Here is a 144,179-nt window from a genome sequence, read left to right as displayed (position 1 = left end):
ATTACGTCGAAAGCGACGTTTACCCGAGGCCTGCGCCGTTCGTTTGTCACGCCGACCAATAACGCAGCATCATCTTCGGTGAAGTCGCCGTGACATTGCCGGAATATTGTTGCCGTCGTAAAATAAATCATCATCATCACTATAAACATCTTCTAGAAACCAAAACATTCCACAGTTCATCCAGCATTGCATTACGGCATACATAAACAAAATCGAACATAGATTCGCAGTCGAATAAAGTTGATATTGATTCAGGCATAGTCATAAACAGACATCGATTGAGTAGTCATCCGTCATCGGAAAGATTACGATCGCACGGAATAACGGTCAGTATCGAGACTGAATATGTTCACTTCAGTCACAATCGATTTGTCATTTAACCGTCGGTGATTTCGACAATTTCACAAATACTGGTCAACGTTCGATATTCGTTCGTTAAAGACTCGAAACATATACGACGCAGTCAAAGAATTGTTGAATAAACAAAGTCGTTTCATAGATCAATATCAAGCAGCACGCAACAGCCAGATCGTTAACACCAGTTACGTCGTTCGAAACTGATCAGGCGCGCCTTTCGAAAGTCGTTTATATCCGATAAGTCCGATGAAGTATTTCCACGTACATAGTCTGTCGTCGTCTCCGCAGCGAAATGCGATATGGAAAGTGCCAAATAAATCAACGTTCAGACTTTCATCGTGAACAGTTAGTGCTGGGGATCATACCGGAGAAGAAACGAACAGAACGGTGAAAATTGCCGTTTCGAACATCTTCAGTCACCGTTCACGTGACGAAATTCAAAGTCAGTCGTATGAAAACCGTCACGAAGTGCAAGCTCCTCACTCGTTATAAATGACATCAGCTTTTACATACGGTCAAAGACCTCAGATTTATCAAAGTCCAGACTTCATCGAACATTTATCGTCAAGACGTCGAGCATAGCTAGCTGGAAAATAGCAACATTTTGCCAACAACTTTACCAGCCATAATCGACATATCAGCGGTTCCATTATATCCACATGAGAACACTGATGAATCGAAATCACAAGTTGAAGTGCATGTAACATCACCGAAGCGGCCATGGCGAAGCTAACAGGTGTTATGGGTATGTCTGCCAGTGCGGCGTTCATTCGCGTATTGGTGTCGCCGTATTAAAGCAGTTCTTTCGGCACGTTATCTTTTGAGCAGTATCGAGGTTTCGATACGCTAACGGTCTATTTATCAGTCATTGTTGGTTATTGTGCGTGGTCGTTTGTACGCAGTGGCAGTTCATTGGGTGAAGAGGTGCGTTATCGTAAGCGTGACACTAACGCAGGAACTCCTTCGGTTTGACCGAAGCGTCGTTAAATGGCAGCGGGGAATTACGCACGTTTTCTGCACAGCGCAAAATTTAAACGAAGCGTCAAAATACGAATCGTACCACAGCGACGATAACCATCGTACGTTTTCCCACCACCGACAAAGATCTGAAGCGCCGTTACCGTGTACGGTCGTTTCATAGAACGCACAAACGCATTCATTAACACGGAAATGGGAACACCGGGTCGTTTACGGAACGATAGGAAAGTTATTGAAAACCGGGGATCAATACCGCATCATGCTCGGCAGCCGCCAAGATCGTCATTGATAACGAGCATCGATCTCTACCCGACCAGCATTGCCATAAACCGAAGCCGCAAATGTTTATTCAAAACTACCGCCGTTTGTATTCGCCGCCGCGCGTCATTGCTATGACATCGGGTCATCGACGCCGGTCCAAATTCACGTCATCGGGTCAGTTTTATGCCTGTAAACGCGATATTCCGGTGACAAAGCAACAGGTATAATATGATTATCAGCTCAACGATTTGCCGTTCAGTAAATTACCAGGCATGAAACTCACTTCTCTGGTTTCCGACAAATCTTTACCACGTTGGTTCTCATAGCAATCACCCATTGCAGGATACCTGACCATATGTCCATATCACCGTTACCCATGTGAACGGCGTCGTAGCTATCATGTCCACACCGTTTAGAATATCGTTCGAGATCGTTTTATCGATAACGACAACCGTTACTGCGGTTGTCGCAGATCGTATAAGCGTGTCGGGCATCCCGACCGTTATTACGCGATGAAAGACCATAAAGAACAAAGTTGCTATTTAAATGCTCACTGCCGATATGTGAATATTGAATTACTGTGCATTACTTCAGATTAATGTAAAACGAATTCGAGCCAAAGTTAGCGTTATTTATGATAGTTGATCGTGGTCGTTAACATGTTCTATCACCGATTATAGCGACATACCAGTTATTCCCGATTACGTAAATGATCTCAGACTGGTATCCCCAGTTTATTTACTGTTGCAGTTGTGCCGTCAGAAGCGTCGTTTAAAGCCGATTCTCGTTCAATCATAACCGCATGACAACTCAATCGCTAATGAAGCACAACAGCAGAGCCGATTGGTTAAAGTATGTAGCCGCACAGAAACGTACCAGTTAATACCAAAGTAACGGCACGAAACCACGGCGATTTCCGTGTGGTGATGCGCAGTTCTTCCTTTCACTTCGTCTCACTTCAATTACCCTACCACCATTGCCCACTTTCAATTTCACTCTTACCAATACTGGCTCACGACCATGAAATGCTGGATCAGTAGAACACAACATGTTTGGTCATTAATTATGCTGGAAGTTTGGCATTCAACGTATAGTGTTTGCAGCGTGCGTGCAAAAGCGCAGCGCACGTGTACGCGCGGTTAACAAATTTGAAACAAATTCGCCAGTTTGATCCAATGTCGCCAATGCCAGCGACGAGTACTATTTCCAGCCTCAAATCAAGAAAGCTCATCACCAAACCTCTGTTGTTCTTCATCGTCGTTGTTCATCACCGCGCCTGAAATAATCGATCAATACTTACGTGATACATACCAAATATTTTGGTGATATGATACAATACAATATAGTTAACTCGTAAGACAATTCGTCCAATAGCGTCTGCTCTCCTCAAAGCGAAGTTTACCTGAAGTCGATCTGGCAGCGAGAGAAAGCGAAGCGACCGCCAGCCTTCATAAAGCCCGGAAGCCATAATGCGTACCTGCTGAGGTTGGCAAACCGGTCAATTGCCCGAAGCAAGCTTTGCAAACCCCGCCACGAACAAACGGTTTGTTACGTCGACGCAATCGAGGTAAATAGCCGAATCAAAATTTAAACATTGGAGACAGCAATCCGATTTTCAACCTGGCATTACCGAATATAGTCACACGTGACCGAATGTTTGCAGCCATTTTCGCAAACAAATGCTTAAAGGTGTCGGCACCAGGTGTTTCACCCTTTTGTTGCGGCAGAAAGCAACTATGGTACGCATGGCAGTTAGCCAGCATTCAGTTGCTGGTATACTTCAGTTCACGCACTTCTCGAAACAGCTGCATTTAACAGCACGTACTGCGCCAGCCAGAAACGCGACAAGTTGTCAGTTTGAGCCCCACCGCAGCCGAGTAATCAAACGAAAACAAAATATTGCTGCGGGCAGTTAGTCGCAACACTCTAAACGCACCTAACTCCGGTGATTTTGTTAATGACAGTAAAACAGTAGTGCATAAGCACAACCAGTTCACCGTCTGTAGGCAAATACAACATAAATCAAGACACAACATTTCACCAACGTTCATCTCCCCAGCGTGCCTTTCTTCCCTTTAACACTAACAGGGCAGCTTTGTTAATAGTTTCGCAATGCATAAATCACCGTCAAAGCCGTCAGAAACCTCGCATCATCAACATGTATCCGTATATTCTTTAAGCGTAATCATTCATGTTCGTCGTTTTACCGGTTGCCCAGACCGCGAAATATCCGGTCACTGGTCTTCAGTAACATTGCAAGTTTCGTCGGAGTTATCGTATCGACCGGTATCGCCGACATCGTCGACCGTTAATAAATATCGCGGCTTATGACGCCGCCGCCATTTTCGACGTCGAGTTGTCACAGAACGCCGTTGTTCGTTTCAGAAAGATGGGCGCTAAACAACAGCATCAAACAGGCCCGTTTGGTCTCCGCAGTACCGAGCAGCAGACCGACGCTCAGCGGGTTCAGTCACGAAAGGCAGCTCGTTCGACAACCATCGAAGCCCGGCTGAATGCCATGCTCACCAGCAGCATTGTGCCAGCGAGGCGTTGTTTTCGAGTGCAGCCATGTCACGCCAATAATCTTGCCATTATGTCACAGAAGTAAGGATTTAACCGCCGAGCCCAACAGGGGCTGGCCTAATATCTGCCAGAGTTGCCTTCCTCAGCCATAGGTTCCGAAATATCCGGAAGCCAGCAACTCCATGTCATAATAAAGATTCATGTTAAATGTTATGCTATTCGAACGGGAATCGTTTATTCCGTTGACGGTTCTTCAGTTGTGCAGATCGATACCATGCTGATCACTGGATTAACCACAGACCTCGATTATTTACAGATCAAGTCAAAAACAGCGTTTGAATATAGCTGCCGAGCGGCGCGTAAGACTTAAACTGTCAATCGTCAGGGAAACAAAGTCAATATAGCGCGCCAAATAGCTTTCCAAGCAATTTCAACCGATGATTACCGCCCACAAAGTGTTCAACTTCAAATTTCAAATCAGAGTTTGCCTGCCTGACGGCCAATCAGCAATATTCCATCTACGTGAAGCAGTATTGCGCCGATCGCGTCACCGGATCAGCCTGATCAACCAGTTAATCACCATCTTTTCCGTTCCGACAAATCATTGCCGCCGAACATCATAGCCTAACCCCGTAAGACAGTCGTCGTATATCAAGGGCGTTCGGTTACGCCGATGATTCAAACCAAACGACAAGCCCAGAATTAAAGCAATGGGGAGTCAATAACAATAAGAGATTTAACAACCCATTTCATTGGCATTAATACAATATTTAATGTCAATAACAAAGTATCGGTTGTGCGTATATTGTACTTTCGTTTTAACATTGATCTACTCAGTGAAGAAATGCGTTTGATTAGATCGAACAAGCATATTGCAACAGACAGAATAGTACGTCGCGCCAAAACATTAACCGTTTCGACGTTACGTCCGGTTCTCACAAAGCAAACGATTCCGGCGAAATTCCGGAAGGTAATCACCGCTTAAAGTTAATGCGCCAATAATGGACATTGTCAAATTACGTAATTATTGAACGCCGCGTTCGACAGGCGCGTTTCACTGGTTTTCGTCGATAATAGCCGAATTGAAACAGGCATCTATCAGCCATTGGTTTCGATTGTCGGGTGGCGCTCCAGATTGTCGATATAATATGATAGTGGTTACACCAGTCATCATAGCCATCAATCATATTTGTTGCGAAAAGATAGACTTTGACGATCGACAGCGTGATTTCGGTCAACGTTATTCAGCCGTTACCGACGCAATGGATGATGACGCCGATAGCTTTACGTCACGTGATGGCAGTTTCGAAAGTTACGCAAAGTCTGTTGAAGGTGGCGATAGGATCAATCTGCTCAGATATATTTCACGTAGCCGTCGAATGACAAAATGAATTTACCAGAAGCCTTTACCTTGGTAGTAACATACCGAATAAAGCCGATCAAAATGTTTGAAATCAGGTTAATTTTACCGAGAGCCTAACCGACCGTGAATGTCGTTTTTGCGTCATATATTGAACGAATAGCCGATTTCGACGTCGATATTTTGCGCTTTCGACCGCCCAGCGAACGTCGTTAACGACGTAGCTCGTGGCGTCAAAACGTCGTCTGCCGCGTCAAAGTTCAATATGGCAATAATGCGCAGCTCATTTCAGTATCCGCCGGAATTCAAAGCTAAGCAAGTCCATATTCACCATTTTAAACGACGCAAGGCGATATGTTCTATAGCCAAGCCGCCAGTATCGCTGTTCCGGTTCACGTTCGTCGCGTTATCGCAATTTCGTTCAACAATAGCGCCAGCGCCTTTCGCCGGGCGCTACATGCGATCAGCTGTCTCGACAATACCAAAGCACGGAAAACAGAAAACCGCCTGTGTCGATTTCCGCATCCCCAAAATACCGCAGCACATGTCAAAATAATTAATAATGCCTAACCGGGCGTTCGAAGGGGTTCGGATGAAGAAGTTATTGTTACCGTAAACGCTAAAACTTTGCGTCGAAGAATAGCCGAAAACGACAGAGATCAGACCAGACGCAGCAATTAAACGTACCAAAGCCAGGATCGCCTGACCACTCGTTACGCCCAATAAAGACAAACGTCCGCATACTATGCCATGCAGCCGAATGGTCTGCCGATCACTATTCATATCACATTTAATCACGTCCGGCCAACAATCGCCCGGCTCGTTTACATTCACCCTCCCGGCCCGCTCTTTGCGATAGCGAGTTAATTACGGCAGCCGGCCAATCCTTCCTCGCTGTGCCGCCCGTCGTTTATAATGAAGCCAAGTCTACCAAATTTATCACCAAAAGTCATTTGCCGGCGTTGTCATCACGCTAACACCATTCTGGTTAAAATATTCGCTTCCTGTTTCGACTTCGTTCATTAAAGTTTCACTGTTCTCAAAAGTCCTTCTTTTGCCATTTCGAGCCTCACTTTGTGCCGAACTTCTAACAGATACCGGTTGAGCACATTACTCAAGTTCGTAGACATAACGTGAAAAACAAAGTACTTTCAGATCGACGGCACCATCAATGAATCGAAATGTCGATGTTACAGGATGATCACGGTACTGATATTTGCCGCAAGCAGAATACAATGAAAGTCGGGTGGTTGACATGCAGACGACGTCGACAGTTACAGGACGACGGTGAAATACAGGACGACGACGCCGGTGTTGCGCATTTGCATTTATCGCCGATGTGGATTACAAACACAGCCAGGATGACGTCGGTAAGCCGTCATTGTTACGGATTAACATGGGTATTAAGTGATTATCACAGCCGTAGACGACGATATGTTATGATGATTGCGCGGGACGTCGGTATAAAGTTGTTATGACGACGTCAATAAAATGGTGATGACGTCGATAGCTGCGTAGATTATCGACGACATCGACGATGATGACCAGACCACGATGATCGGTATCGACGAACGATACGATGATGCACCACGATGACGGCATCGACCGATTATTTGATAGAGTTTGATGAGACGTCGGCTTAAACCGATTATCGTCACGCCATGACAACGCCGCAATCAGCCGAGACGCAGCGTTACGAAAACTGGTTTATGCTGAAAGCGATTGATGGCCCGTGAATTCACCATAGTGTTCACGATAGTCAATTATAATAACATCGTTGGCAAAGTAAAATCATCGCCCGGATTGTAACTTTATCAACCGCCGATACACCGACGTCGCGGTATCAATTCCTGGTGAAAGAGCTCTTCAAGAAATACAGTTCGCGCCATCATTAAGGCGTGGAAAGTCTATTCCCGAAATATCGTAGTTGGTAGCAGAGATTCGCTTCGGCCCACCGTTCGTACAGCGTGCCTTTATTACTTCATACAAAGTGTTGTTTAAATCGCATTAAAGACAAATTTGTCAAAGCCAAGCGATACCGATGACAATCTAAGTCAGAAAATAACGACGGTACGGTGACAAATTAAAGACCGCGCCATAACGCATGCCGTTCTGAGCTGATAAATTTTGCCGTCAGAAAAATAACGAAGCCTGACGATCAATATCCCAGTCTTCCGTCGTTATCCGGCATCAACGCAAACCGGCTAAATATGAACGCGCGCACAGCGCAAGCCCAGATCGCGCGGACCAAGATGAAATGACACTTCCACGACATTGCGGAATGCAAACACGTTAACGCCGTCGCGTCGCCGAAAACTGCGAAACGAATCAAACGCACGACCAGCCGCGCGAAAGCGTTCCAGTCCTGACGCAGCAGCATGCCCATATTTACAACTTATCACGCACGCATCGTCGCTGGCATTGCGACGTATCGCAAAAGCGTTCGATCACGGCGCACCAAAGCGACGCCAATTATCGCGACATTAAAAGCGCACATTGTCGTTCATAGCGTCGTCGCACCAATGGCAGAACAGAGAAAACGGCAGCCATGGACGATCGCCCGGCGCATTGCTTATCGACGGACGACGTAAATACAGCGACGACGATGCGCGTAGGTTTGTAACGTTAAAGACAAAATGGCGCAGACATTGACAGTCGTTGCCGTCAGCAGCCTGAAATATTTGCGCTTACGCACCAGTTCGCCCTATAAGCCGTCCGCTATCGCGACAACCGCTCCGGCATGAAATGATTTGTCAGCCACACAGCCGCCTGTCACCAGCCCGACAGAAGACGAAAACAATCAATAAACGTTGTTCAACGCACGATCATCGGTCGGAATGTGTCGCAGTTTCTCGTAAACATCCAGTTCCGGCAACTTATCTTCAGTTACGCCATCGTATCAACGACCGTCAGCCGATTTTCACGCGGACGCCGCCAATCGCGACCGTCCGGTCCGACCGGTTCGATACAGACCGTCATGCCGGAATATCAGCAGTAAAAATCCAAACTCACCACCACCATAAACATCCGATACTGGGACGCTGAAATTACAGTGCTGATCCGCCATCGCGATAATTACATCAAGCCAGATCAGGCCGAAACCATACGTTTATTATCAATCGTCGCTCGGCCGATCATCTTCGATTACCAGCAACCTGGTCGATGTTCATTCGACGTATACTTGCACCGCATGATTTGGTTATCTCCGTGCCAGCCGTCGTTCATGTTCGTAGTTAACATTAACAGTATCGCAGTTAAAGTTCAATATCAGCGAGAGTCTTCGTTTCGATAACGACATTAGTAACTAGTATCGTGCTACGACAATAATATCTTAACGCCGGTAACGGCATCAATCTACCATCTGGCTTACCACGATGGACTAGTGAAGGAAAGCGAGTTCCAGCAATACACGGCAGCCACTGTGAAAGTTCCGTGACGAAAATCATCAAATTACCGGTCATTCACGTCAGAATAAAACCGTTACTGGCCGCCGCTTCAAAATCCCCAAAATTGTTATCACCGTGTCACATAATCGCTTTCAGTGGGATGCGCAAGATTATCAGTCGCTCAAAACAGATCAGACCACAGACATATCACGTCATTGCGGCGATTTATGACCCGACGTCGTTCGTTACTGAAGAGGGCATCCCAAAGATTACGCTGGTGCGCCGAATGCGTCCAAATTCGATCATCTAATACGTCTTTTTCATAAAGTTTACAGCCGAGACATGCAAAAATGACACCATAGAAAGCCCAATCAGTCGTATTAACGTTCAAACAACAGGTAGCACGACCGAAAGACAGACCGGCACATTCGTAACTGTCATCGTTTACCCCACCCAAAGGATTTATCTGATTCGTTTATTCAATGTTCGAAGATCACCGCCCTGTCTGTTTCGAACATCATAGCGACCACGTATCAGTCATCCGCTATTCACCGGGTCGATTCGGTACGTCGCCGCATCTATCGTCAGTCGTTCGCGTCAACGCTAAAACCTGAAATCGTCACTGGGACCAAAGTTCATTCGTCTGTTCCATCGAACAAGTCGAACCATTTCACCCATATCATCGCCATCATTGCTGCCCGGCGATAAATCGCCGATCAACGCAGCGTCACTTTCCATCGTTAAAATCGAAGTGACGCAATATGCTTAAATCCGTCTCCGAAACCGCATTCTTTCGATGCACGATCAATACGCGATTTGCCGCCCGCCCTTGTCCGCTTATCCGTGCCTATTCAAACTTTTAATCAATAACAAGAAGACGTTTGTTAGGTTGTTGCTTCGTCATTGCGATTTGCTTCAGGAGATCAGGTCAGCCCGTCGTCGCGCGCCCAATCAGTTCGCATCGCTTCTATCAATGCGAATCGGTCCAAAACGTTCATTGGCAACCACCAATCATCACCAATCATACGCAACAATCATCCTCGACCATCATGCTTCGAACGTTTTCCGATTCAAAGATGAAGAAGATGCCGACAGCAGTACAACGAACCCGTGATCAAACCGTGAAGCCCTCGTCGTCATCACGCACAGTATCTTCAATAAAGCGACCGCGCGAGTCATGAAAACACGTTCGACAAAACTGATCGCATCGCGTTGACGCTCGTTTGTGAGGGCGTAAATATTGAAAGCGCCAGCCGTCACGATGAATTTCGATTCCTTCACAACAATAAAGCCGTTCATTGAAGCCGCCGTTGAATACTGCCGCGCAAACCAACCAGTCGTCAAACAACCGCATTCCAGCAGCGCCGTAACGTCGAATAGTTATGTCCTCAGCCTGGTGGCTCAGCTCGGCGATTATGCAGGGGAACCTTCACTGGTTAGAGTGCCGCCAAAGAGTCAGCATTTATGAACGCAATCATCATTTCTTTAGTCATCAACTCCTAAACACAGGCATGGAGCAATAACTAGTAGCTCCACACATTGACGCCAATAAAGGTAAATCACTGCAGACCATTTTATCACCGTCTGGTATCACGCATAAAGCGTTAGTGTTCAGCCCAGACGTATTTGTTTGAAAATGAAAGTCGCATAATACGGCGAATCACCTGAAGAATGATACGTTCAACGACCGTCATGGGCGAAAGATGACGACCAAAACAACATTATTGCGGTCATTATCAAAATTGACACTCCGACCAACGCCAATCATTACCAAAGCCTTCATTCTTTCAGCAGAGCCAGATAAAAATAGGTTGGTGTTCACGTTTCATCGGCAATTATTTGGGGATAAGGCATCATCACCGAGCAAATCGCAGACATGCCGCCAAATTTTATCGTTCGCTGGCGACGCAATAAAGATCGCGTTATGGTGTTATCGTTCATCAGATCAGTGGTTCTGACCAGCGTATTGATGAAGAGCACCTTCGCGTCACGCGATCAGGTAAAGTTCGGTAGCAACATAAAACAGAAAATACTTCGCCGATCACGCTTCTACCACGGTCGGTACCGTAAGAACGCGCAGACCAGGAGATATCTGCCAGGTTTGAAAACACCTTTTCCTCGGCCGTATGACATTGTGTCGCGGTTGAATTTCCGTATTGAGTTGAAATCGTGTTGCCAGTATCGGCAGAGAGCACAACGATATCGGGGCAGAGAAGCCTTACCGATATCGTTTATCGAAGGCGCTCGGCACACCGAGTCTTCCTGGCAGGATCAATCGCATGCAAAGTCAGAGTTGTTATCATTCGTCATTATCAATGAAGTCAAAATGTCGAAATAATGCGTCGAATACGACGGTTGTTAAAACGAATTGTCGTTTCGTTAACAGTTTGCTGAATTCTCAACGCAAACATTACTGCGCAAGCTTGGTTCATTTAAAGTTTGGCGGTTATACGCAAATAATGGTCGTTTGCACTGTAAAATTGCACGTCATGCCTTATAAAGCCGTTGCCGCTTCAACAGTTTGATGTTCGTCAGTGCGCGGTTTCGTCGTCGGGCAATTTATCTCCGGCCCGAAACATCTTCGCCGTCAACTCCGTAAGTTCATAATAGGCCCGCTGTCAAAGCGTTATCCGTCGCCAATAATCCAGCGGTATCGAGCAAATGTCCTACAAACGTAAGCCAGCTGGTCTTCCTGTTTTGACGGACGCCAGAAGATAGCCTGATAACATCTTTATCAGTCGACCGAAGCAACGGAATAAAAGTGCCTTATCTGACCCTTATTCGATCATTTAGTCCTCATCGCCTCTAACGGGCCACGTATTCTGTTCGACCACACCGCCGCGTCGCGGACCGCAAGATTCACCGTAACCCCAGTTAAGAACTTCCGGCAACAGGACGTCGCCGCCATTACGGGTGAAGTACTTTTCGTTAGCAACAAGTTCCGTCAAAACAAACGATACACATCACCGCCGAAAGCTGTTACCCACCGTTTCAAAACCAACTGGCCACACACAAATCGCGTACTCTGCCAGTACTTCGTCAAAATAACGCGATCGCACGTACCGTCGTCATTCATCAACACCGAACCTTCGATACCACCACCGGGTCGTTCAGTCAGACCATCGCCATCAACGACAGCATCTAATACGCATCCTCAGCGGTTCGAATATGCCGGTCAGCCGGGCGAGCAATACCGCAACAACTAGATACCGTCTCCGCGTATCATATTTATACAGTTCGGTATTCAACGAATGATACATCAACGGATTAGATGCCCGGTGATGAATGCGAAAGAATCATATACAGTCTTCAAAACGTTCTTCACAGATTCAGAGACAAAACGTAACGTTTCATATCTCTTCGAACGGAATTCATTGCCGTCAGTCGCGCGCCAAAAGCGAACGATACCCTCGCAGAATAACAGATTTCGATCCACCATCCCCTTCGCACCAGTTCGAATTATTACGACCTATTCAACAAAGTTGTCCGGCAGAAGTCGACACGGCAACGCAGCAGTCCAGAACCGTTTTGGCGGATAACAGGCAATGAAAAGAACGCCGTTCCATATTGCAAAGCGAAAGTTGATCGATCCTCTTCGAGCCCGAGTATCGCGATGACCTCGTGTCATCAATTATTGATAGTCATTCGTAACGACAAGCGATTGAGGTGTCGGAAATGCACATTGAAATTATCAGAAAGAGTCAGTTCAAAGAAATTTATTTCACAACTGATTGACGAAGCGAAAGATGTATACGACGGCAACATTTATGACCGTCCTTCATTAAGGTCAGGAACGTTCCTGTAAACAAATGCTTGGGAATATTTGTAAGAGTTGAAAGCATGCGGAAGACTAAAGCTTCAACAAATGCTGACAGTAGCTGCCTGGCGAATGCCGTCGTTAAAACCGCACGACACCTGGGCGTCTTCAATAATAAAATTTAACAGCGTTCGAAGTTTTGCTTCAGTGCTAACCGAAATATTTCGTCGCAGCAACACGAGACATCTTCGCTTGAGCGCTGGCAGAGCGAACGACAGCCAGGTATGTCCCCTGTTGAAGCCAGACGCCGCCATCGGCTCAGTAATGCTCGTCTTTCATAGACCTGGGTAGTAGACAGAGATACCGCGATGCGCCAGCCTGCGTCGAACATGCACGGACGGCATGGTCCGGACAGAAAGTGCGCGGAATATCTGAGGTGAGGCAGGTGAAACAATATCATCGCGCTTCGAGCACTACCATATGATACCACGCATGCGGAAGCGTAAAGTCGTTAAAACCACCAAGACCGAAGCTGAAAGCCGCCACATGCCGGTGCGAAGAGCTTAGTCGTTCGACCGACTTCGAATCGTTGTACCATCGTAGCGGCAGCGATGGCGGTGTCGGGTCGCATCTTCTCTGTTTTCCGGCAGATGAAGTTCGTCTTTCCTTTCCAAATTATTATCAGCAGTCTAAGATCTATACATAGTTCACGATAGTGCAACACGGGTGCCAGCCACGATGCCTTTGGTTTTCAGCGTCATCGCTTCAGCCAGGTCACCAATACCGTCAGTACGCATACGGTGCTTCGCAAAACCTGGCATGCCATTCCCGCAAAAACAGGCTGGTTCGCGAGCTGCCATCACCCCATTTTAAACGTTGATGCCACAGAAAAGCAATAGTATAGTCATCGAATGGAATCGACCGTTAAAGAATGATCAGCTTCCACAAATGATCACAACCTTCATTCTTTCGAACGAATATAAACCATAGTGAATAGATCGACATTCAACGCATCGATCAACCACGATCTCAAAATATCGCAGTTTGACCATCCGATGGAATCAGAATAGATTCATATCTTTCCAAACAGCCAGACGATAATCGATCAAAACCCGTGCCGTCATATCACCTGAATAAATCATATTATTCGATTATCGTATTGAATGCCAAGTCGATATCGATAATCGCAGCCGCGTTCGCTATGTCGCTATTCCATTCAAAATTCCACTTTAGTTGACCGTAATCTTCCCAATTCAGTTTGTTAACGAATCCGGTCGAATGAATCCACTATATAAACATAACAATCAATTATTGGTTGACCGTCCGAATAACCACGCAGATCAGAAAACTACGTTCAACATTGTAAGATCAATAATAAAGAATCATACACCAACGACAGTTCGTTCTTTCAACGCCAGTAACGGTTCCATCAACATAAATATATCCGAAAAGAGTCGTAACAGGGTGATGCCCATAACGGACGTATAATATCACGATCAGCCGTCCGGCGCCCAACCGATTCACGACGCCAATCGCCCAGTTCAAGAGATCTATATCAAAGTTTGACCAATCGAAGTCAAGAGCAGGTGACCTGAATGGCCGAACTACGCGTCCAGCGTCGCGCAACAGCCTATTGCAGTCATCGACCGACATTCGAAACTATACGCCCCAAAGAAAACGACATAGAATTTTCGTAGTTTTACGTTTATTGCAGATCTCGGTAATTTTATGAGTCAACGAAATACGAAGAAATCATCAGAACGCCATATCCGCTGGTCAACCGAGATCGGTTTGGGGAAGTGCCGAAAGTCAACGTCTTTCCGTAACGTCGTTATCCAGAGCTTAACGGCAGTCATCTTCGGCGATCGAACTAAAGTCCATGTTGCCATCGCACTCCAAGCTCACCAGAAAGCATCTGGCGTTTGTCGCCCCAGTTCAACCAGGCTAACTTAAGTCCGGTTGAATTGGGGATGTCAGAAATTCTGGAGCGAAAGTCTGCGGTGACGTGCGCTCCGGAACTTCCGAAAGGAATTTTCCGGCGATGAGCGGTATGTAGATTCGTTCGTCAATACCTAACATCAATAACTTTCGGCGATTCCCCATCAACTCACCTGGGGACGAAGCGTCGGTGAAATGTCGACGTATCATCTATCTTCCGATCGCGTCGTCTGTCGAACGTGATCATCATCGAACACCACGCCACTGAAATTTGTTCGAACGGGTGATCATTAGATGCGTCGACGACGCCATTCGGCACAAATCAGTTATCAACTCAGCCTTTATACCTGGTGTTCATCCGGTATTTGTTGATTTGATATCTGGTATGGATAAACTGCGCCGCAGTAACGTTTCGATATCGTTCATCTTCAGCGTTATATTCGTCTTCGCCGGTTTAATTTCCGGCAGGCGCACGAAGCTGGCGAACATTCATGTCGGTATCGCACGTTGAGACGGTCAGTTCGCCAAATATCGAAAGATATGATTTATTTTGCGTTCGTCGAATCAATATTCCAATAAGTGAATGGCAGATATATCACCTTACCATCATTTATCATCCCCAATCTTTATCGCATTGCATGCATTGCGTATTTATACCAGCACGAAACCGAAAATCATGCCAGTTAAATTCACGGTACGTGATGTCATCATAAAGATCATAAACAGAGCAAAACCTTTGTAAAATGAACAGTTTGTTCATTACATGAAATTGGCATTGATGACGCGCCTATCTTTGGGAACGTATATATTATCAAGAAACAGCATCGAAAAGTTCCGTTTCGACAGAAGAATGCCCCAGCCTTGATTTAATCATCAAAATGGAAAGCGTTTGTAAATATTTTGAAGCAACGCTGATGAGCCAGTCAAAACTTTTGTTCATTATTTTCTTTTGCTTCATCAACGTTATCAGATTGCGTCAGAACTCCGTTTATCATTTGTTTCGCAGACTTCGGGAGTTGAAATCTTTACGCAAAACGTCGGTCTCAAGATCACACCATAGATCGAAACAAATCGCAAATCATCCAAATAAATGATGAAACATGCCACCAAACGACACCAGCCAAAATTGCGAATTGCCGTCATATTACGCGCAGAAATAGTTTTATCAGTGTCGGTACGTCCCAAGAATCACCGAGTTACCTGGCGAACCATTTTCATCGTTTCGATAATACGCCGAGCCAGCATGTTGGGGATCAGTAATTATAATTCGCTTCAGTTCATTCATCATCGTTCTTTCTGGTCGAGATCACTTCTTCAGTTCGATACTAGCAACGTCATTAGTTTGCGTCGACAGAATTTTCAACCGCGACAGATACGTCGTCACAGCATCGTCAACGTTCGTTCTAGCGAAATTCGTATTCACCGTTCAAAGTTCGTTAATCTATCACAACTTCGATCGAATGACGCACTTCGAACGAAATCGAAAAACCATATCGATATTCTATCTTCGGTTCGTCATTATGGTTCGGTTGAACAAGAAAGGTGATTACTGAATCACTTATCGTTACGACGTTCGCCGATCGCGTGCCATACCGTAAAAACGAAAGATGAGCCACAAAGTTTCCGAGCGTTTGAATTTGAAAGCCGAAAGGTTCGCCGGTTCGAACCAGCGCCGAGCGCAACACCGGTTCGGTACGCTCGTTTCGCTCACCGTCGTATTGATTGCATCTCTTGATTCAGATTGTACGGTTATAATTTCACTATATGTTTCATAACCGTATCGGCGACAACCGTTCATGAATAAGCGATAATTTCGCGTTTTACTGGCGTTTCGTTGCCGTACGACCTTGAAAATCAAATCATTGATTTGTGAAGCCTTTCGACCAAAGATAGCTTCGACGGACTCTGGTTTCGACTAAAACCGTAGTATACGGTGTTGTTGCGTTACCGACAAAATGTTTGCCGCTTTCATGGAATGCGCGCCTACGACAACAACCGTCCTCTGTTAAATTTGTCGCTGCCGAAACCACAAAATGCAATTGATGGTCAATTAGTCGGGTTTGAGTCTCGATGACAATATCGCATCCAGTCGACAGCCCGACCCTGAAAAACGTTGGCAAACTCACCAAACCATCCATTTCGTCGCAAATGACGCCAGCCAAATCAGATTTCCAGCATCGCGCAGATCACGATCGCCGCACGAAGTTTTCATGGCTCAAGAATTGAAAACACTTTTAACCAATAGCCCAGCGGTCGACGACAGTCAATGCGCAACGTGAACGCCGTTGGCAGGAAGAAGATCGGTTGCCGACGTCGCAAAGAGTTGTCGATGCGCCGCCGTGCATGATTCTCTGCGAGTAGTCAAAACTACAACAACTGGTAATCATTGAGTCGCCAGTGTTATCGTGCGACGTCACGAAGATCGTCAACAGTTCACGTCACTTCCGCTTCAGTGGTTGCCGAATCGTGGTTTATCGGCTTAGAGGTCGATCAAACAACGCTGACCGGTGGCCGTCATTCTTCGACGTTCGATATCGCGTCAATACGACGTCAATGTCAACGCCAGTCTAACGCCTGATGGACCCAGAGAATGAAATGTTTTAACGATCCGGTGTTTACCCTTCACCGGATTCTCGCAAGTGATGAGTCTGGAAGATGTGAACGGTATGCTCAATGTTGCGTACAACAGGTCGACAGGGGGTGAAGGGCGCTTTCGTAGGAACAATATTCGTACAAATGCCAGCTACGTTATCGGCGACCGTTCTTTAATCCTCGTCTTTTCATGGCGGCATAATCGTAGCCTACATACGAATGCCGCATACCGCTATCGGCGCCGAAGTCGGGTCTGGTTATCGCGGTCCCCTCGACTCAATTCAATGAAGACGCTTGGGGATTGGGAGGTCGTCGACCTCGAATTTTGCAGGAATTATGCTGCTCATACGGTGCAGAAAGCGTCAGGCAGTCGATGATAGTTTGCGTTTGGCAGTGTGAATGCGCGGCGGCCGTTATTATTGAATGAAGGAGATTCCTCGCATTTTTATGCTCTCCGGTGACTTCGATTGATCTCTGTACACCATGCTTTTGGGAACGGCGTAAAGCTCAATGAACCGGATTGGCGGTTGGACTGGCGTATCGAGCGGTTGAACAATATCGAAAGATCTCGGTGCCAATGAAATAATAACAATTTTAACCGACCTGGCTCATCTCTCTTTAGCAGTTCCCCGAAGAGTTGAATGGTGCTCTCGACCGACTATATGAATACGGATAACCTCGCCAAACAAAGCAGCCTGGTTTCCGTACAGCAGCAGCACCAGCAGCATCAAAGCCTAAATACGGCACCAATTCTGGTCAGACATGACGTTTCAGCCTGCGTCAGCCATGCATGGCAAGCCTGAAACATCAGCAAGAGCGCACCTGGTGACATCACCGTGGCCTAAGACGTCTGTTATCAAACGCCATCATCGCTGCCTACTGTGTCACCGCTTCAACACTATACGGGGCAGACTTTCTTTACGACGTTCGGCCATTTGCTCAACATCACAGCCAGCGCGCCGACCTGGCGGGAACACCGCCCGGTACCATCATTGGCTCGAAAGCGGTTGTTAACATATGAAAGACGCGTATCATCTCGAAAACGAAATAAAATGAAAACAGTTTAAGCGCCGACACCGCTTGTAACACCAGATACTTTAGAAAGTTCAACAGGTATCGCCGGTGCGCAATGGCGTGCCGTGATGCACGTGAAGCCAGACAGCCAGATCGCCCGTGCCAGGTTTGCATATAACGTCTGCCCCACGATGGAGGCGAAGATTTGGTCGCGACGATTTTACCGATATCGAAACGACGACCTGAATAGGAACGATCAGCAAAGTTGTCTATTGCGCCGAAACGCGTCATCGGTATATCGTTCAATTCACCACGCATCAAATGCCAGACTATCAATTTCAGCAAGTGTTTATGCCGTCCATTATTTGCTCGACAGTACGAAAGGTTATTGGGACGTATTGACTGACGTAGCGAAGGAGAACCGTCCGAGATCGTCGGGTAAAGAGTTGGTTTTGACTGTATCGGACTTCAACAGATGCAGTAGTTCGGTCGAGTTGTTGCTCGAATCCACGATAATGCCGTGATGTTGCTGGAATATTGTTAAAGCGGCGCAAACCAAACCAACAAGAGAATCTGAAGATCGGGTCTATCATCAGCACGATCTGATACCGATACGATTATTTGTCAACTGGGCGAATGAAGCTCGACCATCGTTGTTACGATGTTACGGTTACGATCATTTTCGACCAACGAAATTCGAACTAAATATAATGCTTATATGTCAGATGCTGCCATCGTCTATTGAAGAACGCATTTATGAATGAAGTTCAACAAAGCATTTATCTCAAACGTTTTATTTGCATACGAGTTTGATCAATTTATAAACACAACGGATCATGAATGGCCGTATACGATTGAAAGTCATCATCGCCAATCGGGGAAATATTACTATTAGCATCATCGATAGTGCCGTAGTAGATCAAATTCACCATTGCGTGCTAAAGCCAGTCGTCAACGTAAGAATATCGATCTCCACCATTTGATGACGTACACTTCCGTCTTTGTTTAATTATCCTCAGATGCGCATCAACCCTTCCCGATCTTCATGAATGACAAATCGAACGATTTCGCCTTTTCACATCGTATTTTCAGCAGAAAGACGATTTGATGGATTAATTGCTGCCCGAGCTTTCGATTCAGGTATACCTTAAACATATTCGAACACGGCGGTAGTTCGTAAAGAAAGCCGTCACAGCCGATTTCATTGACAATAGCAGCTCATTGGTAACGTCGCGATATGTCCCCAGTCTTTTAGATCTTCAGCAGCAGTAAAAGCGTTAACCAGTAACAGTATGACATCAGACTTCGTCATCGGAACAGATCACGAATCGTCGAAGTCGTTTGTGCAAACAAGGATTGCCGCTGAAACATGTTCGCTATCATATCATCGAATCATACGAAGTTTGAAATCATCGATGATCAGATAGCATGGTGATAGTGGTGCATCATAATACTCGATAATGAAGTTAATCCCCGATTTCGACCCGTAATTGAATATTGAGCAACAAACAGTCAGTCCGAACAATGCACATTCGATCCAAATTGAGCGACGGAAACTATACTGCCATCATGTTATAAAAGAATGAAGTGAAGACGTCTCTTTTCTGACGATCGCAAAGATTTCAGATACGTATATTCGCTCATGCTCGATATGCTCCGGCTTCCAGATCACTATTAACGATACAAGACGGTTCCAGTCCGGTTTAAATCATCATCGATCCATCTGTTCAAAACAGACTCGAACTAGCTTCCATTCGCAGCCGCATTTTAGTCCGCAGAAGATGAAGGACGTTTATTTTCAAACCGATTCGAGCAAACATTCAAAGACCGAAGACCAACAACAGCGACGCATTGTTGCCGAAATCCACGAATTTTCTCCCGACGTTAATCAAAACCACAATGATTGAAGGAACAGAACCGGCATCAAGATCAATTCGCGGAACATCAATAAATCAGAATGGAAACCGAAAGTGTCAACCTGAAGGTCAAAAGACCTATCCTCGTTCAACACCGAAGGCAGATTATTAACACTGAAAGATTGAAGACCGCAACTCGTACAAGATTTGAAGTTCAATAGGAGCATATCCAAGAAGACCGAAACATCAATCCAGGAAATAATAACCGATAGAATTCGTCATCGACTGATATCAGTCGGTAACCATTTCGATAACCAGCGTTTCCATCTTTGTCTATCAATGATCCAGAATCGTTCGTCCGTTGTGTAAATACTGACAAAATCCCAACCAGTTATAAAGCCTGTTCATTGTGCTAGGTCATCAAAGTCCGCAATAGAGCGAGACGCACATTATCTTCAAAAGTCGTTTCAGATGAAATGCGGTTCACGCATAACGCAGCACGCAACGGGGAGATCGCAGTGACTTCCAAATTCATCTGCGAATGAAATCCGAAGCCAGCCCGATACCGACGTCATTGAATCAGGAATAACGACGTCTCAAACAAAGTTCACCGCGTCCAACAGCGTTCACCAACTCAGAAGACGCGATGAAGGTATTCATCTTCATTGAGCGTCACCAGCGTCCGTTAACCAGACAGTTACTGAAATGAACAACGTCAGATAGATTGCCCAGCGAATGCGGAAGATAGCCAGGTAATGGCTTTTGGCACCGGCAAAAGAGTTAGTCGGTGATCTGAACGTAACACAGAGGCGTCATTGCTTCACCGCATTATCTCGAGAGCGAAGGTCATCAATCATAATCATCTTCAAACGACACAGCGTGGGTTAAACGTCACGATACCTTTAGTTTTAAACGAGACACGAACATTACCAGTATCAGAACAGATATTCCAGTTGCCGATTTGGTGCAGCTTCAAAATTAAGTTGTTCAGTGAAAGTTACCGTAATAGTTTGAGTTCTTTTGTTCTCTTTAGGTGGAAGAGACCTTAAACTGAAAACGATACGATCCCTGAAGGTCGACGGTTCATCGTTAAAGAGTTCAAAAGCCGAAGAAGCGGTAATCTTCACTTTATCGTCGCATTCATAGACGGTCACCGTTACTGACAACCAGCCATCAAAGTTTTAGCATGATGGTTGTCATTGTCTGTTTTGCACTACGGGATGAGCCGTCAATGGGCGAAATAGACGTTCAGGGAGACTGCTATCTGAAAATGGTGTTGCTGGACGTCGACACTGCCGATGCCGCCTGGTTGATCACTTCCAGTGGTCGTTATCGGTGCTGTCGCCGAATTCGTTAGCCAGCGTGCCGTTCGCTTCAGTTAATAAGAAAATGTTCATTAACAGATATTTGCCGGTTTATTTCATGCGTCTGCTGTTCACCATCGAATAAATCGTTAAACTGTTACCGATCGTCATTGTTTTCTATAACTGGTTATCGTTGCTTTCGGTTAGTTTACCGAGAGCCGTCGTCCTGCGAATAACCCAGCATGCCGCACGAGGGCCAGGCGATAAGAAGGACAAGACAACATTACGTGACAGATGTAACAACCGATTAATATATATATCCAAAGTTGATGAAAGGTTCAAATATCGACTGAAAGTTATTGCAGCTGTTGCGTTAATAGAGAACGAACCCAGTCGACGGAAAGACCATTGCGTAATCACGTTGACTGTGTTGCCACGCCAGCGATCAAAAGCGTCATAATTTATTGCCTGTGCAGCAAGCAACAAATATAGCGCTGGTTTTCCTCAAAAGCGTTTGTTAGTGCTCGTCATTGTTCTCGACACATTGCTGGTGTTTGGTCATACGATCACCTACACCGAACACGTTTGGGAATTAGCTCAATGCTTTAAAACTGTTGGGTCGTCATCCTCCGGCAAACAATAATATTAGTCAAAATATGTCATTGATACGATCGGTCATCGCAGCCGAGCGCAAGCATAAAACACCAGTACCGCCAACCGGTCAACCTGTCCAAGTCACTGCGCTCAAATGTTCAAATATAAAGCCATTTTCCATATCGTAAACATCAAAGAAACGACATACCAGTTTGGCTAGCCATCATATTTACAAAGCGTCAATAAAACATATGCAACAAAGTTTATCAATATCGACACTTCGCAGTCGCCGACCGACGAAAGCTGGTCATAAACAATTTATCAGCTAAAGGGCCAGGTTCACCTATTTGACGTCAACACACCAACGACGTCCGGTACGTAACCTTCGCAAAAGCAGTAAAACACACGAAAGTATCTGCCCAATGCCGCCGCCGATGCTCTGGAGACCGTAAGCAGCGGATCGTCACACACAGCCCTCGCGCAACACGGACGTCAGCGATTACAGAGTGAAGCCGACGGCATTCACGATCAGCCAGCCGTATCATCATAGCAAACCACCCGCAGTTCCCCTGCTGATCGGCATCTGGCTCTGGTATGGCAAGCCGTTGTGATTGTTTCTGACTGATCGCCTCGGTTAAGCCAATATTTCGGTGATTGGTGATACCGCGCAGCGTAGGGCCTCACATCGAAATGTACCGGTAAAAGCGACGGTCAAAAGTGTTCTATCAGCGTACCGCTGAACTCAAACAGGCGAAAATCGACCCTGAGCTTATGGCGGCGAGCCAGAAGTCAATTGGCGATAAATCGGCATGAATAGCACCTTGCATGAATATGCATCAGCCAGCCGAAGGCTGGCCGTCTTCCTGAAGACGTTAACGTCGTCATACGAATATTTAGAAAGCTCGTATGACCGTCGCATACCATTACAGAGCACAGCGATGGTGCCGGGTCAACTTTTTACAACTATTTACATAAAAGTTGTATATTCAGCTCAGTGCCTACTGCGAGCAACGAATGTTATGAAAGCATAGAAATGCAATATTATTAAGATGCTTAATGCATAAACATATGGATGTGAAGGTAGTTATAAAATACAGACGATTCGCGGTCCCCTTGCGTTAATCGACGCAACGAATGAAGACGCCGCGAAAATTGAAGGAACGTCATCATCGCCATCGCCGTCAAGGTAAAGTTTCTTGCATGAATCCCCGATAAACGAAAATCAATATTTAGGCGAACCCCCACGTTGACTTTGTTAATTCTGGAGACCATCCGCTGATTTGTTGACGACTGACGCAACATGTTGCCCATCGTTAGAATCGATATTCGCAGTACGCAGCAGACATCATTACCGGCGGGTCACTTCGATTCAAGCCGTTCATTCTATATAGACAGTTTATTTTGATGATGAAACATTGGCTTTTTTGGGTTCGCCAGAGTTCAGAAATCGATGTATTATGTTCGTTCATATGTCAGCATCAATCGATGCCGGCAACAGCATTTTTCGTACAGTTTTTATTGGGATGACTTTCGATTAAATTAACGACTGGTTAGTTTGAATTAAGAAAGACGTATTTTCACATACATTTCACAAATACTGGGGTTTGATCATCATTGAGTAGAGCGACAGCGTTGAGCCAGCCAGTTGATCATTACTTAAGCCATCGGTTCATTCGCTGGAAGTTGTGTTGCGAATGGTAAAATTGTCGGTCATAAAGTGATATGTTGTTTATTGTTACGAAACTAATTAGTGATCGCCGAAGTTAGTAAAAGATGATGTATTACGAAATGTTGGTCGCCTGTGCATTATTCCCAGATAATGAAATCGGTCAAGAGGCTTCATCGTTCAGTTCAAAAGATATCCGGTGCAGCGATAGAGGAAGAGTCTTATCGAAGTTTTCCTCATTTTGAAATTGGGTATATCAACAGATGGCACTTCGAACGTTCCTCGATTTTGCCGTAGATCGCCGTATTTTCATGCAGTTTCGTTATTCGCTATCGTTACGCTTGTGACGCACATCCGGCAGTCTATCGCGTTACTTAGCGCTTTCCCGGCTCGAATTTTTCTTCGGTAGTGTCTAAATATTGGTGTTTATTATGATTAATTTGAAGAACCGAAAGCTCGGTAAAATATTGCCAGTAATCGAAGTCCAGATATTACAGATTTCAGTAATTGATATAAACGCAACCAGACTGAATTGCGCTGCCGACGTCGCATAGAGGCAACCTGGCCTGCGTATTTTTCGTCGTATAACCACCACGACGTAAAGTCGTCCGCACAATGACGTTCATTTATCGAATGCGGGAATGATAAGCTCAGAACAGTAACGAAGTCGTTCGGGCGCATATTACAACGATTGATTCATCTCCCGATCATTAATCTATCATGACGCTTCCTCGATGCGGGGTTTTAATCGTCCGATCGTGCCGAAGTTAGCGCTGAACGATTTGTTAAAATATCGAAGATCGGGAATTAACGTCATCACCGAGATTGAATGCAATAAGTTCATGGACAGAACGGATAGAGCGAGCGGGCCATCATCGCCCTCGCGCCAACATTCCGGTGTTAACATCGTTTTATCGCCTATCATGGAAACGTACCGCCAATATCAGTAATTCCCAGCGTAAATCGAACCCGCCCGGCGATTTATTTAAACGCTTCAACCACCAGGTTTAGCCCGTAATAGATAATTCGCACAATACGGTAAAGGAGAAGACAACGTCATGGGTATACCATCGATGATGAAGAAATCCGCATCAAAGATGGAAAGGAAGTCTAGACGATCAGAAAACCGCGAACACGCAGTACGTCGCGCCGGCAAAACCCAGAACATCAAACCGATTCGAACATCTATCACTTCACCAAAATGGCCCTGCACCAACATCTTTCAAAACCACCGCAAAACCCGATTTATCAGCGTTCTTTCCATCTATGCCGCAGCCTACCCATTCAATATTCAGACCGTCGAGACGCGAAGACAACCGTTACATTAGCTGAACAAGTTGTAAATATATTTGATCAATTAAAGCCGATGTACGAATCAATTGAGACAACGCTTAATGATTTTGTATGCTAAAGTAAACATAAATATCAGCGGTTTGAACATTCAATCGTTCATTGAAAGCAAGCATGCCAGTATATCGTCAATAAGCGTATCGAAGCCCTCGCCTTCGAGCACATTACATGTTTTAACAGACGACATCGATGGTCGCGCCCGACGAAGGTGTTACCCATCCCGTCATCATCATCGAATATCGAAAGGTAAGCAACATCATAACAAAATGCACAGGCTCAGTTTAACATGTTAACCTTCGTTCGCTCGTCTCCATGCCAGTTAACATTCATCATCGAACAAGTATTTGCTAAAAAACGTTTAACGAACATTTGCCGGCTTTGCGGATCCTTGAATTAATGTTGAGTCGAAACGGTATTTTGAAGCCAAAGATCTTTGTTCATTTATGCGTCGGTTAGACTTTACCTTTCAGTTATCCTCGTGTTTTGGGTAATATTCACGTATAGTCACCGTGATCTAGCCGATAATATATCCGGTTCAAATCGGTCGATCGATTGGTGTTGATCATCGATTCGCGATCCGATAGTGATCACCATACGCCGATAGCGTTGAGTGCGTTTTGCGTCAAACAACAACTCTTCTTATTTACTACGATAACCTTAAACGACATTGGCGTTCATGACCGTTTACCACGCCTGAAAGAACCATGAACAATTTATTCGCGTTATTACCAATAAACATACCAGCCATCAGTTATTCCTCGGTTCAATGAGGCGGCTCTGCTTTTCGTAGCTTTTTCATCTTCATAAAGCATCGTTATCAGTTAAAAGAATTTGAAATGATATTTTTGTGCCGATCTGTCGATATCAGCGGATTATTATTCAGAAAAGATTAAAATATTTTCGATCACCGTCAACGTTATGCAGTAAAATATTAAACGAAACATTATTTGTTAATCCAGTCCCCAAACCCTTATAAAACCATTGCTCGCCGTTCTCAAAAATAGATGATTAGCCGACGTTTAACATGCTGAACGATGTGTCGCCCGTTGCGCCGAAGGGCGCAGATAATTCGTAGCCAGCGTCGCCAGCGAAAGACCCGTTCGATCACAGAAGCTCATCGTTGAATGCAACACCAAATCTTCTCCAAAGGCAAACACAGCCAGTTTATTTGGCGGCGAGCGTGAACCTTTTCCGACTCCAGCAGCTGTTAAATTATGTTGGTGAGTACCGAGCAGATCGCCCATGCCTGCCAGCCTTTCGGTTACTGCAAGAGCGTCAATCAACAGAAGTCGTTCGTAGAATTACTTAATGGTCGGTATTCGTCAAACCGATCAGCAAAGTTTTACCGCATTAAGTCTTCAGCTCCATATGAAAGGGCACAAAATAAACAGCAGGGCGCAGTCTCAGTCATTCATCATTTAAAACCATTTGATTACGTTGAAAACAATGTTTTCGTCTCTACGGTCTCATGTTGATTCGGTACCGGGGATCACCGACCGCGGCCCCAGTATCGGTAGAATATTGTAAGAAACATTAGAGTGAAAGCGAGCGACCTGTTTAGATTCACTCAGCCATACGATCGAACACCCACGAAACAGACAACCAGCGATCATCAAAGCTCGATTCACGCAAGCGGGGGACACATTACGTGTCAACGGTCAGCGAAAGCCCGACCAACGATCCTTCGCCAGTCGTTCGGCCTACGTTGGTTGCCAAAGCCGAAATAATTTTAACCGTTCACGGACAACGAGCCGGTATATAATATGCCGCAAACTGAAACCATGCACGTTCATCGACCACGCCTGAAACTCAGTACATGCAGCGATTCAAAACGAAGCAGTACATTCAGCATAATAAAGACAATTACGTGCAGTGGAAACAATTGAGTTCATATATATTCGGAATGCCTGGAAATGTTGAAATGAGAACAGGCATTGAGCAGCATGGGTTCAGCCTGTTGGTTCCGTTAGGTGTTAAAAGCCGAACAGAGTTTTGGGGCTTGCTGCTTTCGAGCGGGGACGTTGTACTGGGCAATGCCTGCAACAGTAATCTGTCATAAGTGCGTCACCCCGGTATTTGTCGAGCACGCCGCTTTTGAAGCGAAGACTCCAGCACAGAGACGCAGACACCAGAAATCGGGCTGACAAAATTACGTTGGGAATCGAACTCGCTGGCGACGAAAGCTTAACCACTAGTGTCATCTTCGTCGTTCAGAAAGCCGAGCTCACGTTACCGGTGAACCGAGAAGGAGAAACTGAAATTACATCACAGGTTGCCGGCATGATTTCGGTTTAGTCATAGCAGGTAGGCATACGCCACGCCAAGAATATGATGGGAACGGGGATATAGCAGAGATATCAGTATTTTTCAAAGTCGTTTTTACGCCAGCTGAGGCCGCAACAGCTCGACATCGACAAACAGACGCTGAACGCGATTTCGCAACGGGGTGCCCCGAAGAACGCGGAAGTCAACATACGGGTACGGCAAGGCACGAAAGAGAATGCCTGATTATGATTTGCAAGCGGTTGCGGTAATGACATGAGCAATGAATTAAGTTGTTTACAGAGCACGTTCAACAATTTGTAATAGAGTTGAACACAAGACCAGTTGGTTTTACGTTATGCTGCGAGATTTCGAAAGTTTAACCTCGCAAAATACCGAAAGATGTTATTTACAGTTCATTGGGAGTGGTGCCAGCCGAACAGTTTATTTCCGGAGCCGGTTATTGGGATTAAGCGCCACGACAAATACCCGGATAGAAGGTTCATTGGAAGCCGTCTCTGGAATACGAAAATGATGACACAACCAACAATAATTTGAAGCAGCCACGAAGACATCCTGAGTGTCGTGCACGCTGGTACTGTCGTCGACGCGACTGACAGAGCCGACTTGAATCACAGAACATAAGCCAGCCGGTCATTGGCTACATTACTTTAGCATGAAAGTTTGGCAGTTGGTATTCGACCGGCCTTATACATATGCCGCGACAGCAGTATTGCGTAAGATTATGAACATATAGCGGTAATACGTTATATTATAGTGACATATGATGTTATTACGCCAGTTATGCCGATCAACAAATATAGCATCGTCTTCGATATATCGCAACTTCATTTTAATTGGTTTCAGTCAATCAGTTAACACCGGGCGATCACGGGTAGTGATCGTCGATCGCAGTTTGACGGACATTTGAGCCGCCGTCGACAGTCCGGGTATACCGTCAATATCTGAAGCATAGCGGCGCCTGTATTGAGTTCGACCAGATAATCCAGAGTCATTCTCATATTAATGACCATACCAGAGTCACGATATCGAGGTGTCGTAACCAACAGTTGGCGTCTTTCTATCATTAGCTTCGACCTCACCTTAATAACAGGAAGCGAAGAACACGTAACGGTGTTAGTCGTTTGATGGCGGCCAGAAATAAAATCCAGTTCAGTTATGACGACACTTGATATTTTGATATCAGCTGAACAACGATTGTTTATAACGGATGATTTCGACGATGAATTTACCGTAAAACGATGATTTCATCGCACCGAAACAACATGGCGTTCATTTCATTAAAACGAGAGAACATACGTATCGCCGTAAACAACACATTGCCGCAATGCCAGCCGTAGCGACGGTCAATCCAATTAATGCGAATTTCATTTTGAAAAATTCGTTTTACCAACCACCACGTTTTCGTCATCCGGTATCGCCGTTCATAAGTAAATGCGTTGAGGAAGATCGAACTAAACACGCATTTCGTCAATATAACGATTTCTCCGGTCTATTTCAAAGCCGTCGTATGTCATTTCGCCGTAAACCATATTGCGGCGTCCCCGTACTTAGGCCGAAGTCAACAAACTACCGTTCAAAGAATATCGACACAGCGTCCAGTCGTTTTATTCGTGTCGACTGATATTGACGTTATATTACGGGCGATAGCGTTCGCAAGGGCGGAGTTTTATCGTCGGTCAACGACGTTCCGGTAGGGTTCCATTCTCTTCGTTTTAACGAACAGTGGTGCAGTAGAAACCGACAGCATACGTGTAAAATGAAAGAAAACGCAGAAAGGTAGGATAGCAACTGATGATTTTCAAACAACGAATATGGGTTTAAGATGTTACTCCCCACCGTTAGGAAACAGGTCATCTAGAGTGAGTAGTTATCGTTTAGCACATCTGGCAATTTTATGCGGGGACACCGGGGGGAATAGATCCCTGGCCGGTGACGATGACTCGTTGGAAATTGTTCGTGATCTGCCAAAGAAGAAAAATATCTGTTCGTGATGGCAATGTCGTCTTTTCATCAATTCGTTTCGAGATGGTTATTTTTCGATACGAACTGGTATGGTCATTGACAGTAAAGATGTTGGTCGTCCGGTAAGATTTTACCCGCTGGTAAGTCAGAAGTATGCCGGTTTCGCCGAATGAAAATTAAAGTTCGGTTTTCTTTGTTACAGCAACCTTATTTGGGCAATGTTTGCTGTAGTCGGATTGCGAAATGCCTAAAGCTCAACCGAACCTGCTGGCGACGAAGCGTTACAAAATCAGACCGTTTGTCGATAAACACGACGTGCCAGCGATGAATATGTTCACGGTAATACCTCTTTAAATTCACATACGTAGTCGTCAGACTTATCGGCCTCTTAAATTGGTTCAGGTACGAGGTATTGATTAGAAAGATTATCGATTGGCGCCAAAACTTTTCAGATATTAGTATTCTATTCAGATACGACCAGCGTTAGATAAGAATGAACACGGGAACACAGCATCATCATCGAAAGATAACGATTAGCCAGTTCCTCCGAAAATAAACATCGACATCCCGGTATAAAATGGCTCCCTTAATATATGTTCATTATTGAAAGGGGTTATCGTTCGATATGGTTTCGAACTGCGATCATTGAGGTGCTTAAGGTTTCCCAGCGACAACTCCGAAATCTGGCTGGCCTTTAATTAATCGTGTCATTCTTATAACGGCACACGAAAACATTGGGTCGTCAGCGTTTATTTCGTTATCTCCCCTTAGGACTGCTCAGCTCCAACGACCATCGGCCCGAAGTCATATCAATTTGGCGTCATGTGTGTTGCGATATCCCCTTCAATGAACAACATATATTAAGGGAATGATACGCATTGACACCGCCGTACTCACCGACGTCGATTTCATGCATTTATTTCGGAGTGGCTCTTTGGTGTGTTAATCTTCATGGGTCTAACAATGACCCCCAAGTTCATTTCTGACCTGATATAACGCTGAACTCACGTCAATCACAGTCGTAGTCATCTCATCATCTAAGTTTTGGCGCCGAGTCGATGAATGCCCCGTCAATGCCTCTCGTATTTTCCTTTCTTGAAAAGATTAATTTAAAATTGATCGAATTCTGGTGAGACTACACGTAGTAGATTCTAAGGTACAAACCTACGTGACATATCTACATGCTTTTGAAATCCGTCGAATGCTTTCTATCAATATACAAAACAGTCTGATTTCTTAACTTCGTCGCAAACAGGGTTCGATTCTCCACAGGGGCTTAACGTTGTAAACCCGTGTTCCGGAGTCCCTCGTCGTGATGAGATGTTGAGAAAACCATCATTTCTCGAATCCGACCACAGGGCAAACTGTTGCCCAAATAGGGTTGCGCAACAAAGAGAAAATGACTAGTTTCTGCTCTATATATTCGAGCGAAGCCAGCAAAATGCCGTCTATATCTTCCTGGCCTTAGCCAGATTATAAAAATCTTACGGACTGTTGAACATCTTGCAGCAATGTGGCCGCTTGGTTCGTATCAAGAAAATATTATCTGAAAATTGGAGTTATTCGATTATTTACCCGGTAAGAGAGACATTATAATGAACCTGTTACTATCACGAATAAGTTATTTTTCTTCTTTGTCAAGATCGCGATCAGGACTGTGGGTAGCCTAGTGGTAAAAGCGTTCGCTCGTCACGCCGAAAACCAGGTTCGAGTCCCCACATACGGAGTTCATTTCTGGTGTCCCGTCGTGATATCGCTGGAATATTGCTAAAAGCGGCGAAAAACATATTCACTCCTCACAAGAATGCAGCCGCAGCCGCACCAACGGTTAGGATAACATTCTTAAATATATTCGATTGTTTAAAAATCGAAAAATAGTTACTTTATCGGAAAGCCTCTGCCCTTCTGCGTAACCATTTTACACATTCTCTTTGTCAGTTTCTGTCGTTCGTGCTGATAACAGCAGTATTTGGCAACTATATTTGACAGGACTGACATCGCTTATCTCAAAACTTAACATCGCTGACTGGCAAACTTCACTCCACCCCTCACTCTTGACCGTTAAAGATATGGGGCGGTTTTTTGTTCTCATCTATCGCGACCAATAACTCTTAAGTAAATATGAACCGATTGCAATATCATGCGCGACTCACCTTATCCTTGAGTTCATAAACCCATAGCCCTTTCTATTGAAGTGATTTCTAAAGAAACCCTACTCACAGACGACTCTATCGTTGTTATTGACGATAAAACCTCCACCACTTGCGAGAAAGTGATATATATCACCCATGTGGACGTCACGCTAACGCGAGCACGTATTGATGTCCTGTTTTGTCAATATCATCAATTATGAGATCGTCGATTTACGGAGTCAAGATCGCAATAAAGAAACCGACTGGACAGCAAGTTGTCAATGTATCCTGGCTTGTTTTGTTTGACAGTATGGTTTATTGACACTATTTCGTACAGGACTCGGAAATATGAGACGTACATCAGAGTGGCATACATTTCACGAAGCACAGAGAACAGATTAGATCGTCTACTATTTACAAACGAAACGCATGCGTGACAAGGATCGATCACTTTCCATGTACATTTCAGTTATGGCGAACTGGCAGAAGCCACCCGCCGAACAGAAGAATGGTGGATTGAAACAAACCAGAGTAAACTTAAGACCACATTTTCAAAATGAAATTCGTGATATTAGTTGGATTAATGGCGTCACTTCTCACAGCCCTACAAGGTGCGCATGTAGTGTTTACATGAAATACACATGCATATTCCTCTCATTTTAATAGAAATGCAAACATATATGTTGTTTCACCGCGTATAAATCTATCATTTTACAATAAATTCATGTCAAAATCCCATCCGACATTTATAAAAACAGTCTGCCAAAGAAGGAGGTGTACACTTGGAAATCACATTTGACCAATAAAAATACGAAGATGCTGGCATGAATGCTTATTTGAACTGGGCTGTAAACAAGCACCCAAACTGTGCCGAAACTGAAATTCAGGATACCTATATCAAATACAGAAATAATCATTTCTGGGTCGTTTCCAGATTTCCTAGCCACCATCAAACATTGCTATGAGTACGTGTTCAGTTCGCCCTGTAGTAAAGGTGGGTCAGAGAAAATGTATCTCGTATCGTCGTAAGGGCGACCCAGCTAACAGGATCAGGTCGTCAGGGTCCCCTGACTTAGTTGACACATGTCATCGCATCCCAATTGCGTAGATCAATGCCCATGATGATCAATCCCTGGATTAATAAATTCCAGACTCAGTTAATTACAGAGCTGCCACATAACTGGAATGTTATTTAAGCGGGTTTTTACCTCGGACTGTCGGCAACAAACAAATAAATCCATCCAAACAACTTGTCGACAGTTCGGGGAAAGGGAGATGATGTTCTACAGGAGTGGCTTTACGCCCAGTGTTCTCGAAATTAACAAACCAATTAAAACAAGAGTGCGATATATATCGAAGACATTATATATTTGTTTAGTCAATATAATAGCATGTATGTATCATATGTCAGCTACTAAAATAACATATTTTTATATATATTTCATAATCTCACACAATATATTTATTGTTGTGTGTTATAGAAATAAATTGATTTGTGCTGGTGTATAAGCAATAAATATATAAAAGATGAGTCCAGATATTTTCTTCTTGCCAAAACTCCTTTTATATCTACTAAAAAGTAGTCTGTAATGTTCAGCCGAGATGAAGTAACTCTGACACATGGTCTGTGTGGATCCAAGTCAGTAAGTCTGTCGAATCCTAGCGTCGATGATTCGGTAGCGACGTCTACAGGCAGGATCTCTGCTGTCACTTGGGACCCTGTTGAGTTTTAACTTCGGTAGCTGACTGTTCTTTACAGCATTCGCACAACCTCAAACACATTCGGATGTGTCTTCGCCATGGCAACATACTTGATGATTTTGTTGTGCCAACCTTCCAAATTATTGTTAGTTCTGTGGCTCCATCATTTTCAAAATGATTCCAAGTTAGCTGAGTCCATGGACCTTCTATCCAGGTGGTAGTAACGTAATCCATGTGTGTCCAAATAAATGTTTTCAACAGCATTTCGATAATCCTTCTACTCCCAATATCGCGAAATAATATAATTTGTAAGCTCTTTATCTTTCCGGTATTTTTTTGGGTTAAACTCAGAAAATGGTCATCCTTCCACTAGCATAACGTAAAATTAATAGTCTGTGTTGTTCAACTCTATTACAAATTGTTGAAAAAGACATTCTCTATAAGTGGCTTAATTCCATTTACTCATGGAATCAGGCATGCCCACCTCATAGCCACTTGCGAATCACTAATCAAACATTCATAACCATTACTTAACACCGTCACGGTATGTTGACCACGCGATGTCGACACTCCGGGTTTTGTTCTGTCGACGGTTAGCAGCAGCATTCTATATCTTTTCATTTGTCGACAGATCAATTTGACACCGTTGAGCGCGGCGCTAAACAATAAACAAAAAAATAACAAACTGAAATGCAATGAGTTCAGTAAAAAACGTGTCGTCAACTATCTCTATATATCCCATTCCATCATATTTCTTAACATTATCGAGCATGTATATGCCTATATATTCGTAAATCAGCATGCTTAAACGTGTCCTTTGCCCGGCGAGAACCTGTGATTGTGGGTTCGAATCTCAGTTTCTTGGATTATGTTTCTCGGCTTGTCCACACCCGTGCTCGTGAACTTCGGCTTTCTCTCAGGGGCGGTGGTGGGTAGCCTAGTGGTTAAAGTGTTTTGCTCGTCACACCGAGAAGGACAGGGTTCGATTCCCAACATGGATACAATGTGTCAAGCCCATTTCCTGGGTGTCCCCCGTCGTGATATTGCTGGAATATTGCTAAAAGCAGCGTAAAACCAAACTCACTCGGCTTTCCTTAAATACCAGGGTGACACACCCTGGTGTAACCAGATTACTGTTAAGCACCAGATTACTGTTACAAGAGGCATTACACCCCGTATTACAAAACGTCCCATAAGTACATAAATATACCCCAAAGAAATCTGTTGTCAAACTTGCCAACACAAACACAAAGATTAACAGGTAGTTATGCTATATCCAATGTATACTATGTTCTCATTTCTATTAACATTTTAAACATTTGACGTCTGTAATAGAATAATTGTTTCCCTGCATGTTGTATGCTAACGTGCCATGTATTCCAAGTGCGCAGATATACCGCTTGTTTTAGCCGTTGCCGGGGTGCATGGTGTACACTAATGGAGTTTAGTCAAACAGCTTTCAAGACGTGGAGATGTAATCGGCAGAACAGCATCTTGTCTAGTACACGTACATGGTTTCGTTTACTATATCCTACACAGCTGGTATATTATATACGAAGCTTCCGTTTATTAGTAAGGTTTCGACCCGTGAAGACCCGGGTTAAAATTGGTCTTCAGCAGCCCATGCTTGTCGTAAGAGGCGACTAACGGGATCGGGTGGTCAGGCTCTCGTTGGCTTGGTTGACACATGTCATCGGCTATACACTTGGTGTAGATCGAAGCTCATGCTGTTGATCACTGGATTGTCTGTTTCAGATTCGATTATTTACAGACTGTCGTCATATAGTTGGAATGTTGCTGGAGTGCGTCCTAAACCTAAAAAGTCACGCCACTCAATTTAAATGTTTTGCTTACAATATTCTAATACTAGGGCCACAGTCGAGTGTCCCCTGAATTTGATGTTGTTGGAATATTGCTATAAGACATGAAGACAAAACGCATTGTTTTTCCAACATGTCTGGATAAAAAATGAGTTTTTTAAATGTGGAATAACAGGAGAACCATCACGCCCTATGACATTTTTATTCCACCCATAAGCCTGGCTTCCTTATAGAACTGAAAACTTAATACAGTAAAACTTTGCTGATCCGGGTTTGACCGGTCCTTATCTGGATTCGTGAACAATCCAGTCGACTTACTGGTAATATTCGTGAGTGTAAAGGTGTTCTGCCCCAATCTTCAAAGGCCCTGCAATTGAAAGTTGCTCAGAGTAGCGTCGCTTGGGGGCACGCCAGACACCTGCGATCATGGGTTTCTACTCCCGATTCTGCCCGTGAGGATCAGTGTATCAATCCTGGCTCCAACACCAGGCTAACAAGCACTGGAATTCCTGAGAAAGGTTCCACTCGCCACTCACAATAAAATAACTGTGGATGTAACAACAGGAGAGACTGAGTGAGTTTGGTTTTACGCCGCATTTTAGCAACATTCAAGCAATATCGCGGCGGGGAGACAATGGAAATGGGCTTCATTAATAATATTGTACCCATGGGGAATCAGACCTGGGTCTTCGGCATGACGAGCGAACGCTTTAACCACTAGGTTATCCCAATCGCCCCTTGAAACAACAAGACATTTTATCCGTTCAAGCATGTTAAAACGTCAACCCAACATCATCTATTTTTGACAGGAACGGCTTGAGCAATGGTTTTATAAAGAGGTTTGGGGTTCGTTCTTTTAAATAATATTTGTTTACTATTTTTTCATAACATTTGGCAGGTGGTCGAAAATATATTTTTAAATCTTTTCTGAGATCTAATGTCTGTATTTGTCAGATATAGGGTCATGGAATCAGCATAAAATATATCATTTCAAATTCTTTTTATTTGTGCAATTCCTTTTATAGAAAGTGCCGTGAAAAAGCCACAAAGGGAAAAAGCCAGACACTCATTGGACGTAGCGCTGGTGAAGAACGGGTTATGTTTCAGAAATATACACGGAGTCATTGTTCATGAACAACTTATTTTTCCGTCAGCAAGATGAAGTAACTCATATGACGTAAAAGTAAATGTCTGATTTTAAGGTTAATCGTAGAGTAAATAAAGAAGAGTTTTATTTGTTTGATAAAGGCCGCACTCAGCAATATCCCAGCTGCATGGAAAGCGTGCTGTAAATAAACGGCCCTGGATCTGACAATCCAGCGATCGCTTAACTACGAGCATCGATCATTGCAGTTTTGGAACCGAGGACGTGTGTCAATTCAGGTCAACGAGCCTGACAAGGGATCCCGTTAGTCGCCTCTCAATAATGTCAGGGATGGCTGAAGATAAAGCTCCAACCCGGAACGTAATGGATAAAAAGATCTTTGAACTTCCGATACCGTTTCCACATTTCTGGCATTTAAATTCAAAGGGATCCGTAAAGCCGGTAATGTTCATTAAACGTTTTTTTTTTTATAAATACTTATTCAATGGTAGATGATGCTCAACTTTATAGCCTGGAACATTTGCAAGGGCAGGCAGAGGTTCTTTTTATGTTAAACTGAAAACCTATTGCATGTACGTACGATTTATGAGTGATTATGTTTGCCACACTCAAGACCATTCTTCTTTGATGTATGATTGTTTGTATCATGTATTGATTGACAGGTCATGCAATCAGTAACAACACCTGTATATCGGTCCAGAGCTGCGTTATGACGTTTATCATCACGATAATTTAAAAACATGTAATGAAGATTTGCTCCAGAGAGTCAGGCTGCCGACTGTTTCATACCGCCAGAAGTGACTCTGGAAATGTACCCGGCCATGCCTTTACTTCAATGAACAGTTAGATGTTTACAAACCACTTGATAACATTTATGATTTACTTTTGCCTAAAATATATTAAGCGTTTAATATAATTGATTCATTACGTTATCAACTAGCATTGATCAAATATATATAATGATTCCGGTTGCAACTTCTGGTTTTATTACTGTTTCAAGTAATATAACGGTTAGATCACAGAAATACGCGTCACACACAGTTTCCGGACACATTAACCTCTGAATTGTACCTGGGACGGTTGGATAGCCTAGTGGTTAAAACTTACGCTTATCAAGCGTCAATATGGAAAAACACTGTCAATCAAAGGTTTTGCACGAAATGCGTTTTGCTCCAGAGAAAGATGTTTAAGCTTTTAAGTGCATTTTGGGTAAGAGACCTATGATCGTGTGTTCGAATCCCGGTTTGATATATTTCTAGGTTTGCCAGCAGTATACACATACGTTCGCGGTTTTCACCACAGTGTCAGCGTCTAAGACCCGCATCACTTTTATGCTGAAATATACATGGACTGCTGACCAGAGCGGCGTAAAACAAAACTTCACTCACTCCCTCAGTCGTACTTTATGACGTTGTCTCTCCTTTACCATGGTAGTGCAGATTGTCCCTAGTATACGAGGCGTAGGGGTAGCCTAGTGGTTAAAGCGTTCGCCTCGTCACGCCGAAGACCCGGGTTCGATTCCCCACTAGAATACAATATGTGAAGCCCATTTCTGTCGTATCCCGCCAGGATATTGCTGGAATATTGTTGAAGGCGATGACAAGCCCCACTCACTCACTGTATCTCCATTCTATTATGAAACCTACCTGGGCCCATATTCACTATTGAGTGACGTCATTAGTGACGTCGTTCTGTTTGCTCATCATTCGCTGAGCACAAAATATAATTTCCAGCAATCTGATTATCGCTCCATCGGAAGCGTCGTATGACTCGATATGGTAGAATGGATAATCGACACTTAATATGCACCCGAACCTGACCTCGTTCTCATTTTCTAGGCGCAGACGGCCTCGACTGTTTCCGGTGTACGTGCATGGACGGTCCGAGAGTATGCAGACTGACCCCATCACGTGTGGGTGGGGTGAGATATGCCATACGACAGTAGAGAGGGGAGGGCTTCTGATGGCAAGAAATACACAGCGCAGGTTCTCTAGTATACTGACGTCAGTAACGTTGAACCTTCCATAGAGATCTGGACACGTTTATATCCAATGAAGTCATTGCAAAGTCTATAATATCTGGATAGACCAGATTACTGTAAATATTTTACAGAAAGAAACAGTTCTTAAATTATCATAATAAACTTTAATAACAGGCCTACTCAGAGAAAACCGAATCTGCGAGGAAAGCATAGAAATGTACACATTAAGACGCGAATGTGCATACAAAACATAGCGATGTGGAATAGAAAGTATAGAAACTGCATAAAAAATACGACGACCCTGCAACTTTAGTGAATCGAGGACGCGTTCCGAAAGACTCGAAGTGCATCACGATAAAAGACTGCGCATGCGCCGCCCAATTCCAAAATGGGGAAGCTGTTGGAAATAAGACTCTTCCTCCTATCCTTCTGGGTGTACTGTGCACAGGACGAACTCTTTTCTTATCCAAACTGGACTGTACTGGTGGAGCTTTCCTCTTTGAGCCAGGGGTTGATTTCATTATCTAGAATAAATACACAAAAAACATTAACAATTTCTGTGTCAGTATGAAAATACACATCATCATTTTTACTAATTGCTTCAACGTGGTCACTAAATTTAGTTTCATAACAATATCATGCCCATATCACTTTATATTGGTAATTTTACCATTCACTTATTTTAACTGCTTAGATAATTATTTAACTAAGTAAAGTAATTAACAACAGCTCCATAGACTTGCCTTTGAAATACACTCTCAATGTGTGAAGTCAAACCCCAAATATTGTGAAATGTATGTGAAAATACATCTTTCTTAATTCAAAACTTAACCAAAACCGAGTGTTAGGCCTAATCAAAGTCACTCCCAAATAAAAACTGCCTACGAAATCTTGTGGAGACTTTGCCAGCAGCCATCATGTTCAGTTGAGGCGATACTGAGCCAGCGAGATAACGAACATAATAGGAAACACACTATAGTCAAAATAAGTACCGAAAGCGGGCCTACACTTCACTAAAAGTTGCAAATGATGTATTTTCTAGACTCTAAGTTCGTAGACTGGACACTACAACCCCAAAAAGCCCAATGACTATATCATAAAAATAGAAAACTGTCTCTTTTCTCAGTGACAACACAGGTCAAACGACCCGCCGAATTCAACAATGTCACCGCCTGCATACTTTCACGAACCATATTCTAATAATCTGTCGACTAACATGACACGTAGTCGCGAGTCAAACAAATATGGATAGTCATAGAATTAACAAGTCAACATGAGTTGCCTAAATAACATTTTGTTTATGAGTTATACAAGAAAAACTTACCTTGACAGCATTAGCGATGTGGCGTGTTTGCTTCCGCTTAGGTTACTGCGCATGTGCAGTCGGCGTGATGCACTTCGAGTCTTTCGGAACGCGTCCTCGATTCTTTTGCAGTTGCAGATCGTCGTATTTTTATGCAGTTTCTATGCTTTCTATTCCGCATCGCTATGTTTTGTATGCACATTCGCGTCTTAATGTGTACATTTCTATGCTTTTCCTCGCAATTCGGTTTTTCTCTGGTAGGCCTGAATAAGAACCAGAGAGATTGTCTTCACTTTCTTACCTACAACGTTCGTCATACGCTTTTATATAAATAGTTATAAAAAAGATTCATTGCGGCCATCAACAATGTGCACTCATTGTAATAAAACATTGTCTCCCCTGTTGGTCATACGAACTTCTAAATGTCATGTAATGACGCGTAAGCGCCGTCTTCAAGGAGACTTGGTAATTTCACGTAGCCAACAATGTGCATAATTATAATACAAAAGTTGTATATATTCACAAAATTTGTCTCCTTTGTTTATCATAATTGACTTCTAAATGCCATATAAATTAAGTCAATTTTTTGTATGTTTAAATCGCTTGGTTTTCATATATATTACTGTCGAACACTTTGCAGCTTTTTGTGCATTGCTTTCTGTACATTTCAATGTAAATTCCTGCACCGATACCAATCTGAAATGTACAACAAACTTCAGGCGATAGTCGTATCTAACAACACCTCTAGAGAAATGCCGATCAAACAAATTCTTCTGGGTGGACCTCTATGCGATGACACCCGCGTCCGGTGTGTTCCGTTTCTTTGTCAATGAATACCGTGAAATTTCCGCGGTATAATCACTTCGACGATGTTGTGTTGCAGGGCTGTATGGATGACAGTCACCGCTACAGTCTTCAAAACATCAACGGCAACTGTGACCTGGATCCGTCCTCGTGTGTTTACTGCTGCGAAGGGGAGTTGTGTAATGCAGCGGACACGTCACTTCCTGTTGGAATCATACTCTATGTGTTGACGTCATCATTAAGTGTGTACTTGTGTCGATGACGATTATTATGATTCCACTCAACACTTTCCGTCCAAGTCGAAAACATTTCACAGAAATTGTATCAATGTGTCCTTTTGTATTTATTTACATATATTTTATTGACAGCTTGTAAAATATATTAATAGGTTCAACTAATATAAACATTATGTGTTTCTTTGGTGCATGATTGTATTTGTCTCGAAAGTGGTTTGTACAAGTGCTAAATAATCCAGAACAGTAATTTTAATTGACTTTAGTTGAATATAGGTTGATGAGTTAACAGTGTGTCCTCGTTGTTTTATGCCGCACTCAGCTATATTAGTACAACACGATGACAGTCAAGTATGTGGCCTCTTTGATATGTATTGTTTGCGGAGGATGGTATTGTAGTTTTAAAAAGCATTGGAAACAAATTCCAAAATACAGGGGGAGTGAACTAAGGTTTAGCGCCGAAAATGATGTTTCAGTTAGTTAGAACGTCTTGTAAATATATTAAAAACACTGCTTTAATATTGTCAAGGGACCAATGGCAAAACGCCTAACAAACCTTTTATATATGAAAAACCTGAGGAAATTGAATATATTTGACATCTAATCTGACACACTAGTTTTAGTTATACCACAAGGGCATGTCAGATTATGACACTGATTCGTAACATTAGTAACACAAGTCAAAACATTGATTACGCAATAGTCTTCGTTTCCGTCTGACTGGGTTCCGTCCCATTGCGTAACTCTTAGTAATAAATTCCTCAGTCCAGAATTATAAGAACCAGTCCAAATCTGGATATTTAGACCAACGCCGTGATGTTGCTTCGGAATATTGCTTCAAAAGCGGCGTAAAGGAAACCCAGTCAGTCATCCTAACTGGATATATAAATCAATCAGTATCATTGTTACATCTAATCACTTGTATATTGCAACACTACGCTCCTTCTAATCCTTGCAAACGACATCGTGCAGCGTGCTCTGTCGTACAGCAGGGGGACTCCATTCGCAGGACGACGACTCCTCGAGTCGTAGGAAAACAAAAACCAAGAAACAGCAGGTCCCTTCTGCGAATGCTATTCGTAGCCAAAGTAGAAAACAATTGACAGTCAGTGTGAGTTTAACGATTTAATTCCCGTGTTGGGGTGGGATGGGGACTGTGTTGGGGGGGCTATGAAATAAAACCAACTAAGATATCTGTTCATGGACATTTTCTCATTAACAAAGCAGACAGCATACAAATGTACAATTCAGCAGTAGCTTCAATGGACATTACTGGAGTTATCCAATATGGGAGCAAGCATCAGCGAGACTGTAGAACGTCGATGCGTATCCGCACCGTAGCCTGTCTTTCAAGATGCCGAGTCTTCTGGACGTCCGGTAGCTCGTTCATACGTGACTTGTCGCTTGTCCGGTAGGGGCAAGAAAAAGAGGAGATCTTTGTGGCCAACCATCGCATGCAGAGTATAGAGCTGATAGAAGATAGTTGGTGTCAATGATGAAGAAGCGGTGGCCGGAATATGTCGTCTGATACGCGTCAGGAATGAGGTAGGGCTGTCTCTTCTATGGTATGCCAGACCTGCTTCTTCCTGGCACGGTACAGGACGTCTTTTCTTGCTGTGGACCGTCGGCCTAGCTTCTACCAGGGATCGTGTCTCATCTGTCCAGTCTCCATCTTTAAGGGTTAACACTCCTTCTTCATACAAGGTTGGCATCGGTGTGAGGGGTCGTTGCAGCCTTGGTTTTGGGGATTTTAAAGAGTCTCTTTGCACCTAAAAAGTAAAAAGAATAAACTATTACAATGCTACTGAGACTTAGTAATTTGAAATACGTAAATCAACATAACTGGAATATGCATTTTATCTGATTTATTGATATGATTCTGTGTATATATTATTTCACATGTCTCGTTTAAAATAAAGTTATGTGTTGTTTAACTTACCTTAATGTCGTTGTGGGACAGGAGGATGGTTATGGTTGTGAGCCTCCCTTCGTCAGGATGTCATCACAGTGGAAACAGTGGCACTGCAGCCTCTTGGTGGTACATTTCCAAGAAACCAGTCCCTCTATTCTTTCTTTTACCAATTCTATACATACAGCCAGCTATTACACATAAATATCTTCCACCACGTGCTGTTGGGAGAAACTTACAATCTATCTGAGCGTTTGACATTTCGAACGTGATGCAACAACCTCCATTTCTAGCGTATATATATACTCAGTTCTTTAATAGACACTGAAGAACATAATGAAGTGAATACACTTCATGTAATCTCTTGAGTTGATTGGAGTGAACACTGTTCGTTGCCAGTCAGGGCCTGTAGTCACTTTGAGATGACCACTGACGGCAGTCCCTTGTTATTCCCTTTGTTATAATAACATCAAACATCAAAGACAACTGGAGGTCCCACCTTCCTGCGAATGGAAAATTTGGGAGAGTCGACGTCCTGAGAATACTTCGGCAGGTATCCTCCCATTAGTTACACGCACGTGCCATTAGTTACACAGCCTCATACAAACAACTTTGACAGATAATAGTACATCTAATCTCCTTCCTATTACCTCGAGACGACTTTAGAATAGAATGACCCATACTTGTGTATGGTAAAATAAGACAAAACACTATAAGCACTGGACTAGGATTTATCAAAATATTTACAACAATATGGACAAACAATTCTGAATCCGACAATAAGACAAAATAAGAAGCACTGGACAAATAAGAATAAGACAAAGTCACAGAATCCGAAAATGAGGTTTACCGAGCTTAATCAAGTGTCCGATGGCATCAAGAATTCTATCGGAGACATTGCTCCCTTGTTGGAGTTGGTCTTTCAGTCTCTGGATACTGTACTCCGTAGGCCCTTGTAGACCCGTTTCTGTGTGTAGGTGGAGCTGCCCCAGTCAATTCCAGTAAGTTTGACTCTATCTGGCGGTCTCTGTCCTCCGAATAACGGCAAATAATCTGTATATGTTCGGGTGGTTATGAGGCAAGGTTCGGTTGCGTCTTTTGTGAAAGCCTTCAAGGTTATTTTCCGTGCGGGGCCCCGTGTTTGGTGATGGTTCCACAGGTGAAGAGGAAATCTGGCATCATAGTCTACCCAGTTCACAACCATATAATCATTGTAGTCTTCAGCACGGTTAACGTCAGGGGAAGAATTCATGGATTCAAGTCACGTGTCTTTCACCAGCTCTTGTGAAGGAGCGGTAAGCTTGCAACACGCCCAATCCATTGTTAAACATGTCTAGCTAGTCCTTGGTCTTGCGTCTTGCGCCAGATGGTTTGTGTGAAATGAAAATAGCATCCCTTCATCTCTGCAGGAGGAAATTCGGCTTTCACAGCACGAATGGAAGCTAGTTCAAAGTCTGTTTGAACTTAAGATGGCGCAAGATCTCTGTGAAGCTGTTCATGGACGTGACTTTTCAGCAGACTGAAGAACCGTCTGTATGTTGTCGTCTGTTGATCTGAAGCAGGGCGTATATCAGGCAGACAGGTACCGTTACCCTTCGGATCAAGGACTATGCATATCTGGGAAATAACTTTGACGTCATTAGAAAAAGAAGACATCTTCATAAATTCATTCTTTTTATAACATGGTAAACAGTTTAGTACCGGATTTCCGTCACCAATTTATTTTGGATCAAATGTACATTGTTTGACTGACTGACTGAGTTTGGTTGTACGCCAATATTCCAGCAATACTACTCCTAGGTCAAATGTAGAGATAACTTCATTATCAGGTAATATGATACACCACACCCTTATCACCCATTACTGCATATCCTGATCATGTTGAACATCAGTGCTTGTCACCGTCCATTAAACCATGCGGTTAATACTCATGCAGTTGGTCTTATGAACATGTAGACACTGTTTCAACAGCGGGTAATCCTGTTTGCTTCTCAAGTAACCTGATACATTCTGTGTCTAGTTCCACATTGACAAGAATCTCTGAGGGTGGGAGTTGTCATACCACCACTGGATAACGCTTTACTGCTGCTGAGAGATCCTAAAAGATAGGACTTTTCTAACATTTGGCCTAGGACTACAATATCACGGCAGGGGACACCAGAAATGGCTGCACACATTGTATCAATGTGGGGAATCGAACCCGGTCTTCGAGCGACGAGCTTTAACCACGAGGCTACCCCACCACCCTTCTACATTGTTTGGAGATGTTTAAAATCCATATATACCTGATCCCAAAGCTCAGGGCATGAAGTGAAAGTTCCGTCCATGTAAATCGTCTCTGCTGACTGGAAGGGATGCGCACATCTCTGATGTGGAAAAAGGCAAAAATCTTGTTGTCATTACCATCACTGAAGATCAGGAAGGGTGGTCATCATCTGAAGTCGTCGTCCACTCACCAGGCAGGTACGTCATCAAGAGTATGAGGCAGGATCGGATGGTCTTTTACGTTGACGGTAAAGAGAACTGCTTGTGCACTGTGAAACGACGGCATCAGGGGAACTTGATCTACCGCTGCAAACCGCCGATAAACGTATTGATACTATGGGTTCGTGATGCGTGTAGGGTTTTTCTTCCCCGATTGCTGTGTGGAAACCTCAATCATATACAACATTCGTGTGTTGACCTGTGCTCCGTTTATGTTTCTCGTGAATGTTATGACAAAATCTAAACTCGTATACAAAATAAACTGTTTTGGGATCATCTTCCAAAATTGATCCTCTTACAGTATATAGATCGAACCTCATTTACATTCATCCCAGACCTCGTTCATAGAATATACGTTTATTTCTTTTTAATAGGCCAACGGCCAACATGAAAAATACATCTGACATACTTTCAAAAGCGCATTGCCAACATATTTAGTTCAGATTTCGTTTGAACCCGTGAAGATCCGGGTCTTCAGTAACTCCATGCTTTGTCGAAAGCGGCGTCTAACAGGTGATCGGGTGGTCAGGCTCATTTCGCTTGGTTGACAAAATGTCATCGTATCCCAGTTGCGTAGATCGATGCTGATGATGTTGATCACTGGGTTGTCTGGCCCAGACTGACTGACTGGACTGAGTTTGGTTTACGCCGCTTTCTAGCAATATTCCAGCAACATCACGGCGGGGACACCAGAAATGGGCTTCACACATTGCGCTCCATGTGGGGATTCGAACCTGGTCTTCGGCGTGAAGAGCCAACGCTTTAACCATTAGGCTACCCTAATCGCCCCTCTGGCCCAGAGTCCTTTACAAGTATAAAACCAACTCTTACCCGACTTATATGGTTGGTTCTCACTTCGCCTACATCCAATTTCGCCTACATCCCAACTCGCCTTCACTAAGTAATGTAGGCAAATATGGACAGCATAAACACCCTTTGAAATGAATGAACTCGTCTGAAAATATATTTCAAGAGCATTTTGAAAGATGCTATAATTGAATTGAATTGTCATACCGATATTATATATCACATTTCATGTCTCAGCGAATAGATAGCACCACTTTGATCCAGTTCCTGAACTAGGTCAGTCAGCTGTGGTTACACGCAGTGAATACCATCTGTACCACAGTCGACTTAGGAAGGGTTTAATGCATTAAATGTATGTCACAGCCAGCGATAATCTTCGCCTGTATATATTACATCCATCATGGCGGTGGAACACAACGAGGCAGTAGTTCTCCGTACTATCAAAGACCTGGTGATCGTGAGTATATACACAAACCTAGCACGGACGTCACGTGCTTGTCACGAAGCTCACGTGCATCACGGCGCACATTTAGCTGCGCACAGCAGGGCACCTGTTGGTTTTCTAAAGTATCTAGTGATTTACCGTAGTATGATTTGTGTCAGCGCGAAATGACCTCATTTGTTTCGTTTTCCGTGTGATGAATTACACGTCGCTTCATACGTTAACTAACCGCTCAGAAATTAATGATAGAATACCGGGCCGTCTATAGGTCAATATATATAATATAATGTTGAGCTTCATGTAGGCATCAGTAAAAGCAGGCCGTCTTATTCTTGGACCTGCTTATTATCTATCGTCTTAAATGAATGACCTACAAACAAAATATACTGAGTCAAAAAAGAAACTTCACATTCTTTCTTCAGGGCACTATAAAAGAACAAGAGATGGTAAGATGGTTAAATTGTTATTATTTCATTGCTGAGATCTGTGTGATGTACTCGATACACTGACAGTGCCATAATCAGTTCCATTAGGCTACACCGCCGTTCCAAAACATGGGTATACAGAATGTCAAGTCACAAGAATAAAAATGCGAAATTCTCAGTTCAATATCGTGTATGGCCGCCCCGCGCATTCACCACTGCCAAACACCGTCTCCCTCATCGACTGCCTGATGCTTGTGAACACGTGGTTGGGGATTCTGCGCCATTGCTCTTGCAAGGCAGCGCCAAGTTCCTGCAAATTCTGAGGTTGGTTCCTAAGACCACGAAGCCTTCTCCCAAGTGCATCCCAAACGTGCTCTATTGATTAAGGTCAGGGGACCTCGATGGCCAGTCCATGACGTTGATTCCAGCGTTTTGAAGGAAATTTCGTGTCAACATCGCGGTATGCGGCCGAGCATTATCATGCTGGAACTGTAGACCTGGGCCATGAGCCGCCATGAAAGGAACGAGTTCAGGGTGAGCACCTGGTCGCGGTAAGCAGCAGCTGTGAGGTTTCCACGGATGACCAGAAGTCGGGAACGGTTGTTCCTACAGAAAGCACCCCACACCATGCAACTTCCGCCCCCGAATCTGTCGACTTCCTGTACACAACATTGGGCATACCGTTCACGACGTCGTCTCCAGACTCTATGCCTGCCGTCCGCGAATCTGAGGGTAAACCTGATTCATCGCTAAAGACGACTCGATTCCAGTCTCTCTGGGTCCATCGGAGGTGACGTTGGGCCCACAGCAGACGCTGACGTTGATGAAACGGCGTCAATATTGGCCCACGATATGGACGTCGAGAATGGAGATTGGCAGCCCGCAACCGATTTCGAATGGTCTGTGAGGACAGTCGACCTCTAAACATCTCAGCCCTGGTTCGTGTAGCCGGCAGAAATCTGTCACGTAGGTGACGTAGGACGATTTGATGGTCTTCTGCTCGTGACGTCACACGTGGACGACCCGACCTTGGGCGATCAGAAGTGGTGCCAGTTTGTTGTAGACGACCTCGCAAGTCATACACAGTACGACGGCTGCATCCCATTGCTCTTGCGACGTCAATAACTGATCTTCCCGCTTGCAACATGCCAACGGCACGTTCACGTTGCACATTTGACAATCGTGGCATTTCAAGTACCGTTAGAACTGTGGTTTAAAAGTGTTTTTTCAATTCTTGAGGCCAATGCAAACACGTGCATATGAAGAAAACTTCGATGCGAAGATCACGTGATCGACTGCACGTGCAAAACCTGATTTGGCACTAACGTCATTTGCACGACGAATGGATGGGTTTGAGTGGGTTTTGCTAACGTTTTTCTAGAGTCGAAAGATAGGGATCCCATTTCGGATACATAGATGTATCATCAGAGAAAAATTATTCATTATTTCAAATTACATTTTGTGAAGTTTCTTTTTGACTCAGTATATAGAGTCTCCATCTGCAAACAAACCTAACCTTTATTCAAACTATACTGAGTCAAAAAGAAACTTCACAAAATGTAATTTGTAGTGTAAAGGTCACATGCAACCAAAAAAATCAAACATATTTAAAACACAAGTATCACTTATTCATGACATATAATATACATTGCTGGTTATGAAAAAACATATAAACAAACTTATAAGCGTACAATCGCAAATCAAAAGTGCAATATTTTGTACTTGGGTTTACTTCCCAAGAAACGAAGCAGCCGGGATACCGAACCCACTCGGGCCATAAATCAATGCGTTTTGTTTATGGTGTATAGCCTGATAGGTGTTAAGTTCAAATTGCATGTGGTCAGTGATCGAAGTTGTGTATTGAATATTGTCATTAGCAGACAGGCAGGCAGACACATAGGTGTCAATAAAACAGACATTGAGTTTTGTCTGTGACAACGACATATCTATATCACAGTTAGAAATTCTGTCAACGCTAAATAATGACATTGCTTTTAAGTATCGAACTGAGAAAGTGACTCGGTAAGAAGAACGTGTGGTGAAATAGACAAACGAAATTATATAAAACAGTTAATCTACTGTCCTAACATATAAAAAGCTCGCGCCTGTGAAATATCAAGAAAACATTAGAAAAAATAGTTCACACTAAAATCTTCCGAGTATTCACCGGACAACCTGCATCCAACCTGCAGTAAAACCTTATTTCACTGCGCATGTGCTATGCGAGCGCAGCCTTCCAGCTGTTGAAAACCACTCTGGAATTCGCCCGCGCAGGGGAAAATTAGTGAATCGTTTGAACTCACGATTTCCGCGCGGTTTTCATCACCGTTATTTTCAACCATTTTAAGTTGAATTTGCATTTGTTTCGGTAAGCTCCATACCAAAGGTATGAGAATCTGCAAAGTTGTGTTTTACGTTGGCACGTGACCTTTAAAGTTTCTCCAAATACTGCAAAACAAAATGTCATGGGTTCTACTCTTTGGCCCGAATCCCGTTAACGTTTGAGCAAGCTAAAGAAAATAATGAAACAAGGGCCATAACTCTGAATCATAAAGTTTTGACTGGCTCATCAACGATTTGCTCAAAATGTCATCTTTGCTGGTTTACAAAACACTTGTCTTCATTTCCGGTACGATTGATTAAATCCAAAAGAACAAGGGCGATAACTCTGTCAAACAGATTTCGATGCTGGATTTTCCTTGATAATATGCATACATTCCCAAAATAGAAGCGCATCATGAAAATACTCATCATTTCATGTAGCAAATGAATTAAAACATGATTCATTTTACAAAAGGTTTTGCTCTGTTTATGAGTCCTATGGTGTGTATGTTTTGAAACATCACAACAAAACGCACCATCCGTAAAATACCTCGGTATTTAACAGCATGATTTTCAATTTCGCGTAGTGTCACAGAATACAATACCAATATGCAATGCACGTGTCAAAAGTTGGGGATCAGATCGTCTCATCGATGAGTATAAAAGGTTGTCTGTCTGTCGATTATTCACTGTATTTGAATATTGTTGACGAACGCAAAATGCCACGTCTAAGTGGAAGCCTACCGTCATATCGCCATTGGTTTGTATTGAAGCTGGCCAGTCTCAATCGTGCAGCGTTCGACGCATGAATGTTCACCAAAGCACCATTTCACGCTCTTGGAGAGATATCGCCGGCAGAGTGCGGTAGCAGATGCCCTTCGTAGTAGGCGACTTCGAGCGACCACTGCGGCGCAGGATCGCTACATCTGGGTACATCACCTGCGTCATCGAACAGCTATGCTAGACCAGTACCGCTCAACAAATACCTCGAATGAGAGGCTTTCTGCAAAGACCGCCAGGAATTCGTGTTTCAGAGGATGCTGGTTTACGTGCCAGAAGACCGTATCTCGATAAATCTGCGTTTCGACAACAACATCGTCGACATCGAGTTCAATGGTACACCAACGTTCAGGCCTGGAACCTACCGAATTGGCGCGTAGAATCTGGTTCAGTGATGAACCACGATTTCTATTGGAACGACGCGATGGAAGAATGCGGGTGTACAGACGTCGAGCGAACGTTTTAATTGACGCTTGCGTCCCCATCTGATGGTTCATGCCGGGACAGTGTTATGATGTGGGCATGAGCGATCAATTCGTCGTAGGAGAAGTGAATCTGGTGATGATCCAGGAACAACCTGACAGCTCTACCGGTACTGTGACGAAATCCTTTACGCCCACACTTCCAATCCAATCATTGATCGCCAGAGGAAGTTGTTTCTAACAGGACAAATGCCAGGTCCCACACAGCACGTCACACTAGAGACTTCCAATCCAGAACCACAACATCAATAGTTCCCCTGGCCCTCAAGATCACCGGACTTAAAACCCGATCGAACATCTGTGGGATGCCCTGGACAGACGGGTGCGACGCCGTAACCCTCCTGTTAACAAGCTTTACGTTATTCCAGCAACTCGCACAGACCCTACAGGCAGAAAGTGGGCTGCGATTGGGCAACACCGAGAGATTCTGAGACTTTTCTTGTTCGATGCCGAGGCGATGCTGAGGCGATGCCGTGCACTCTGGATGCCCACGGCGGTCACAAGAGGTATTTATCCAGCGCCACTAATATCGTTCCATGTGGCACCTAAACTGATCATGTCTCTCGAGTTGGTGCCAAAGACGGATAAGTCTTCTGCATTCTCAGTGTAATTTCTTTTATGTTTCATTGACTCCATAAAGCCTCGCAAGATGTTTCACAATAAACATAAAAATACAGTTGAAATTCCTATATGGCGTTTTTTGGGAGCGTATATTAATAGATCTTGCAACCAGAGAGGTTTTCAAGTGAATGTGTCCCATTTGGGGATGCAGAAAGAACTAAGGGAAGTAACTCTGTAAAACATTTACTTTTACACTGGGCGCATGCAGACCTTTCAGGCCCAGTGTCGCCCTAAATCTCACCTTCATCCTCGAAACTCTGACTCTCGGTTAGTCAAGGCTTTGAGATGCGATGGCGTTCTGTAAATACTCGTGTATCTCACCAAACAAATAAGTGATGGGCATCATGATCAAGACAAGCACCGAACAGATCAACACACACAATCATGATATATACATCCGTGCATAAAACAAGCACCAATCTCCGTATTTTTCTAAACTCTTTCCCAGACATAACCCTTTATTAATTTGATAGGAGCAAGCATTACAAGCATTTGAAAACGAAACATCATTGAAATTACTCATGTTCTTTAATTAGCATAATCGCCTATGTTAAAACAGGTGTTTTTCTGTCCTAAAACAAGTTACCTAGTTTTGAAAAGGAAAGTAATAATTGATTGTTATAAGCTGCTTCCATAAATTCGTTATTATTCATTATCCATTGTAAACCAAGATTGAGGAAAAAGTTACAGTCAAACTTAAAACAGTGCCCAAATTCTTTAAAACGCAGCAAAAGCCGCCAAACAAAACAAACAGATTTTAGCCAACATCAGTATCCATAAGAAGAAGCGTTTATTCAATACAATAAACTCAAAATCTTAATGATTTTATTCCAAAACCTTAGTAATGTAGCCTTTATCAGGTTTTGGTCAATTAGCCATCTGAATTGTTTGGAAAAGGTCTGAATCTTTGACATTCGGGTTCTTCCTGATTATGGATAATTAAAGCCACTTGATGTAAATGTCATTTTGGTATATAATGAATCGTTATTTTAATCAAAACTTAATTTAATCCGTGTAGCCTGATCAGGCGGAGGAATACAATTGGGGAAAATGTCAGTCCCATAACATTTTCACAACATATTCACCGCAACAGGTGTCATACTGGTAAACCGTCAGCGATAAAAGCTTTTAACTACAGGTCGATTACATTTCGGGATGACCATACCCTAACCTTTCTGGTAAGCATCACATCGTAGTTTAAAAATAGGTGGCGCTTTAATTAATGCACGGTATATATTTTTGCAGAATATCATGCATACCAAAGGTTTGCAAACACAATATACCTTTTACAATTGTGTGAAATTTGCAGGGCTACAACAAACATTGGTTTTTATAAAATAAAGGCATCATTTTGTGTTTGCAAACCGGTGATACATAAATGAACCGACTGCTTATGTGGAATATATAGGTCTTAAGGTTACAGCGCAATAGCATCAATTTGGAAGGAAAGGGGCCAGGTTTGGGGCAACTCTTCAAGATAATCTGCCCGGAGAGCGGAAGGTCGCGGGTTCGATCCCCTTCGACCGCGCTCATACCAAAAGACGTTAAAATATGGTAATTTGTTGGTCCCCGCCTGGAGCTCGGTATTACTGGCAGCTAAATATGACTGGTTGCCTCAGAGTCAGTATAATTTGTCTGAGTGGGGTATTCATGCTTCACTGCGCGGTAATATTGGTAGCTCAGTCGGCTAGCACTATAAAACCAGCTTCAGTCTAAGCTAGTACGTTGTGCCGCACATACACATGTATACTACGCATGCACGTCGTCATATGAGCGAAATATTCTCAAGCACGATGTTAAACCCAATTTCACCTCACCTCACCTCAAGATAATCTACTTTTACTTTTCTACAATCAGGACCATACTAAAATCCGATTTCATGATCGGCCTTAAATTTGCCCTGGGGCTACAAGCACACATCTACTTGTGGATATCTCTACTATACTAAGGATCTATGGTGAAGACAAACATTACTATAAATGGCGTAAGCAGCGTCTGAATAGCGCTCGGGACTGAATCCATTGCGCCCTCATCGTAACCCACGTAGTGGCTGCGCTCGCAATATCATTCACTCGATAAACAACTAGGTCGTACAGCGAGAATGTCGTATGTTTATACGGCAAATATTTCCAGTTAAAAAACAAACAAACAGGGTATATGTATTGTTAAATTTTTATTATCATTCCGGGAGAACCTTTAAAGATGTCATTTGGTTTTGCTAATGACAGTATTCTGTAAACGCTACTGTCGAAAGCATTCTGCTGAAAACTTTAGTCTTCCGCCTTAAGCGTCAATATCTTACAAATATTCCCAAATTCTTTTGTTTTGGTTATGAACCGATTCTGCGCCTGACCTAAAGATAATGCCGGGTCCATAAATGCTGCCGTCAGCATACATCAATTTCTCCCTTCAGTCAATCAATTTGTAAATTTCTTTAGACAATCTCGATAAACTTCAATGTACATTTCCGACCACATCAATCCTTTGTGTTTACGAATGACTATCGTAAATAGTGATGACACGAGGTCATCGCGAATCGTGAGCGTACGTGAACCTTCTCAGGTAAAGGAAAGTCAGTCTTTCACTTGCAATGAGACGAGGCCCAGCTTACTTCCGGTACCAGACGGCGACAAGCGTATATTGCACAGCCCTGGTTCCGAAATTGCGCGACCGCCATGTATGACTTCACTACACCGGATCGGGTTTTGCTGTCACAACTGTTGTCAGTCGGGCCAGTTGACTAATTTGGGATAGTTAGGATCAGAAATCGGTTATTCCTGCAAGGGTTATCGGTTCCTTTACTGTACAACTGACAGCAACAATGAGACCATTCGAAAAGGTATAAAACGTTGTTTGTCACCGGAAGTACTAAGGTCTCGCGAAGTGTCGTGACCTACTGAACGGGCCCGAATGAGGTACCATTGTTTTGAAAGATATATATAATCTTTTCTAGCTCTGCACGCATTCCTTCTATCACCAGGCATCTAATCCGTTGATCATATCGCTCTCGTTAGATACCGAACCATTCATAGGAGGTTCATAAATATGATATTACACGGGACGTCGTTTATTATTTTATTTATTACTCGCCCAACATTAGCATACCAATATCTCAGAATTTTAAATTGTTACAGAACGAGTGCATTACGCCTTCATAACAGGGTCACGCGTATGAATACATTGTCATCTATCATTGTTAACATTAGTCTATTTAATTTGATTTTTAGATAAACAAGGGGTATGGGGAAAAGGAACCAGATGACTTCAACTAACATATATTTATATATATGTTATTACACGCAACCAGACAAGGAACAGATGAATATGAGAGTTCGAGACGTGTTGTGAATGACAGCCGACATTTTAGTTTTGATCACGTTATTTTGGTCATGTGACCAAGCGCAAATAGTTCCGGCAGCACGCGTTGTTAAATTACACAATTTGTAATAACATTGTAGATTTATTATAAACAGTGATATCTTCAACGGGTGAGTAATAATATCGTTTATATTTTTTATTACCTTGAACTGACCTACTTTTGAAAAAACCATACACCTACCCATATGTAGCGCGGCTGTATCTTGCAGAAGTTCTGCTACAAATGGGTTCTGTTGGAATCTTGCGGATCCGACATAATGTATTGGCAGCGAGCGAGGCGGCAAACAGTGCAGATCTTGCTAGGACTCCGAGGCCCCGATGATTATTGGTCACGAGGGCAGTGGAACTGTGGTCAAGGTCGGGTCAAAGGTCAAAACTTTGAAAATAGGCAGGTATTATTTTACTTTTCAGTTATCCGTCAAAAAGATGTTATAAACTATTCCGGGCCTTACAAACATCCGATAAAACCGTTCACATCTACCCTCCCGTACATCTACCCCGGAAAACCTTTTTAACTAAGATTCATGAGACATTTTATATGTGACCATGCGAAGGTTAACAACATTGATAACACTCTGATATGAATGTATAGACTTATGGCAGTTAATAGTGTTGAGGACAGAAAGGTCGTTTGTTGGGGCCAGTATACTGACGTACAAAGAAAGTACACACCTGGTGATTTTCGACTATTTAAACGTAAACAACGTAACTATAAAACCAAACATTTTTGAAAGGTAATTTTGAAGTCACAAACATTGCGTACATGCTGCCAAAACACTAAGTCATGACAAAACACTTTGCTAATATTTACGTTGTGGTCTTTGTAAATATTAACAAAGCAATAGGTGTTTACGTTATTTCATACCGTCAGCGCATTTGCAACTATTTCTTTGTATTTGACTCATTGTAAAACGAATGAACGATGCAATCCTGACACGCGTACGTTGATCCACAACCGCTGTAGGAGATCGGGTGGCGATAGAGCCGGGCACCCCGTGTCGACGGTGTCAATAGTGCAAGCAAGGCGCCTGCCAACCTCTGCCCCTGGATATCAATGTTCTCCAGCCACGCCTCCTGATCACGGGAAACATCTCGCCGATACTACAAACATGCTGGAAGATTTTGTTTCAAGTAAGCCAATGAAATTAACCCGCATTTAGATGTATCATACAGCCAGGGAAAGGTGCTTTTTCTAAAACCTGAAAAATCCAGATGCGTCCCTCTGTGGTGTGAACTCTGCGCTGTTCTGGCGGGTACCCATTCAAACTAGCCGTGAAATTAGAAGTAGATGTGCTATCCATAATTGCAACTGATCCCTGGATCCGGAAGTGTAGCAAGCATTTTCTTTTCACGGAAGATCAAATTCTGTTTTTATGTTCTGCTACAGACTACCTGGATCACGTGACACTAGATGAAGGTGCTCTCATGGAACCACCTGTCTGTAGCTTTATCTACGCATGTCGCCGAGGGGAGTGTAACTCTTGATCAAAGTTACTGATCTGTGGAGCAGGTATAACGCCATAACACGATCTTGTTCTTTAATCTTAGCGAAACGATGCCCCCCATATAAAATTTAACATGTATGCGGTTACTCGGTGAGTGATCTCCCTCATCCCCAACTAGACCTTTGATATTTAAACGTGAACACCAACCTGTTTTATCTGGAAATATACTCTTCAAAAAGTAGGGGAACTTTTTAATTAATGATTGAAAACGTTTGAGATGTATCGGAGTCAATCAATTTTGATATGATAATAATGATTGTTTTGAAAGTGCATCATCACTTGCACTTCTTATGACCATAGTTGTTCGTACAGTAATCGCTCTTCAAAGATTATTGCGTATGACGTGGAATTTGTAAGTGTACGATTTCATTTTCAAACAAAAACGTCTAGAAACAAACACTCAACAACATACTGTGTGATGCAAGATGATTGTCAAAATTAATGGTCTACAGTGATTTACCTCCTTTGAAATGCGTCCAAATCAAGAATGGACCCCATGCAATGTGTATGGAGCTACTTGGTTGTGCACGTGCATCCCATGCGTTGTGTTTAGGGTGGCGATAAAGAGAAATGGTGGTGCGTTCATAAGATGTCTGTCTCTTGTAAGTTTGTAAACTTCCCTATCCAAATTGAAAGTTCAGGTTTCCCTACTTTTCTTCAAGAGTATAAATCACTCAGAGCTGAATTACCAAACAGGGACATAGCTGAGTTATTTCCCTGACATTTTACAGAAAACATATAAGGTGCGAGTTCAGACCGTAGCTCCGTTCCACAAAACGAACGTGACTGAGCGCGATGACTATCATAAGTCTCGGCGCATTTTAACCACTAGTAAACAAAACTGATTTTAAGTCTTTGATCGAATTAGAGCTGGGCAATCGTTTTCATATTCGCACAGTCCTTTATCTTTTCTCAGGACCTGTGGGACCGTGCATGATGGCGGGGAAAGTGGCCGGGGCTTCACAGGTTTTAATCACAGGTTCTGTTAAATGAATGTTGTTATACGCCGCAATACAACCATATCTCGACGCGCTGTAAATATACAAATCTGGGAAAAAAACATTCAAAAACATGAGGAATGAGTCAGGATATGATTGTACACCATATAATGAGTGAGTGAGTGAGTGAGTGAGACACCAATATGAACTGTTTTAAGTTATTCACGTGTCAGCTTGACACGGAAGAAACGCAATGCAGGCCCGGTCGTTTACTACTGTCGTAAACACTGATTAAAGATTTTACTGACAAACAAGGCCCAACCCTGATCTCGAATGTGATAAACAAATCCTGGCATGGCAAAGCGAGGCAACCCTGTAAACGTCTTCTTGGTAATGATTGTGACAGACCAAAAGTTTTGAATAGGGCCACAATGGGGTCCGAAATGCGGATCCTGCGGGACTAAGGGGCGGAACGTATACAGTAAATCGCATGTGTCATGCAATAAAGAGTCACGACATTACCAGAGGAGAATTTTTCAAGAGGCGTTCGCATAATATTCACATCCCTCCCTCTCTGGATCCGTACAGGTAGTGGGGCAGCTTATAGTACTGTCGGAAATAGAAAAAGAAATGTATTTTCACATTTAGATCAACAATTTATATAGGTACTATGTGAAAGCGTGAAATATCTGTTAAACTAAGTTCAGCCTAACTACAGTCCTTTCGGTGGTAGGGAAATAGGAAACGCAAAACAGGACCTTAATTGAGGAGATTAGTGCAGAAATGAGCAATGTGGGTTTTTTGTAAGTCCGCTGACTTATTTTGGAACAGACCTTGGCTTCTATGATGCAAATTAGTGCGATGATATTGTATTACAAAAGACGCTTTAGAAATTAGACTTAGCTTCATTAGAAACTTTAGCTGACGTACAAAAATATTATTTTTACTTTGTAAAACTCTTTAAGGATGTAGCTACAATGGAGTCTCACTACCACTATATAACCAAACACTAATGGGGGTCGTCTCAAAGCAAAACCAGGACGGGTGTCTCAGACGATGGGTGGGTCGGGCTTGGGGATAGAGATATCAGCTAAGATAAGATAATCCCTTTAGGTGAATTAAACTGGGAAGTAACAATTTACAAATAATACCCAGTCCTGTCGATCTTCGGGTGGCCATGCTACCTATTTATTTTGAGACATTTAATACGATGGCTGATTTAAGACTTTCTATGGGTATCATTTTTTTACATATCTCAACATAAACTTTATGAAAAAAGACATGTTAGATGTTAATCAAGATTTGAGATATATTCCAACAATAACAAGAAAACGCATGAAAATATCTTTGAGATGCCCCTTTGTGCCTGTAGGCAGCACGTGCATCATTCCATGCTCGGTCCTTCATCATACCTGGCCGAGCTGACCAAATTGCCATCTGCTGTAGTCTGATCTATTGTTTTAGGCAGCTATTCGTAATTTTTCCCGATTTTACGAGTAAACATGCTTTTCTGGATATCCTCTTACGCATCCCACCGAAAGCCCAGTTAGGCCGATGTGGGTTATTTCGACATATGCCATTTGCAATTGTGTAAATTTTTAGGATACAGAGTAACAGCCAATAACAGTTTTTATTCTATTTCCGACAGTAGTGGTAGTAGTTTTAGTGGTTAAAGCGTTCGCTCGTCCCGCGTTGAAGACCTGGTTTGCTTCTGGTGAAGCCCATTTCTGGTGCTGCCCCGTCGTGATATTGTTGGAACTCACTCACCACTGATCCGTCAGTGGATAAATATTGAATGGTAGATTGTTACCTACCCAGATACCAGCGTTAAAGATATTATTATCGTCATGCTTTGTGCACTAGTTTACTAATGTCACGTTTGTCAAGAAACGGGAGATAACTCTCGCTGACTTTGTGTGAACTTGCTGCGATGTTGACAAAATGTTAACGTCTCCAGTTTAACTACAGATATAGACGACAACAGACTGGAGATGGCTAAATCATGCGGTGCAAATCATACAATCAACGTGAATGGGCGCGATAAGTTTGAGGTTGCTAGTGAAATCGAGGCTTTGATGGGAGGTCAACCGGAAGTGACGATTGAGTGTAGCAGTGTGGACTACAGCCATGATCTGGCAATTAATGTGAGTCATGACCCGAGATTATCATGATGGCGGATCAGAGCTTATTACTAACGGCCGTTTTTTTTCTCAATTCCTTGTCCAATTATCGAGATGTTTATAGTGAGTGAGTGAGTTTAGTTTTACGCCACACTAAGCAATATTCCAGCTGTATGACGGCGGTCTGTAAATAATTGAGTCCGGACCAGACAATGCACTGATCAACAGCATCGATGAGCATCGATCTACGCAATGGGGAACCGATGACATGTGTCAACCAAATCAGCGAGCCTGACAACCCAATCCCGTTAGTCGCCTATTACGACAAGCATGGGTAACTGAAGATCAATTCTAACCCGGATCTTCAAGGGCTGGATGTTTACAGAAATACATACATTCCGACCGATGGGGATCGGATGGTCAGACTTTGTTTATTGGTTGATTACATTTTCAGTCTCTGGGTTTTCTGGTCCAGACTGGGTGACAGGTAGCTGTGATGTAGCTGACAAATCTCCTCACTCACTCACTCACTCACTATTGTATTTCAGGCGACACGGCAAGGCGGGTGTCTGGTAGCTGTGGGACGACCGTCAGGGCGGACCCTGCTGCCACTGGACGTCGCGCTCAGGAAACAAGTGGACATAAAGGGCATCTTCAGATACGTTAACTGGTAACATACTGACTTCATCAATGTCACACGCCGACTGTATCTCTTTAACACATTCATTGTAACCCTACACACGCCATCCATGTAACACAGTGACGTCATCCTTGTAACATACCTACGTCAGTCCCGTAATGCAGTGACGTCATCTCTGTAACACTGACGTCATTTCTTTAATACACCGACGTCATCCATGTAACACACCGATTTCTTCCTTGTAATATTCTAAGATGTTTCGGTGAAAGATCAAAGGCGCCGACAATACTTTATAAGACGATAATGTGCACTTTTTGCATTATGTCACAATGTATTGGCGTCACTGCGCCTTTCTAGTCTGCCCCCTCGTAATCGAACACTTTTGCATTACGTCATTACGTCACGATGCATGTCAGTTGTCATCGCCTCGTACAGCCTCCTACAGTAAACTACTCTGTTTCTTGGTTTGCAGTTGTTTCACGCAGCTAACATCACTGGGGAAACATTACGTTTATGTTTTCCGACGGTTAAAATGTCTCAATTCGACTCACAAGTTTTCAGCGACACGGTAACGTTCGTAATGTTTACATTCCCACAATGCACCGTGGAATGTCGCTTGACTTCTCAGCTTCATCTGGATGTACTTGATCTAAACTTACGTTGGTAGTAGAAATGCGACGTTCATATCGCCCCATATGGTTTTACGTTAATCACAGATGTAATTAGAATTCATTTAGAGAAGATATTTAGTCCGGACGTAAACCGTCATCAAACTGTTATCATTTTTTTTCTGGTAACGTTTGTCTTAACCTAGGGGCCAGACACATCAATAACAGCGCGCCAGTTAGCCCTGTGCGAGGATTCTTAATTTAGATCACCGACACCGTCGTTTGTTTTCTGACTTAGATTAATCGTAATTATCTTTAGAAAGCAGTAAATTTGCATCTTAGAAAGAATACAGTTCGCTTCTACCACTATGTATAGAGTTAGTAGCAGCACACTTTCACCCTGAACAATTATAACGTTAAAGCGTCCCTCGTGCTTTAACTACAGTATTTCAGGGCGAAAGTGTGCTTTATTACACCATACATGGTGTTAGAGCGAACTGTATTTATTATATAATTCACCAAAGTATCTACTGATCAATTATAATCAACACGAGCTGATAAAGCTACAAATATCCGAGGCTTCTACCGAGGATGGTTTTACTTTACCAAACGAGTGTTGATATAATTGATATCAGTAGACACTATGGTGAGATTCTAGTTATCCTTAAAAATCACTTTTCAGTAGTTTTCAAATGAAAAAATATACATCTCTCAACAGTGCAGGGTGTCATAGCATTGTGACGTCATCAAGTTCATGACGTCACAGCATTGTCAGGGCATTGCACAAAAATCTACTCTCCTACTCCTAGAAGATATCGTATGATCTCATTACAAGCAATATCTCCTGTGGAACACAGTTTTGATGATAAACCGACTTCAACCCCTTGTAACAGTGAAGTCATCCCTGTAGCATACCGACGTCATCCCTGTAACAGTGACGTCGTCCTTGTAGCATACCGACGTCATCTCCCTCGTAACAGTGACGTCGTCCTTTGCAGCATACCGACATCATCCCCGTAACAGTGAAGTCATCCCTCGTAGCATATCGATCGTCATCCCCGTAACAGTGACGTAATCCCTGTAGCATACACGTCGTCCCCCGAACAGTGACGTGGTCCTTGTAGCATACCGACGTCATCCTCGTAACAGTGATGTCATCCCTGAAGCATATCGACGTCATCCCCGTAACAGTGACGTCATCCCTGTAGCATATCGACGTCATCCCCGTAACAGTGACGTCATCCATGTAGCATACCGACGTCATCCCCGTAACAGTGAAGTCATCCATGTAGCATATCGACGTCATCCCCGTAACAGTGACGTCGTCCTTGTAGCATACCCATGTCATCCCCGTAACAGTGACGTCGTCCTTAGCATACCGACGTCATCCCCGTAACAGTGACGTAATCCATGTAGCATATCGACGTCATCCCCGTAACAGTGACGTCATCCCTGTAGCATATCGACGTCATCCCCATAATAGTGACGTCATCCCTGTAGCATATCAACGTCATCCCCGTTACAGTGACGTCATCCCTGTAGCATACCGACGTCATCCCTGTAGCATATCGACGCTCATCCCCGTAACTCAAATTGACTTCAACCCTCTAACACACCGACTTCATCCCTGGTAATATACTTTTACGTAATCTTGTAACACCGTGACTTCATCCCTTGTAACACATCGACGTCATTCTTGTAACCTTCTGACTTCATTGAGTATGGTGTCAGTCAGATCTAAAAGTACTGTCGGAAATAGAAAATTGTTTTTTCACATTTTATATCTTCCAACTTAGGTAGTTAAATATGAAATTGTGAAATATCTGTTAAACTAAGTTCGGCCTAACTAAAGTCTCAGTGGGAGGGAGATAGGAAAATGTAAAAAGAAGGATTTTACTGAGGAGAAATTAGTGCAGAAATGAGTACGCGGGTTTTATTCAAAGTCCGAAGAAGACTATTTAGAGTTAGACCATGGTTTTATGCAAATTAGTGTGCATGATATTGTATAACAAATGACACTTTGAATGTCCATTTTGAAATTAGACTTAGCTTCATTATAAAACGATAGCAGACGTAAAACAAATGTAACTTTAATACTGAAACTATGAAGGATGTAGCTGTGCATGGAGTCTCACTATCACTATAAAAAGAAACAGGTAGGAGGGGAAGTCGTCTCAAAAGCAAAACCAAGACGGGTGTTGCTGACAGTAGCTGTGGTCGGGCTTGGGGATAGAGATATTAGCTAAGATAAGATAATCAACAGACATATTCAATACACAAGAAAAGCATAAAATATACTTTGAGATGACCCCTCGGTGTCTGTGGGCAGCATCGCATTTCATGCCAAGGAGTCGACGGTCCGTCGTCACGTACCTGGCTGAGCTGACCTAATTGCCATCTGTAGTCCGATCTATCGTTTTCAGCAGCTATCCTTCGTATTTTTCTAAGTTTTGCCCTCGATTTTACGAGTAAACATGCTTTCAGATATCCTAGTACGCACCCCACTGAACGCCCAAGTTAGGCCGATGTGGGTTATTTCCGACATATGCCATTTCCGCAATTGTGTTAATTAATTTTAGGGATACAGAGTAACAACCTAAACTCAGTTTTTTCTATTTCCGACAGTACTTTAGAAACATTATCAGGGCAAACTTGAACCCACAATCACATGTCTCTAGCACCCAGCAAAGAAACCTTAGCGCTATGTGTTAAAGTACGATCACCTAACAGGATAGGGTACTGTATGGAATAGAACCTTGGAGGCACCTTGTATTCCCCAAACACCTCGAGAACCATATCACCCCTTGCATGGTCGTTTAAATGGTAAGAGGAGTATGTTTTTTACGCCGCTTTACCAAAATTCCAGCAACATCACGGCGGGGATACTAGAAATGGCTTCACACATTGTACCCATGTGGGGAACCTCGACCTGCGGCTGTGACGAGCGAACGTTTTAACCTCTAGGCTACGTCGATGATGGCTGACGTTCCTATACAAGGAGCTCGTCCAAACTTTCTTTAAAATGCTCAACGTCAAATCAGTGTGTTCAATATACTGACACAAAGCGGGCAAGACTACGTATCCTTTAATTCCCGGAGTTAAAACCATATTAAAGAAAATAATTGATTTCAAACATTCTGAAATAAACTCTTTATTCAGTTGGCATTACTACCAAAAATTAAAAACTCTTACAATTAAATTCATTTGTCATTTCAGGGTTACCCAGCCGCATTGGAAATGCTATCTACAGGCAAGATTAACGTCAAGTCCCTAATCACGCATCACTTCACCTTCAACGAGACTTTGCGTGTTCGAACCTGTTATATCACGTGACGCTAAAGCCGTCATGGTCATCATCCATTGCGATCAGTAACGAGCATTTGAGAGGAGAAATACTAGCACTTACGGGTCATTGTTGGTAAAGTCACTTATATCTTGATCGTCAGGGATACGGGTATCTTTCTGTAAATAAATATGATTGTGCTTACATTCAACAGATGTACACCTATCACATATTATATCGACAATCAAGAAATTAGGGGCACCACCTCGAGAACCAAATCCAAAAGAAATTAACTCATTTCTGTCTAGTAGATATTCGTTTCAAATTCAATATCATAATATGTGCAAAACAGTAAGTACGCCTTATATTAGACGCAGCGTTTCTAATAGACCCATAAGCGAGAATTTGACCAGTAATTATTAGTAGCACATTAACTAAGCAGTGATTACACCTTCCGAATTCCGCAGGGAAGTGAGTTTGCAATCGTTTTAGCGATCAAACAGAATTCGAGCAAGACATGTATCAGAGCGATGTAATGCCTTTTGCGCGACAGCATAATATATCTAGTCAAGCAATATATATTATAATTTGTTCCAGTCTTAGTCCAACTGCGAGATTCATACTCGAGAGTAAGCATGGTAAGTGGAACAAGACGATCAATGTTAAACCCAGAAATGTATGGTAAAAACCATTGTACCATTACGCACAACCTAATACTTTGTTATTGGCATTAAAATGTATGTGTAATAGGAATGGGCTATTTTTCTTGAACATACCTTAAATCTCTTATTGTTTATTGAAACTCCCATTGCTTGGAATTCTTAGCTTGTCGTTTGAGGTAGAAATCAGAATCCTTTTCAGGTGCATGGTTCTGGGAACAAACACTTATATTCTCTCGACAACATTTGAATGCCGAAGTTAAACATGGTCTTCAGCAGCAATGATTGTCAGAATAGGTAAGATCGGGTGGTCTTGGTTGAATCAGGTATTCCAGTTGGCCTGCTTCAGCTGATCCGTTGTAAAATTACAGGCCAACCTGCCTCTCGACATAGATGGAATATTGTTGAGTGCGCCGTCAGTCAAAACAAACAACACTCTTGAAAAGGTTTAAATTTGATTTAGGAAGTTGAACACTTTAAATTCTAAGTGCGCTTGCGTCGTAAAGACATTAATCATAGTTAAATTGCTTAGGTGAAGCTATTTGAAGAAACAGGCACGCATATTTTCAGTATTCGTGATGAAAGTGATGACTGTTTCCCCTGTTACAGAATTAAGTGGAGGAGTGAGTTTAGTCTTACGCCGCACTCCAAAGCAATATTCCAGCTATATGGCGGCAGTCTGTAAATAATCGAGTCTGACCAGACAATCCAGTGATCAACAGCATGAGCATCGATCTGCGCAACTGGGAACCGATGACAAGTGTCAACCAAGTCAGCGAGCCTGACCACCCTTCCCGTTAGTCGCCTCTTACGACAAGCATAGTCGCCTATTGTGGCAAGCATGGGTTGCTGAAGACCTATTCTACCCTCGTGGGATCTTCAAGGGTCTCTTCCGCCCTACAACAAATAATAGAGGTAACCTCCTTTAACAGATGAAATTCATTAGCCCATGTTCAAGATGTGAGTTCAACCATACTAAGCGCTTTAAACTTCTGTGACCCATAATAACTTAAGATTAATTAACGACATAACCTCCAAGAAACAACACCCTCATAACACGTTTTCATACCTGGACAAGGACATAATAGCGTGTAGACCAGTGGTTGATATCATGGGCAAAAATATGAAATCACCAATGAATGCCTACTCTACTTCGTGGCCTTTGAGACCATACTTCAGGCAGTCGGAGTCCTAATCAAACCTCCGAATTTTCACGGAGTTAATGCGTAATTTGTTTGTCTGTTGTTTAGCGCCGCACTCACCACAATGACTCAAAACAGATAACGGCGATCTGTAAATAATGACGTCAAGTATGTAACTGGCATCATAAGCCACGATAACGATAACGAGCGTCAACAATGTCAGCGAGCCTGACCACCCTGATCCCATTAGTCGCTCTTCCGACAAACACAATGTTACTGAAGACCAATTTTGACCCGATCTTCACGGTCTAGATTGTAGTAAAACAGTGTTTATGGACAATGATTACACTTTAAAAAATTCTCTAGTTTACATAATTACGTAAGGTAAACCTGATTGAGGATTAAAACAGTATTCGGCAACGACAAAGGCACGCCTTAACCCTCTGGGCAACTATTCTCCAAAACAACGATGAAAATATTTTATACGAGAGTTTTCAGGGCAACTGTTAATTTGATTCTCATGCAAATTCTATTATATTAACATAATATATTCTGTTATATATTCTATTAAAAAGAAAAAACACTTCAGCTTCACCTGACACAACGGTTAGTGGATTCGAAAACCCACCAATTGAGATAAAGTTCGGTAACATTTTCACGCTAACTTCCAGCTTGTAGTATTTCAGAGTTGCTCTCCTTAGACCAGAAAGGAACTGGCTTGTAAAATGTACCATAGTTTGCTTTCTGCTTACACACCAAAAGGGTAAAACCTCTCCCTCTTTTCCCCTGAACCGTTTTCTTTTAACATTTGTTTGCAAAAATGGCACAAAAAATATTTGTCATTCAGTCACATGTAACATATATTCAGTAATACTTAGGTTGAAAATCGAAAGTTGCTGTCTCAATGACAAATTTTGATTCAACTGTCAAAGGAGGTTACTCGTCTTACCTTATCAGATAAGCGGGGACACGTGCAGCCTGGTTGTCACAGGCGCCGCAATTCGTGGGCGAGTTGCGTCCATTAGAATCCTAATGATCGTTGGTTTGAATCCCGGTTTGCTCAGTCAATATTTCATGGTTTGTGAGGTTAATTACCTGTGTTTGTGGGTTCCACAATGTGATACGCGCCTGAGACATGTCAGACAAGTCACATTCCCCAGCATCACGTGCACACGCCATGGTATAGCTGTTCATCATGGCGCCAGGCGCGGTAGCAAACCATTTGTTTCGTGTAAGCCCAACAGGCTGCAAAGCTTTATATTTAGATAGTATTGAGGGGCTTGCTCAACCTCTTTAGCAACAATCACGTGTAATCCCGGGCTTTTTTTTATAATGGTAGCTACGCCCCTGGGCGTTAAACCTTACCTCACTCACTCACTACTAGATCGACTACGTAAATTCATTTTGAATTAGGTGCACTAATTGAAAAAGTACAATCTGCCAAGTTAATATAATATATTATGTCAATATCACAAAATATTTGAAGTTATTTATGACATGAATGTTTATGTGATATTTCAAATTTTTATTGATAAGGAACAATAATTATTTGATAAGGAACAACAAGAATTTGAGTGTGTGTTAGGCGAGCACTTATCCCCTAATTTGAAACAAACAAATTACTTTGTCGAAAACTGGCAAGAATTGAAATTATTTGTGGATAAACAAACGGTTTTGATTTCTAAATTTGTTTAAAAACAGTGACAGTATACACGAACGCGCACGCACACGCACTCACAACAGCACCACTGTATCTTTTGTTATAAAACGCCGACTCCCCGTTAGCATAGTGTATTATTATATTGTATTCCTACTGATCCAACATTTCATAGTGGTCGTTGGGGTAGTGATGAGGGGTAGGCATAAGAGTGAGTGAGGGGTAGGGATGAGAGGGAGGGACTCACGCACCGCACCGCAATTGCCCAAATCACGCTGAAGGGGTCGTTGTCGGCACGGGTACTACAGATGTGTACCCCAGGTATACAGGCATACACAGGGGCGGTGGGGTAGCCTAGTGGTTAAAGCGTTGGCTCGTCACGACGAAAACCGGGTTCGAATCCCCACATGGGTACAATGTGTGAAGCCCATTTCTGGTGTCCCCGTCGTGATGTTGCTGGAATATTGCTAAAAGCGGCGTAAAACCAACACTCAGTCAGTCAGTCAGTTCTCTATACAGAAACGTACCCTTGGACGATTCCATTCCGCAGTGTGTTGTATTCTTGATTGGAAGTGTCATACGGTTGTAATTAGATGGATTAAAACGCGAGAGTTGGGGAATCAGCTCGCTTGGCAAGAAGTCTGACCATACCAACCCACACACAACACCAGAGTAAACAAACAAGCAGTTTATTACACACCAGTCACACATGATTATTTTACATAATCAGTCAATAATAGTATGGTTTATAATTAATTATTAGAACATGTTAACAATGGAATCAGCTATCAAAGTAAATAAACATAACTTGTAGATTCGTTTTACATTAATCACAAAGTAATCAAATAGTTCAATATTCTACATATCAACCCAGTGGGCGTTCATGCAGCACAAATTACGAGTGCTCATAATGCAATGTAATAGTTAGGATACCCGACACACTCTATACAATCTACATATTCCCCAGTGGGTGTTCATACAATGTGCATTCTACAACTGTCAATAAACAACATCGTGTTTGCACGTAATGCAACAGTTAGAATACCCGACACACTCTATACAATCTACGATAGCCACAAAACAACGTAGAGTTAATCATTATCAAATAAACAATCTAGACAGTAATACAAAGTAATTGTGAGACATATTAAACGACGCCACGTTCCACACACAGACCTAACGGTTGCGCCAAAGGGTCGGACATATAGTTAAAGGGTATCTTCAGTAGATTACAGTTACTATAGAATAGCAATGGTAAAGATTTGTCAAACTAGAAGAAAGTAAAGTTTCATACCTGAGTAAATTTTACTAGAGAGCCACCCCTGATTTGTGACTGTCATCCGTATTATATACTTATTCCAGCTGTCGCAGATAATCGCGTTTACAGATAAAATTACGATAAAGTTGTTATTGCCAAGTTGAGATTATGTCATTTAGTTGGACCGAAGCATCGATGGCCAGTCGCGAGTACGAGGTACAGTCAAAAGTAGTCGGCCTGACCTAGTAAATGATACAAATGCTGCTGTTTTATGTTTTTATTTTTCTACATATTATCTATCAACCTCAAATCAAATTGGTTTTGCTACGTTCCAGCCTTACGATCCCCATTTTGTTTGAAATTTTATCTTGGTACGTGATTTGACCAACGTGGAATACAAACAGCCGCAAAGACAGATAAACGTAATGCACCTTGGTTCTGTTAGCTTTAGAGATACTGGTACCGGATTAAGTCTGATGCTCGTTATCAATGTGATCCTTGGCAGTTTTAAATTGAGGAACGTGGTCAGTTAGTCTGTGATATTCCCAGTTTTCAATAACTCATATCGTTATAAAATATTGGTAAAACTTTGTTCAGTTTTTCCGTGTTAATAGATGAATTTAATTGCGTTCTATAAGAAACGACCATACGCAGTAACGAATATTTCCCGAGTACAAGTTTGCAGTTGAACGGGAAAAACTACATACGGATTTGGTTTTGGGTTGCGAAATATGGACTCGTCGTCCGTGTAAGGTGCCGGGTACGTTTCTGTATTTTGACCTTGTTTAGGGTACATTACTGTATACAGAAACGTACATGGGGTACATATTTGTAGTACCTGTGCCGACAACGACCCCTTCAGTCCAAATTACAAATATATGAAGGGTTCCTCGCGTTAGGTGTCTCACGTACGATGCGCACCTCTTCACCCCAACTGGGCCTGCCACTGCGCAACGCATAACGTTAAACACAATAACTCCCAACAATGACAATATAAACATAGACCATTTAATACTTCTGTACGTATCAAACCTCGATACACAACCACTGAATATCAAAGTGTATTCGCAAAAGAGCCTTTGTACGACTGACACCAATACGGTGAATGGACGCCACACTGAGGGGCCGTGCTTGCCATACTCTTACCTGGGCTACCTGTTGCTATACGCCATAGTGGAGACAAGGCGCTTGAATGGAGTAGACAACATTCCACATGCACCCCTCAATCTGTGAGGCTTCGGGTCGCGGTTATATGTGGATTATATCGTTGCTGGATATGTGATTATGGTAAGTTAAAGTTTGTTGTGTAGGAATATTTATATTTCAAGCTAAGCTATACTCGATGATCTTGTGTCAATGTTCGGTGAAAGTCTGGACTTTGATAAACATCTAGTCTCTGAAACGACCATATGCCAGACAAAACAGTTGAATTATCTCATTTATAATATACTGAGGGAAACAAGTAAGGAGCCTACTTCATGGCAGTTTTTCCTTTATTTATTTTAGATTTCATCCCGCAGCGCTGTTCAAAGCTGGTGATGAAAACTGGAAAATGTTAAAGAAACGCTTGAATTTTCCTGTTCCGTTATTTGTTTCTCTCAGTATATAATACAAAAGGAGTCCAGATACTTTCTTCTATTTCACAGTAGGAATCTAGACGGTGATTTGGAGATTTAACGTGCGCTTTCCGACATAATGCACATTTCATACACGGGGCAGCAACCTGGACTAGTAACACATTAAATGCATTCATGGGACTTATCGGATATAAACTGACTTTCAAAAGAAAGTACACACCTGGAGTAGTTTCTCGAAACGACGTAAATATTTTGAAAAGTGATTGTAACTAGCAAGTCACAAGCACTGTGTACGTGCTGCCAAATGGTAATCCCAAAGCAACTGTTGTGTAGTTTCTTTTGTACGTCAGTATATATGTTTCAGAGTCTGTGACAGAATATCGAGACGTTGTGCTAGATGACTTGTGGGAAACGTAGACGTAAGGGGTGTGTTCAGCGACATCACCGACAGTTAGAATGACAAATCAGTTGTATTTACAAAGTGAATGACTTGCATTTCGTGTGCTGGAGCTGTCAGATGCTCTAAACCTAGTCTCCCGGTAATTACCTTTGTTGAGCCCGTTGATTCCCATTGCAATCATATATCTCCGATAATGAATGTGCCCGTGTCTATGTGTGTGTCTGTTTGTGTTCCTGTGGCTGTCTGTATGTATGTGTCCTGTGTTAATATGCCTGGGTGTCTATCAGTGTCTGTGTGCATGCGAGTCTGTTCCTGTTTCTGTTTGTATGTATGTGGGGCGATGGGGTAGCCTAATGGTTAAAGCGTTGGCTCGTCACGCCGAAGACCCGGGTTCGAATCCCCACATGGGTACAATGTGAAGCCCATTTCTGGTGTCCCCGCCGTGATGTTGCTGGAATATTGCTAAAAGCGGCGTAAAACCAAACTCAGTCAGTCAGTCAGTCAGTATGTATGTATGTACCATGTGCAAGCATGTTTGGGTGAACTGTAAAGATGTTTTGGGTTTCTAAAATGATTCAGGTCCTCAGCAAAACGATATTTTATGAAATTAAGCGTATAGTGAGTGAGTGAGTTTAGTTTTACGCCGCTTTTAGCAATATTCAAGCAATATCACGGCGAGGGACACCAGGAATGGGCTGCACACATTGTACCCATGTGGGGATTCGAACCCGGTCTTCGGCATGACGAGCGGACGCTTTAACCACTAGGCTACTCCACCGCCTCAAATTAAGCGTATAACTTTTCGGCATGTGATATATTTTATAGTTGAGAAAATGCTATTTTCGTTTATTACCCACGTGGTCAACGTATGGGTAGTTGCATACTAATCTCGTACGTCACACGAGTGTCGTATCGCGTTGACCTGTGTCGTAACGACTTGACCTGAGATTCTAACGATTTGATTGGATAACCGATGACCTCTAATGTTTCCACCCAGTGATGTAATCGAATGAAAACAATGACCTCTGGGCTGGTGTTTACCGAGCATAACGCTTAGTTTATTCTGCCATTTGGGGTTGTTCATTCTGCCATTTGACCGTGTTCAAAAACGATCTGCCATAAATGTATCTGTAATTAGGAAATTACATGAAGGGCTGCCACTGCCAGCATGGTGTGTCCATATATCAATACAACAAGTAAAACTATTGTGACATTTTACATAAAATATTATATATCTGAAAGTTAATGGTTACTAAACCATTAAATGTATTTATTTAAATACAGGGTTACACCTGACTTAATTATAAGAAATTGTTATAATATGAACAATTCAAACAAACTTGCGTACCTGTAATTAGGGAAATTACATGAAGGGCTGCCACTGCCAGCATGGTGTGTGCCGGGCACATGGCACATGCAGCTTTTATATCACCTGAGTGCACAGACTGCAGGAGCAGCATGTGCCAGAGCCCAGGATGTACCTGCCGGCAGCCAGCTCATCTGTATGGCAAGCTGTTAGGGACAAAAATTGTAAAATGTGCCAGTGGTGCTGTGCTGTACATTGTGTGAACAATTGAACCTGTGACACCTTCCCCTCCTCAGGAAAATGTCGTCCTCGACATTATAAAACATCTGAAATACAATACAAACTTCAAACATTATTACATGTCTTCAAAGAATAACTCCTGAAATGCAATTAGGAATTATACAAATATTTCATCATTTTCATCATTTTGCTGCAAAATATACGCACCACTCCTGAACCAGTCTGGTGGCCTCCTTTCACGACCTGAACGTCGAGGAATAAAAGGACTGGCACCCGGATCAAGAATACAATCTTGGGGAGTCCTGGTTGAATTCTGTTCGGAATTCAAAACAATTCCTGAAATGTCATTTACAATAGCCTCTTCAGTGCTATTGACAGTTTCTGTATCTGAAGAACTTGGTTGATCCAAAATATGAGAGTCAGCATGATCCAACTCGACAGACGATGAAGTGATAGAAACCTCTGGGTTACCTTGGTGATCTCAATATAGAAAAGGAACTAAATCCTCACACTCACTTTCATCTTCAGAAGAAATATCTTCAGAATCTATCTCCTTGAGTTGTGTTCTTGTGCGCTGTGCAGGCATAGTCACATCTGGACCAGGTAGAGACATAAAAGGTAGTAGCATATTTCGATGCAATGTCTTTACTTTTTTCCATTCTCTCTTTTCACCACATATACTGGTATGTCCTTATTTGGCTGACTGACAACTGTATATGGGTCACTGGACCAGAAATCTGCCAATTTGTGCTTTCCTTTCAGACCAACGTTCTTCACAAGTACTCTATCTCCTTGTGCAAGAACTGCTTCCCTTACTCTCCTGTCATATCTCTTCTTGTGTCTGCATGCAGCTTTACTTGACTCCGTGGAAGCAATGTTATAAGCATAGTCTAACCTTTCCTTCAACCTGGCTACATAATCGACACCTGACTGCTCTTGCATGTCATTTGGATTAATGCCAAGGAAAGCATCTATAGCCAAACAGGGGATGCCGCCCAAACATCAGATAGAATGGTGAATAACCAGTGCTATCATGCCTTGTAGCATTGTATGCATGTACTAATGCTGGAACATACATTTTCAATCTGCCTTTTATCTTCCTCCAAGGTACCCAACATCTTGAGTAAAGTCTGGTTAAATCAGCTCTACCATTCCATTTCCCATTGGGTGATATGGCGATGTGCTTGTCTTGACAGTGCCAGCTAGTTTACAGAGGGCTTTGATAACCTTGGACTCAAAATTGCGACCTTGATCACTATGTAGCTGTGCTGGAAACCCATAGTGAAGAAAGAAATCAAATAATGCCTTAGCTGTTGTAGTAGCTGTTTGATTCCTGGTGGGAACTGCATGTGCAAACCTCGTAAAATGATCCGTAATCACGAGAATATTCCCACATCCGCCTGCTTCCTCCAGAGAAGGTAATCTACACAAACTAATTCCATAGGTTGACTTGTAGAAATATTCACAAGTGGAGCTGCAACTTGATTAGGAGAACATTTTCTGCGAATACATCTACCACAAAGCCTGATCTTTGTTTCGACATCTGTAGACAACCCTGGCCAATAAAACCTGGACTGAACTAAATCTACTGTTCTGTCTCGACCCTGATGTCCCATGTCATCATGTAGCGCATCAAAACTAATTTCCTCCATTGTGTTGGCAATACAAGTTGATATCTCAAATCACCTTGATGGAACTTTTTTCTGTATAAAACACCATCTCTAACCACAAGTTTCTTCCACTGTCCTAAAAGCCTACGAACTCCATCGGATTCTTTGCAAACTAGACGAGCAGTTGGTTTTCTTTCCTTTGTGACAAAATCGATCACTTTGCCAACATCAGATCTTTAGACTGTTCTAAGACCCAATCTACATTCCTAAAAGGAACAGTACTCTCCTCCACAACATCTGGTGAAGTTGCCAAACATTCAACCATATTCACAGACTGAGAACCACAAATAGCCTTAACAACATTGGACTGAATATCTGTAGCAGAAAAGTTTGGGTGACGAGATAAAGCATCTGCATCCTTGTTAGCTTTTCCTGCACGATAGATAATTTTAAAGTCATATGTTGACAATGCTGCAAACCACCTGTGCCCTGTCGCGTCTAACTTGGCTGTTGACAAGACATATGTGAGGGATTATTATCAGTTCTAACCTCAAAATGATTGCCATATAGATACTCATGAAACTTATCACACACAGCCCATTTGAGTGCCAAAAACTCCAATTTATGTGCTGGGTAATTTTTCTCTGATTTCCTCAATGCACGACTAGCATAAGCAATCACTCGTTCCTTGTCATCTTGGTGCTGATACAAAACTGCTCCCAACCCTTCACTACTGGCATCTATATTGAGAATAAAGGGTTTAGAATAATCAGCATACGCAAGTACTGGTGGTGAAGTTAAACACTCTATCAGCTGATTAAAAGCTGCTTGATGTTCAAAAGTCCATTGTAACTTTGACTTAGATTTGGCTTTACCTTTCTCCAGTTTTCCATGAAGTAAATCAGTCAGAGGTTTGGCCACTCTCGCATAATTCTGAACGAACCGACGGTAATAACCAGTGAAACCTAGAAATTTCTGCAACTCCTTGACAGTTTCAGGAACTGGCCATGATTTCAAAGATTCAACCTTATCTGGATCAGTTTCTACTCCTTCTGAGGATACAACATGCCCAAGATACTTGACCCTGTTTCTGAAGATTTCACATTTGGACGGCTTTAACTTCAAACCATGTTCCCTCAACCTCCGAAATACAGATTCAACTCTAGTCAAGTGTTGTTCAAATGTTTGTGAAAATATGATTATATCATCCAGATAGATCAAACATTCTTTCAGGTGTAAATCGCCCATACATCTCTCCATTAACCTCTGAAACGTTGCTGGGGCGTTGGTCAAACCAAAAGGCATCCTATTGCATTCAAAAATCCCAAAGGGACCTGCAGAAAATGCTGTTTTCTTCTTATCTGATTCACGTAATTCTACTTGCCAGTAACCTGAACTTAAATCAAGCTTAGAGAACCATTTTGATCCAACAAGACAATCTAAAGTTTCGTCAATCCTTGGCAATGAATAGGAATCCCGAATGCTTTTAGCATTAATCTTTCTCATGTCAATGCATACTCTTAGACTGCCGTCTCTCTTACGAACCAATACAATATTTGAAGAATAGGGGCTATGACTTTCACGAATGGCTCCACACTCAAAGCATATTCTTAAGATGTTGCCTAACTTCCTCAAATAAAGCCGGGGGTATTCTACGGTATGGTTCCTTGAAAGGCACATCATCCTTAAGATTGATCTCATGTCTAACTGTTGTAGTATGGCCCAAATCTAGAGAATGCTGAGACATAATATCTGTCCATCGACTAAGCATATCCTGTACTTGACCTCTTTGATCACCAGACAAGGGGCTATCTGCTAAATCAATAGTAACAGGCTTCTCATCCATAGCACCGACTGAAGAATCATCACTACCATCTTCCAAATCCAAAGGCAAACAATCCATAACCTGAACCTCTTGCAAACTACATAGCTCTGCTTTGCGAGGAAGTGTAATAGTTCTAGCAGACAAATTGCAAACCTTGACTAAGACAGTAGCAGTCTTACGCTGACCATCAACTTCTACAACTCTAGGACAAACACCTAAACCCTCAGGGCTAATCTGCAACTGCTCTGTCACAGCACAGTGTTTACCTGGACTAGTATGCACTATACCCTTCAAAGTGGTCGCCACCCTAGGTTGCAGAGTAATAGGATGCTTACTGGACGACTTGACAGTACCTAAACTAGCTGAGCTTAAGTAATCAAATACCATCTGCCAAGGCTCTGAGACAATCTGCGGTGCATTAGAATAGAACAATCTAATAGTGTTTGTACCAAGAATCATCGGAACCTGGGCACTAAACTCGGTATCCTTGACTACCAACACTGGTATCATGTAAGTTCTATCATTAAATGGGACACCAACGGAGAGTTCAATATAGCCAGTGTACGGGAGTATATCACCAGTAGCGCCACTAACCTTCAACTGAAACTCTTCTATGGGACGTAACCCTAAGATCATTTAAGTTCTGATAGTAGAAAGACTCTGAAACGGTAGTAACTTGAGATCCTGTATCTAGCAAAACAACACATTCATCGCCATTGACAAGAACAACAGTTTGTACACTAGGGCCTACCATTCTAGAAAACAAGTCATTGGAGCGATCACGTTCACCGACAACTGTTTGCTCCTCAACAGAAGTCTTTAATGGTTTAAATCTGTATGACCATGATCACCAATCCTCTACTGACATCTGTATTTACCACGACCATGTCCACGACATTTCCCTGAAGGATTAGGCGGACCAACTTTACTTTCAATAGCAGCTAACCTCTGTGCGATCTCACTGACATCTTTTTTAAAACCCGATGAAGTAGACTGACTCAACGCCTTCTGATTCTTTTCTAAGGTATCAATTCTCTTGAGAATATCCTTTAAGTGTTGAGAAACATCTGAATCAACAACTTGAGAACTAGTATACACTTTCTTGTGTCTAACATCCTTGACCTTAACAGATCCAGTAAGTTCCTGTTCAGTTTCCCTGACAACTCTGAGTAAAGAATCAAAATCTGAACAATTATCAAACTTATGCCTTGTTGCATCCTTCAGTCTATCATTCCTTATACCACTCCAAAACTTTGTTTTCAAGATACACTCAAGAGCATCCTCATGTATAAAGTCACCCTTAGATTTAACTTTCAACAAAGTATCTTGAAGTCTACAGGACCAAGTTGCCAACGATTCACCCTCCTTCTGGCAATCAGTGAAAAAATTCTGCAGCAACGTATCAGCTGAACTAACAACACCATAAATACTGTCAAGCTTACTCAAAATATCATCCACTGATGCATGTTCACCAAGCAAAAGGACAGCTCTACCAGCTTCACCCTTTAACGACTTCCTAACGCCCTGTGCTAAGATAGAGGCTGGATAATCCCTACTATTCAACAAACACTTAACTTCAAACATCCAATTCTCAAACGAAGACTCCCCCTTGGCATCACTACCTGAGAATACAGATATACGGGGTGGTTGAATGTATTGTGTGTTAGGTGGTAACAGAGAACTTGCCCGATGTCTGGGACTGGAAGGTTGAACCTGATATCCTGAAGTCTCTATGTACTGGATCATCTTTTGAATATCATCCTCACTAACTCCAGCCTTGCTACGTTTGGATTCCCAATCCTCTTCAGTTCCGCCAGTGGCCATTGCTGAAAGGGTCAATGATAAAAGTAGACAAATAAATACAAGTCCTGAAAATCTAAAATACATCAGTCAGCAAACATCAAACTTCCACTAATAAGGATAAGAATCACATCTGGTTCCCCAAGACTGTCAGCTCTGAAAACAAAGTCAAAGTATTAACAACATGGTATCAAATTGTGTTCATAATTCAAAAATGTGCAATGCAGTTGTTAAGACAGTTAGGCAAGTGATAATTCCCCTATGACAATTCTCACCCTCGCACCAAGCTTTCAATCTCCTATCAAAAGTCTAAGCTAAGATGGACTAGTAAAACATTTCAAAACTATTCACTGTGTAAATAGTATAAACTCATTTTCAACTATTCCGAACATGAAAGCAGTAATGTCACAACCCAGAACTACTTCACATATTACTTCAGTGGCATGTTAAACAAATGGCACAATAAACATTAAACACATGTGAAATTCAATTAAAACATTCTATAGTGAACAGCTGAAAAGAAACAGAATGGTCAATACATTGATCAAATGTTCAACAAAAGTCCATGTGACAGTCACGTTCAAACGTTCAACATAAGTTCATGTGATAAAAGCATCACAAAAAGTCAACTTCCACACGCTGAAACGCGAAGCAATCCATGGATAGTATTCATGAAACAATATAGTCAGTCACAGAATAACATAAGTGAAAGTCATTCCAAAATGTCAAATAAATGTCTGTTCACAATATATTATGTACATCGCATAACGCGAAACGCGAGTGTGCACACCTATGACGGGTAGTACTAGTACTCGACGTACTGTTAATAGTACTACTGCCGGCAACGTATCATGATGTTATCGGGCCTACCACAAAACCTGGTCACCAGAACACTGACAGGAATACTGTATCCATCGATGAATCGATGCCCATGGCCAGTGGTTAAAGTTGTCATGATGCTGTGGCAGTCATGTAGTTATGGCGGTCATGTTGATGTTATGGCTGTCAAGTTGTTGAGAACACCAGCCCCACGTTGGGCGCCAAAATGTCGCGAGGGTTTAATAACACGACCTCTGGGCTGGTGTTTAATCGCTTTATTCTGCCATTTTGGGGTTGTTCAAACACGACCATGCCATAAATGTATCTGTAATTAGGGAAATTACATGAAGGGCTGCCACTGCCAGCATGGTGTGTGTCCATATAGCAATACAACAAGTAAAACTATTGTGACATTTTACATAAAATATTATATATCTGAAAGATAATGGTTACTAAACCATTAAATGTATTTAACTACAGGGTTCCACCTGGTTACTAAACCATTAAATGTAATTATTTAAATACAGGGTTACACCTGACTCAATTATAAGAAATTGTTATAATATGAACAATTCAAACAAACTTGGCGTCCTGTAACTAGGGAAATTACATGAAGGGCTGCCACTGCCAGCATGGTGTGTGCCGGGCACATGGCACATGCAGCTTTATATCACCTGAGTGCACAGACTGCAGGAGCAGCATGTGCCAGAGCCCAGGATGTACCTGCCGGCAGCCAGCTCATCTGTATGGCAAGCTGTTAGGGACAAAATTGTAAAATGTGCCAGTGGTGCTGTGCTGTACATTGTGTGAACAATTGAACCTGTGACACGTAGATCGATGCTCATGCTGTTGATCACTAGATTGTCTGGTCCAGACTTGATTATTTACAGACCGCCGCCATATAGCTGGAATATTGCTGAGTGTGGCGTAAAACTAAATTCACTCACTCACTCTTACTTCCATAATGACAATAATTAAAAGGAGGAGGACATGGAAAACAAAAGGAAAGTAAGTAAACTATTATTATTATTGAAAAATACTAGTCAAAACAAAGTCCTCCCTAACTTAATTTGTTCCTTACTTCTTCTGACCAACTTTTAACAGATGAATACAATTCAAAATGCTAATCAACAATTAATTTTGAACCTATAGGCTTGAGGAAGTCTGTCACCTGTCTTGCACTCTCAGTGATTAATTAAAAATATATTGTAATTCTTTATTTTGATGTGTGTTTTCTTAAAAAAACAATTGTCTTGCCTTGTCACCTGTCTTGTACACGTACTGGTGTTGGTTATGTCACCTCCCCTGTCGAGACACCAGGCACCAAGGTCACCAGCACATGTCATGAACACTTTGTCCTGACAGCAGACCTTGATTGGATGTGTCATTGTATCAGTCATTTGTTTCTCCGACCCAGATTGATTATTCACAGACAGCTCTGATATAGCTGAAATGATTTTGATGAATTTGAAGTAAAAGAAAATTATCATTAAAGACCTGCAACTTTAGTCCAGTAGATTTTCATGTTCAGAGAGACTTTCACAGACCTGTAACTTATATAGTCCAACAGATTAGCAGGTTTAGAGAGAACAGTTAATATTGACATTGAAATGTTGTGATAATACTCTTGTCGCAATAAATAATGTAATAGAAGGTGCACATTAATGATACTACTCATATATCAGACCTACTTTGCATGCCAATTATGTTCTTGTAATGATATGAAATATCTGAAGTTCACAAATCTTTTACAGTTTTTGTAATATTTTCCTGGTCATCTTTCATGTATACTTCTCAGGGAGCTGAGAATGCAAACTGTTCCATAGACCGAGGATGTAATATGACTCATGGCACCATATCAATGGATAACTTCTTTGAGTGGCATTGAGGAGTTGGTGTGATGAACAACAGGAGAGTTCTATGAATATACAACTTCTTTATTATTAACATAAGCGACGTTTCGTTGTAGCGACTAACACCAATACCAACAAGTTTATAAATAGTTAAGAGGTTGTATATCCGTAGAACTCTCCCAATTGTTCATCATATCAGTGGATGATTTTAACTGTTATCGTTCCTTTTTGTCACAGGTTTGAATGGAAGATTCAATCTGGGTATGACAATAGGTTTTTCTGCACCATGAAGGGGAGGGCAACCTCACTCACTCACTCACTCATTGCTATGTTATTCTTCTTGCAGTCCACCGGATGTAGTTTTGCCCAGCTACAGTGGCCAAAGTCGCTCAGTGTGGACCATGGACTACCAGAAACGAGGATCAATGGGCGATACCTTACCCCAAGGCTGTACTGAATGCTGAGCCCATGGATGTATACTAATTCCGTCCTTCGAAGAGGCAAATCTAGATAAGTGGGCAGTACAACCCAACTCTGTTACTTATTATTGTTTAGAAATTATCATTTTAACTGTAAACTTTTACCCTAGAGACTTGTGCAAGTCTAATGGGCGTGTACAAAACAGGTTGACATGTCCACAAGCAGACAAGATGAGGCTGTCATCAGTGGGCTGATTGCAAGCCTACCACACAGATACCCTAACTGTTCAGGAACAAACGTTATACATATTCTAATGAACTGTCAACAAGCGTTATGAAGATCAGAGTTTCTACAACAGCTACAGCGGAAGGTCCATCATCAGCCATGAAGTCTCTCCACTTTATACTCTGTAGTAGCAGTACAATATATTTGAAGATCTGTCAGATGTGATGATATGTGATATTTTTCAGTTGTTACTTATAATGTTTGTTACATATGTAATCCAGTTTCAAATATATATAGTGTACATTAGCTTTACTTGTAACGAGACATTTCTTTGATAGAACAATCACAAGTCTTTTGTTATTTGTTATGTCCAATCCATGACAGCGTATATATGTTTGTATATATTGAATATGGATGTCCAAGATTAGTTGCTCAAGCTGATCGATTGACTTTTCTTAACTTGCTGTCAGTATCTCTGGCCTTATTGTTGGCCTCATCTTGTTTAAAAGGTGTTTTTAGATAAAATGTATAGGCTATAGTGGCAATTTACAAGGAGACTTGGTATTCCACACATTTTATATTTAATGGTTTACTTAATTTTTATCAACAAATACTCCTTGGTGGGATAAAATACTTGTTATACTTTTGCATTACGTTGGTCATTCCACTATTAGTTAAAAATACATGCTAATTATGTTTGAGGACGGAATGTTGCTTTGTATGGTTACCATGGTAACATCTTCATGTGGTTCCATCTGTCGGGACCCATGAAGATCTGGGTTAGAATATCAATCTTCAGTAACCCATGCTTGTCGTAAGAGGCGACTAACGGGATCGGGTGGTCAGGCTCGCTGACTTGGTTGACACGTCATCGGTTCCCAATTGCGTAGATCGATGCTCATGCTGTTGATCACTGGATTGTCTGGTCCAGACTCGATTATTTACAGACCGTCGCCGTATAGCTGGAATATTGCTGAGGGCGGCGTAAAACTAAACTCACTCACTCACTCACTCCATCTGTCGGGGAAGACTTTGTTTTGTTAATAAGGATTGAGACAGACAATATAAAATATTTTTGATTAATGAGGTACAAATTTGACTTTTTTTTGGTTTAAATTTCATGGTTCTTTGCAGTTTTGTTTTCATCTAATCCATCAATGGTAAATAATGATATGTCATTGTTCTTTGTATTCTACTTTCTTGTTTGTTCAAATCTAAGAATGAAAATTTAAATTGAAGTCACCCTGTGAAATCTCCTTAGGACTGGAATGCCATATTTTCTTCTTTTAAATTCTACTTTTGTCTCAAGTATTTGAATTTTTATGACTACATGCCTCAAACCACAGTTGGCCACTTCACTTACACCGGACGACGTGTGATTCTTGTACATGGATACATTCATCACAGTAGATCAAGAAGTCATGCCAACAGTTGTGGGAAATTCCTTCCAGTACCAACAAGTTTACATATAGTACATTGCAACAGACTTATTTAAAATGTTGTCTGATATTTATTTAAAGATTAATTAAATGAAATTTCTTGTTTGTTTGCACATTTGATATTATTAACAACTTTACATATGTGTTACTTGGAAATGTGGTCTCATTTACACTCTATATGGCTATTATCATTGGTTTTTTATTCTGGTTTAGAAACATCAAATATATGTATCTTATTTGTTCAAGGAATTATGTCTAGGATGTTTTTAAAAAGTACATATGTTTGTGTCTTATCCACACCTTGTTACCGACTTAATAATTTATTGTTTTTGTTAGCAACAGTCTGTAAATAATGTATCAGATGTTTGTAATATATAAAAGAGAAGTGTTTATATTTTTAACCTCACATATTTACCATTTTAACAGGAATGGGATTACTTTTCAATTATTCCTTTTAAACTATTTTGTATACATGTACATAGTTTCTGCTATTGTTAATACAAGCTTCTACACATGGCAGCAGGATTCAGTGTAAATACCCTTACTGCTATTGCCATTGTTTCTTCAGTACGTCACATGTTAGATTGATTTTGTGACCAGGATATGTTTATTTCATGTCTGGATTTTAGTCTTGAATATAAAAATGATTTGATCTATTCATTAGAGATATAGTAGCTATAGTTTCCTTATTAGAAGACTGCAAAATATTATATTCTATAAGGCAGGCCAAGTTATTTGATAACAGAGTATTACTGAATCAGAAATTTAATAAATGTGATAGTTTTAGATATACATTGGTTTCCTTAGTAGTTGCTTTTTCTTTGAAAACACATACCTTAGATTTGTCACGTAGCAAAATGTATTAGAGTACAACACAGATTATTTGTGTGCAAGCTCTGTAATAATCATTCTGAAGGCTGTTAAGTAATCCGTGTGATTAAGTAAAAAACATGTTTCCTTTAAAGTAAATGTACAGTAAGTGTACAATGATGGCATAGCTGAAAAAATGCATTCATTGAAAGTCCCTAAATGTAAATACTGTAAAAAATTGTCATCATAGAATGTTTATATTTGATGTTTTGAAGGATATTTATGATTTGAGGTTAATGTCAATTGAAATTTGCTCAAACATTTTGTAAATATAATGCACTTCTTCTGAACACAGAGTGGCAGATTATGTGGTCAAATTTGTAACAATTTGTTGAGAATTATTATTGCGTTACAGCATTCAAATTTTCATCTGTTTGTTGTGATTCAAGGCATTATAATAACAGGGATGTATGTAAGGTATGTGGACTTTGTTTATGATGTCTGCGTACACTGTAACCTTTTGTTTGCAGGGTTCCGCCAGGTTTTAACCAAATGTATATATCCTCACAAAAAAGTAACTATTTCTCAGGCATTGGCACAATTTTCACTGGCACCTTCCTTCCACGTGAAACCGGCGAAGATCCGAGTTACAATTGATCTTCAGTAACCCATTCTGTCATTAAAGGCTACTAACAGGATCGGGTGGTAAGGCTTGTGTCTTGGTTGACACATGTCATCGTATCCCCATTGGGTGGATCGATGCTCATGCTGTTGATCACTGGATTGTCTGGTCCAGACTCGATTATTTACAGACCGCCACGATATAGCTGGAATATTGCTGAGTGCGGAGTTAAACTAAACTCACTTACTCATGTATATATTCTCACTAAAAAGTTACTATTTTTCATGCATTGGCACAATTTTCACTGGCACCTTCCTTCCACATGAAACAGTTGTGCATTGATTTATCTGTTCAATGCATCACTCACTTATGAAATGTCAGAATGTAACATAAGTTGTTTAGGTTTGGATATGCAAGGAAAAGTATGCAGTGTTCTTGAAAGAACATTCCACTTCCCAACAAATGTTGTCGTTAGTTCTTGGACTTCATTCCCATTACTTGAATGTGATTCAGATTACTTTGAACGGGATACACATTACTTTGAAAGGGATACACATTACTTTGAATGGGATTCACATTACTTTGAATGGGATTCACATTACGTTAGATTTGACTCACATTTCTTTATACCCAAGAGCATTGGTACAATAAGTTTGTTCCATTGAAGTGTGCAGTTTTCTTATTAATTCTGCCACATAACACAACCATCAAATTGTGTTTTACCCCAAATAGAGTGATTTTCCTTTTGAAGTAGTGATCACATTGCGGCAATGTTAATATTTTGCTTGTTTTATTTCATGTACAATGGCAAAAAATTTTGAGGTACTGAAATTTAAATATGACATACTTTATATTTGATTTTGTTTCAAAGTATATCAACAACAAAACCCTGGGTAGATGGGTGTATAAATCTGAAATTCAAGGACTAGATTAATGTTCGTGATTTTTCAAATGCTTTCTTACCAGACTGGAAACTGACTTCTCTTGTCTCATATCGTGTTAAGTAGTCTTGATTTCATGGTTGTCATTTGTTGCTATGACAGCAGCAATCATGTGACATTCTCAAATTGTCCATGTGTTATTTGCAATTTCACCTTGAAACTAAAATATGACTCAGGAAAGATTTTGTGAAATGTTGTGGTGTGTTTGGTATTGTTTTTTACATCTGTTTGTATTTTGTAAGGTTAAAGTGTAATTTTGACAAGTGTCTAGTGTCATAGCATGATTGTGACACAGACTGGCAAATTAAAGAAACTACCCCTTTCTAAATACATCTGACATACATTACTACACATTACTAGTCTAGTTGTAGAGACGTAATCCTTATGAAATAGAAAGTTTCTGTAAAGCCCTTTTCTGGTGTCCCCTGCGGTGATGTTGCTGGAATATTACTGAAAGCGGCATAAAACCAAACTCACTCACTCACTGTTCATAAAACACAGTGTAAGACTATATGTCTTATTGAAGTGTCTATTTTCGGCTCAGTTGAACAAAGTTCCGTGTTTGTGACCAACTACAGTGGAGACACAGGAGGGATTGAACATGTCCGACCCAGTTGGCTTGGATTGATGCTCATGCTTTTAGCCACTGGTCCAGGCTCTGTACAGGTCACTGTGACCTACTGCATTGCTGATGGGCCATGTTTAACATTCTCTCACTCACTCTCTAAGCATCAAAGCTTTCATTTATAGAGCTTGCCCTGTTAATCAGGTTCACATTGTCTTACTGGTTGTATTGATAGTTATGTCCTTTTCACAAGTGTAGGTTAAATCTTATTGAGAAGAAGATGAAAATTGCTAACTTTATTCAAACAGAATTAGCAGTCTGTATATATTTGTAAACTATGCTTGCTTCTCTAGCCACTGTGCCTTAATTGGTACTTACTCTCTGATGATTTGCAAAATCATTACCAATGCAGATTAAACTTTGATGAAGCTAGATTTTATTGTATATTTTTGGCAAAAATCTGATATTTAACATGCTTTTAACATGCTTTAGTCCATGGAGTAGTGGTATCCTGACTAGTGGGTTTCTTTGTAGTAAGTAACTTTCGGTTGGTCCCTGATTTTAATGTTAAAGTATTTTTGTGAATATTTGTTGATATACATGTATACACAAACTGAAGCATTAAATTATTTTCTTGTCCGTCCATGTACAAGTATATGTCCTCAGTAGCCTGTTGTTGTTTCCTATTGCAGCTATTATTACAAGGCAGCCCTTCAGTACTTAGTCCCACAGTTATAGTAAGCAGTAGGCATTGTTTGCCTTTTTATGTTGAACAATATTGGACATGATAATAGCAGTGTATGAAATAAGCCAAAAACCCAGCCAGACATCAGGGCTGGCGACTTCAACATGTTACCAGCCCAAAACGGAGTTAACAAGACCAGACACCAAGATATGGTGAATTTACTCAGATGTATGGAACATCTAAAAATTTTACCAGAACATCGGGCTGGCAAGCTGTGAATTTAGACCGTCCGTCAGAAATCTTGCCCGTTTCGGTTGGTCGGACGGGCCTTTTTTCATACACTGATAATAGTGCATATTTATAATGCGCACATATACACGCTCGTATGCATGCTCATGCCGTGCTAACACAATATTACACCTAATAACCCAAGCTGCCTGTTAGGCACTAGAAGGTTGTAGTCATGTGACTCATCCCACCAGGTACCCATTTTTTGCTGAGCGAACAAAGCAATTTTGAACAAACTCACTTGCCTATGGTGAGACCACATTTATCAGATGTGCTTTGTGGGACATGATGTTGGTCTTATCTTTCCAAGGCAGGTCTGCCCACTGGCTGTCTCAGAGTCTTCTTCCCACCCTCAACATTTCTGGCCATCTGAACTGTCCGAGATATGGACAGTACAATCATGGAACTCTTTATATACTGATAATCAATATGCTTGTTCTGTAAACCTGGTCACTGCTATGGCTACAGCCATTGTTGGTTGAATTTGCACTGAATTTTTTCCAAAAGTTTAGTTGAGATGAATATGAAGTGGTTAAAGGTTTGCTCAATTTGCCAAGGTTCTTTTATATCTCTTCATGTTTTTGAAGTCAAGGGACACCAACTGTGTTCTACATAGACGATGCCTTGATCAACCCAAAATGTAGGGGCAGTGGGTTAGCCTAGTGGTTAAAGCGTTTGCTCGTCACGCTGAAGACCTGGGTTCGATTCCCCACATGGGTACAATATGTGAAGCCCATTTCTGGTGTTCCCCGCCGTGATATTGCTGGAATATTGCTAGAAGTGGCGTAAAACTAAACTCAATCACTCACAGAGAATGTAGACATGTAATGTCAAGGTAGAACCTTTACTGTGTTATAGCTAGTGGACACTCTTGCCTCAGGGAGATGACCATGCTCTGTCCACATATTTGGATAATAATATATTGCTTGTAAAGTTTTTTCTTCTTCCGTCCAGTGTAATTACGTGGGTTTTATTTTTGTTCCAGTGTAGTGTTTACTTGTCCTATTTACTGTCTACAAACATGCATTTTTGGCATGTGTTAAATCCTTATTTACATATTACATATCTGTTAGTTATGTTTTGAATATTTTTTTCTGGCAATATCTCATTGCCATGGGTTTGTATATTTATATATTTAAGCAACATCGTGGAAAGTCAGGGTTTAGCATTATGAGTTAATGTCAACAGAAATTTTAAGGTAAATGAATCAAATTAATGGGAAATATCAACATTTACCACTATATTGAGTTTTCTTGGTTATATGTATGTGAACCAGCATTGTGCCATGTTTGACCTCAACTCAGGAGCGGATCCCTTCTCCCCCGAAAAACTTTTCCATGAAGAGCATTTCCCCCTAACTTTTGGACTTCATGATTTATGTGCATTCAAACCCCCCCACCCCCTCCTACAAAATCCTGGATCCGCCCCTGGATCTTCAGTGCTCCATTGTTTGTAACTAGAAGATGAATTACACAAGAAATAATTGTTTGTGTGAATAAAGCCATAACTGAAGTGTCAACTGGCAAAGTGATTGCTGTAAAAATAAATGTACAAATATGAAGTCTTAGAAGGTGTTTTATGATGTCATTTTTATCATGACCTGATTTTGTCATATTAATCAGGTCACATTTGTTATATTTATCCAGTCTTTTTATGAAGGAAATAAAATACTCTCTTCTTTAAATATATTGTTTGTTGTAAGTAGTTAATGCCAGTGCTGTATCGGGATATAGGCCCAGTCCTAACAAATCAGTGTAGCAGTTGGATGAGCGTACCCAGCTCAAAACTAGTTACCAATTATTACAAAGAATTTACAGGGCTTTATGGTTAAAGCATCCGCTCGTCACGCTCAAGACACGGGTTTGATTTCCCACATGGGTACAACGTGTGGAACCCAATTCTGGTGTCCCCCACCATGATATTGTTGGAATATTGCTAAAAGCAGGTAAATCCAAACTCACTCACAAAATGGAGGAGGTCGGGATGCACTTTGCACACAGATGCCGTTAGTTGAAAATATCCAGGGAGTTCTTGTCTGATTGTAATAAAGTATCCCAGCAGTGTAGGCTTTTCAGATTTTCTAATGCCTGGATTGTGTATTGACTGATCCAATTTGATCCTATTTATGTGTTTTTTACCCTGATATTTAATCATTCCATGTGAAAATATGACGTGTATTACCTATGATATTAAAAACACACATTTGATTTCTTTGAATCCGTAAATGTTTACCACACTTTGTCATTGCTAGAAAAGTTTACTTATGCAAATATATACTTTTTTTCAAGCATGTATAAATTTCCCCAGGTTCAGGAACCCCAGAATTCCCAACTCACTGGGGCTCCTTATCAATTTAAAAGGGTTTTTATTTGTTACTATCAAAATTATATATATATATTCAGGGACTAAGCGTTAGTCTGTAGTTTCATATGCGGTCTTACTTGTTAACAAATCCAAATTTCATTGATATTATCAGAATGTAACAAATTCGACCCACATATAGATCCTATAGATATAGAATGTCTGACAGCTGACAGGTCGTGAGTAAAATAGCGTTTAAAGCAGCCTTAAAACCAAAGAAACTGACTAACGATTTGCGAAAATCACTCCTCGTTTCCAAGTGAAAGAAGCGTTCGTATAATATGGCATGGACAGCGTCAAGGAACACGTGTTTCTATCGTTTGTTGTACTAGCTCTGGTACCATTCCAATGGATCTTAAAGCTGCTTCTGGACCAGACCATCTAGTGAGTGACAGACGTTCAAGAAGCTTCTTATGGCAAGGATAGGTTGCCGGTGATCTTTATTCTTACTGGATTTGGTTTGATTTGGTTGTTGTTTGACGCCCCACAATGACGGCTGTCTGTAAGTAATCGAGTCTGGACCAGACAATCCAGTTATCAACAGCATTAGCATCGTTCTACGCAATTAGGAAACCATGACATGTCACAACCAAGTCAGCGAGCCTGACCACCTGATCCCGTTAGTCGCCACTTTCACCAGCATGGATGGCTGAAGATCAATTCTAACCCGGATCTTCTCGGGTTAGTCTTACTCGGAAACCATATTGGTGTGTGGAACGAGTGATTTGCTAAGTGATTATGGTGTTTATCATGACATAATAATGCTTCCGTGCGTGCGCGGCGCATAGCTACTTGTGGAAGTGCTTCCATGAATGTTTGTACAACAAAGAATACAGTTTATTTGGTCCCAAGAATCAGATTGCTGGAACTGTCATGAGAAACTTTCAGGTAGTGTGACAAACATGGCAGCAATATCATGGGGGACATGAAACGGGCTTAAAAGTTGAACCACCCTTCCTGGTCTAGCAGACAGAATGTCTGCCCGGAAAACGGAAGGTCGTTCCTGTGAAACGGGATCGGGTGGTCAGGCTCGCTGACTTGGTTGACCACATGTCATTGTATCCCATTTGCGTAGATCGATGCTCATGATGTTGATCACTGGATCGTCTGGTCAATACTCAATTATTTACAGACCACCACCATATAGCTTGAATATTGCTGAGTGCGGGGATAAACAACAAACAAACAAACAAACAAACATACTGTCAACGCGTACACTACTGCCTAAAATGTATACCTTAACGTTTTAAATTTGTAATATCGTGCCTCGTAGGCCTGAGGGCCGGGTGCTTGTTTTATATGTATTTTATTGGTTTTATGATATGAACAGCATGTGACACTCGAATAAAATATATTTTTTCTGCTTCTTAAAAGTTCACTCCCCTTACACGCGTGGGTAACCCGTGACGCACCCCGTGTCTGTCTCGTTGGTCACTCGTGTGCAATCAGTGACACACGCAATTCGGAGGGAACAAACTTTTGACCAAAGGAGGACCTATGTTAACCTGAAATTGAGGGTCCTAACAGAGAGATGACATTTAAATTATCTGATGACTTTTTAGAACACATTGTGAAAAGTCTTTTTAGATGTGATGTGATCTTACAGGAAAATAATGTGATCAATCAGACCCATCCTTTATATATGAACATTTGTTTCTACATGTTTTCAAATGGTGTTCTTGTCATTGGAAAGTTTATGTAAGTTCACATTAAACAACTGTGGCACGACTTCCAGTGATTTTATTGATGAAGTTCGACGGTGCATTGTTTTTAAAGGATCCAAATTACTCTATGTAGCTATGCATCTCAACAGGAGAACTAGCTCAGAATTAAAACCTCTTTAGTTAGTTATGCAATACACAAATTACAATAACTCACAGACTGTACGTCGAGCGGTGATTCCAACCCTACTATGATGAAGCAAGTCCAAGAAACGGGTGTCCTATCTTTAAATACAGGTGCAGTCGGAATATCTGACTACCAAACAGTATAGAAGCAAACATAGATGCAACAATGGACAGACGAAGAGTGAGTGAATGAGTTTAGTTTTACGCCGCTTTTAGCAATATTCCAGCAATATCACGACAGGGGACTGTAGAAATGAGCTTCACACATTGTACCCATGTGGGGAATCGAACTTTGGTCTTAGGCGTGACGAGCGAAGACAGACGAAGAGAAAAGAATGGGCAGATAGGGAGACAATGAAAATGCCTTGGACTAGCATTGCTACGGCGATAAACTTCAAGGTTGTAAACGTCATAATATGAATTGCTGTGGCATAACTGACGGCTGCTGCGCATGGATTACAGCACGATTCCCCTAACGAGATGAAACACAACAAATGTGAAAGTTGTCAAAACAGATAAAAAGTTGTCAAAACAGAGAGCTATTCAGTCATGTTGTGACCATAACAGAATGCGTTAAAGTGTGGTACTTATTGTTACCCTGACTGGCTCTAGGCGGGGATTAAACACAGACTGACCAACTCGAAGTCAGTCAACACTGAGTGGGGTGAACATGAGACATGATGGGGTACACAGATACAGAGAAATCAGACATGTCGTGAAAGGCTGGCATCCCCTCGATTGTATGTAATCCCATGGTGATTCTCTGGTAGGACAAGTGTCCAGTTAAATATGCTTGTAGGAGGTCTCTAATATGGAACAGGTGATCAGACGTGTCATCACACATGAACGGCGTGCACCGTTGCTCTTAATATCAACCACTAGTTTGTCTAGACTTGATTCAGACTCGAGTTTCACAGCTGGATTATTGACGAATGTGGCGTTAATCGACATTTATACTTTCACTGCAGTTGTTACATTTGAATAGTATTTTGGTTTTTAAAGTATTTTTGCTTCGTTGGTGATACCTGTTTTCTCTGTCGACCCTGGTTTACTTGTTTAAGGCTCGAACAGACGGTGCAAGGAACATGGATTACATCCAGAAGGTGGTGTAACAAACAAAAATATATGTCGTGAGCCGACATGTACAATGAGACACTGGGCGGTTTATTGACAAGTGAGTTGAGCTTTACGCCGCTTTTAGCAATATTCCAGCAATATCACGACTGGGGACACCAGAAATGGGCTCACACATTGTACCCAAGTGGGGAATCGAACCTGGTCTCCGGCGTGACGAGCAGCCTTTAACCACTAGGGTACCCCATCGCCCCTATTGACAACTGAAGTGAATGTTGGCATATTTGATCTGCGAAAGAAAGCTGTATGTCGGGGACAGTGAACCCATCTTCAAATCTGCAAATCTTCGCCATTTTTGTCTGACAAAATGTACCGGAAATAATCATTGCTACAAGACGAAACAACTTGTTTCCATTACAGAGGTAAATATGCTTATTCTCCACTCTCTGGTGTACAGATAACCGGTATTTCCACATACTGGTCACATGCAGAAGCCTCTGGGTGGTCTCTTTGAACTTTAAAACGCTCTCGCGATAAGCTGCCAGTCAATGATAAAAGAACCCGGTATGGGTTTTATTAATAAAAAAACCCAAATGTCTGCAATGTCTGCTGGAAAAAGACTGCAACTATTGGTTTAACATTTAGTCTAATTGATGAATTTTGTATGACCTATTATACGATAATGTTTTCATATTTCTGCAAAACCTGAATTGGTGTGTTTCATCAAGGGCCCGTCACGCATGTTCAAGGAGGCAAGATAGCAAATATGAGGTATTCGGGACCTTTTTCATATCATTTTGCGTATTATAGAATGTGGCTTTTATTGCGGGACATGTTTTGGGGACCATCGAAAATTAATTCACGCAAACCAAACAGGTTTTTGTTGATGTATATTCCAACAAAGGTATCGCTTACCCCTTGTAAAACGTGTCACGTTTCAACAGTGAAATGAATGTCAGGACTTTTCATATTTGTGTATTTCAACCTACGACCTTCTCCACTAAATATGTGATGTCAACTGTTGTTATCAAATATGTCTGATATGTCACTCCAAGAGGAGAGAAAGTGTAGATGTGGTACGAATCTTGTCCAGTTAATATCGTTTCATCTTTGGTATCTGTTCATCGGATCCTGCTTATATTGCTCCTGACAATTGGTCATCTTCGGATCCAAATCCTGATGCCATTGCCTCGGATGTTTGGTCGCCTTCAGATCCGAATATTCGTATTGTATGATCTGAATTCTGATGACCATCACCAGAGCATTGGTCACTTAATGTCAGTCTTAAAGACATTTCTTCAGGTAAATGGTCATATGGTCCGATTCTTGACTGAACTGCTAAAGGGTATTTATCACGTAATGCGAATGTAGATGCCATTCCTTCAGTTTAAATCTTGATTCATTACTCCAGATCATCGGATCCGAATTGTGATACTATTGTCGCATATCACTTGTAACCTTCTGATCCGAAACTTGGTTAAACTTAAGTAAATTCTTTAGAATCACTGGTCATCTTCCGCATACTACTTTAAGTCATTGCTCAACCCTCTGATCTAAATCATTCTATAAGTTGAAGACATTTGGTGCCAGATCCTTTAAACGCTCTGCTGCAGTGCTGTGGAACTCTCTTTCCCTTCACCTCAGATGCTCTCCTTCCTTGACTACTTTTGAATCTGGCCTAAAGGCCCATTTGTTTAATAATAACTGACACTCATGTGTTCATGTTTGTAGTTGTATGCGCTTAAAGCATTCCAATGAGGCGTGGAGTATATAAGTGTCTTTATTATTATTACTCCAGGTCATTGATCACACTCTGATCCGAATCTTGGTGGCATTACTGCAGGTCATTGTCCACCCTCTGATTCGAATTTCGGTGACACTACTCAAGGCCATTGGTAACCCTCTGATCCGAATCATGGTGATATTTAGTCCATGTCATTGCCCACCTTCTGATCCGAATCTTATTGACATTACTCCATGTCATTGCCATCCCTCTGATCCGAATCTCGGTGACACTACTCCAGGCTATTGGTAACCCTCTGATCCGAATCATGGTGACATTTAGTCCAGGTCATAGCAAACCCTCTGGTCCGAATCTTGGTCACGTTTCTCCAAGTCATTGCCCACCTTCTGATCCGAATCTTGGTCACATTACTCCAAGTCATTGCCATCCCTCTGATCCGAATCTTGGTGACATTACTCCATGCCATTGCCATCCCTCTGATCCGAATCATAATTCAGTCATGACATCCGTCATCACTGGTAACAATATGGCCGCTATTCCGAGAGCATCGCTCTGGATCCTTGGCCAAGTTATACTTGCAATCTTGATAACATTTCACCAAGCCCTTTCCTAAATGGTACACGTATTAACAATCGGGTTAACAACTGAGCTAAGCTATCACATACATCCCGAACAAGCAACATGTGTGAAAGTCTGGACCCATATATTCACGGAACAGACTAATTCAGTTAGTGTGGCATTCCTCCATCAGCCGTCGACTTATACCAGCAGCTACCTGGTGTGTGTTCCATGAGGAGGGTTTATCCGGGGTGATGGCTAGGTATGACAGGAATGCCTGCTTCATGCCTCTCATGACCGAGGTCGTTCATTCATAACCACGACTACAAATACCATCATACAGCTTGATGCAACCTTCATGATCCTTCAACGGTCATCCCAGTAGTAATGCGTTCGCCAGTCAAGCCAAAAGTCCGGGTTCGATACCAAATACGTGATCTGGTGAGTGAGTGAGTTTAGTTTTGAGCCGCTTTTGGCAATATTCCAGCAATATCAGGGCGCGGGACACCAGAAATGGACTTCACGCATTGCGCACATATGGGGAATCGAACCGGGTCTTCGGCGTGACAAGCCAACGCTTTAACCACTGGGCTACCCCACCGCCCCCATACGGGTTTTGTGTTTGGAGCTAATTTTTATGTCCCCCTGATACTGATGGTATATTGTTTTAAGCATCATCTCATCACACAAGGGTGGTTCTTTTCTGGGGTTTCCAGGGTCAATGGTAATAAGTGGCTATATATTTAACTTAAATTGTTCACCTGTTCCCATTCGTCTGCACACATTCAACGAAAGTAGTCATTCGTGACCATCCGTGGATTCAAGTGACAATGCTAGGATCGTGAAAGGTCGGTCGGGGGCCGAGTCCTACCAGAAGATGGTTCTTGTTGGTTAACCTACATGGAATTCAAAGACTGTGTGTCACCGGCGTATTCATGTCAAACAGTGGCATTGTATCTCGATGTCCTGGCACTGAGAAACCAAAATTAATCCTGACTTTTATAAGACGCCGCTCACACACACACACACGCACTATTTCCATTTCCAGCGTTTTTCGCAATTGTGCAAAACTGTCTGCTGTTTCCTAAAAGGACCAAACTTTATGTTAAACAATATAGAAAGTAATACCAAAATAATACAACTGACTAGTGGAAGAGTGCGTGAGTGAGTAAGGTTTTACGCCGCTTTTAGCAATATTCCAGCAATATGACGGCGGGGGAACACCAGAAATGGACTCCACACATTGTACCCATGTGGAGAATCTAACCCGGGGTCTTCAGCGTGACGAGCGGACGCTTCAATTATGAAGCTACCCCACCGCCCCGACTAGTGGAAGAGTGAGTGAGTGAGTGAGTGAGTTTAGTTTTACGCCGCACTCAGCAATATTCTAGCTATATGGCGGCGGTCTGTAAATAATCGAGTCTGGACCAGACAATCCAGTGATCAACATCATGAGCATCGATCTGCGCAATTGGGAACCGATGACATGTGTCAACCAAGTCAGCGAACCTGACCACCCGATCCTGTTAGTCGCCTCTTACGACAAGCATGGGTTACTGAAGATAAATATTCTAACCCGGACCTTCACGGGTCGATTAGTGGAAGAGGCCGAGTAGGCTAGGGTATAAAACAGAGGCCAATATCTAAAAACATCATTTTCCAAAATTGGGAAATATTTTGCCATGTATAACAGTCATCTTTCCAACGACAATCTCTCATATTTGATAAGGCCAAATGTACTTTGTAAAATATTCTAAAATATAAACTGCATCATCGATATCACTTCATGGCATGATCAAGGGTTATGCCATCCTGACTTGAACTACTATTTTGAAGGAGGTATTTAAGAGAAGATTAGATGTCGACAAAAGATTCAGAATGTTTCATTAACAATTCACAGTATCGTCTTTATAGTCGCGACATGTGTTCTGTTCTCATTGTATAGAAATGTCGTAGGGCAAATTGTCTTGAGGTGAAAATAAAATCCACCGCCTATCTAAAAATCCAATCCATTAAGGATAACATGACGTCTGTCATTCCTTTAACGCGTTGTTTCAGGGACGCGCACATTGTAAAATTTATGATGAAGATTTAAGAACCACTTGTTTCATATTCGACGTTTACTTCACGACATATTTAGGTCTCAAATACGTAACCGTCCACCGCTTCAGAACACCAGGGACGATGCAGATGAAAATTTTTATTTTTGCCATATGTTTTCTTGTTTCCGTTTATCACGTAGTCAAGTCACTGGACATCAAGAGCTTTTTTCGAGAAGGGTTTGGTATATTAACAAAGCAGCAAAACGTGAAGATTGTGCTTTTGAACAATGTGTTAAGTTGTGTATCCGAGTGTTTGAAGAGATCAAACTGCAGGTTCTTTGCCTACAAGAAAAGGGTGTGTGGGCTGGACGTAACAGGCGGGAGAGTCCCTTTAAAGAAGCCGAAAACTAACTGCGTTGAAAGGAGACAGATGGTAGAAGTGTATCCTCGGGTAAGTCCAGCATGGGTCAGTCGGTCACGATATTCACCTATCGTTGGTGTGTTTGTACGTCAGTCCAGAATATGCGGGTTAGCAGTGGTCTTCAGCATGTTGTAAGAAGCAACGTGGCCTTTTGCCTGTTATCGTATTCCAACTGCGTGGATAGATGCTCTTGATGTCAATCCCTGGAATGTCTGGCCCAGTTTTGATTATTTAGATACCATCGTCACATAGATGTAATACTTCTGAGTAGGGCGTGAAATACTAACGTGATAATAACAATAAAACCCCGTTGGTCTCGTTCTCTGTACCCATTTACTTGGGTACATGACCAGGGAATCTCTGTCCTGGCAGACGCTCTATCCACTACACCAAAATGTCGTTTACACGTTTTAACAGTCATATTACAAGACAACATATTTATCAGGATGGGTTATTCATTTGTCCCGTTATAAAATAGTTCCCCTACCAAGGTTTCAAATAGTTATGTGCGTTATGTTCGATGAAGGTAGTAGACATTAAGTCTGAAAATATGTATATAATGCACACACGAACCGAAACATTATATTTTAAAGAAAACATTTTCCAATTTGTCAATGATAAGGTTAAAATAGTATGTGTTTCGACAAAATAATCGCAGTTTTTGTAAAGAGTTCTCACGTAGTCATATTCTGCATGTCCATATCAAATGAAACCGTTATGTTCCTGTAACGCAACCTTCCCATCTTCCAGACTGTTGCAGGTGCTTGCTCTGACCACACGTGCACCGCTAAGCAGATCTGCAAGCCAAGGAAGAGGGCAGGGCATCACTGCCGTAAGGTAATAAGAATGGGATCCACGTGTGTTTTCACACTACAGTCTTAAATCGTGTGAATGTTGACGTGTAATGGTATGGATTTCTGTTTAAAGATTACATGCTGGTGACGTGAGGTCCTATGCATAGAGCTCAGGTCACAATCAGTTGAAGTTAAGCGACGTTGGGCGCGGAGAGTCCTTGAATGGGTAACTGTGTTTGGCAGCTTGACTCCTGATAATTTACCATAAAGCTATGTCAGTTTAACATGCGGTCTAAGTTTGGAGGAATTACGGTCATCCATGTCTGATTTTTTGCACGTTAGACAATATGCTGAAGACGCGAATACTCCTTCCAGAATAGACCAGATACTTACCCGTCGATTGATGTATAAATAACGAAACAGACGGGGCTTGTATCAACGTTGAAGAATCCGCAGTATGCCGCTTTTTTCTGAGAGAGAGAGAGAGAGAGAGAGAGAGAGAGAGAGAGAGAGAGAGAGAGAGAGAGAGAGAGAGAGAGAGAGAGAGAGAGAGAGAGAGAGAGAGAGAGAGAGAGAGAGAGAGAGAGAGAGAGAGACCTTTGGAACATGACGACAATTCTAACTATTCCAGGCAGGACGCTAATGGACCACCACGGATACGGATATCCACTCTTGATCTACATGAAACTACTGTATGAACAATCATATCTGACTGATCTGTGTTCGACCAATCGAACTCTTTCTGATCTTTGTGTGAAACCAGACCATAACATGAGATGCTGAACCGCAAAAGAAGCGCGAAACGATAGAGGTTTCTTAAACCACACACTTTAATTCGCTCTAATTAACAATCAGAACGGAGGATTGCGTTTAAACTTGACAATTATGGTCAACACATGTTCGGGAATCACATTTAGAATTCATACAAACAAATTCACCAAAATGGTCCCACTAAGATACCTCAAAGTCAGTATCGTGTTGGCCTCCATAGGCACCGATGACGGCGTTGCGTGGTCTGTACATGGAATGAATTAACCGGTTGTTGAAGGCCATAGGCACTTGGGTCCGTACTCTGCTTAACGCCTGATCGAGTGCAGCCAGAGTTGTCGGCCTTGGTTGAAGGTCATTCGGTCTTTTTGAATCTCGCCTCAAAGGTGTTCTATTGATCTTAAATCCAGACTGAGTGCAGGCCATTGAAGGGATGGCATGCTGTTAGTGGCCTATTACCATTCCTGCAGTCGGTAGATTGTCCTAACATGAACATTAAAATGATTGGCTACCCTCCGTGCAGCCTGGCAAGCTTGCAATCGTCCCAAGGCTTGGTTCCTCTCATCTCTCGTAAGTCGTGGTATGGCGATTGTGTTAACACAAGAATGATTTCAGGCAAGTTTTGGACTTTCGTTGGTAGGGTTGTCACGATATGCACGTGCATTTTCATTTTCTCGAATGTCATACGGAACCTTTTACCACGTCTGTCTTTTGGTCGATATGTTTTTTCATCAGAAAACACACTGATGTTGGTAATAGCTGTAAATTAGGATTGAAAATATGTTAACAAAACGGTACAGTCAGAATAAAAACACCACCTTGTAAGAACAAAATTTTGCAGTTGGTTTTGAAAATCGCATTTCTTTTGCGGTTCAGTATATTGCATGGACATCTGCCATCAGCTCTACTGGCATTCAGCATCCCTCTTACATTTCCGTGAGTCGTGTCAGAGCTCAACGTGGAAGAAAAAGTCTCCGAGTGTGTGGCTTACTTCGTTGATAGGTCTCATTTCTTGCATTAAAGCTGCATAAAATATTGAACGACCGGTGTCGTTTTGATTAATTTGCTATTACAGTACTGCTTATTTGATGCAACATCCCACCTTCAATCGAGATAGTTTCATTGGGAGGGTTAGGGTTAACGACGTACTCATGAGTATTTGCTGTTATATCAGCTTCAGTTGTGTGCAGAGATGCAGGCCGCACATATTTCCCACTTTGATGAAGGCTTAACCCGGCAATGATGCTGACCAACAAAGGGTTTTAGCTTGGGTTCCAACCAACGATCTCGTGGACCATGGAGCCAAGGGACGCAACTCTGTAAGCAATTTCAAATGTCTTTTTCTGGAACAAAATGATGTCAATAACTTCCATTGCCCAACCCTGAATATAAAACGGTCGGTCCCTAAACGAGTTCAAGGAAACAAGAGTCCCTAAACGATTTCGCGGAAACAAGAGTACAACCTGTTAGTACTTAACTTCAGCGTCGCTCTCTGCACTCTTCAATACTTTAAATTTGTCTTGGTGCTCACGACCTAATGTCGCTTTGTCGAACGGGGACCAGGTAGCATATGTCAGAAAAGTGATTATTGCATGGCGAAATAGTTTTATGTCTCCAACTGTGATCTTGATGAAATATTGCCAAGAGAAGACCCAACGCCCTTTCTTAAAATGAGATTTGAGTACATTCCCCTGAGAGGATTTAAATACATCTCTTATACTGGGGATTACATTTACATAGCGAATGGAATTTGAATTTATGAGTTGTGTCAGATATTGCAACGCCTTGATGGAATGTCCGTCTTGGATTATAAAGCCATTAAGCAAGAACGCCATCTACATATCATCTCGGACAATGAAACTATGAAAGTATGTCACTTTTGAAAACTCAACAATAAACTGTGAAGGTATTCAAATGGCATGACAAGATGATTGACACGTGGCATGACGTCATTTGTAAATATCTAAGTACTTCATGAAATCGCGTTCACCTCTGACAAGTGCATTATGAAAATAGATCCCTTCCGTGTTTTTGTACTTGTTCACACATGTGGCTATGAAATATTTTGACGTGGCCGACATTTGGTCCTGCGGGATTGTCACGTGACGAATACCAACGTCATATTTCTCCCTGTTCTGATTACGGAAACAGTGTGTTACATTTGACATATAGACAAGGCCCAGTCCTTCTTTTAAACTACCAACCATGGTAAGTTCAACTGAGCGGAACGCCCCAATTGCACTAACATTTTGAACCCATTCAGTAACCATTTCATTTGTTTATGATCTGATGGGTACTTGGATATAAATGCATTTGAAAGTGTATTTGTTGTATTGTTGTAAAGGTGGACAGTAATCAAGTCTAGACGCGTCAAACACCTGCATATGTTTAAAAATACCTGTAGATTTATTGTCAGTCTGAAGCTGACATTTCCTTCTCAACAGGAAATTCCAACTATCCAGAGCTTGTGGGGTATTCCTGTATTCCATACCACATCCGTGATCCGAAAACCATATGTTACACAGGTCACAGTATATATTGAAAGCTACTATTCAATAGCATGTGTTCTACAGGTCACATTACACTATCTATTGATACTTAAACAACATCTACTATTCAATAGCATTTGTTCTACAGGTCACATTACACTATCTATTGATACTTAAACATCTACTATTCAATAGCATGTGTTACCCAGGTCACAGTATCTACTGAAAGCTTCTATTCAATAGCATCTGTTACCCAGGTCACACTATCTATTGATACTTAAACAACATCTACTATTCAATAGCATGTGTTCTTCAGGTCACATTACAGTACTTGAACGACATCTACTGTTCATAAAACTGAAACAGTGCACTGGCAATTCTAAATAATGCTTCCAGTTATCATTTATTAGTATCTTGTTTAAACTAACTCACAAAGTATTCAAGCTGATTACAAACAAGTATATTCCAGCATTTGAAGAACGCTTTGAAGTAAACAATGGTTTACTCACTTTTAAATGTTCTATTCTCGAATTCGTGAAATACAAATCTTTGATGACTGACGAGTCGGGCAATACAGCAAGTTTCTGTAAAGTTACATTACTTTCGAATGTGGGTTGACTCAAAAGATGGATCCTTTTGCTAAGTTTCTTACTGTTATAGAAAACCTATATTTACCTTTTCTTGTACGTGCTATAAGCAACCTCCACCAAGAACATATAAACTGTTAGTGGCGGATATACTTGACGGTATCAAGGCGCTTTCTTACAACGTGGTTCTTTTACCCCTCGCGGAACTGCACGAAAACGGTCTATTGTGGAAGGTGTATCTCGAAACAACATGGTGGTTGTGGGCGGTAAATCTGTGTGTGGCTGAATGAGTGAAAACATTCCTCTGAATGAGTGAAAACATGTTTGTATCACCCCATATGACGATCTGTCAGTGCTGGGGTATCTTTGTCCGCTCATTGGTGTTCCTGATTGGAGACCCCTACCACTTATCTCCGTCACTAGGCCACGTGTATTTATTTCTGATAATAAAAACAATGAAAAAGTAGACAACCAATGAAAATTGTTAAACAGGACACCTGTGGTCCGTCTTGATACTCAGTGATTGACGTTCGTGAAGACTGTAAAAACAATATGTAACAGTGTAACCAATTCCATAAGGTGTCAAGAGCAGTTTTTAACCCTGAAAGAAGTGCGAACTACATCTTGATAAGTACAGGCCAAACAAAACTGATAATTGATATCGTGCTCTTTAAAAACATTTAGCATAAAATTGAGGGCAAACCTTTGATAACACCATATCCTGCGAAAATGAAGTCCAACCCATCCATAGTGTGCTATCACAAGTCTTAATATTTATAAACAATGTGTTGTTGTTTATGTGTGTATGCAGGCAAAAAACTGAATGTTCTTTAGGAGTTAAGGAGGCATTGAAAGTTTTAGAAAAGAAACATCAATTTGACGGCAACAAAGAGCACAGGTCAAGATTAAAATGTCTACCGTAATCATCATTCTCTGTGGGCATCCGCTCTTAATGGGTATAAAAAGGGGTTTGTTTACAAGGAATATAAACGTTAATCACATTTTCAAAGATTTTCTCCACACAACAGATTATGTGATATTTCCTTGATATCTTTTAAGAATCAGGAAGATGATTCCAGCAGTTGCACCAATGGCCTAGATTATTTGTTTACGAACTTCGGTGATAAGCATGTTTCTGTGTCAGTTTTGTGTTGTTTTTCACAGCAATCATCAGGGAAGTTGCATTTTCAGCTTGTGCGATGACAGCGTTTTTCATTAAGTGTATTTTATGGTTTCCATGACAAATGGTTCAGAAACAAGTATACGTATATATGTTCCCTGGAAGAAAATTCAAGAAATACACTCAGTGGTTAAAACCTTTTGAACATTCCGCCAACAACCGTGGTTCTACCCCGCCCCATATGGTGTTTTGACAGTGACTAACAGCCAATATTACTAACAACGGCGTCAACCCATATTCACTCGCTAACTGATGCTGTATAAACGTCAACATCAGGACCTTTATAAGAACAACTTTGCAGAATCTGGAGTAAGGCTCACACGGCCGAAAGCTATGAATACACAATGCCACTTAGAAAGTGGTCAAATGTAACATATGTTGTATTTGGGATTACACTTTCTCAGTAAAGGGGGTCGTGACAATATACACTTATCAGAGGGGAACACAAAGCCCGTAGTCTAGACTACCCGCGGTCCGATTTCCATTTTTGTGGAAGCCGCGATGGCTCAGTGGGTTTGACGGCTGACTTTGTGTGCTGGCGATTAGGTGCCTGACTCGGAGAGAGTGGGTTCGAGATGGGACTCAACCCAACAAAAGTACTACAATCTGTACTTTACCGAGAAGGTGTAATCCCAAAATATAACATGTTACATTTGACCGCTTCCTAAATGGCATTGTGTAATCATAGAATCTGGAGCACTGTGTATAAGATGGGACATCTCACAAATGATGTTAAAAAAAATAGACTCTCTGCTTTCGTTTTAAAATGTGTGTATGGTAATTATCTTTTGCAGTTCTTCTCTTCCTTTGGAGCGATTAAGTGTTTTAATGATATCATGTCATTGATGAATAAATGATTAGAACCTGCATATGATAAGAACGTGATTAGATGACACCTTTCAGTGAGGACGTGATAGGTACATGGTAAGAACTTGATCAGTGAATGACAAGGACTTCACTAGTGGGTGGTAAGAGCATGATAACAGGATGGAAAGAGCGTGAATAATGTATGGTAAAACATGGTTAGAGAAGGGAAACAGTGTTATTAGGCATCGTAAGGACTTGAACAGAGCATTGCACGGACATGATTAAAGCATATTGACTAGAACTTTTGGAAAAAAAAAAAATGAGAACAGGATTAGAACGTGGAGAGAATACCACTAGAAGTTGGTGAGTACATGATAAGAACAGAATTAGAAGATTGTAAAACATTATTAGAATAGGGTAAACACACGATTAGGTGTGAACAGAAGAAAGTGACTGAGTTTAGTTTTACGCCACTTTTAGCAATATTTCAACAATATCACGGCGAGGGACACCAGAAATGGGCTTTACACATTGTACCCATGTGGGGAATCGAACCCGGGGGTCTTCAGCGTGACGAGCGAACGCTTTAACCACTATGCTACCCCACCGCCCCTTCAAGCCGAATGAACGATTCAAGTTGTACTTTTATAATACCACACTTTAGAATTGGCGTATCTGTAGCTCCAGAATTTAATGTCTCCTATGCACAACATCACAATGACAAAACGCTATTCTGTACCCCGTGAGTCTAACCGCTTACGACGTTACGAGCGTGCAGTCATGTTATCGTTGCTTACCTACAAAATTGTTACGTGTAACTCGAAGCATAGCGGAGGCCTCTCAACACTTCGAATTAACGGGATTTTAAAGTGAACCAATTAATGGATTGATTTATATTTAAGTTTTGGTTTGAACTCGATAAAATTGCCTGTTGCAAGTATAATGTATTTTCACGCTGAGGATTGCATGCACTTTAGCACTGAGCAGCTTACATGAAAAGTGTAAGCATGCTCGTTTTTGACGAAATAGAAAATCATAGAAAGATGCTGTTCCCTTCTCAAATTCCGAAGCAGTTTCTCGTCGAGAATATTCCATGACCTATTTCAGCGTCGGAGTACTGGATTTTGTTATCAGGTGACACTTTAAGATGCACGACTTGAAGATAAAGCTATTCATTTCATTTTATGGTCAATTTATGCATATTATTAGGCCGAACACCTGATAAGGTCAATATTTTGGCGTTGTAAGAGAATTCCGAAAAAATAGAATCTGATATTTACATCATATTTTTTGTCCTTGAAAAAAATGTATAGTTTAAATTTCTGATGTATATTTTTCGGAATATTTTATTATCGAATCACTTTGTCTGGTCCTGTAGTTATATAATCTTGGGACCTCGAATAAAACAGCCACAAACAAGATTGCGAAGGTCGTGAAAATTAATGTGATATATCATGTCTACACTCACTGACCTCCAGATTACGTTAGTTTATTGGCATATATACACACTGGTGGGCAGAAGCCGGTAAGGTGATATTTATACAGATTACACTCCTGTGATTTGAAATGTTTTAAGACAGCAAAAGTAAAACATATTAGTATTTTTGATAATTTCTGTCAGAGAGGGGTCATAAGGCTGTTAAAGAGATTTTTTTCAGATTTCTGAATTACTGAAATGATGTTAGAGTGCATTTTTGTTTTTGATATCTTTTACCAATAACATAGATAGATAGAAGAAAAGTATCCACTCCAGAACATGTGTAAGTTATTTGGTTTGAGACGCTTTGGATTATGTACTGATAACGAAAAATGAATGCAAATACTTCAAGAAACGGTTTATCAAACGGATGAATTGCAAAGTCCCTGCTGCGATGAAAACCATGAGCGTAGGCATGGTGCTACACTGCTACACAACAAGCATGGCAATCGGATCAATCTCGGATTTAAACCCATCATCGTCGACATAAGGCGAACTCTATATTGCGAATTCCAAAGCCTCAGACAACTGACCACAAGGGGTGGTCTAGAAAGTTGTTACTGAAGCGGTTTCCAACCACTGTCCTCATTTGTTTCCTCAGGGTGGACAGCAACGACGTGCCTCATAATGGTAAGCCAGGTTAATAGCCAAAGGTGTTCTGATTTTATACTCAACAATGATATCTAACGAGATGGTTTGCCAGCTTAGCTCCTCAGATAGACAAGGCAAACGATATGTTACCAGCAGAAAATATACCTACTGAAAAGACCCGTGAACATCCGGGTTAGAATTGGTCTTCAGTAACCCGTGCTTGTCGTAAGATCGTGCTTGTGTGTGTGTGTGTTGCAGGGGTGGGGTGGTGGGGGTGGTGGTGGCGGAAAACCAAACAACCCACCTACTGATAACATTAAGTAGAAATTATACCTACTGTACACATTACTAAATATATATGTTTATTGTAATTTGTGACATAGAGGCGTATTTTTGCAACAACAGATGATACCAGATACATTTTGTCACGAGATAAGCATACTTTGATGCGAGCAGCAACACAGAGTTCATTTACCTATGCGAAGAAGTTAGGGGTGTCATTAAAAATATACCTGAACAAATAACATAATAGGGATTGTGAATATACCGATACATATACCGAAACTACACAGACAATTGCGCGGTTTGAAACATATGAGGCTACCATACAATTACTCAGGAACACCCATAGACGTTTAACAGAACTACACAAGTATACCACTGCCACGTGGTTGCCGTGGAATACACACAGGAACACATAAAAAGGGTTTCTGAATATGTTTTGCTGACAAAAAATTGGATCACAGCCGCTAGCTACTCGAGCTCACTTTGAAGGAAGGCTGTGGTAACAGGTCAATGGTTTCAATCCATGGACTTAAAGGACAGTTTATATCTCATCTGGAAACACCTCAAGGCGTTCTGACGTTTAGCGGTCATCTTGACTTTCTTCAAAGATGCAACATGTCTCTTGAAGGGTCGGGTCTTGGCTGCTCCTTTCATGGTAAAACGTCGTGGGCTGAATCGTCGGAAAGTATCAGCATGCAATGGACTGGCACACGTCTTTCTGATCATGAGGACCTCTTTGAGTACCTGGTTCTTTCTCTTCTCCTCCTCCATCTTTTCTGTCTCCAGGAGCAAGGACACTCTTTTCTCTTGGATCTTCCTTTCTTCGTTCATCTGGACCCGACGACGTAGGCGACAACACACATCATCCTAGACTAACATATGGCCTTTAAAATGGACATCTTTTACAGAAAATACAATTTTTCAAAACTGTATTCATACAACATAATAAAAGTCGCCCAGAGACTTTCTTCATTTTCCTGTCTGAACATGTGGTAAACTGCACTTGCAACATATTCTAGATTTGCATTGGCTGCATTGGGTATATCTGTTTCAAGGTCTGTATGACAGACTAACAATATCCGTATTGTATTCAAGGTAAGAATTGAGACTGTTTATTGTCTGGTGGATTAGCATCTATGTTATCAATGATTCAAATCTTCATGATAACGTTTACTTTTTTCAACTTTGTACATTACTATTCCACGCCATTAAACACAGTGTTCTCTCCTTAATTCTAGCGGCGTTCGTCACTTAACATGGTGAACAGAGATAAAGAAACATCTCTCTCTTTTAAATGTTTATAAAAACTTTACCTTAAATGAAAGCAATGTCATTGAACGTTTGCTGAGAAATGATATGTGATATCCGCGACTTCCTCATTGATATACCCATGCTTGCCACAAAAGGCGACTATGCTTGTCGTAAGAGGCGACTAACGGGATCGGGTGGTCAGGCTCGCTGACTTGTCATCGGTACCCAATTGCGCAGATCGATGCTCATGCTGTTGATCGCTGGACTGTCTGGTCCAGACTCGATTATTTACAGACGCCGCCATATAGCTGGAATATTGCTGAGTGCGGCGTAAAACTAAACTCACCCACTCACTCACTCCTCATTGATAATGGGAATTCGGCGTTGTAAAAGTTGCTGTTTAGCCGTAAACTTTAATTCAAGACAGGTACAAGTTGGGTTATGATTTTCCAAATGTTTGGCATTTTCAAATAGATGTCTTAATGCACGAGACGGATTCAGTCTTATGTTCACATTTACTGTATTAATAGTACAGGTTAAGAGGAAATTAATGTTCTGTCACTCGCATAATGTCGACTCTAATCACAATGTGTTTTATTCCAACTCAACGAAAGACAGCCTGGCGCTTCTTTCCAATAATGGTTTGTTTCAACTGGTCCCTTCTCTCTGTTAAGGAATATGTACTAAGTAAACGTTTTTGACATTCTAATACAGTTAAAAGAAAACTCTAGCAACTAGTCCTTCTGAAATTACTGGTGTGGATAATGAGTTCAGTCAAGGTAGTCTGGTACGAAGTATCATTATATAAAGCACAGACGCCAATATGCAGAGTAAACACCTGCAATTAAACGAAGGAAGCTACGACAGGGATAGAGCTTGTTCATAGACAAGTACATGATTGCATGTAGTCTATACTCTAAACACTGTCAAACAGGAGAAGCTAAACATAGACTGCTTGTAAACAAACAGAGGGATAGGGTCAATCTGTTCACACGGTAATTCATCTTTTTACCGTAGTGATTAATATCTCACTCTTATCTTGACGTTTGATTTCTTATCAGCAATTTGTTTTTACAAAAGCCTATAAGATTATCCCCAAAGCCTGTAATTACATACTTTTAGTGACCTGGTTTACAGAGTATTCTTGTTACGGCAACCTTGAAATCTTTAATGACAAACACATCTAGGATACAGAAAAGCAACTGGCTAACGTCTGATGTGATTCATGAAGATGCTTTTCCATACATAGCAAGTGAGTGAGTATGGTTTTACGCCGCTTGTAGCAATATTCCAGCAACATCACGGCGGGGGACACCAGGAATGGTCTTTAGCCATTAGGCTACCCCACTATCCCCCATATATAACAAGTGTAGTTGACAATAGTGTTGTATAAGGTTATTGTAGGAAATGAATATGACGCAAGAGATATTAGAATAATGCGCGAACACGATATATGTAAAGGAGTGAAAGGTATCTCAACGAGTAATGCTTTCATATTCAAATCTAAAAGAGTCTCCAGTCATCCATGTGTGTGTGTGTGAACTTATTTTGATACCTTACTTCCGTTATAGATTCTATATATAGCCATATACATGTACACCAATACTTAATGAAGAATTATTAAAACTGGTTTAAGCTCTGAGGTACTTTCGGAAATGTGCACTTATATTTTTGGTTTGATATATTCCCACACAGCAAGAAAATAAACTGTGTAAGTTGAAGACTGTATCTGATGTGATACAGGAGCCGAACGACCTTGCACGTTAACGTGAAGTTATGGAGTAAACGTGCTCTTATAATTCAGGAGTAAAGTAAATACATGTTACCAGCCCAAACCTTGACAGCGAGGCTTGACATGGCGGTGATCTCGTTATTGTTTGTTGGCGGTTATAATTTTGTTGGTGGAATGCTCATGATGTAGATACAATTAGCATCCTTCTATATACATGTATATACACCAACGTGAGTGTAAACAAACTCGTACCAAGCCAAGCAATAAAAAAGGTAGTTTTAATGATTGTAAAAACTACAGACCAGTTGCTCTTACCAGCTGTTTATCAAAGGTATTTGAGAAATGTATTTTTAAACATTTTTTAACTTTTTTTTAGATAATAACGTATTGACGAATTTGCAGTCAGGATTCATGCCTGGGGATGGTACTGTATACCAACTGACATACTTGTATGATTTTATACTACATGCATTAGACAATGGCAAAGAAGTCAGGGCAGTTTTCTGTGACATAAGCAAGGCTTTTGACAAGGTTTGGCATAAGGGAATCATAGCGAAATTAGAAGCTTATGGTATTAAGGGTAAGTTACTTGACTGGTTTTCCAGTTATCTTGACAATAGATTACAGAGAGTAGCTATAGACCATTACGATTCAGATCTAAAGAAAGTCACTGCTGGGGTGCCACAATGATCTGTCCTTGGGCCATTACTGTTTTTAGTTTACATAAATGACATCATTGAGGGTATCAGTAGTAACATTCGTCTTTTTGCCGATGATACTTCGGTATATGTTATTGTTGATAATCATGTTGTTACTGCCGCTTCCTTAAATAATGACCTAAACAGGATCTCTCACTGGGCTGAAATATGGCAGGTTAGCTTTAATCCTGGTAAGACTGAGGCTGTTTTATTCACTCGCAGAAATACCGGTAATCAATTTCCAATTCCTAAGCTTAAAATGCATAGAGTAGGCATTACTGAAGTCGGCTACCATAAACACCTAGGAGTAACCTTGCAATCAGACTGTAAATGGAACTCCCACATTGGTGAATTAGTTAAAAAAGGTTCGTCCATTGGTAAATTGTCTATCATTAGAGCGAATGTACAAGTCATATATATTACCAACGTTCGAATACTGTTCGCACCTTTGGGATAACTGTACTAAAGAACAAAAACAACTTGTCGAAAATCTACATTTAGACGCACTGCGGACGATTTGCGGGGCAGTTAGAGGAACAAGTCATGATTTAATATATAAGGAAATTAACTCTGTGCCCCTAGTTGACCATAGACAAATTAGCAAGTTATCATTATTTTACAAAAAAGGTTCATCATATGACACCAGTTTATTTAACTGATCTACTGCCCGAAAAAGTATCACAGTTAAGTGACCATAGATTAAGAAACAGTAATAACTTTCAAACTATAAGATGTCGTAGTGATTTGTATAGCAACTCGTTTTTACCTGATACAATACGACAATGGAATGATTTGCCTGAGAATATGTACGATATTGAAACCATAGGCCAATTCAAAAATGCATTCCAATCATCAAAACCACTCAATTTTAATATACTTGATAAAAACTTTGGCACACGTTTCTGCCAAATTATCCATTCACGCTTCAGACTTGGGTGCAGTAATTTGAAAGCGCACATGTTTGAACGGCACATTTCAGTTGATCCATTCTGTTCCTGTGGTCACCCCTATTTGGATACTTTACATTACTTCTTTACTTGTCCTAATTATTCTAACATCAGACATCGCATGTATTTTTACGAACATGGATATAATTTAAATTCTGTCCTAAATTGTAATCCAAACAAAAATGAACTTGTAAATTCTTTCATACTACAATCTGTCCATACTTTTATAATAAAATCGCATAGGTTTGATAAATGATTAATAACGTTTAATACGCAGGTTCCTTGCTTTCCTATCATGCTGCATATTATTTAATATTTGTTTTATTCATGTATCAATGAAATGGAGAAGTATTCAAATAAGCCATTACGGCTTGTTTACCAATCCTAGTTCAATTCATTTTGAATAAAATATGTTTACACCATGTTTAATTCTTACCCAAGCTTTTAGTGTTGTCATAAGTTGCAACATTCAATTGTTACTATGAACAAAGTTATGTTTTTAGTCACGAAAACTTATCTATTAACTTCCTTAACATTTTCCAAAAGTATTATCCAATTCTTAAATAATGCAAATGCCCTTGACCAGATGGTGACAGTTTCCTACTTTATGGATACTAACTTCCATTATTCTTTCTAATGACGTCTCAGCTAAATTCTTGCCCCTTCATCGGCTGAACGCTGAGTAAGCAGAGACAGTTTATGATATCTTTAAACAAGGTAACATTATAACTCAGCTCTAAAATGTCGTCACCAAGAAGTGGTTTTCCCTAAAAAATGTAATGCATTCCTGATCTTGTATCCTCTAAAATGTCTCTGAAAACCTATGTAATCGTGTTGATGTTTATAAGGAGTTATATCGACACATCGCGAAATATCTGCATTATCAATCAAACTGGCTACATTCATCTGAGTGAGATGAGAAAGATATCGGCTCCAAGCTGCACCGTCATTCTATTGGTTCTATTGTGTGATCACTGATTGGATAGAGTGAGTAAAACATGACGCTCCGTGTGATTGCACTTGATTGGTGGAGGCGTGACAGGTTGATTTCACAAGTGATGAGTTTGTTTCTTCTGACAAAGGTTCACTCATCTTGACATTGTTCGTATGTATCTTAAGTGATTGAGCAACACTAGTGTCACCATAGCTTGCCTTGAGTGACAAGCAGCAGGGAGTCGGTGGTGTCAAAATAGGTTTCAGATATAACACCATCCCGTCGATCATTGCACATCATTTTCCACTCACTGCCTAAAGTATCAACTTTCATACTTACAGAAACCGCCTTGCTTCTGAATTCAAACAGTCGCTGTTTCAAAGAAGTTTCAGTCCTATTGGTATATTGCGTCACGTTTACCATTTTCAATTGTTGAAGTAATCCCTTCTCTACCATGGATCGACCAACCAGTACAATCAACTCTTTGTTGGATTGCTCCTTTGATATGAGTTACCAGCCCTTGGTTGACTACACACTTACTGACTCTGAGGACGAGGATTACTCTTTGGACCAGACGATAAACAGTCTCAAATCTCACCTGGCAACCATGAAGACAACGGTGACGGATGATGTGTGTTGTCGCCTACGTCGTCGGGTCCAGATGAACGAAGAAAGGAAGATCCAAGAGAAAAGAGTGTCCTTGCTTCTGGAGACAGAAAAGATGGAGGAGGAGAAGAGAAAGAACCAGGTACTCAAAGAGGTCCTCATGATCAGAAAGACGTGTGCCAGTCCATTGCATGCTGATACTTTCCGACGATTCAGCCCACGACGTTTTACCATGAAAGGAGCAGCCAAGACCCGACCCTTCAAGAGACATGCTGTATCCTTGAAGAAAGTCAAGATGACCCCTAAACGTCAGAGCGCCTTTCACTATATTCTGCTGAGTGAGAGACTGTGCTTCAGGTCCATGGACTAAATTAGTTATGAAACATTGTTTTGAACGAGTCCGTACATGCGACATATACCAGTGTAACTGTTCTGTTTTCCCAGGTGGATTCTATTCTACTATTTAAGAGGTCAATTTATACCTATGTATGATTAAGCCTGTTACACGCCTATGTTTTGATTTTGCAAATGTGTTCATGTGAAAGTTAATGTGCATTGTTGATTGTTATTTTTCCGTGTGTTGTTATCTACCAGAGTCAAGTGCTGATGTGGAGGTAGAATCACGTATTATTCAAATCAATAAAGGTTGTTTTGAAATAGAGTTAATGTTTCGTTTTCTTTCATGCAAGGCGTGACTGAAAAAAGAAAGTAAATGGGAATTGGGTGCATACAATGATTGCATTGCATTTGTTGACCATCTCTCGCCGAACTGGGCCTGTATAACGTCCTCTTAACCATGAGAATAATCGATGCTCTTTCTGGTGTGTCTGTTTCGATATTACCAGTCTATATGTAGGCTATGGTCCATCTTCATACATATGCACCTGGCTTATTGTAGTAAGAAATGGTAGGTCTTGTGTAAATCCCGAGCATGTGTTTAATGAAATCCCAGTTGTCCTCAAAGCACAACGAGATCGAAGAGATGTCAACAAACAATAAGGAGACCAAAGGACATTTCAAGTTTCATTGCCACGGTCTTGATTTGGCTGCATCTATATGCATACCATTAGTTTAGATATAGCTGTTAGCTGTTAAAGCATATGTAGTTAAGTTAAGTTGCCACATGACAATGGTAAGAGTGTTTGTATTCATTTTGATTCCAGTTCCATGTGATATGGAAAACAGGTGGCAAAACAATACATAATCTACTGCACAGTGCGATTACATATACATGTTTTTTAACAAATATATCTTCTGTCACCAGTGCTTGGAATCATCACTGAAAGCGTAGTCCATTGTGCATTTCTGACTATATCACGTTGATGTATCTATGAATCATAATCAACTAGTGACAATACCATTGCTAAAAGGCGAGCGTACCTGCTTCACCAATCTCATCCAGCACAAGTACATGCAAAGACAAAGTCAACTATGCACCTGAGCAAACATGGAAGCATATTATACAAGTCCAAATAGGGGATAGCATCGGACGCCATTTTGGTCACTGATGCGTCAACTTGGACATTCCTACGTTTTTTCACAAACGGTTGGTTTCATCACTGATTTTTCAATGCTCCATTTCTATCATTTTTACCACTGTTTAGCCTTTCACGCCCAAAGGTATACAATGAAAGAAGGAGAAGGGACAAGACCGCTTTTTGTATCAATGAAAATGTCCAACTTCCAAGTTATGGAAATCTGAGAAATAGTGGTGTTATAAATATGACTCATTTTGAAATGATTAACAACAGCCCTTTGCAATAACAGAGGTGTAGACTTCACATGAAAAGCCAAGTGTGATCAAGTTCGAGACCAAACGCAGACTTTTATATCACACATTTGTTTGGTTTGTACCTGTTGTGTGGGAAATAGCTTGGTTCAAAGACTTGTTCATATTTATATATTAGACGTACATTTACTGAAGGAGGCATATTTAATTCTTACCCAAGCTTTTAGTGCTGTCATAAGTTGCACATATTCAATTGTTACTATGAACAAAGTTAAGTTTTTCGTCACGAAAACTTATCTATTAACTTCCTTAACATTTTCCAAAAGTATTGCCCACTTCTTCCATAATGCAAATGCCCTTGACCAGATGGTGGCATTTTCCTACTTTATGGATACTAACTTCCATTATTCTTTCTAATGACGTCTCAGCTAAATTCTTGCCCTTCATCGGCTGAACGCTGAGTAAGCAGAGACAGTTTATGATATCTTTAAACAAGGTAACATTATAACTCAGCTCTAAAATGTCGTCACCAAGAAGTGGTTATTCCTAAAAAATGTAATGCATTCCTGATCTTGTATCCTCTAAGGAGTTATATCGACACATCGCGAAATATCTGCATTATCAATCAAACTGGCTACATTCATCTGAGTGAGATGAGAAAGATATCGGCTCCAAGCTGCACCGTCATTCTATTGGTTCTATTGTGTGATCACTGATTGGATAGAGTGAGTAAAACATGACGCTCCGTGTGATTGCACTTGATTGGTGGAGGCGTGACAGGTTGATTTCACAAGTGATGAGTTTGTTTCTTCTGACAAAGGTTCACTCATCTTGACATTGTTCGTATGTATCTTAAGTGATTGAGCAACACTAGTGTCACCATAGCTTGCCTTGAGTGACAAGCAGCAGGGAGTCGGTGGTGTCAAAATAGGTTTCAGATATAACACCATCCCGTCGATCATTGCACATCATTTTCCACTCACTGCCTAAAGTATCAACTTTCATACTTACAGAAACCGCCTTGCTTCTGAATTCAAACAGTCGCTGTTTCAAAGAAGTTTCAGTCCTATTGGTATATTGCGTCACGTTTACCATTTTCAATTGTTGAAGTAATCCCTTCTCTACCATGGATCGACCAACCAGTACAATCAACTCTTTGTTGGATTGCTCCTTTGATATGAGTTACCAGCCCTTGGTTGACTACACACTTACTGACTCTGAGGACGAGGATTACTCTTTGGACCAGACGATAAACAGTCTCAAATCTCACCTGGCAACCATGAAGACAACGGTGACGGATGATGTGTGTTGTCGCCTACGTCGTCGGGTCCAGATGAACGAAGAAAGGAAGATCCAAGAGAAAAGAGTGTCCTTGCTTCTGGAGACAGAAAAGATGGAGGAGGAGAAGAGAAGAACCAGGTACTCAAAGAGGTCTTCATGATCAGAAAGACGTGTGCCAGTCCATTGCATGCTGATACTTTCCGACGATTCAGCCCACGACGTTTTACCATGAAAGGAGCAGCCAAGACCCGACCCTTCAAGAGACATGCTGTATCCAAGAAGAAAGTCAAGATGACCCCTAAACGTCAGAGCGCCTTTCACTATATTCTGCTGAGTGAGAGACTGTGCTTCAGGTCCATGGACTAAATTAGTTATGAAACATTGTTTTGAACGAGTCCGTACATGCGACATATACCAGTGTAACTGTTCTGTTTTCCCAGGTGGATTCTATTCTACTATTTAAGAGGTCAATTTATACCTATGTATGATTAAGCCTGTTACACGCCTATGTTTTGATTTTGCAAATGTGTTCATGTGAAAGTTAATGTGCATTGTTGATTGTTATTTTTTCCGTGTGTTGTTATCTACCAGAGTCAAGTGCTGATGTGGAGGTAGAATCACGTATTATTCAAATCAATAAAGGTTGTTTGAAATAGAGTTAATGTTTCGTTTTCTTTCATGCAAGGCGTGACTGAAAAGAAAGTAAATGGGAATTGGGTGCATACAATGATTGCATTGCATTTGTTGACCATCTCGCCGAACTGGGCCTGTATAACGTCCTCTTAACCATGAGAATAATCGATGCTCTTTCTGGTGTGTCTGTTTCGATATTACCAGTCTATATGTAGGCTATGGTCCATCTTCATACATATGCACCTGGCTTATTGTAGTAAGAAATGGTAGGTCTTGTGTAAATCCCGAGCATGTGTTTAATGAAATCCCAGTTGTCCTCAAAGCACAACGAGATCGAAGAGATGTCAACAAACAATAAGGAGACCAAAGGACATTTCAAGTTTCATTGCCACGGTCTTGATTTGGCTGCATCTATATGCATACCATTAGTTTAGATATAGCTGTTAGCTGTTAAAGCATATGTAGTTAAGTTAAGTTGCCACATGACAATGGTAAGAGTGTTTGTATTCATTTTGATTCCAGTTCCATGTGATATGGAAAACAGGTGGCAAAACAATACATAATCTACTGCACAGTGCGATTACATATACATGTTTTTTAACAAATATATCTTCTGTCACCAGTGCTTGGAATCATCACTGAAAGCGTAGTCCATTGTGCATTTCTGACTATATCACGTTGATGTATCTATGAATCATAATCAACTAGTGACAATACCATTGCTAAAAGGCGAGCGTACCTGCTTCACCAATCTCATCCAGCACAAGTACATGCAAAGACAAAGTCAACTATGCACCTGAGCAAACATGGAAGCATATTATACAAGTCCAAATAGGGGATAGCATCGGACGCCATTTTGGTCACTGATGCGTCAACTTGGACATTCCTACGTTTTTCACAAACGGTTGGTTTCATCACTGATTTTTCAATGCTCCATTTCTATCATTTTTACCACTGTTTAGCCTTTCACGCCCAAAGGTATACAATGAAAGAAGGAGAAGGGACAAGACCGCTTTTGTATCAATGAAAATGTCCAACTTCCAAGTTATGGAAATCTGAGAAATAGTGGTGTTATAAATATGACTCATTTTGAAATGATTAACAACAGCCCTTTGCAATAACAGAGGTGTAGACTTCACATGAAAAGCCAAGTGTGATCAAGTTCGAGACCAAACGCAGACTTTTATATCACACATTTGTTTGGTTTGTACCTGTTGTGTGGGAAATAGCTTGGTTCAAAGACTTGTTCATATTTATATATTAGACGTACATTTACTGAAGGAGGCATATTTAATTCTTACCCAAGCTTTTAGTGCTGTCATAAGTTGCACATATTCAATTGTTACTATGAACAAAGTTAAGTTTTTCGTCACGAAAACTTATCTATTAACTTCCTTAACATTTTCCAAAGTATTGCCCACTTCTTCCATAATGCAAATGCCCTTGACCAGATGGTGGCATTTTCCTACTTTATGGATACTAACTTCCATTATTCTTTCTAATGACGTCTCAGCTAAATTCTTGCCCTTCATCGGCTGAACGCTGAGTAAGCAGAGACAGTTTATGATATCTTTAAACAAGGTAACATTATAACTCAGCTCTAAAATGTCGTCACCAAGAAGTGGTTATTCCTAAAAAATGTAATGCATTCCTGATCTTGTATCCTCTAAGGAGTTATATCGACACATCGCGAAATATCTGCATTATCAATCAAACTGGCTACATTCATCTGAGTGAGATGAGAAAGATATCGGCTCCAAGCTGCACCGTCATTCTATTGGTTCTATTGTGTGATCACTGATTGGATAGAGTGAGTAAAACATGACGCTCCGTGTGATTGCACTTGATTGGTGGAGGCGTGACAGGTTGATTTCACAAGTGATGAGTTTGTTTCTTCTGACAAAGGTTCACTCATCTTGACATTGTTCGTATGTATCTTAAGTGATTGAGCAACACTAGTGTCACCATAGCTTGCCTTGAGTGACAAGCAGCAGGAGTCGGTGGTGTCAAAATAGGTTTCAGATATAACACCATCCCGTCGATCATTGCACATCATTTTCCACTCACTGCCTAAAGTATCAACTTTCATACTTACAGAAACCGCCTTGCTTCTGAATTCAAACAGTCGCTGTTTCAAAGAAGTTTCAGTCCTATTGGTATATTGCGTCACGTTTACCATTTTCAATTGTTGAAGTAATCCCTTCTCTACCATGGATCGACCAACCAGTACAATCAACTCTTTGTTGGATTGCTCCTTTGATATGAGTTACCAGCCCTTGGTTGACTACACACTTACTGACTCTGAGGACGAGGATTACTCTTTGGACCAGACGATAAACAGTCTCAAATCTCACCTGGCAACCATGAAGACAACGGTGACGGATGATGTGTGTTGTCGCCTACGTCGTCGGGTCCAGATGAACGAAGAAAGGAAGATCCAAGAGAAAAGAGTGTCCTTGCTTCTGGAGACAGAAAAGATGGAGGAGGAGAAGAGAAAGAACCAGGTACTCAAAGAGGTCTTCATGATCAGAAAGACGTGTGCCAGTCCATTGCATGCTGATACTTTCCGACGATTCAGCCCACGACGTTTTACCATGAAAGGAGCAGCCAAGACCCGACCCTTCAAGAGACATGCTGTATCCAAGAAGAAAGTCAAGATGACCCCTAAACGTCAGAGCGCCTTTCACTATATTCTGCTGAGTGAGAGACTGTGCTTCAGGTCCATGGACTAAATTAGTTATGAAACATTGTTTTGAACGAGTCCGTACATGCGACATATACCAGTGTAACTGTTCTGTTTTCCCAGGTGGATTCTATTCTACTATTTAAGAGGTCAATTTATACCTATGTATGATTAAGCCTGTTACACGCCTATGTTTTGATTTTGCAAATGTGTTCATGTGAAAGTTAATGTGCATTGTTGATTGTTATTTTTTCCGTGTGTTGTTATCTACCAGAGTCAAGTGCTGATGTGGAGGTAGAATCACGTATTATTCAAATCAATAAAGGTTCTTTGAAATAGAGTTAATGTTTCGTTTTCTTTCATGCAAGGCGTGACTGAAAAAGAAAGTAAATGGGAATTGGGTGCATACAATGATTGCATTGCATTTGTTGACCATCTCTCGCCGAACTGGGCCTGTATAACGTCCTCTTAACCATGAGAATAATCGATGCTCTTTCTGGTGTGTCTGTTTCGATATTACCAGTCTATATGTAGGCTATGGTCCATCTTCATACATATGCACCTGGCTTATTGTAGTAAGAAATGGTAGGTCTTGTGTAAATCCCGAGCATGTGTTTAATGAAATCCCAGTTGTCCTCAAAGCACAACGAGATCGAAGAGATGTCAACAAACAATAAGGAGACCAAAGGACATTTCAAGTTTCATTGCCACGGTCTTGATTTGGCTGCATCTATATGCATACCATTAGTTTAGATATAGCTGTTAGCTGTTAAAGCATATGTAGTTAAGTTAAGTTGCCACATGACAATGGTAAGAGTGTTTGTATTCATTTTGATTCCAGTTCCATGTGATATGGAAAACAGGTGGCAAAACAATACATAATCTACTGCACAGTGCGATTACATATACATGTTTTTTTAACAAATATATCTTCTGTCACCAGTGCTTGGAATCATCACTGAAAGCGTAGTCCATTGTGCATTTCTGACTATATCACGTTGATGTATCTATGAATCATAATCAACTAGTGACAATACCATTGCTAAAAGGCGAGCGTACCTGCTTCACCAATCTCATCCAGCACAAGTACATGCAAAGACAAAGTCAACTATGCACCTGAGCAAACATGGAAGCATATTATACAAGTCCAAATAGGGGATAGCATCGGACGCCATTTTGGTCACTGATGCGTCAACTTGGACATTCCTACGTTTTTCACAAACGGTTGGTTTCATCACTGATTTTTTCAATGCTCCATTTCTATCATTTTTACCACTGTTTAGCCTTTCACGCCCAAAGGTATACAATGAAAGAAGGAGAAGGGACAAGACCGCTTTTGTATCAATGAAAATGTCCAACTTCCAAGTTATGGAAATCTGAGAAATAGTGGTGTTATAAATATGACTCATTTTGAAATGATTAACAACAGCCCTTTGCAATAACAGAGGTGTAGACTTCACATGAAAAGCCAAGTGTGATCAAGTTCGAGACCAAACGCAGACTTTTATATCACACATTTGTTTGGTTTGTACCTGTTGTGTGGGAAATAGCTTGGTTCAAAGACTTGTTCATATTTATATATTAGACGTACATTTACTGAAGGAGGCATATTTAATTCTTACCCAAGCTTTTAGTGCTGTCATAAGTTGCACATATTCAATTGTTACTATGAACAAAGTTAAGTTTTTCGTCACGAAAACTTATCTATTAACTTCCTTAACATTTTCCAAAAGTATTGCCCACTTCTTCCATAATGCAAATGCCCTTGACCAGATGGTGGCATTTTCCTACTTTATGGATACTAACTTCCATTATTCTTTCTAATGACGTCTCAGCTAAATTCTTGCCCTTCATCGGCTGAACGCTGAGTAAGCAGAGACAGTTTATGATATCTTTAAACAAGGTAACATTATAACTCAGCTCTAAAATGTCGTCACCAAGAAGTGGTTATTCCTAAAAAATGTAATGCATTCCTGATCTTGTATCCTCTAAGGAGTTATATCGACACATCGCGAAATATCTGCATTATCAATCAAACTGGCTACATTCATCTGAGTGAGATGAGAAAGATATCGGCTCCAAGCTGCACCGTCATTCTATTGGTTCTATTGTGTGATCACTGATTGGATAGAGTGAGTAAAACATGACGCTCCGTGTGATTGCACTTGATTGGTGGAGGCGTGACAGGTTGATTTCACAAGTGATGAGTTTGTTTCTTCTGACAAAGGTTCACTCATCTTGACATTGTTCGTATGTATCTTAAGTGATTGAGCAACACTAGTGTCACCATAGCTTGCCTTGAGTGACAACAAGCAGCAGGAGTCGGTGGTGTCAAAATAGGTTTCAGATATAACACCATCCCGTCGATCATTGCACATCATTTTCCACTCACTGCCTAAAGTATCAACTTTCATACTTACAGAAACCGCCTTGCTTCTGAATTCAAACAGTCGCTGTTTCAAAGAAGTTTCAGTCCTATTGGTATATTGCGTCACGTTTACCATTTTCAATTGTTGAAGTAATCCCTTCTCTACCATGGATCGACCAACCAGTACAATCAACTCTTTGTTGGATTGCTCCTTTGATATGAGTTACCAGCCCTTGGTTGACTACACACTTACTGACTCTGAGGACGAGGATTACTCTTTGGACCAGACGATAAACAGTCTCAAATCTCACCTGGCAACCATGAAGACAACGGTGACGGATGATGTGTGTTGTCGCCTACGTCGTCGGGTCCAGATGAACGAAGAAAGGAAGATCCAAGAGAAAAGAGTGTCCTTGCTTCTGGAGACAGAAAAGATGGAGGAGGAGAAGAGAAAGAACCAGGTACTCAAAGAGGTCTTCATGATCAGAAAGACGTGTGCCAGTCCATTGCATGCTGATACTTTCCGACGATTCAGCCCACGACGTGTTACCATGAAAGGAGCAGCCAAGACCCGACCCTTCAAGAGACATGCTGTATCCTTGAAGAAAGTCAAGATGACCCCTAAACGTCAGAGCGCCTTTCACTATATTCTGCTGAGTGAGAGACTGTGCTTCAGGTCCATGGACTAAATTAGTTATGAAACATTGTTTTGAACGAGTCCGTACATGCGACATATACCAGTGTAACTGTTCTGTTTTCCCAGGTGGATTCTATTCTACTATTTAAGAGGTCAATTTATACCTATGTCTGATTAAGCCTGTTACACACCTATGTTTTGATTTTGCAAATGTGTTCATGTGAAAGTTAATGTGCATTGTTGATTGTTATTTTGTCCGTGTGTTGTTATCTACCAGAGTCAAGTGCTGATGTGGAGGTAGAATCACGTATTATTCAAATCAATAAAGGTTGTTTGAAATAGAGTTAATGTTTCGTTTTCTTTCATGCAAGGCGTGACTGAAAAAGAAAGTAAATGGGAATTGGGTGCATACAATGATTGCATTGCATTTGTTGACCATCTCTCGCCGAACTGGGCCTGTATAACGTCCTCTTAACCATGAGAATAATCGATGCTCTTTCTGGTGTGTCTGTTTCGATATTACCAGTCTATATGTAGGCTATGGTCCATCTTCATACATATGCACCTGGCTTATTGTAGTAAGAAATGGTAGGTCTTGTGTAAATCCCGAGCATGTGTTTAATGAAATCCCAGTTGTCCTCAAAGCACAACGAGATCGAAGAGATGTCAACAAACAATAAGGAGACCAAAGGACATTTCAAGTTTCATTGCCACGGTCTTGATTTGGCTGCATCTATATGCATACCATTAGTTTAGATATAGCTGTTAGCTGTTAAAGCATATGTAGTTAAGTTAAGTTGCCACATGACAATGGTAAGAGTGTTTGTATTCATTTTGATTCCAGTTCCATGTGATATGGAAAACAGGTGGCAAAACAATACATAATCTACTGCACAGTGCGATTACATATACATGTTTTTTTAACAAATATATCTTCTGTCACCAGTGCTTGGAATCATCACTGAAAGCGTAGTCCATTGTGCATTTCTGACTATATCACGTTGATGTATCTATGAATCATAATCAACTAGTGACAATACCATTGCTAAAAGGCGAGCGTACCTGCTTCACCAATCGCATCCAGCACAAGTACATGCAAAGACAAAGTCAACTATGCACCTGAGCAAACATGGAAGCATATTATACAAGTCCAAATAGGGGATAGCATCGGACGCCATTTTGGTCACTGATGCGTCAACTTGGACATTCCTACGTTTTTTCACAAACGGTTGGTTTCATCACTGATTTTTCAATGCTCCATTTCTATCATTTTTACCACTGTTTAGCCTTTCACGCCCAAAGGTATACAATGAAAGAAGGAGAAGGGACAAGACCGCTTTTTGTATCAATGAAAATGTCCAACTTCCAAGTTATGGAAATCTGAGAAATAGTGGTGTTATAAATATGACTCATTTTGAAATGATTAACAACAGCCCTTTGCAATAACAGAGGTGTAGACTTCACATGAAAAGCCAAGTGTGATCAAGTTCGAGACCAAACGCAGACTTTTATATCACACATTTGTTTGGTTTGTACCTGTTGTGTGGGAAATAGCTTGGTTCAAAGACTTGTTCATATTTATATATTAGACGTACATTTACTGAAGGAGGCATATTTAATTCTTACCCAAGCTTTTAGTGCTGTCATAAGTTGCACATATTCAATTGTTACTATGAACAAAGTTAAGTTTTTCGTCACGAAAACTTATCTATTAACTTCCTTAACATTTTCCAAGAGTATTGCCCAATTCTTCCATAATGCAAATGCCCTTGACCAGATGGTGGCATTTTCCTACTTTATGGATACTAACTTCCATTATTCTTTCTAATGACGTCTCAGCTAAATTCTTGCCCTTCATCGGCTGAACGCTGAGTAAGCAGAGACAGTTTATGATATCTTTAAACAAGGTAACATTATAACTCAGCTCTAAAATGTCGTCACCAAGAAGTGGTTATTCCTAAAAATGTAATGCATTCCTGATCTTGTATCCTCTAAGTGATGTTTATAAGGAGTTATATCGACATCGCGAAATATCTGCATTATCAATCAAACTGGCTACATTCATCTGAGTGAGATGAGAAAGATATCGGCTCCAAGCTGCACCGTCATTCTATTGGTTTTATTGTGTGATCACTGATTGGATAGAGTGAGTAAAACATGACGCTCCGTGTGATTGCACTTGATTGGTGGAGGCGTGACAGGTTGATTTCACAAGTGATGAGTTTGTTTCTTCTGACAAAGGTTCACTCATCTTGACATTGTTCGTATGTATCTTAAGTGATTGAGCAACACTAGTGTCACCATAGCTTGCCTTGAGTGACAAGCAGCAGGGAGTCGGTGGTGTCAAAATAGGTTTCAGATATAACACCATCCCGTCGATCATTGCACATCATTTTCCACTCACTGCCTAAAGTATCAACTTTCATACTTACAGAAACCAAAAGTATTGCCCACTTCTTCCATAATGCAAATGCCCTTGACCAGATGGTGGCATTTTCCTACTTTATGGATACTAACTTCCATTATTCTTTCTAATGACGTCTCAGCTAAATTCTTGCCCCTTCATCGGCTGAACGCTGAGTAAGCAGAGACAGTTTATGATATCTTTAAACAAGGTAACATTATAACTCAGCTCTAAAATGTCGTCACCAAGAAGTGGTTATTCCTAAAAAATGTAATGCATTCCTGATCTTGTATCCTCTAAGGAGTTATATCGACACATCGCGAAATATCTGCATTATCAATCAAACTGGCTACATTCATCTGAGTGAGATGAGAAAGATATCGGCTCCAAGCTGCACCGTCATTCTATTGGTTCTATTGTGTGATCACTGATTGGATAGAGTGAGTAAAACATGACGCTCCGTGTGATTGCACTTGATTGGTGGAGGCGTGACAGGTTGATTTCACAAGTGATGAGTTTGTTTCTTCTGACAAAGGTTCACTCATCTTGACATTGTTCGTATGTATCTTAAGTGATTGAGCAACACTAGTGTCACCATAGCTTGCCTTGAGTGACAAGCAGCAGGAGTCGGTGGTGTCAAAATAGGTTTCAGATATAACACCATCCCGTCGATCATTGCACATCATTTTCCACTCACTGCCTAAAGTATCAACTTTCATACTTACAGAAACCGCCTTGCTTCTGAATTCAAACAGTCGCTGTTTCAAAGAAGTTTCAGTCCTATTGGTATATTGCGTCACGTTTACCATTTTCAATTGTTGAAGTAATCCCTTCTCTACCATGGATCGACCAACCAGTACAATCAACTCTTTGTTGGATTGCTCCTTTGATATGAGTTACCAGCCCTTGGTTGACTACACACTTACTGACTCTGAGGACGAGGATTACTCTTTGGACCAGACGATAAACAGTCTCAAATCTCACCTGGCAACCATGAAGACAACGGTGACGGATGATGTGTGTTGTCGCCTACGTCGTCGGGTCCAGATGAACGAAGAAAGGAAGATCCAAGAGAAAAGAGTGTCCTTGCTTCTGGAGACAGAAAAGATGGAGGAGGAGAAGAGAAAGAACCAGGTACTCAAAGAGGTCTTCATGATCAGAAAGACGTGTGCCAGTCCATTGCATGCTGATACTTTCCGACGATTCAGCCCACGACGTTTTACCATGAAAGGAGCAGCCAAGACCCGACCCTTCAAGAGACATGCTGTATCCAAGAAGAAAGTCAAGATGACCCCTAAACGTCAGAGCGCCTTTCACTATATTCTGCTGAGTGAGAGACTGTGCTTCAGGTCCATGGACTAAATTAGTTATGAAACATTGTTTTGAACGAGTCCGTACATGCGACATATACCAGTGTAACTATTCTGTTTTCCCAGGTGGATTCTATTCTACTATTTAAGAGGTCAATTTATACCTATGTATGATTAAGCCTGTTACACACCTATATGTTTTGATTTTGCAAATGTGTTCATGTGAAAGTTAATGTGCATTGTTGATTGTTATTTTGTCCGTGTGTTGTTATCTACCAGAGTCAAGTGCTGATGTGGAGGTAGAATCACGTATTATTCAAATCAATAAAGGTTGTTTGAAATAGAGTTAATGTTTCGTTTTCTTTCATGCAAGGCGTGACTGAAAAAGAAAGTAAATGGGAATTGGGTGCATACAATGATTGCATTGCATTTGTTGACCATCTCTCGCCGAACTGGGCCTGTATAACGTCCTCTTAACCATGAGAATAATCGATGCTCTTTCTGGTGTGTCTGCTTCGATATTACCAGTCTATATGTAGGCTATGGTCCATCTTCATACATATGCACCTGGCTTATTGTAGTAAGAAATGGTAGGTCTTGTGTAAATCCCGAGCATGTGTTTAATGAAATCCCAGTTGTCCTCAAAGCACAACGAGATCGAAGAGATGTCAACAAACAATAAGGAGACCAAAGGACATTTCAAGTTTCATTGCCACGGTCTTGATTTGGCTGCATCTATATGCATACCATTAGTTTAGATATAGCTGTTAGCTGTTAAAGCATATGTAGTTAAGTTAAGTTGCCACATGACAATGGTAAGAGTGTTTGTATTCATTTTGATTCCAGTTCCATGTGATATGGAAAACAGGTGGCAAAACAATACATAATCTACTGCACAGTGCGATTACATATACATGTTTTTTTTAACAAATATATCTTCTGTCACCAGTGCTTGGAATCATCACTGAAAGCGTAGTCCATTGTGCATTTCTGACTATATCACGTTGATGTATCTATGAATCATAATCAACTAGTGACAATACCATTGCTAAAAGGCGAGCGTACCTGCTTCACCAATCTCATCCAGCACAAGTACATGCAAAGACAAAGTCAACTATGCACCTGAGCAAACATGGAAGCATATTATACAAGTCCAAATAGGGGATAGCATCGGACGCCATTTTGGTCACTGATGCGTCAACTTGGACATTCCTACGTTTTTTTCACAAACGGTTGGTTTCATCACTGATTTTTCAATGCTCCATTTCTATCATTTTTACCACTGTTTAGCCTTTCACGCCCAAAGGTATACAATGAAAGAAGGAGAAGGGACAAGACCGCTTTTTGTATCAATGAAAATGTCCAACTTCCAAGTTATGGAAATCTGAGAAATAGTGGTGTTATAAATATGACTCATTTTGAAATGATTAACAACAGCCCTTTGCAATAACAGAGGTGTAGACTTCACATGAAAAGCCAAGTGTGATCAAGTTCGAGACCAAACGCAGACTTTTATATCACACATTTGTTTGGTTTGTACCTGTTGTGTGGGAAATAGCTTGGTTCAAAGACTTGTTCATATTTATATATTAGACGTACATTTACTGAAGGAGGCATATTTAATTCTTACCCAAGCTTTTAGTGCTGTCATAAGTTGCACATATTCAATTGTTACTATGAACAAAGTTAAGTTTTTCGTCACGAAAACTTATCTATTAACTTCCTTAACATTTTCCAAAAGTATTGCCCACTTCTTCCATAATGCAAATGCCCTTGACCAGATGGTGGCATTTTCCTACTTTATGGATACTAACTTCCATTATTCTTTCTAATGACGTCTCAGCTAAATTCTTGCCCCTTCATCGGCTGAACGCTGAGTAAGCAGAGACAGTTTATGATATCTTTAAACAAGGTAACATTATAACTCAGCTCTAAAATGTCGTCACCAAGAAGTGGTTATTCCTAAAAAATGTAATGCATTCCTGATCTTGTATCCTCTAAGGAGTTATATCGACACATCGCGAAATATCTGCATTATCAATCAAACTGGCTACATTCATCTGAGTGAGATGAGAAAGATATCGGCTCCAAGCTGCACCGTCATTCTATTGGTTCTATTGTGTGATCACTGATTGGATAGAGTGAGTAAAACATGACGCTCCGTGTGATTGCACTTGATTGGTGGAGGCGTGACAGGTTGATTTCACAAGTGATGAGTTTGTTTCTTCTGACAAAGGTTCACTCATCTTGACATTGTTCGTATGTATCTTAAGTGATTGAGCAACACTAGTGTCACCATAGCTTGCCTTGAGTGACAAGCAGCAGGGAGTCGGTGGTGTCAAAATAGGTTTCAGATATAACACCATCCCGTCGATCATTGCACATCATTTTCCACTCACTGCCTAAAGTATCAACTTTCATACTTACAGAAACCGCCTTGCTTCTGAATTCAAACAGTCGCTGTTTCAAAGAAGTTTCAGTCCTATTGGTATATTGCGTCACGTTTACCATTTTCAATTGTTGAAGTAATCCCTTCTCTACCATGGATCGACCAACCAGTACAATCAACTCTTTGTTGGATTGCTCCTTTGATATGAGTTACCAGCCCTTGGTTGACTACACACTTACTGACTCTGAGGACGAGGATTACTCTTTGGACCAGACGATAAACAGTCTCAAATCTCACCTGGCAACCATGAAGACAACGGTGACGGATGATGTGTGTTGTCGCCTACGTCGTCGGGTCCAGATGAACGAAGAAAGGAAGATCCAAGAGAAAAGAGTGTCCTTGCTTCTGGAGACAGAAAAGATGGAGGAGGAGAAGAGAAAGAACCAGGTACTCAAAGAGGTCCTCATGATCAGAAAGACGTGTGCCAGTCCATTGCATGCTGATACTTTCCGACGATTCAGCCCACGACGTGTTACCATGAAAGGAGCAGCCAAGACCCGACCCTTCAAGAGACATGCTGTATCCTTGAAGAAAGTCAAGATGACCCCTAAACGTCAGAGCGCCTTTCACTATATTCTGCTGAGTGAGAGACTGTGCTTCAGGTCCATGGACTAAATTAGTTATGAAACATTGTTTTGAACGAGTCCGTACATGCGACATATACCAGTGTAACTATTCTGTTTTCCCAGGTGGATTCTATTCTACTATTTAAGAGGTCAATTTATACCTATGTATGATTAAGCCTGTTACACACCTATGTTTTGATTTTGCAAATGTGTTCATGTGAAAGTTAATGTGCATTGTTGATTGTTATTTTGTCCGTGTGTTGTTATCTACCAGAGTCAAGTGCTGATGTGGAGGTAGAATCACGTATTATTCAAATCAATAAAGGTTGTTTGAAATAGAGTTAATGTTTCGTTTTCTTTCATGCAAGGCGTGACTGAAAAAGAAAGTAAATGGAATTGGGTGCATACAATGATTGCATTGCATTTGTTGACCATCTCTCGCCGAACTGGGCCTGTATAACGTCCTCTTAACCATGAGAATAATCGATGCTCTTTCTGGTGTGTCTGCTTCGATATTACCAGTCTATATGTAGGCTATGGTCCATCTTCATACATATGCACCTGGCTTATTGTAGTAAGAAATGGTAGGTCTTGTGTAAATCCCGAGCATGTGTTTAATGAAATCCCAGTTGTCCTCAAAGCACAACGAGATCGAAGAGATGTCAACAAACAATAAGGAGACCAAAGGACATTTCAAGTTTCATTGCCACGGTCTTGATTTGGCTGCATCTATATGCATACCATTAGTTTAGATATAGCTGTTAGCTGTTAAAGCATATGTAGTTAAGTTAAGTTGCCACATGACAATGGTAAGAGTGTTTGTATTCATTTTGATTCCAGTTCCATGTGATATGGAAAACAGGTGGCAAAACAATACATAATCTACTGCACAGTGCGATTACATATACATGTTTTTAACAAATATATCTTCTGTCACCAGTGCTTGGAATCATCACTGAAAGCGTAGTCCATTGTGCATTTCTGACTATATCACGTTGATGTATCTATGAATCATAATCAACTAGTGACAATACCATTGCTAAAAGGCGAGCGTACCTGCTTCACCAATCTCATCCAGCACAAGTACATGCAAAGACAAAGTCAACTATGCACCTGAGCAAACATGGAAGCATATTATACAAGTCCAAATAGGGGATAGCATCGGACGCCATTTTGGTCACTGATGCGTCAACTTGGACATTCCTACGTTTTTCACAAACGGTTGGTTTCATCACTGATTTTTCAATGCTCCATTTCTATCATTTTTACCACTGTTTAGCCTTTCACGCCCAAAGGTATACAATGAAAGAAGGAGAAGGGACAAGACCGCTTTTTGTATCAATGAAAATGTCCAACTTCCAAGTTATGGAAATCTGAGAAATAGTGGTGTTATAAATATGACTCATTTTGAAATGATTAACAACAGCCCTTTGCAATAACAGAGGTGTAGACTTCACATGAAAAGCCAAGTGTGATCAAGTTCGAGACCAAACGCAGACTTTTATATCACACATTTGTTTGGTTTGTACCTGTTGTGTGGGAAATAGCTTGGTTCAAAGACTTGTTCATATTTATATATTAGACGTACATTTACTGAAGGAGGCATATTTAATTCTTACCCAAGCTTTTAGTGCTGTCATAAGTTGCACATATTCAATTGTTACTATGAACAAAGTTATGTTTTTAGTCACGAAAACTTATCTATTAACTTCCTTAACATTTTCCAAAAGTATTGCCCACTTCTTCCATAATGCAAATGCCCTTGACCAGATGGTGGCATTTTCCTACTTTATGGATACTAACTTCCATTATTCTTTCTAATGACGTCTCAGCTAAATTCTTGCCCCTTCATCGGCTGAACGCTGAGTAAGCAGAGACAGTTTATGATATCTTTAAACAAGGTAACATTATAACTCAGCTCTAAAATGTCGTCACCAAGAAGTGGTTATTCCTAAAAATGCATTCCTGATCTTGTATCCTCTAAAATGTCTCTGAAAACCTATGTAATCGTGTTGATGTTTATAAGGAGTTATATCGACACATCGCGAAATATCTGCATTATCAATCAAACTGGCTACATTCATCTGAGTGAGATGAGAAAGATATCGGCTCCAAGCTGCACCGTCATTCTATTGGTTCTATTGTGTGATCACTGATTGGATAGAGTGAGTAAAACATGACGCTCCGTGTGATTGCACTTGATTGGTGGAGGCGTGACAGGTTGATTTCACAAGTGATGAGTTTGTTTCTTCTGACAAAGGTTCACTCATCTTGACATTGTTCGTATGTATCTTAAGTGATTGAGCAACACTAGTGTCACCATAGCTTGCCTTGAGTGACAAGCAGCAGGGAGTCGGTGGTGTCAAAATAGGTTTCAGATATAACACCATCCCGTCGATCATTGCACATCATTTTCCACTCACTGCCTAAAGTATCAACTTTCATACTTACAGAAACCGCCTTGCTTCTGAATTCAAACAGTCGCTGTTTCAAAGAAGTTTCAGTCCTATTGGTATATTGCGTCACGTTTACCATTTTCAATTGTTGAAGTAATCCCTTCTCTACCATGGATCGACCAACCAGTACAATCAACTCTTTGTTGGATTGCTCCTTTGATATGAGTTACCAGCCCTTGGTTGACTACACACTTACTGACTCTGAGGACGAGGATTACTCTTTGGACCAGACGATAAACAGTCTCAAATCTCACCTGGCAACCATGAAGACAACGGTGACGGATGATGTGTGTTGTCGCCTACGTCGTCGGGTCCAGATGAACGAAGAAAGGAAGATCCAAGAGAAAAGAGTGTCCTTGCTTCTGGAGACAGAAAAGATGGAGGAGGAGAAGAGAAAGAACCAGGTACTCAAAGAGGTCCTCATGATCAGAAAGACGTGTGCCAGTCCATTGCATGCTGATACTTTCCGACGATTCAGCCCACGACGTGTTACCATGAAAGGAGCAGCCAAGACCCGACCCTTCAAGAGACATGCTGTATCCTTGAAGAAAGTCAAGATGACCCCTAAACGTCAGAGCGCCTTTCACTATATTCTGCTGAGTGAGAGACTGTGCTTCAGGTCCATGGACTAAATTAGTTATGAAACATTGTTTTGAACGAGTCCGTACATGCGACATATACCAGTGTAACTGTTCTGTTTTCCCAGGTGGATTCTATTCTACTATTTAAGAGGTCAATTTATACCTATGTATGATTAAGCCTGTTACACACCTATGTTTTGATTTTGCAAATGTGTTCATGTGAAAGTTAATGTGCATTGTTGATTGTTATTTTGTCCGTGTGTTGTTATCTACCAGAGTCAAGTGCTGATGTGGAGGTAGAATCACGTATTATTCAAATCAATAAAGGTTGTTTGAAATAGAGTTAATGTTTCGTTTTCTTTCATGCAAGGCGTGACTGAAAAAGAAAGTAAATGGGAATTGGGTGCATACAATGATTGCATTGCATTTGTTGACCATCTCTCGCCGAACTGGGCCTGTATAACGTCCTCTTAACCATGAGAATAATCGATGCTCTTTCTGGTGTGTCTGCTTCGATATTACCAGTCTATATGTAGGCTATGGTCCATCTTCATACATATGCACCTGGCTTATTGTAGTAAGAAATGGTAGGTCTTGTGTAAATCCCGAGCATGTGTTTAATGAAATCCCAGTTGTCCTCAAAGCACAACGAGATCGAAGAGATGTCAACAAACAATAAGGAGACCAAAGGACATTTCAAGTTTCATTGCCACGGTCTTGATTTGGCTGCATCTATATGCATACCATTAGTTTAGATATAGCTGTTAGCTGTTAAAGCATATGTAGTTAAGTTAAGTTGCCACATGACAATGGTAAGAGTGTTTGTATTCATTTTGATTCCAGTTCCATGTGATATGGAAAACAGGTGGCAAAACAATACATAATCTACTGCACAGTGCGATTACATATACATGTTTTTTAACAAATATATCTTCTGTCACCAGTGCTTGGAATCATCACTGAAAGCGTAGTCCATTGTGCATTTCTGACTATATCACGTTGATGTATCTATGAATCATAATCAACTAGTGACAATACCATTGCTAAAAGGCGAGCGTACCTGCTTCACCAATCGCATCCAGCACAAGTACATGCAAAGACAAAGTCAACTATGCACCTGAGCAAACATGGAAGCATATTATACAAGTCCAAATAGGGGATAGCATCGGACGCCATTTTGGTCACTGATGCGTCAACTTGGACATTCCTACGTTTTTCACAAACGGTTGGTTTCATCACTGATTTTTCAATGCTCCATTTCTATCATTTTTACCACTGTTTAGCCTTTCACGCCCAAAGGTATACAATGAAAGAAGGAGAAGGGACAAGACCGCTTTTTGTATCAATGAAAATGTCCAACTTCCAAGTTATGGAAATCTGAGAAATAGTGGTGTTATAAATATGACTCATTTTGAAATGATTAACAACAGCCCTTTGCAATAACAGAGGTGTAGACTTCACATGAAAAGCCAAGTGTGATCAAGTTCGAGACCAAACGCAGACTTTATATCACACATTTGTTTGGTTTGTACCTGTTGTGTGGGAAATAGCTTGGTTCAAAGACTTGTTCATATTTATATATTAGACGTACATTTACTGAAGGAGGCATATTTAATTCTTACCCAAGCTTTTAGTGCTGTCATAAGTTGCACATATTCAATTGTTACTATGAACAAAGTTATGTTTTTAGTCACGAAAACTTATCTATTAACTTCCTTAACATTTTCCAAAAGTATTGCCCAATTCTTCCATAATGCAAATGCCCTTGACCAGATGGTGGCATTTTCCTACTTTATGGATACTAACTTCCATTATTCTTTCTAATGACGTCTCAGCTAAATTCTTGCCCCTTCATCGGCTGAACGCTGAGTAAGCAGAGACAGTTTATGATATCTTTAAACAAGGTAACATTATAACTCAGCTCTAAAATGTCGTCACCAAGAAGTGGTTATCCCTAAAAAATGTAATGCATTCCTGATCTTGTATCCTCTAAAATGTCTCTGAAAACCTATGTAATCGTGTTGATGTTTATAAGGAGTTATATCGACACATCGCGAAATATCTGCATTATCAATCAAACTGGCTACATTCATCTGAGTGAGATGAGAAAGATATCGGCTCCAAGCTGCACCGTCATTCTATTGGTTCTATTGTGTGATCACTGATTGGATAGAGTGAGTAAAACATGACGCTCCGTGTGATTGCACTTGATTGGTGGAGGCGTGACAGGTTGATTTCACAAGTGATGAGTTTGTTTCTTCTGACAAAGGTTCACTCATCTTGACATTGTTCGTATGTATCTTAAGTGATTGAGCAACACTAGTGTCACCATAGCTTGCCTTGAGTGACAAGCAGCAGGGAGTCGGTGGTGTCAAAATAGGTTTCAGATATAACACCATCCCGTCGATCATTGCACATCATTTTCCACTCACTGCCTAAAGTATCAACTTTCATACTTACAGAAACCGCCTTGCTTCTGAATTCAAACAGTCGCTGTTTCAAAGAAGTTTCAGTCCTATTGGTATATTGCGTCACGTTTACCATTTTCAATTGTTGAAGTAATCCCTTCTCTACCATGGATCGACCAACCAGTACAATCAACTCTTTGTTGGATTGCTCCTTTGATATGAGTTACCAGCCCTTGGTTGACTACACACTTACTGACTCTGAGGACGAGGATTACTCTTTGGACCAGACGATAAACAGTCTCAAATCTCACCTGGCAACCATGAAGACAACGGTGACGGATGATGTGTGTTGTCGCCTACGTCGTCGGGTCCAGATGAACGAAGAAAGGAAGATCCAAGAGAAAAGAGTGTCCTTGCTTCTGGAGACAGAAAAGATGGAGGAGGAGAAGAGAAAGAACCAGGTACTCAAAGAGGTCCTCATGATCAGAAAGACGTGTGCCAGTCCATTGCATGCTGATACTTTCCGACGATTCAGCCCACGACGTGTTACCATGAAAGGAGCAGCCAAGACCCGACCCTTCAAGAGACATGCTGTATCCTTGAAGAAAGTCAAGATGACCCCTAAACGTCAGAGCGCCTTTCACTATATTCTGCTGAGTGAGAGACTGTGCTTCAGGTCCATGGACTAAATTAGTTATGAAACATTGTTTTGAACGAGTCCGTACATGCGACATATACCAGTGTAACTGTTCTGTTTTCCCAGGTGGATTCTATTCTACTATTTAAGAGGTCAATTTATACCTATGTATGATTAAGCCTGTTACACACCTATGTTTTGATTTTGCAAATGTGTTCATGTGAAAGTTAATGTGCATTGTTGATTGTTATTTTGTCCGTGTGTTGTTATCTACCAGAGTCAAGTGCTGATGTGGAGGTAGAATCACGTATTATTCAAATCAATAAAGGTTGTTTGAAATAGAGTTAATGTTTCGTTTTCTTTCATGCAAGGCGTGACTGAAAAAGAAAGTAAATGGGAATTGGGTGCATACAATGATTGCATTGCATTTGTTGACCATCTCTCGCCGAACTGGGCCTGTATAACGTCCTCTTAACCATGAGAATAATCGATGCTCTTTCTGGTGTGTCTGCTTCGATATTACCAGTCTATATGTAGGCTATGGTCCATCTTCATACATATGCACCTGGCTTATTGTAGTAAGAAATGGTAGGTCTTGTGTAAATCCCGAGCATGTGTTTAATGAAATCCCAGTTGTCCTCAAAGCACAACGAGATCGAAGAGATGTCAACAAACAATAAGGAGACCAAAGGACATTTCAAGTTTCATTGCCACGGTCTTGATTTGGCTGCATCTATATGCATACCATTAGTTTAGATATAGCTGTTAGCTGTTAAAGCATATGTAGTTAAGTTAAGTTGCCACATGACAATGGTAAGAGTGTTTGTATTCATTTTGATTCCAGTTCCATGTGATATGGAAAACAGGTGGCAAAACAATACATAATCTACTGCACAGTGCGATTACATATACATGTTTTTTTTAACAAATATATCTTCTGTCACCAGTGCTTGGAATCATCACTGAAAGCGTAGTCCATTGTGCATTTCTGACTATATCACGTTGATGTATCTATGAATCATAATCAACTAGTGACAATACCATTGCTAAAAGGCGAGCGTACCTGCTTCACCAATCGCATCCAGCACAAGTACATGCAAAGACAAAGTCAACTATGCACCTGAGCAAACATGGAAGCATATTATACAAGTCCAAATAGGGATAGCATCGGACGCCATTTTGGTCACTGATGCGTCAACTTGACATTCCTACGTTTTTCACAAACGGTTGGTTTCATCACTGATTTTTCAATGCTCCATTTCTATCATTTTTACCACTGTTTAGCCTTTCACGCCCAAAGGTATACAATGAAAGAAGGAGAAGGGACAAGACCGCTTTTTGTATCAATGAAAATGTCCAACTTCCAAGTTATGGAAATCTGAGAAATAGTGGTGTTATAAATATGACTCATTTTGAAATGATTAACAACAGCCCTTTGCAATAACAGAGGTGTAGACTTCACATGAAAAGCCAAGTGTGATCAAGTTCGAGACCAAACGCAGACTTTTATATCACACATTTGTTTGGTTTGTACCTGTTGTGTGGGAAATAGCTTGGTTCAAAGACTTGTTCATATTTATATATTAGACGTACATTTACTGAAGGAGGCATATTTAATTCTTACCCAAGCTTTTAGTGCTGTCATAAGTTGCACATATTCAATTGTTACTATGAACAAAGTTATGTTTTTAGTCACGAAAACTTATCTATTAACTTCCTTAACATTTTCCAAAAGTATTGCCCAATTCTTCCATAATGCAAATGCCCTTGACCAGATGGTGGCATTTTCCTACTTTATGGATACTAACTTCCATTATTCTTTCTAATGACGTCTCAGCTAAATTCTTGCCCCTTCATCGGCTGAACGCTGAGTAAGCAGAGACAGTTTATGATATCTTTAAACAAGGTAACATTATAACTCAGCTCTAAAATGTCGTCACCAAGAAGTGGTTATCCCTAAAAAATGTAATGCATTCCTGATCTTGTATCCTCTAAAATGTCTCTGAAAACCTATGTAATCGTGTTGATGTTTATAAGGAGTTATATCGACACATCGCGAAATATCTGCATTATCAATCAAACTGGCTACATTCATCTGAGTGAGATGAGAAAGATATCGGCTCCAAGCTGCACCGTCATTCTATTGGTTCTATTGTGTGATCACTGATTGGATAGAGTGAGTAAAACATGACGCTCCGTGTGATTGCACTTGATTGGTGGAGGCGTGACAGGTTGATTTCACAAGTGATGAGTTTGTTTCTTCTGACAAAGGTTCACTCATCTTGACATTGTTCGTATGTATCTTAAGTGATTGAGCAACACTAGTGTCACCATAGCTTGCCTTGAGTGACAAGCAGCAGGGAGTCGGTGGTGTCAAAATAGGTTTCAGATATAACACCATCCCGTCGATCATTGCACATCATTTTCCACTCACTGCCTAAAGTATCAACTTTCATACTTACAGAAACCGCCTTGCTTCTGAATTCAAACAGTCGCTGTTTCAAAGAAGTTTCAGTCCTATTGGTATATTGCGTCACGTTTACCATTTTCAATTGTTGAAGTAATCCCTTCTCTACCATGGATCGACCAACCAGTACAATCAACTCTTTGTTGGATTGCTCCTTTGATATGAGTTACCAGCCCTTGGTTGACTACACACTTACTGACTCTGAGGACGAGGATTACTCTTTGGACCAGACGATAAACAGTCTCAAATCTCACCTGGCAAACCATGAAGACAACGGTGACGGATGATGTGTGTTGTCGCCTACGTCGTCGGGTCCAGATGAACGAAGAAAGGAAGATCCAAGAGAAAAGAGTGTCCTTGCTTCTGGAGACAGAAAAGATGGAGGAGGAGAAGAGAAAGAACCAGGTACTCAAAGAGGTCCTCATGATCAGAAAGACGTGTGCCAGTCCATTGCATGCTGATACTTTCCGACGATTCAGCCCACGACGTGTTACCATGAAAGGAGCAGCCAAGACCCGACCCTTCAAGAGACATGCTGTATCCTTGAAGAAAGTCAAGATGACCCCTAAACGTCAGAGCGCCTTTCACTATATTCTGCTGAGTGAGAGACTGTGCTTCAGGTCCATGGACTAAATTAGTTATGAAACATTGTTTTGAACGAGTCCGTACATGCGACATATACCAGTGTAACTGTTCTGTTTTCCCAGGTGGATTCTATTCTACTATTTAAGAGGTCAATTTATACCTATGTATGATTAAGCCTGTTACACACCTATGTTTTGATTTTGCAAATGTGTTCATGTGAAAGTTAATGTGCATTGTTGATTGTTATTTTGTCCGTGTGTTGTTATCTACCAGAGTCAAGTGCTGATGTGGAGGTAGAATCACGTATTATTCAAATCAATAAAGGTTGTTTGAAATAGAGTTAATGTTTCGTTTTCTTTCATGCAAGGCGTGACTGAAAAAGAAAGTAAATGGGAATTGGGTGCATACAATGATTGCATTGCATTTGTTGACCATCTCTCGCCGAACTGGGCCTGTATAACGTCCTCTTAACCATGAGAATAATCGATGCTCTTTCTGGTGTGTCTGCTTCGATATTACCAGTCTATATGTAGGCTATGGTCCATCTTCATACATATGCACCTGGCTTATTGTAGTAAGAAATGGTAGGTCTTGTGTAAATCCCGAGCATGTGTTTAATGAAATCCCAGTTGTCCTCAAAGCACAACGAGATCGAAGAGATGTCAACAAACAATAAGGAGACCAAAGGACATTTCAAGTTTCATTGCCACGGTCTTGATTTGGCTGCATCTATATGCATACCATTAGTTTAGATATAGCTGTTAGCTGTTAAAGCATATGTAGTTAAGTTAAGTTGCCACATGACAATGGTAAGAGTGTTTGTATTCATTTTGATTCCAGTTCCATGTGATATGGAAAACAGGTGGCAAAACAATACATAATCTACTGCACAGTGCGATTACATATACATGTTTTTTTTAACAAATATATCTTCTGTCACCAGTGCTTGGAATCATCACTGAAAGCGTAGTCCATTGTGCATTTCTGACTATATCACGTTGATGTATCTATGAATCATAATCAACTAGTGACAATACCATTGCTAAAAGGCGAGCGTACCTGCTTCACCAATCGCATCCAGCACAAGTACATGCAAAGACAAAGTCAACTATGCACCTGAGCAAACATGGAAGCATATTATACAAGTCCAAATAGGGGATAGCATCGGACGCCATTTTGGTCACTGATGCGTCAACTTGGACATTCCTACGTTTTTTTCACAAACGGTTGGTTTCATCACTGATTTTTCAATGCTCCATTTCTATCATTTTTACCACTGTTTAGCCTTTCACGCCCAAAGGTATACAATGAAAGAAGGAGAAGGGACAAGACCGCTTTTTGTATCAATGAAAATGTCCAACTTCCAAGTTATGGAAATCTGAGAAATAGTGGTGTTATAAATATGACTCATTTTGAAATGATTAACAACAGCCCTTTGCAATAACAGAGGTGTAGACTTCACATGAAAAGCCAAGTGTGATCAAGTTCGAGACCAAACGCAGACTTTTATATCACTCATTTGTTTGGTTTGTACCTGTTGTGTGGGAAATAGCTTGGTTCAAAGACTTGTTCATATCTATATATTAGACGTACATTTACTGAAGGAGGCATATTTAATTCTTACCCAAGCTTTTAGTGCTGTCATAAGTTGCACATATTCAATTGTTACTATGAACAAAGTTATGTTTTTAGTCACGAAAACTTATCTATTAACTTCCTTAACATTTTCCAAAAAGTATTGCCCAATTCTTCCATAATGCAAATGCCCTTGACCAGATGGTGGCATTTTCCTACTTTATGGATACTAACTTCCATTATTCTTTCTAATGACGTCTCAGCTAAATTCTTGCCCCTTCATCGGCTGAACGCTGAGTAAGCAGAGACAGTTTATGATATCTTTAAACAAGGTAACATTATAACTCAGCTCTAAAATGTCGTCACCAAGAAGTGGTTATCCCTAAAAAATGTAATGCATTCCTGATCTTGTATCCTCTAAAATGTCTCTGAAAACCTATGTAATCGTGTTGATGTTTATAAGGAGTTATATCGACACATCGCGAAATATCTGCATTATCAATCAAACTGGCTACATTCATCTGAGTGAGATGAGAAAGATATCGGCTCCAAGCTGCACCGTCATTCTATTGGTTCTATTGTGTGATCACTGATTGGATAGAGTGAGTAAAACATGACGCTCCGTGTGATTGCACTTGATTGGTGGAGGCGTGACAGGTTGATTTCACAAGTGATGAGTTTGTTTCTTCTGACAAAGGTTCACTCATCTTGACATTGTTCGTATGTATCTTAAGTGATTGAGCAACACTAGTGTCACCATAGCTTGCCTTGAGTGACAAGCAGCAGGGAGTCGGTGGTGTCAAAATAGGTTTCAGATATAACACCATCCCGTCGATCATTGCACATCATTTTCCACTCACTGCCTAAAGTATCAACTTTCATACTTACAGAAACCGCCTTGCTTCTGAATTCAAACAGTCGCTGTTTCAAAGAAGTTTCAGTCCTATTGGTATATTGCGTCACGTTTACCATTTTCAATTGTTGAAGTAATCCCTTCTCTACCATGGATCGACCAACCAGTACAATCAACTCTTTGTTGGATTGCTCCTTTGATATGAGTTACCAGCCCTTGGTTGACTACACACTTACTGACTCTGAGGACGAGGATTACTCTTTGGACCAGACGATAAACAGTCTCAAATCTCACCTGGCAACCATGAAGACAACGGTGACGGATGATGTGTGTTGTCGCCTACGTCGTCGGGTCCAGATGAACGAAGAAAGGAAGATCCAAGAGAAAAGAGTGTCCTTGCTTCTGGAGACAGAAAAGATGGAGGAGGAGAAGAGAAAGAACCAGGTACTCAAAGAGGTCCTCATGATCAGAAAGACGTGTGCCAGTCCATTGCATGCTGATACTTTCCGACGATTCAGCCCACGACGTGTTACCATGAAAGGAGCAGCCAAGACCCGACCCTTCAAGAGACATGCTGTATCCTTGAAGAAAGTCAAGATGACCCCTAAACGTCAGAGCGCCTTTCACTATATTCTGCTGAGTGAGAGACTGTGCTTCAGGTCCATGGACTAAATTAGTTATGAAACATTGTTTTGAACGAGTCCGTACATGCGACATATACCAGTGTAACTGTTCTGTTTTCCCAGGTGGATTCTATTCTACTATTTAAGAGGTCAATTTATACCTATGTCTGATTAAGCCTGTTACACACCTATGTTTTGATTTTGCAAATGTGTTCATGTGAAAGTTAATGTGCATTGTTGATTGTTATTTTTTCCGTGTGTTGTTATCTACCAGAGTCAAGTGCTGATGTGGAGGTAGAATCACGTATTATTCAAATCAATAAAGGTTGTTTGAAATAGAGTTAATGTTTCGTTTTCTTTCATGCAAGGCGTGACTGAAAAAGAAAGTAAATGGGAATTGGGTGCATACAATGATTGCATTGCATTTGTTGACCATCTCTCGCCGAACTGGGCCTGTATAACGTCCTCTTAACCATGAGAATAATCGATGCTCTTTCTGGTGTGTCTGCTTCGATATTACCAGTCTATATGTAGGCTATGGTCCATCTTCATACATATGCACCTGGCTTATTGTAGTAAGAAATGGTAGGTCTTGTGTAAATCCCGAGCATGTGTTTAATGAAATCCCAGTTGTCCTCAAAGCACAACGAGATCGAAGAGATGTCAACAAACAATAAGGAGACCAAAGGACATTTCAAGTTTCATTGCCACGGTCTTGATTTGGCTGCATCTATATGCATACCATTAGTTTAGATATAGCTGTTAGCTGTTAAAGCATATGTAGTTAAGTTAAGTTGCCACATGACAATGGTAAGAGTGTTTGTATTCATTTTGATTCCAGTTCCATGTGATATGGAAAACAGGTGGCAAAACAATACATAATCTACTGCACAGTGCGATTACATATACATGTTTTTTTTTAACAAATATATCTTCTGCCACCAGTGCTTGGAATCATCACCGAAAGCGTAGTCCATTGTGCATTTCTGACTATATCACGTTGATGTATCTATGAATCATAATCAACTAGTGACAATACCATTGCTAAAAGGCGAGCGTACCTGCTTCACCAATCGCATCCAGCACAAGTACATGCAAAGACAAAGTCAACTATGCACCTGAGCAAACATGGAAGCATATTATACAAGTCCAAATAGGGGATAGCATCGGACGCCATTTTGGTCACTGATGCGTCAACTTGGACATTCCTACGTTTTTTCACAAACGGTTGGTTTCATCACTGATTTTTCAATGCTCCATTTCTATCATTTTTACCACTGTTTAGCCTTTCACGCCCAAAGGTATACAATGAAAGAAGGAGAAGGGACAAGACCGCTTTTTGTATCAATGAAAATGTCCAACTTCCAAGTTATGGAAATCTGAGAAATAGTGGTGTTATAAATATGACTCATTTTGAAATGATTAACAACAGCCCTTTGCAATAACAGAGGTGTAGACTTCACATGAAAAGCCAAGTGTGATCAAGTTCGAGACCAAAGGCAGACTTTTATATCACACATTTGTTTGGTTTGTACCTGTTGTGTGGGAAATAGCTTGGTTCAAAGACTTGTTCATATTTATATATTAGACGTACATTTACTGAAGGAGGCATATTTAATTCTTACCCAAGCTTTTAGTGTTGTCATAAGTTGCACATATTCAATTGTTACTATGAACAAAGTTATGTTTTTAGTTACGAAAACTTATCCATTAACTTCCTTAACATTTTCCAAAAGTATTGCCCAATTCTTCCATAATGCAAATGCCCTTGACCAGATGGTGGCATTTTCCTACTTTATGGATACTAACTTCCATTATTCTTTCTAATGACGTCTCAGCTAAATTCTTGCCCCTTCATCGGCTGAACGCTGAGTAAGCAGAGACAGTTTATGATATCTTTAAACAAGGTAACATTATAACTCAGCTCTAAAATGTCGTCACCAAGAAGTGGTTATCCCTAAAAAATGTAATGCATTCCTGATCTTGTATCCTCTAAGGAGTTATATCGACACATCGCGAAATATCTGTATTATCAATCAAACTGGCTACATTCATCTGAGTGAGATGAGAAAGATATCGGCTCCAAGCTGCACCGTCATTCTATTGGTTCTATTGTGTGATCACTGATTGGATAGAGTGAGTAAAACATGACGCTCCGTGTGATTGCACTTGATTGGTGGAGGCGTGACAGGTTGATTTCACAAGTGATGAGTTTGTTTCTTCTGACAAAGGTTCACTCATCTTGACATTGTTCGTATGTATCTTATATATGTTCTATATGTAGGCTATGGTCCATCTTCATACATATGCACCTGGCTTATTGTAGTAAGAAATGGTAGGTCTTGTGTAAATCCGGAGCATGTGTTTAATGAAATCCCAGTTGTCCTCAAAGCAGAACGAGATCGAAGTGATGTCAACAAACAATTATCGTGTTATCCAGTGTATTTAGGTTGGAAAGATTACATAGAATTGATGGATTATTAGATAATCTGAAAATGCCTTCAACTGTTAACGGTATTGTTAGAACTAGAGGTGTTTAACTGCACTAGACTAACGGTATATTTAAAAAGGCGTCCTATATATGGATTTAAAATAACACATCTTTCTTCGTGTCTGTTGACAAATGTGTTTGATAAAATGGTGAACTATTACTTAAACGTATGCTGATAGTAATCGTAATAAGACACATCATTAAAAGAAAAGTGGTAGATTTATTTTACTCCCATTGAAAGCATTTTTACACTACTCTAACGCTTAGCGAACCGTTAATTGAAGTGACATTTAACATTCGTCATGACTCTCGGCTCCCATTATAATTCATTTTTCCAAAACCATTTTAAGAAGCCACAATAAACAGACATGCTATTTACATCAAAATAGAAAAAAGAAACAATCTGCGAAATCTGATCGGAGTCACCATATCCCCATCACACCCAAAAGTCAACAAACCTCCTTTGTCTGATTGAACCGAGGGGATTGGGTTTTCATTCCTTCCAAATCACCACTTTTCTCCCCTTGTATACCTGCCGATATCTGCTTGGAGCGATCAGTTATGTGGCACAGCGGTACAAAGGCCGATGCCAGATGAGGTATCTAGTGCAAGATGCGTTAGCGATATGGTATAGAGAAACAAACCCGGCCATAACCTCGGGGAGGATCTGAGTTACTTTGAGGTAGCAGCTACCCTCATGGCTGTATGTTGAGAAGATAAAGGAATAACTCAGATAAGTGGCGAAAAGAAAATATTTGAAATATGTTTGATTGATATTAAACATGTTGCATTTGCATTGTCTGCTCTTTGAGCACCTGCTGTGTTCAAACCTTGGACTATTGATGTTTGTTTGTTATTCAGGAAATGGCGCTGCACAGGTTTCAATTCTTGCCTGTTTTCCTTTGGGCTGGGAAACTATGGGTGTCGTAAAAATATTATTCCAGAGGCTGGTGTTATTTCCCACGAACTCTACTTTTTGAATAGAAGTTATAAGTTTTTTCTAAATGCAGCGCCAAAGACGATCAGTAAACCAACCGTCATGCCAAAATTTAAGTATCAGTGTATATTACCATCATTCCACGCTGAGGAATATCCTCATATTTCCAGTAGATATCTGCATTGCTGATGCATGATAACGCAGTTTGGCTTTTGGTTTGGTACAATATTTACGATACAGTTTAGAATAGCTTGTTGACCATTTTCCGAAGTTTCATACTCAAAGATCAAATCAACATTTACCCCAATGAAGTCTTTGCAATTGTTTAAAGAAGTTTGGTAAAAATGAATGGAACCGATAACATAGTTTGCCAGGTCACAAGGTGATTCAGAGTTCAAGGAGATATGTTCCTCAGTGTTTTGGTTTCTACCATGTACCAGCATACACATGACCTAGTCTGTCTCAAAGTCCCTGAACCACATCATTTTCCCACTGCCAAGCTCTCTGCAGTGCTAAAGCCCTAAATAAAGCAAGTGTAGGTTTCCTCAGGTTCAGGGAATCTCTGGTCTCCCTGGGGCTTCTTTCAATTTAAATGGTCTTGTTTGTTACTATCAAAATTATATATATTCAGACACTAAACATTAGTCTAACACATGACCCTGTAATGTTTTTGTCATGTAAAGGCAAAGCCCTTCACTGATCATTGTTTTACAAATGCCCACTCTAATTTATGCTTGTTGTTCTTTATGGTTATTCAAAATTCATCGGTAAATAAGAGGTCAACATGTATATATGTCATGCTCTGTTGTATACATGTTTTATTTGATAAAATATTGTGACAAATATACTCATGCCAATAATGGTTGTCACCCCCTTCAAATTTTTTTATTGGAGAGGGTGTGGGTGTGTGTGTGTTGGGGTTGGGGTGGGAGGGGGGTGACAACCATTATTGGCATGAGTATAGATTGGGCGTATTATTTGTACAAGTCCAGTTATTTTGGGGTTATTTGTTAGTGTTAAAAATCCCAGTGGTTATGTAGTTATATGTGGTTATAACATTTTGTATATAACGAGCAGTTGAACTCAATGCCTTAGCTGAATTTAGATTCATATTTCATCTTACACGGTATACCCTATTACATTACGACATTACACAACAAGATTCACACACAGACTCTGCATTGCAACATGCCAATGCTCGTCTCCACGTAGAGTGTGTTTACACTGATTAACTGAGGGCTCAGAATATACATGAAGTGCCGTGGTGGGACAAACTCCAATCGTGCTAGACTGAGGTTTATTTTAAAATCACCCAGGATAACAACATCTGCAGCAACTACGGCAAACTCTTCTGAGTACATCAACACGTATGTCCCACGCATCGTTTTTAAATACTTATAGATGTAACAGAACATCTCTAAACAGCCACACCAGTCTCATTTTTGAGAGAGTATATATCATAATATTTACAACACCATCATAGGCCTTGTAGCTATATCAGTCTGTGTGTACGTCAGACAAAGCATCGTTTTGGAATAAACAAATACAGTCTAGTCAGTCCTTCGGTATGCTCTTAATATCACCCAATCCGAATGTCCCGGTATGCTCAAGTACTTCCGCGTGTGTGTTTATGAAAGAGGAAATGCAATATCTCACATTAATCACTACATCCGGACACGCGCAGTGTTTACTTACTAGATTGCACCTCCGCATTCCAGCATCCCGTAAGGACGAGATTTTGACTAGGATTTCCGGCGCGTTGATACACAATAAACAGGCTTACTCTGTATCGATAGACAACAGACACCGGGAGTTTTGCACTTACAAGTATACTTTCGAAAATAGTTACACAATTTTTGTAACTTATTACCCTTCTGTGAAATGTCAGGCATTGTTTGAGTCCCTGAGAGCATCATTTGTGGAGAGAGGGAAGGGTGTGGCTTTTGAACCGCTTTTAGTGGTTTTATACAGTAGTTAAGCCTGGTGGTTCTGCATTCTAACAGTCAGTTTGCCTGGGAACAGAACTTTGTCTTAGAACATGCTAATATTTCTGGAGTTATAGAGTAAACTTGGTTCTAGAATACACTAGTGAGAGAGTTAGTTTTGTTCTACGCAATTTTTGGCAATATTCCAGCATTATCACGGCGGGGGACACCAGAATGGGT

The sequence above is a fragment of the Haliotis rubra genome, unplaced genomic scaffold (assembly GCF_003918875.1).
Source record: "Haliotis rubra isolate DU_JTF1 unplaced genomic scaffold, ASM391887v1 Scf829, whole genome shotgun sequence".
Taxonomy (NCBI): Eukaryota; Metazoa; Mollusca; class Gastropoda; order Lepetellida; family Haliotidae; genus Haliotis; species Haliotis rubra.
The sequence above is the reverse complement of the archived record's forward strand: the minus strand, read 5'-3'. Positions refer to the sequence as shown.